The 144,179-nt window shown below is 43.3% G+C and overlaps 3 protein-coding genes across 3 annotated transcripts; 1 reads left to right on the top strand and 2 right to left on the bottom strand.

Moving 5' to 3' along the window:
• Positions 1-43,999: 43,999 nt before the first annotated feature.
• On the bottom strand, positions 44,000-84,849 carry LOC149450154 (transmembrane emp24 domain-containing protein 11-like). The gene is made up of 5 exons (XM_089692253.1): positions 84,690-84,849; positions 77,803-77,903; positions 60,609-60,734; positions 47,128-47,274; positions 44,000-44,579 (listed from the first exon to the last, which is right to left on the bottom strand). Exons 1-5 carry the CDS (start codon positions 84,820-84,822, stop codon positions 44,430-44,432), a joined length of 657 nt encoding a protein of 218 aa, XP_089548379.1. The 5' UTR covers positions 84,823-84,849; the 3' UTR covers positions 44,000-44,429.
• Positions 84,850-100,098: 15,249 nt separating this feature from the next.
• Positions 100,099-128,837, bottom strand: SPON2 (spondin 2). The gene is made up of 6 exons (XM_089692290.1): positions 128,692-128,837; positions 121,995-122,217; positions 117,821-118,044; positions 114,053-114,244; positions 109,942-110,116; positions 100,099-106,152 (listed from the first exon to the last, which is right to left on the bottom strand). The coding sequence occupies exons 2-6, from the start codon at positions 122,203-122,205 to the stop codon at positions 105,974-105,976; spliced, it is 981 nt and encodes a 326-aa protein (XP_089548416.1). The 5' UTR covers positions 122,206-122,217; positions 128,692-128,837; the 3' UTR covers positions 100,099-105,973.
• Positions 128,838-141,392: 12,555 nt separating this feature from the next.
• Positions 141,393-141,794, top strand: LOC149450152 (paraneoplastic antigen Ma2 homolog). The gene has a single exon (XM_089692255.1). The coding sequence runs from the start codon at positions 141,393-141,395 to the stop codon at positions 141,792-141,794; it is 402 nt and encodes a 133-aa protein (XP_089548381.1).
• Positions 141,795-144,179: the final 2,385 nt, after the last annotated feature.

Below are 144,179 nucleotides of genomic sequence, written 5' to 3'. Positions count from 1 at the left end.
TTCTTTGCTTGATTAGCTGCAATGGAGGGCAGGGGAGACATTGGGGGTCTAACAGACCCCCGACGTCTCCATAAAGAAAACCTGTCACTTGTTCATGCTATTACTTAAGGGGTTTGTTGCAGGAATAAATAATAAAGGGAGATTTCCATCTAATCTCTGAAGTACGACATTTATTTATACAATTAGCAAAAAGATACGCAAAACTTCTATATCAGAGTGGCAAATAGACATGTGCGGTTTATTTCGTTCTGAATCGAAATCCAGAAAATATTTTCGTTATTCAGAGATTCGTATGTATCTGAATTTCTGAATTACAATAGCAACAACTTTAAACAAATCTGAAATAACAAAACAAAATTCCGTCCGAAATTTGAATTGCATTCAAAAAACAAATATAAACATATTACTGACTATTGATGATTTCCTTCAAAGACTATGTGTATAAATGTTAGAGTATGGCAGTCTTCTGAAATTCGAATTTAGAAAAGAAGAGAATAGAATAAATCAAAATACAATAGAAAATAAAGGAATAGAATAGAAAAATATAGAAAGAATATAGTCTTCCAAATTTGAAATTCGAAAAGAATAGAATAAAACAGAATAGAATAATAGGTGAAAGTATATATTACTTAGGAAAAGATGTAATGAGAAATACAGAGTGGGGGGTTTTATTAGTGGGGGAAGTTTTTTTTTTTTATTGGGGTGGGTGGGGGTAATAGTTTAGGGGGGGCGGTAGGGGTAAAGGGTATAAAGATAGAAGGGGAATAAAGAGAGAAAGGGATATAATGAATGGGTTGGATATATCTGAAAATTTTGTATGTTATATGAGAGTAATGATGAAATGTGTATTTTATATGGAAAATGAATAAATATTTAAATTTAAAAAAAAAAAACAGAATAGAATAGAAAAAAAGAGTAAAACTGAACAGAAAAATGTAGAATAGAAAATAAAAGAATTATTATTATTATACAGTTTTTTTTTAAAGCTCCAACAGTTATAATAAATAAATAAATAGAATGAAATAGAATAGAAATTAAAGGAATAGAAAAGAATAGATTAGCAAATAAAAGAATAGAGTATAAAAGAATAGGAAATAAAAGAATAGAATAGAAAAGAATAGAATAGAAAAATAGAATAGATTAGAATAGAATAGAAAAGAATAGAATAGTATACAATAGAAAGAATATATCCGTTTTCCGATATTCAAATTTTGAATAGAATAGAACTAGCTATTCTTCACAATCAATTCAAATTAATTCAGTATTTTCAAATCCATTGAAAAAATTCTAATCCACTTGAAAAGAGAGAAACCAAACTAAACTAAATGCATTTAGTTACGAATGCAATGAAACTAGTAACTTAACGAATCAACCCGAACCAAAACGAAACACATTTTTTCATTCTGCACATGTCTAGTGGCAGATGCTGAGTTTCCTATTTGGCATCATACAAATGGACGCTTACCAGCTCTTGTGTCCTGAGACAAAATCCCTGGTGCTTTATGGTGCCCAAGGATCCACACGTGCCATATACAGCCTCCAATAAAAGAGAATGACTCTATGCATCCATTATTGGGTAAACGCGATGGCTGCTGCATTAGCATTTACCCATGCATGCAGGTGGGTAGGAATGGAGTCAACAATTACAGAAGGAAGATCTTGCATCTGAAATCCCCTCCAAAAAAGCATATAGATGAGTCAGCTCATCCAACTCTACTTATGACCGAACATCATTTTTAAGTAGAGTAGTCCTTTAAAATAACCGAGGCATGCTATTCATACTGAATGGGTCTCTGCAGGTTGCTTTTTAGAATTGCAACTCAGCAATTCCGTGTTCTACCCAGTGATCCCCTGCAATAATGAGAAGTTGTTACTGGAAGGAGTTATATAGACTTATAACAACATTCCCCACATTTCCAAACTCTGCAGCTTTTTCACTCTTAATTGACTGTGAAAAGCATGTCGGACGAAAGGATCAGAGACTATAAAAAAGTCAGCTCCTTGTTATGTGTCTAGGCTTGTGAGCGATGGCGGACATACATCACCGAGGCCGGCTCCACTATGCAAAGAGAAAGATGGAAACCCCCTGTAATGGTCTACATACTTCTACAATGTGCTATTTATATCGAGAGGGTTACAGCACAGAGAATGTCATTTTTTGCTCCTTTTAATTATTTATTATTATTTTTATTTTTTAATTATTTGCCAGTTCACATACACTTTTGCCAAAACTATTGGGATGCCTGATGCCTCATGGCATCCCAGTCTTAGTCTATAGGGTTCAATATTGAGTTGGCCCGCCCTTTGCAGCTATAACAGCTTCAACTCTTCTGGGAAGGCTGTCCACAAGGTTTAGGAGGATGTCTATGGGAAGGTTTCACCATTCTTCCATAAGAGCATTTGTGAGGTCAGGCACTGATGTCAGATGAGAAGGCTTGGCTCACAGTCTCCGCTCTAATTCATTCCAAAGGTGTTCTATCGGGTTGAGGTCAGGACTCTGTGCAGGCCAGTCAAGTTCCTCCACCCCAAACTCTTGCTCATCCATGTTTTTATGGACCTTGCTTTGTGGACTGGTGCGCAGTCATGTTGGAAGAGGAAGGGGTCATCCCCAAACTGTTCCCAAAAAATTGGGAGCATGAAATTGTCCAAAATGTCTTGGTATACAGATGTCTTAAGTTCTTAAGAGTTCACTTCACTGGAACTAGGGGGCCAAGCCCAACCCTTAAAAAACAACCCAACACCATAATTCCCCCTCCACAAAACTTTACACTTGGCACAATGCAGACAGGCAAGTACTGTTCTCCTGGCAATCACCAAATCCAGACACATCCATCAGATTGCCAGACAAAGAAGCGTGATTGGTCACGCCAGAGAACACGACTCCACTGCTCTAGAGTCCAGTGGCGGCATGCTTTACACCACTGCATCTGACGCTTTGCATTGGTGATGTAAAGCTTGGGTGCAGCTGCTCGGCCATGGAAACCCATTCCATGAAGCTCTCTACGCACTGTTGTACTAATCTGAAGGAAACATGAAGTTTGGAGGTCTTTAGCTATTGACTCTGCAGACAGTTGGCGACTTCTGTGCACTGTGAGCTTCAGAATGTGCTAACCCTGCTCTGTCATTTTATGTGGCCTACCAAAAGCCTTTGATAACGTGCTCGTAGCACGAAACGCATTAGGGTGGAGCCGAGCCGGTGACGTCACGCCGCTCGGACCACGTGGAGGCCGGTGGCCATTTTTACTTCTGTCATTTGCTGATGTGAGTGTATTACTTTATGTGTATTCACAAATAAATTTGAAATAATGCACTATCAAGATCTTTGCTTGGGCTCGTTTTATTACAAGCCCCCCCCGTTCAAGGTGGATCCCTGTTTTGGTGTCCCATACCTGTTATTGGGAGGTTTTCCATGCTGGATGGCTTAGTATCTATGATACCTGGATCATGACCCCCTGCTGGATGGATGAGTAATATCACCTGGAGAGAGAAGACACGCTGATTACTTGTCGTGCTGCTGGTTTGCCAGATGATCTCCCGACCCTTGCCTTTCCAGATCCAGATGACTAGGAGTGGTCTGACAACTCAAAAGCACATACATTATCTGGACACATTCACAGTCACGGGAGTCACTGATTTCACCTTTGTTCTAATATTGGACGTTATATTACTATTTTGCGTGATTTGATATTCAATTTATTATATGTCACTTATTGCACTTTAAATGTCACTATCATAGACGTTTTACACTTGCCATTACCTTAGCGCTCCACAGCGCATTTATATGGATTTATGTCACAGTACTGCTTATTTATATCTATTTATATCTTTTGAACATAGCGCTGCATTTTTTGACAGTTCTTACATCAAATGTTTAGAGGTTATACCTTTATGCTAGCTGCTCATCTCTTACTTATATCCTAGCCCCCCTTTTTTACATGGTGCAATCTCTGTTTACACACTGACAGGAGACCAATGCTTTGGCATGCAAATAAGGGGGGAGGGGGTTTATTTTGTTTTTATCATTATTATTATTATTTCTTTTGATTTGTTTTTTTTACTCTGTCCCAAGATTTCTCAGAAAAGAGTACCTGTTACTTTTATTGTTATAACAGGGAATGTAAATATCCCCTGTGATAGCAATAGGCAGTGACAGGAACTCTTTGCTGAGAAATCTGGAGTTTATTAGACTCTAGATCTCTCCACTTCCGTTAAAGCATCTGATCACATCAAGATCGGTGTGATCAGATGCTTTTTCCATTTAAAAATGGCACTCTTTTTATCTGGGGAAACTGAATTGATGAAATGCTAGTAGCTCCTGGTTTCTTAGACCATAGAGATGTTCGGAGCCATTCTGGTCTCTGATCAGCTCTATGGTAAGCCGGTGGAACTTTCGGCTGCATTCTCGGATTCTCCTGTGGAGAGACTGAAAGGCGGCAGGAGGGGGAGGGAAACGTCCTGTCCTGCTGCTTGTAAAAGCGATCCAGCAGTTAATTAGCTGCTAGGATTGCTTTTACATGAAATCTGACTGCCAGATGAAAAAACTATATCAGGATGATGCCTGTAGCTGCAGTGGACCAATATGACTTCAATTCAATCTATTTTGTAATGCCAATGTTGAGGGTTAGGCCCAAAAAAGTTTTAGTTTCAGAAACCATGATAGGTTTCCATGCAAATTGTCTGGCAAGAGCTGAATTTGGGTGGGCGGCGATGTATTGTTGTGCGCATATATTGCTTTGACCCACAATCAATTGATACAAATCTTCCATGAAAAACAGCAGAGGGGCGAAACACTAGTGCTGACAGCGAATGGGCTGATCCTGCTAACACTGCATTTGTGAGGACACTATACTAAGGAGGCACTAGTATAGTTTTGTTCATGATCAATATATTGATCCATACGAACACTATACTAGTAATGACGGCAGGGGCGTATTTGCCGCGAGGCAAACTAGGCATTTCCCTAGGGCGGCACTTTTCAGGGGGGCGGCACGGTACACTTCCGTGGGAAAGGGACAGGGGCAGGGCCGCCATGGCTGAGGGACTGGCTGCAGAAGAGAGCGGAGTGGTGGGCGGATCCCCGGTGTGCGCTCGGAGCGTGTGAGGGGCGGGGTCCGCTGTCAGTGTGCCGGGATCTGCAGGAAGGCCAGAAGGTACCAGCAATGAGGAAGCAGAAGAGGACGAGGTCAGGGGGGCGGAGCCGGCCCGCTCCTTAGCAGCCGCCGCCGGAGGTCGTGGAAGAGAAGGGACACAGGCACAGGAATGATCCTGACACCTTCTGGAGGAGCCGCTGCTTGACAGGTAAGTGCTTGGAGGACTGGTGCTTCTCCACTCCTGCCTCACTGTCCCCTGATACACTGCCCCCCCTGTTCTACTTCCCTCCCCTGTCCCATTGCCCCCCATCCATCACACTGCCCCCTGCCCCCACATGTCACCCTGCCCCACACCTGTTCCACTTCCACCCCTCCTGTCCCTCACATTGTCCCACTACCACCCATCTGTCCCCACTGCCCCCCCGTCACACTGTGCTCCTCCTGTCCAGCTGCCCCGATCCTGTCCCATGCCCCCTGTCCCACTACCCCTCACCTATCCTTCTGCGCTCCTCCTATCCATCTGCCCCTCACCTGTCCCTCTGCGCTCCTCCTGTCCAGCTGCCCCGATCCTGTCCCATGCCCCCCCGTCACACTGCCCCTCACCTATCCTTCTGCGCTCCTCCTGTCCCTCTGTGCTCCTTCTCCTGTCCCACTGCGCTCCTCCTGTCTCACTGCCCCTCACCTGTCCCACTGCGCTCCTCCTGTCCCACTGCCCCTTACCTGTCCCACTGCGCTCCTCCGGTCCGACTGCCCCTCACCTGTCCCACTGCGCTACTCCTGTCCCGCTGCCCTGATCCTGTCCCATGCCCCCCCGTCACACTGCCCCCCATCTGTCCCTCTGTGCTCTTCCTGTCCCACTGCCCCTCACCTGTCCCACTGCGCTCCTCCTGTCCCACTGCCCCTCACCTATCCTTCTGCACTTCTCCTGTCCCACTGCCCCTCACCTGTCCCACTGCGCTCCTCCTGTCCCGCTGCCCTGATCCTGTCCCATGCCCCCCCATCACGCTGCCCCCCATCTGTCCCTCTGCGCTCCTCCTGTCCCACTGCCCCTCACCTGTCCCACTGCGCTCCTCCTGTCCCACTGCCCCTCACCTGTCCCACTGCGCTCCTCCTGTCCCACTGCCCCTCACCTGTCCCACTGCGCTACTCCTGTCCCGCTGCCCTGATCCTGTCCCATGCCCCCCCGTCACACTGCCCCCCATCTGTCCCTCTGTGCTCTTCCTGTCCCACTGCCCCTCACCTGTCCCACTGCGCTCCTCCTGTCCCACTGCCCCTCACCTATCCTTCTGCACTTCTCCTGTTCCACTGCCCCTCACCTGTCCCACTGCGCTCCTCCTGTCCCGCTGCCCTGATCCTGTCCCATGCCCCCCCATCACGCTGCCCCCCATCTGTCCCTCTGCGCTCCTCCTGTCCCACTGCCCCTCACCTGTCCCACTGCGCTCCTCCTGTCCCACTGCCCCTCACCTGTCCCACTGCGCTCCTCCTGTCCCACTGCCCCTCACCTGTCCCACTGCACTCCTCCTGTCCCACTGCCCCTCACCTGTCCCACTGCCCCCCACCTATCCTTCTGTGCTCCTCCTGTCCCACTGCCTCTCACCTGTCCCACTGATCTCCTCCTGTCCTACTGCCCCTCACCTGCCCCACTGCGCTCCTCCTGTCCCACTGCCCCTCACCTGTCCCTTTGCACTCCTCCTGTCCTGCTGCCCTGATACTGTCCCATGCCCCCTGTCACGCTACCCCCCACCTGTCCCTCTGCGCTCATCCTGTCCCACTGCCCCTCACCTATCCTTCTGCACTTCTCCTGTCCCACTGCGCTTCTCCTGTCTCGCTGCCCCGATCCTGTCCCATGCCCCCCCGTCACGCTGCCCCCTACCTGTCCCTCTGCGCTCCTCCTGTCCCACTGCCCCTCACTTGTTCCAGGGGCGTATTTGCCACGAGGCAAGCAAGGCATTTGCCTAGGGCGGCACTTTTTAGGGGGGCGGCACGGCGATGTACGTATAATTGGTGTCAGTGGGAGTAATAGTGCCCCATCATTAGTGTCAGTGTGGGAGGAATAGTGCCCCCTCATTGGTGTCACTGACACCAATGAGGGGGCACTTTTCCTCCCACTGACACCAATGATGGGGCACTATTCCACTGACACCAATGATAGGGCAGTATGCCTCCGGGCCTCCCACTGACATCAATGATGGGGCACTATTCCTCCCACTGACACCAATATTAGGACAGTATTCCTACCACTGATACCAATGATGGGGCACTTCCTCCCACTGACACCAATGATGGGGCACTATTCCACTGACACCAATGATGGGGCACTATGCCTCTGGGCCTCCCACTGACAGCAAAGATTGGGCACTATTCCTCCCACTGACACCAATGACGGGGCACTATTCCTCCTGCTGACACCAATGATGGGGCACTTCCCCCCACTGATACCAACGATGGGGCACTATTCCCCCCACTGACACCAACGATGGGGCACTATGCCTCTGGGCCTCCCACTGACAGCAAAGAGTGGGCACTATTCCTCCCACTGACACCAATGACGGGGCACTATTCCTCCTACTGACACCAATGATGGGGCACTTCCCCCCACTGATACCAATGACGGGGCACTATTCCTCCCATTGACACCAATGATGGGGCACGATTCCTCCCACTGACACCAATGATGGGGCACTTCCTCTCACTGATAGCAATGATGGAGCACTATTCCTCCCCCTGACACCAATGATGGGGCACGATTCCTCCCACTGACAGCAATGACGGGGCATGATTCCTCCCACTGATACCAATGATGGGGCACTATTCCTCACACACTGACACTAATGATGGGGTGTCAGTGGGAGGAATCGTGCCCCATCATTGGTGTCAGGGGGAGGAATAGTGCCCCATCATTGGTGTCAGTGGGAGGAATAGTGCCCATCATTGGTATCAGTGGGAGGAATAGTGCCCATCATTGGTGTCAGTGGGAGGAATAGTGCCCCATTGCTAGTGCCAGTGGGAGGAATCGTACCCCATCATTGGTGTCAGTTGGAGAAATAGCGCCTCATCGGTGTCAGTGGGCGGAGCTCTAATAGGAAGAGGTGGAGCCTAAAGAGGAAAGGGTGGGGTTTGCCGATGAAAGGGTGGGACAAATTTAGATGGAGGGTGCCCGATTGTAGTCTTGCCTAGGGCAGCACAAAACCAAAATACACCACTGAATAGCGGTGGTCAGTAACCTACAGCGTGAGTGCGATAGTGTGCGGACAGTCTAGCGCTAACTGACCCTGATGATATATGATGTTGCAAATGGTAGTAATACAGTGAAAAATTCTATATACTGAAAATGTTCTTATGGCCCTGGCTGGGTGAAGGGTTAATAGGGGCGATCAAAGGGTTAAGTGTGCTAATCTAACGTGTGTGTGTGTAAAATGTAGTGCTTTTACCAGGGGCGGACTGACCATTCGAGCACTCGGGCACTGACCGAGGGCCCGGGGTCAGTAGGGGGCCCCATGAGATGCCCCTGGTACCTTTCATTGGCTTTTTCATAGGCTTTTTCGGGTGTGGGCAATGACACAGGGGTCCCATGATCCCCTATTGCCCGGGGGCCTCATGAGTTGTCAGTCCGCCCCTGGCTTTTACTCAGTGTGGTGTTCTCTCTGCTCTCCCTGGACCAACGGCGGAAGGCGCACGCATGCGGGCTCACACCAGGTAATAGACAGTGACATAAGGGTATGTCGCTTTGCCCAGAGCCGTCACTCACCCGCACATCGTGGGCGGTTGGCAAGCAGTCAAAAAAAACTTACATTTTTTTTTTTAAAGTTCTCAATATTTTATTATTTTTACTATTTTTTTTTAATACTTTCAACAGCATAGTACATTGTTGCCATAATAACATTGTACTACTCTGGGGGGGGGGGGTGATCAAGTATTTTTTTTTTTTTTACACTTTGCATTGCAGGAGCAATAAAGGTCATTACTCCTGCAATGCAATGCTTGCTTTGAACTGTCATGAATGGGTTAAGGTTATGACAGTTCAAAATACAGTGATCTGTGATTGGCTCCAGCTGATCACATGGTACAGGGTGCTGTGATTGGCCAATGTACAATGTGAGAGCTGTGTGCCAATCACAGCTCACCAGAAAGAGAAGCAAAGCTGTTATGAATCAGATTGATTCATAACAGCTGTGCTTACATTGTATTGCATGTATCGCATAGTGATCAGATGACCACCGGGTCCCAATTACTGGGATCCACATTCCACTGTGTCTGGTGGACACAGAGGGCACTTCGGGGAGAGGAGAGTGCTGGGCGCAGTGCCCCCTGTGTTAGGACATCCACAGCTACGTATGGCCCAGTACATTGCAGACGGGTGGTCTTTAAATGGGTATTATCTATTGACTTTATTTGTTTCACAGATCTCTTCATTTACACATTGGGTTTGATACTCATGAGGGTGTTTATTTATTATTAGTTTGGTTTTTTGATGTGGGAACACATTTAGGTGCTTGCAGCAGCTTATGATTCATTTGTGGCCGCACATGAGTATTGTATCCTTATTTAAGTATAACTTGTTTTTTTTTTTGTTTTTAATTTGTACAATTAGTATCACTTTAAGGGTAAGGAAATATAATGCCAGTACGGAGAAGACAGGCACAACTGGAGGTGATCTATGACCAAAATCCAGCAATACAAGTTCACTAGAAAGCACAAAGTTTTAGAGGGTGGGCAGCATCAACAGGTCAAGATAGTAATCTATGCCTGTATTTTCCTATTGAGATTAATAAAATATTCTTGATCTTATTAACCAATTGCGTCCCCAAGTTTGTCTCCCACCATTGCTCTTCTCTCCATACTTCCCAGCTCTGTTTTTGTGGCCAAAAAGAGCCCCTTTCACCTCTGGTCATCAAGAATGTAATTCCCAGGCATTTCAAATGTACAATGTTCTGGAACACCTATCACAGGGGCAGCACAGTGGATTAGTGGTTAGCACTTTCGCCCAGCAGCACACAGACCATCAGTTCAAGTCGCAGCACCACCTGCCTGGAGTTTCCATGTTTTCCCTGTGCCTGTTTGGATTTCCTCCAGGTGCTCCGGTTTCCTCCCACACTTCAGGGACGTGCTGGTCGGTTATTTGGCTTCTGTTTAAATTGGCTGTGAATATGAGTTAGGGAATAAAATAGACAATAATAGAATAGAAAAGAATAGAAAAGAAAATAAAATAATAGAATAGAAAAAATAGAATAGATTAGAATAGAATAAAGAATAAAATAAAAAGAAAGAGAAGGCGCTTCTCGCATGCATGCCCGCACTGCATGGGGTAATGCTTGTTTTCGTCTAGGAGCTCAGAAAGTAAAGATAAAATTACGTATTCCACCGTTCCTCCGAGTGCAGGACCGGTCCCTGCCGCTTCTGCCTCCTCCTCATGCTAGCAGTCTTGTGAATGGGCTGTTCCTGACGTCATCATGTTCATAGACCAGCTCCAGATGTAAGGACAGCAGGAACAGTCCACCGCTGAACGTGGGGGGGGGTACAGCTTTCTGGAAGATCAGAGAAATAGGTAAGTATAGCTTTACCTAGAGCTCCTTGAGAAAACGAGCACTTAACCCATGCAGTGCAGGCACAGCCCCACTGCATAGGAAAATACAATCTTTACCTGGAGTTCTGCTTTAACAAATCAATCTGAAACTAAATGGGTTTTTTTTGTTATGCACATGTCTAACAGGCGAGCTCACAAATGGAGGTTCATGTACAGTTGGAGCTCAAATTCAGTTCAATCAAATGGAAGATCATGTACAGTTGGAGCTCCAGTTCAATTGAATCAAATTCAAAAATGAAATCGAATTAGAAAACATATTCAAAAGTCTACAATTAACTTCAGTAGTGTGGCGTGGATGACCATTCCAAGGTCGTGTTCGACCTGGATTGCTTTGTGTTTCTTAGCATGCAGCGGGTTCTCATTGTAGATTGCTGCATTTTTCTTTCAAACACACACATTGATGTTCAAATGTTAAAGGCAATGTTCATCAACGAGGCCCACATGGGCTCCAAGTAGATCAGAAAGAGGTTTATTTAGTCCAATTTGGGATCAGGTCTCCAGGAACCTGCAACACATTTACAATTTCCATGGATAATAATGAATACAGTCACAGTTCTGTTAGTTTTCTGACCAGCTGTTGAATAATTCTGACCGTTGGACCAGTTCTTGAATATATAGCAGTTGCAATGAATGTAACGTTTTCACATTAACCTAATACCATTAGGCACACTCACCAAGCTATTTTTTCAGCGTGCCAAAACTCTCAGACCAACTTCGAGGTAGACTGCCAAAAAATTATCCATTCTCTTCAGTCTGAGTTTACATATGTATGTGCTTCATTATAAATCAGACCTTCCAGCTACGTGAGGAACAAACCTCACCGGCGTAAAGAATTCTGGCGCCATAAGAAAATAAATCTGAAATTAATTTTTGTAAATTTAATGTGCAATTATTATTATTAGCGATCTGAACTACGTAGCTGATGTTGTTAGTATTAAGTATTCATGTTAAATAAGAACCTATTTAGGATAAAAATCAACCTTTGTGTTGGTTCCTCATACGTGGTTCCTCATAGCTCTATGCCAGGGGTATCCGAACCTTCTAAACAAAGGGCCAGTTTACTGTATATCAAACTTTAGGTGGGCTGGATTAAGGCCAGTGGGGGTAGAAAATGTCCCAGCTTCAGTGGGAGTAAACATTGCCTCCGACTTGGTGGTTAGTGAGAGAAAAAAGTTACAAAGTGGCTGTGGTTGGTAGGAGAAGAATTAGTGTCCCATCATTGGTATCAGTGGGAGGAATTATGCCCAATTGTTGGTGTCAGTAAGACAAATACTGCCTCTTATCATTAGGAGGATTAGTTCCACAAGGAACAGATAAAGGCAAGCAAAGGGCCACATCTGGCCCATGGGCTACATTTTAGAGACCACTTCTTTATACCATTAGCCCTGCAATCATTATTGTTACAGAGCACATAGCTTCACTTGGTTATCTAGACGCATGTGCAGGAGAGTATGTGCCATGTGCAGGAGAGTATGTGCCATGTGCAGGACAGTATGTGCCATGTGCAGGAGAGTATGTCCCATGTGCAGGAGAGTACAGTATGTCCCATGTGCAGGAGAGTACAGTATGTCCCATGTGCAGGAGAGTATGTCCCATGTGCAGGAGAGTACAGTATGTGCCATGTGCAGGAGAGTATGTACCATGTGCAGGAGAGTACAGTATGTGCCATGTGCAGGAGAGTATGTACCATGTGCAGGAGAGTACAGTATGTGCCATGTGCAGGAGAGTATGTACCATGTGCAGGAGAGTACAGTATGTGCCATGTGCAGGAGAGTTTGTGCCATTTGCAGGAGAGTATGTGCCATGTGCAGGAGAGTATGTGCCATGTGCAGGAGAGGCTGACAGGAAATGATATCTGATCCACTTCCGGACCACCCACAATATACTGCGGCCGAGTGGCCAGTGCAGGCAAAGCAATGTACCAATATGTCGCTGCCTGTTTCCAGGTTTTGGGCACACACCCCCGCCCACCTACTCCTGCTGTGATTGTGCACAGTAGGAGTCTCTCAGCAGGTCCTGGTCAATGATTCATGGCCACGACCTGCTGATCGGCTGTGTCCAATCACAGCTCAGAGCTCTGGGCTTGACAATCCACACATGTCTCTGTACAGAGCGAATGATCTCTCTGTTTCTCATCCCTGCAAAGCCGCAATGAGAAACAAAGAGATCTATTAGTAAAAGCAGCACATAATACACATATTACACATTGTTAGCCACACATTTAACCCCTTGATCGCCCCTAGATGTTATCCCCTTTCCAGCCAGTGTCATTAGTACAGTGACAATGTATAGTATTCTCACTGATCACTGTATTACTGTCACTGGTGATGTCCAGGGCAGTGGATAAGGGGGTACCGCCAGTCCTCCTGTAGGAGGCCCAGGCCAGCAGGGGGGCCCAGGGTGAATTACATGTTGGCAGGGAAGGAACAGCGGGGGCCCTGGGTGAATCACATGTCGGCAGGGAAGGAACAGCGGGGAAAGGGGGGGGCAATTATTGGAACCAATCCCCTGTATGGCTCTCTCTGCAGCAGCTGAAAGCTGGCTTCTTCTCCTCCCCCTCCTGCTGGCTTTCAGCTGTTGCAGAGAGAGCCATACAGGGGATCGGTTCAAGTAATTGCCGCCCTGCCATACCCATCACCCTCCCGTGCACCATTCATTTCTCCCTGCTTCCCAAGCCCCCCTCCACCGCCGCAGTGCTTCCGGCTTCCCTCATCTCCTTCCCATTAACTGCAAGCACACAATAGGATCCTTCAGGATGGAGAGTGCCATATGTGGCAGTGTCACCTTTACCAGCCCATTCTTTTCCTGAATGAACACAATGAGTTATCGGTACCGCTCACTCACTGTATTCATTCCTACCTCAAGCATAGTCAACTGTTTTTTTTTTGGGAGGGGGCCCTGTCAGGTTGGTTGTATGGGACCCCATTGTTTCTAACAGCAGCCCTGGTGATGTCAGTGGCAGTTAGTCACTTACCCTCAGCGTCAGGAAGTGTCAGATTGCCCACCTAAACAGAATAAGTATAAATATAGATAACCGCACACCTGTGCACCCCAAGAAGGAAATTAATAAGCAGCGAACACAAAAAAGAGACTTCCCTTTCACCAAATAAATCAAAATAAAATGTGTCGCTCTTAAAATAAATAATAGTGTTCAAATTATACAAAAAAAAATCAGAAACATAACCATACATATACATATAGATTGCAAAGTGAACAAAACAAAGCCCATGTGACAAAAAGTCCCATCCAAGCGTTAACAAGTGTTGATTTATTTATTTATTTATTTCAGGTAATTATATAGCGCCGTCAATTTACGCAGCACTTTACATATATATATTATACATTCACATCAGTCCCTAACCCTCAAGGGGTGTACAATCTAAGGTCCCTAACTTGCATTCATACATACACATACTAGGGCCATATTAGACAGGATCCAATTACCCTACCAGCATGTCTTTGGAGTGTGGGAGGAAACCAGAGTACCCAGAGGAAACCCACGCAGGGACAACATGCAAACTCCGGGCAGGTGGTGCCGTGGCTGAGATTCGAACCAACGACCCTAGTGCTGCCAGGCGGAAGTGCTAACTGAGAAATTTGTTCCTTCAAGGTAACATAAAGTGCCAATACCCAACATCTCCATCCTAAGTGGCAATGGGATGCACGTTTACCAGGTCCCAATGACCATCATAATAAGAGTGGTCAAAAAGCGCTTGTATGATATCCCCCGGTATCAATCAAAGATCCCACAGCAGCCTCAGTGGTAGACAGGAACACTGCCAATAGAGTATAAACAATTCTCCCAGTATGATATTTCATGTAAGGCAAAAAAGGAGAAGAGCCTTTCTCTATAGTGTAAAACCTCCTTAAAGGATAATTTATTTGATAAAAATATACTCAGAAGTAATAAAATAAAATGTGCATGTAATCAAAATAAAAAAGCCAGCATCGACAATCCACTTTCTTGGACGTGATGACGTCAGTGCATAGTTCCGCCCAGTGCCATTAGTAGTATAAAAATAAATACATATTCAAATATATATCCCATAGTTTGTAGATGCTACAACCTTCATGCAAACCAATTAATAGACACTTACTGGGATTTTTTTTTTTTAACAAAGACATGTAGTAGAATACATTTTGGCCAAAATATATTAAGAAATTTCAATTTTTTTAATTTTTTTATTGGATATGTTATATATAAGGTAAAAAATATTGTATTTTTTTTCAAAATTTACAATCTTTTTTGTTTATATTGCAAAAAAAAAAACAGTGGTGATCAATGACCACACAATTAGCAGTTAAAGTAATGCAATGCTAAACAGGAAAAAATGCCCTGGTTATGAAGGGAGTAAAACCTTCTGGAGCTCAAGTGATTAATGACACATGTGGGCCAGGACTTACGTAGCAGGTTAGAGAGGTAGCACCAACTCTCAACACTTACAAATTGTGACAGCGTTCTCCTTATGTTCTTTACCTCTTCTCTATGTACATGTAAGTTCAGCAACAAAACTGTAGAGAGAAGGGTACAGGGGGTTTTGAGAGGCGTCAGAGGTAGACATGTGCACACTGGAATTTTTTTGTTGTTTCTTAAAATTTGAAAATTGAATTAATTTCCCCATGGGCCCGAACTACTATCGCATCTTGTGATTTCATCCGAATGAAACGAATGCATTTGTAATTTCGTTATAACTTCTTTTCGGATTTGTTGACATTTGTTACTTTGTCCATTCAGAGATTCGTATACATCTGAATCTCCGAAAATTAAGTTTTCATCTGAAAAACGAATTGTAACAAAAAAAATGCACTTTTCTAGCCAGAGGGCTCTTTGTAGTTCAGGAAACATGAAACCATCTCTATAGAATGGAAAACACAGGCGATCAAATAATACCAAAAGAAAGCTCTGTTTGTGGGGAAAAGGACGTAAATTTCATTTGGGTGCAGTGTTGCATGACTGTGCAATTGTCAGTTAAAGTAACTCAGCACCGTAAAGCAAAAAATGGCCTGGTCAGGAAGGGGGGTAAATCCTCTGGAGGGCTATGGATTAGCATAAATGGCAGATTAAATAGAATTGAACACACAACAGGCAAGTTAGGACATAGGCTGCTAAACAGGGTAAAAGAATTATACTCAAGTGGAAAAGAAATTACAATTCTAAATCATTAGCCAGAATCAATATATCAATTAGCAAGTCAGCAATGAACAATATATATGTACCCTAAGTGCATTTACTGTAGAATGATAGCAGCTCTATACTGGTTCAAAATGAATGGAGCGTTTTTTAACTGTTCCTTATCCAGATGCTGTCCAGAGCCTTTTTTCATCATCAGAAATGCATGCAAAGTGTTTTCCATGTATTCAAATGGACCCGGCACACCAGCGCAGTCAGTTCCAGGTTTTGCGTGAAGGAAAAAATGGTAGAACGTGCCGCGTTATGGTCATGATGGGATCCATAGTGAATAAAACCAGAAAAGACAGCTAATCTCAACACATACTGCTCTCTCTGCTTCTGCTCTCTCTATTTCTCTCAAAATGTATGAAATAGTTAATTTTGTACTGTTTTTCAGTGCATTCTGGGCATTTTGGAAGATCTCCTGAGGTTATCTTAAAAAAATGCTTCTAAACGCAAACGCACATAAATGCGGTATGCAGACTTGGCTAAACAGACATTTTTCTAACCTACGTTTTCCAGCAGTTAGTTTCTATATTCAGAAGAGTTTTCCAAATGTCCTGCATACATGAGCCCTACAAGAAGAGCTCCAAGACAGACAGTATACCTAGAAAGGACACTGGGAAGGAAATGTAAAGTGTTGTCCTTTTCCAGATGCAGCTCACTAAAATCTGTAGAATGCACAATGGTGCCCATATCTCAGTGCTTCCAGCATGGGTGCTCCCTGATTTCTGTCCTTGTTATAGGAATAGATTTATGTTCTGCAATAGGAATCAATTGGGGTGCTATCTGCAGTGACTCCATGCCAGGGGCGGACTGACCATTTGGAAACTCGGGCACTGCCCGAGGGCCCAGGGGCAGTAGGGGGCCCCATGAGATGCCCCTGGTACCTTTTTCATAGGCTTGTTTGAGTTTGGGCAAGGACACAGGGGCCCCATTATCCCCTATTGCCTGGGGGTCAGTAGGGGGCCCCATGAGATGCCTCTGGTACCTTTTTCATAGGCTTTTTTGAGTTTGGGCAAGGACACAGGGGCCCCATGATGCCCTATTGCCCGGGGCCCCATGAGTTGTCAGTCCGCCCCTGCTCCATGCACACTGTCTTACAAATCACTGCTTCTACAGGAGTTTTGTGTTTTGCCTGTAGAAGCAGCTCAGTGTTCTCCTATGAGTCCATGCACATTAGGACAATTAGAGACATATTTTAAACTCAACGTTTAGAGGCAGGAAAATACCCCTTCTGGTTTGCAGTTTTGATTGGAGCTTCCTGACAGAAAAACTTTAAACTCCTCTAAGCTCGCCTAATCTATGTACAAAAACGCTCTATATCACCATTTTCTTTTTTGCCAAGGGAGCTGGCGTTTGTTTAAGCCAAGTGTGCATGGAGTCTCATTGCAATCATTACATTTCATGTTTAATCTTCTTAAAGAAGGGAGGATGAAACCTAATTGGTTGACATGGAAAGTAGCCTAATTTTTACTCCAGTTTACACTCATCATACATTTCACTATGCTTTCAGAATGACAAACACTATATACTTAAATTTGAACTTTGGGAAACTTGAAAATTCTCATTGGCAATGGGGCTGCATCTGCACTTCAAGGATCAATTGCTTGTTTAGGTCTAGGAAGCATGGAAAAGTGCACTGCTCAAAAAAATGAAAAGAACACTTTGAAAACACATCAGATCTCAATGGGGAAAAATCTCATGCTGGATATCTATACTGATATGGACTGGGTAATGTGTTAGGAATGTAAGGATGCCCCACGTTTGATGGAAATGAAAATTATCACCCTACAGAGGACTGAATTAAAAGAAGCTACGAAAATCAAAGTGAGAAAATGATGCAGCAGGCTAGTCCATTTTGCTGAAATTTCATTACAGCAACTCAAAATGGTCCTCAGTAGTTTGTATGGACCCCACGTGCTTGTATGCATGCCTGACAACATCAAGATATCCTCCTAATGAGATGACGGATTGTGTCCTGGGGTATTTCCTCCCAGATATGGACTAGGGCATCACTGAGCTCCTGGACAGCCTGAGGTGCAACCTGGCGGTATTGGATGGACCGAAGCATATCTCAGAGATGTCTATTGGATTTAGGTCAGACGAGAGTGGGAGCCATTCAATGGTATAAATTCCTTCATCCTGCATACTCTCACCACATGAGGTCGGGCATTGTCATGCACCAGGAGGAACCCAGGACCCAACTTCACCAGCGTAGGTTCTGACAATGTGTCCAAGGTTTTCAGCCCGATAGCTAATGGCAGTCAGGGTGCCATTGTCTAGCCTGTAGAGGTCTGTGCGTCCCTCCATGGATATGCCTCCCCAGACCATGACTGACCCACCAACAAAATGGTCATGCTGAGCGTTGTTACAGGCAGCATAACATTTTCCACGGCTTCTCCAGACCCTTTCACATCTGTCACATGTGCTCAGGGTGAACCTACTCTCATCTGTGAAAAGCACAGGGCGCCAGTGGTGGACCTGCCAATTCTGATATTCAATGGCAAATGTCAATCAAGCTCTATGGTGCCGAGCAGTGAGCAAAGGGCCCACTAGTGGATGTCTGGCCCTCAGGCCACCCTCATGAACTCTGTTTCTGATTGTTTGGTCAGAGATATTCACACCAGTGGCCTGCTGGAGGTAATTTTTTAGGGCTCTGGCAGTGCGCCTCCTGTTCCTCCTTGCACAAAGGAGCAGATACCGGTCCTGCTGATGGGTTAAGGACCTTCTACGGCCCTGTCTAGCTCTCCTAGTGTAACTGCCTGTCTTCTGGAATCTCCATGCTCTTGAGACTGTGCTGAGAGAACCAGCAAACCTTCTGGCAATGGCACGTATTGATGTGCCATCCTGGAGGAGTTGGACTGCATGTGCAACCTCTGTAGGGTCCAGGTATCGCCTCATGCTACCAGTAGTGACACTGACCCTAGCCAAATGCAAAACTAGTCAGAAACAGTCAGAAAAGATGAGTAGGGAAAAAAATGTCAGTGGCCTGTAATACCATTCCTGTTTTGGGGTCGTCTCATTGTTGCCCATCTAGTGCACCTTTTGTTAATTTCATTAACACCAAAGCAGCTGAAACTGATTAACAACCCCCTCTGCTACTTAACTGACCAGATCAATATCCAGGCGTTTAATGTAACTTGATGCTATACTCTGATTAAAAAGTGTTCCTTTCATTTTTTTGAGCAGTGTAGATTTATTCCTCTGCACTGCTAGATTGGTCCCTGCATCCTCTCCCCCCCCCCCCCATACTCCAGTGGTCTAAGGTCCTCTGATGTCATTAAGTCCAATGCTGGTTGGATGTGATGATGCTGAGGGACAGTCCACTACTGGAGCATGGGGGAGCATCACCTGCCTAGATAGCGGAAGATAAGGTAAGTAAAATTGCTTTTACCACTTACCACCTAGACTTATCGAGAATTTTCAGGTTTCCCAGAGATGGGCTTTAGTTCATCCTTCTTTCACAAGAGTTACTGGACAATCTTCTGTCACGCAGTTTTAACACATGAAACACGCTGTCAATAAAATGCTATTTGTATGGTGAAAAGGCTTTGTAGTGTGTCCAAAACTTATTTCTAGAAGTGTCGGGACAACAGATGCACTGAGATCACACAGGCACAGAGCTCTCTGAACATGTTTCTCTATTAAGGAAGTTCGTGTGACTCTTAAACAAAGCCCTTTATAAATGGAACACAGACGCAGTTAAAAATAAAGTCTATGGAGTTTAAAAGCACCAGATGTTCCACCATGTAAACATGGACTACACCCTTGATATTTTCAATGAGACACAATGACAAGTCAATAATAATCTGAAAGATGAAGGAAAAAAAAAGTATGAATAGAAGTTTTGGAGAAATAATGGTAGGAGAGGCCAGGACAGCAGTTAATAATGATGCGTGACTTGATTGTATTGTTATTGTGGAGGATATTTACTGTTCAATAAATGGTAGTGTAGGAACATCTGACTACCTAATGATGGTTTTTAGTTTTATCTTCCAGGTATGGATATTTTATACAGAGTTACATTGATCCAAGCTATCTATATTTCATTCTTGGTCAATACCCCAGAAGATATAAATCACTGAAGTGGACCCCAATATTAAGTGATCTCCACTAGCTTCTGGATCCCACTCGAAACAACTCCCTGCTGCAATGTGAACACAGAAGATGAGCTACTCAGTATTGGTGCCGTTCAGAGAATGCTTTGCCGCTGAGAGTCTGAGATAGCCACTCCTGCCCCCTCCACAGTCCGAAGCTGGAGGGGCAGAGCAGTAAGCCAATGAATGACAGTCACCGGCTCTCGAGAACTGAGAACTGAGCGATCAGTGGCCATGTGATTGTTTGGTTCTCGGTCTAAAGCCTGGTTCACACCTATGTATGTTGTGATTGATGCATTTTTTCAGCACATTTTGCATTTACAAACATGCATTTTTCATGCGGTTTGCATTTTTTTAAAATAGGAAAGTATTGAGTGCGACTTTGAAGTGACTTTGACGCAACTTTGATGCAGGTTTACACTTTCTGGCACTCAAGTCACATCAAAGTTGCGTCAAAGTAGTGCAGGAACCTTTTCAAAGTTGCAGCAACTTCAAAAGTGTTCCTGCACTACTTTTATGAGACTTGAGTGCCAGAAAGTGTAAAGTCACATTAAAGTCGCACTCAGTACTTTCCTATTGGCCAAACTTGTGTTTTTGGTGTGGTTCCATTGAAGTCTGTTACACCAAAACCACAATCTGCTGTGGGGAAAAAAGTCCCTGGCCCTTTCCAAAAACACAGCTGCTGAAAATGTATAGATGTGAACATGTCCCATTGGAAACCATGTCAAATGGACTGTAATGCGTTTCTGCAAAACACACTAAAAAACACATAAACGTGAACCAAGCCTTAGAGCCTGAGACAGACAGCTGCAGCATCAGCAGAGGCGTATGTAGGTTTATTATTTTGAAATCCCACAATTCTCTTTGAACAGGCTTTGTAGGAGATTCCTACCTTTTGTTGCTCTGAAGAAATAGCTGTTTGTTTCGTTATGTCAATGTGCAGAGTAATTCTAAATGGAAGTAACCTTTTCATTATTAATCAGCTGATGCACTTGCAGTGTTCTAATAAGGAAAGTTGCAGGGTTTGCATCCCTTTGGAAGTGATTAACCCTTTGGGCGTATCTCACCAAAATTGAATTTTTTGTTGCAGAGGATACCCAAGAATCTGACTTTTGGGAAAATCAGTGAGCCAATCATGCAAGAAGAAAAATAGATTTCTGGGAAACAACAAAAAAGTAAAATTCCAAGCTCTAACTTGCCAGCCAGCCTGCAAACAAACCAAATTAATCTGTCAACAGTATGCATTAAAAACAGGGGTTTAGTTAGCACACATTTGCAAATACATACGTAAGCTACAGAGCCACCCCAGTATTCTGTAGTTCCTAACTCTCCAATTTTAAGAGCCCCCTTAGTAGAGGCACATGTATTTAATGGATAGGCCAAGGGCAGATGGACCTGAGGGAGCCCACCCCTCCTTAAAGGTACAGGAGCGTACTGGACACCCAGCATGTAGCACAATGGCAGCTAAAGTGTCCGGTGCGCCCCCTCGACCAACAATTCAACAGTACAAAAATTGGCCACTGCCCCAGTCTATAACTGACCTTCACAGCAAGGAGCACATGGAAGGGAGACGCATGTCAAACAACAAAAAAGAAAAATTCCCAGTTCAACTTGCCAGCCAGCTTGCAAACAAACTGAATTAACCTGCCTAACAGTATGCGTTAAATACAGGGGTTTAGTTAGCACACATTTGTACACCAACCTTTTTTTTTTTTTAACCTAGCAAGTAAAATAATCACATCTAAACCTGCTACAAAACTAGAGTTCTGTTAAAAAAAGATAAAAGAGATATCTCCAAAAAGAAAATATGAGCTGAGGCTCATCGGGTTATAGGTATTAACAGGGGCGGACTGACCATTTGGAAACTCGGGCACTGGGTCAGTAGGGGGCCCCATGAGATGCCCCTGGTACCTTTTTCATAGGCTTTTTTGAGTTTGGGCAAGGACACAGGGGCCCTATGATCCCCTATTGCCTGGGGGCCCCATGAGTTGTCAGTCCGCCCCTGGGCATTAATCACTTGCCCTTCAGAGGATTTATCCTCCCTTCCTGACCAAACAATTTTTTGTGATACGGCACTGTGTTACTTTGACTGACATTTGCTTGGTAATGCAATGCTGCACCCAAATGAAATTCATGTCCTTTTTCCCACAAATGGAGCTTTCTTTTGGTGGTATTTGATCGCCTGTGCGTTTTTTATTTTTTGCGCTATAAACAAAAAAACCCAATATTTTTGACTTTTTGCTATAAAACATATCCAGTAAAAAAATTATAAAAATCAAATTTCCTCAAAAATTCAGGCAAAAATGTATTCTGCTACAAGTCTTTGCTAAAAAAAAATCCCAATACATGTAAATTAATTGGTTAACGTGATAAGTTATAGCATCTACAAATGACGGTATGTATACCGGAATGTAAAAAAAAAATTATACTAGTAATGGTGGTGATCAGCGACTTATAGCGGGACTTCTGAGGCTGGGGGGGAGTTAACTGCCACTGACATCCCCAGTGACACTAATACAGTGACCAGTGCTAATAAAAAGCACTGACACTGTCCTAATGACACTGAGCAGGAAGGGGTTAACATCTGGGGCACTCAAAGGGTTAACTGTGTGCTGTTTTATGTGTTGCCTGTGTGTGCTTTACTATGTAAGCTCGCTGCTATGCAGAGCAATACAAAGCAGCATGCTTGTGCTGACAGGGGAGAGATCTATATTGTTTACATTCAGACCTCTCCCTTATCAGTGTTCCTCAGCGATCGCCAGGTGCCAGAGGGGAATCTCTGGGACCTGGTGATCGACAGCTGTCAATGGCGATGCAGGTAGGGCGGCGCACACGCCCCCCTACCCGGAAATACAAAATCACATATAGGTGATTTTGCGCAGCCCTGCCACCCTGTAGCAGTAGTTCCTGTAGAGGCGGTTAAAAGGCTGAAACTCCAAACGAAACCCCAAAAAAGTAAAAAAAAGTGTTTTAGATACTTTCTGCATGTGCAAAAAAAATCTAATTTGGATATAAACCATATTAACCTCCCTGGCGGTATGATTCTTTCCAATTTTTGGGGCTGAAAGCGGTACCATTTTTTTGCATGGAAATATGTAGTTATTGGATATTGGATATTAATGTATCAAAAACAGAAAGGCAGTCTTTACAAGAAAAGTTTCCATTTACCTGGATGGATAAAGAACTTAATTATTTAGGAGTAAAGCTGACTCCACCATTAAGCTCCCTAGCAGTATGATTATGTCAGTATTTCTGTGCTCAAATCGGTAAATTTTTTTTGCATGGAAATATGTATTTTTTTTTATTGCAGGCCTGTAATATTTAGGAATAACTCACTGAAATCTGTCCGAACAAGAGTCTAGTAAACATTCCGGATATGATAAAACTTGAAACACGAAATCATAAATTATAATTTAATTAATAATCATAAAAAATAATAATATAATAATAATAAATTTAATTCAATAATATAATCAAACCAAAAACACTGAAATTTGAAATACAGAGGCAAATTCGCACATCGCTGAAGTCGCAAAATCGTTTTCAGTGTCTGATGACGAATTTCCCCCACGAATCATTATCACTCAATTCTGCAAGTGGTTCTAATTTACTATCGCTGTTCTCTAGCTGGTCTAAAACCACTTTTGACCTAAAGGGACGCTTTTTGGACGCCATGGATGTTTCTCAGTTTCCAGGCAGAAAGAACAGTAAAAATGCAGGCAGGGCACAGGACAAAGCACTAGGGACAAAATATATGTGAAATGCATTGAAACAGCAATGTTTTACTATATAATAATCATTTTTTTAAAAATTACATTTTTAAAAAATTTCAAATTTGCCGCCGGTTACGTCGCCCGTACATCCCGACGTCACAGGGACCGGAACACGGAAGCCGGATGCCGGCATTGGCCGGAGGAGATGGCCGGGGATGCTGCAGGGGACACATCGTGGGAGCGAAGGACAAGGTAAGCGCCGCAGGCACTCCCTGAGCAACACCGCATGGTAAGCCCGAGTGGTTACCGCTCTTGGTACTGAAATTTTACCCCGAGATACACTCGGGAATACCGCCAGGGAGGTTAAAAAAGAGTATGTTAACAAAAACAAAAATTTTAAATGTGTATCAGTCTACTATTTCTTAGATATGGTGGATGATTTTGTTTTCACTTTTCAGGCAAAGTATATTTTCAACAAGAACAGAAAAGACCTTTTCGGATGTTGCCAGAAATGTAGTGTCCTTACCACTTCTTGTAAGCGGAACTGAAAGCACAATGTTCTCTTCTATCTGTAAACTACTGTAGTCAGGTGCTGTGCTACAGCAATATGGAGGAGACATTGCCTTTTATCCTTCTCTCCTTCTACTGGCATACTGATGTCATACTGCACCAGTAGGGGGAGATCGAAAGCCAGGCAAACCCATAGACTTTTATGCAGAGCTCTGAGAATCATGGGAGTTGTAGTTTGAAATGGCAGCCATACAATGGGATGAAAAAACTCCTTACTCTACAGGTCCCAATATGCATTGTGCAGTAGGAGGAGTGGAGAGATGATTTTTGTTAAACTGCCTGGGAAAGTTCTTCATCTTGGCACTAAGGAAATTAGACAGAAGGCACACCTCTATCTGAATATATGTCTGCCAGTGGTAGACCATGCCAGCGGAGACCTGAGCCTGAGACTGAGATTGAGGAAACGTGGGAGACAGCACAGCACTACCCACCGCATCTACGCCGCTGGCACAAGAAGATATGAGCGTCCAATCACCCTCTGCTTCCCATCGCTTATGGGGAGAGACTGAAGGGGCCACCCTTCTACAGCAAAAGGTCACTGCAGCATCCCGGGGACTAGTGAAAGGGCTATTCGCCCATTGCTAATGCTGCTAGCAGGAACTTAGCCACTGAAAGCAGGACAGGAAAAGCATTCTATACCGCACCTAGACTGCACCTACACCAACCCTATACCGCATTATACTGAGTCTTTACTGCATCTACCTTGCACCTGTGCAGAGACTATACCACACATCTACTGTACCTATACTGAATGCAGGTGAAGGAACTGTTGTTAAGTGCACCAACGCTCTTAAAAGGCCCCAACGATAGTCGACAAAAGAACATCTAAAACAGCGGTTCTCAACCTGGGGGTCGCGACCCCTTTGGGGGTCGAATGACCATTTCCCAGGGGTCGCCTAAGACCATCGGAAAACACATATTTCCGATGGTCTTAGGAACCGAGACACCGCTCCTCTGACTCAGTCGATGTGTGGGCGGGATGACACGCTGCCCTGTCACCTGGCCACACCTCCGGGATCCCTCAACAACTCCGCCTCCTCGCCGCTGATTGGCCACCGGAACTGTAGCTCAGGAGAGGCACACAGGCGGCCAATCACCGGCGAGGAGGTGGAGCTTGGAGAGGAGGAGCCGAGCGGCAGCGCGCGTAGATTTAAGAAGATCGAGGGAACTGCCGGAGTAAGTGAAGAGGAGAGCGGCCAGAGAAGGAAGACAGCTGACAGGTAAGTGAGAGAGCGAGCCCAGGCTGGAGCAGGGGTCAGCAAGGTAAGTATCATTGGTGTCAGTGGGAGGAATAGTGCCCCATCATTTGTGTGACTAATACCAACAATGGGGCACTATTTCTCCCACTGACACCAATGATGGGGCACTATTTCCTCCCCCCCCCGCACTGACACCAATGATGGGGCACTATTCCTCCCCCCCACTGACACCAACGATGGGGCACTATTCCTCCCCCCCACTGACACCAACGATGGGGCACTATTCCTCCCCCCCACTGACACCAACGATGGGGCACTATTCCTCCCCCCCACTGACACCAACGATGGGGCACTATTCCTCCCCCCACTGACACCAAGAATGGGGCACTATTCCTCCCCCCACCGACACCAACGATGGGGCACTATTCCCCCCCCTGACCCCAAAGATGGGGCACTATTTCCCCCTCCACCACACTGACATCAATGATGGGGCACTATTCCTCCCACTGACACCAATGATGGGGCACTATTCCTCCCACTGACACCAATGATGGGGCACTATTCCCCCCACTGACACCAATGATGGGGCACTATTCCCCCCACTGACACCAATGATGGGGCACTATTCCTCCCCCCACTGACACCAACGATGGGGCACTATTCCCCCCCCTGACCCCAAAGATGGGGCACTATTTCCCCCTCCACCACACTGACATCAATGATGGGGCACTATTCCTCCCACTGACACCAATGATGGGGTACTATTCCCCCCACTGACACCAATGATGGGGCACTATTCCCCCCACTGACACCAATGATGGGGCACTATTCCCCCCACTGACACCAATGATGGGGCACTATTCCCCCCACTGACACCAATGATGGGGCACTATTCCTCCCACTGACACCAATGATGGGGCACTATTCCTCCCACTGACACCAATGATGGGGCACTATTCCTCCCACTGACACCAATGATGGGGCACTATTCCTCCCACTGACACCAATGATGGGGCACTATTCCTCCCACTGACACCAATGATGGGGCACTATTCCTCCCACTGACACCAATGATGGGGCACTATTCCCCCCCCTGACCCCAAAGATGGGGCACTATTTCCCCCTCCACCACACTGACATCAATGATGGGGCACTATTCCTCCCACTGACACCAATGATGGGGCACTATTCCCCCCACTGACACCAATGATGGGGCACTATTCCCCCCCTGACACCAATGATGGGGCACTATTACCCCCACTGACACCAATGATGGGGCACTATTCCCTCCACTGACACCAATGATGGGGCACTATTCCCCCCACTGACACCAATGATGGGGCACTATTCCTCCCACTGACACCAATGATGGGGCACTATTCCTCCCACTGACACCAATGATGGGGCACTATTCCTCCCACTGACACCAATGATGGGGCACTATTCCTCCCACTGACACCAATGATGGGGCACTATTCCTCCCACTGACACCAATTGTGGGGCACTATTCCTCCCACTGACACCAACGATGGGGCACTATTCCTCCCACTGACACCAACGATGGGGCACTATTCCCCCCACTGACACCAACGATGGGGCACTATTCCCCCCACTGACACCAACGATGGGGCACTATTCCCCCCACTGACACCAACGATGGGGCACTATTCCCCCCACTGACACCAACGATGGGGCACTATTCCCCCCACTGACACCAACGATGGGGCACTATTCCCCCCACTGACACCAACGATGGGGCACTATTCCCCCCACTGACACCAACGATGGGGCACTATTCCCCCCACTGACACCAACGATGGGGCACTATTCCCCCCACTGACACCAACGATGGGGCACTATTCATCCCACTGACATCAGTGATGGGGCACTACTCCTTCCACTGACACCAATGATGTGGCACTATTCCTCCCACTGACACCAATGATGTGGCACTATTCCTCCCACTGCAAAATTACAGTTATGAAGTAGCAACGAAAATAATTTTATGGTTGGGGGTTACCACAACATGAGGAACTGTATTAAGGGGTCGCGGCATTAGAAAGGTTGAGAACCACTGATCTAAAAGGACTGATCCTCCCATAATAATTATTCTGCAAGTCCCCTATGTTCTCCTGCTCCCCTTTCCTCTGTCATTCTCCTTTTCTTTTGGACAGCACATACCCAGTCTGTCTATGACTAGCACTAGGCTAGAGCAAGAAATGTGCTCTGGCAGTATAGTTCCAGCACTCAGTAGATTAAGCTTTACTACTGCTCACTGCTACATTTGAGGTGGCTTTGCTTCTGTTTATGCTGATTTGGACGCCAAATGTCATTTTATGCCTAGTCCTTACAGTTAATCACTTTGAATGGTAAATTGTGTTATTATAATTGCTAATCTATTTTATGCTTGTCTAGTTACCAACCAGCAGAGTTCCACCCAAAAGGGGAAGCTCCACTTTAAGGACTGGTGCCCCGCTTCTCAAGAGGATTTGGCTCCTTTGGGGAGCAGGAGGGGGGAGCGAGTACCCGATTTTGACAGGTAGCTGCTCCCACTTCCGCTCCGACCGCCTAGACTGTCCTCCTCCCTTCCTCCTACAGGACCATTCACAATGTGCAGCACTACTCGCACATGTGCATTGGGCACCCGGCTGTGAAGCCATATGCTGTCACAGCCGAGTGCCCACACTTAAGATGCTGGCACCAGGGAAAGAGGATGGCCGGTGAACCCTGGGGTGACCACACTGCTGGATTGTAGGACAGGTAAGTGTCTGTTTTTAAAAGTCAGCAGCTACAGTTTTTGTATTACTGGGTACCCGAAATAAGAAAAAAAAAGGCTCCGCTCTCAACGCTGGCTCCCGCCGTCTGATTGCTTCGCTGGCTTGACGGTTCTTAAATAAGTAAGGGGCGGGGCCACCCAGTGACATTACGTATGTGACCCTGCCTCATGTTACATCATTGACCCAACATACCCCATTTGATGATGAAACAAGGGGCGAGTTCACATGCGTGATGTCATCGGTGCCCCTTACATTTTATGAAGTATCAAGCCGGCAGACGGCGGGAGCCAGCATCGAGAGCAGAGACTTTTTTTTCTCTTTTCGGGTAGCGGCAGTGGCAGCGGGCATTGTGATTGACGTTGGATCTACTTCGGGGACAATCTTTTATTTTCCTTCTTTCAAAAAAGGACTTGTCAAAAACTGTCTCCTGTCTTTTTTCACACTAAAGTTTTTTTTTGTGAATGGGTAGCGGTACCATGTACCCCATATTTATTCACATAGGGGGGAGGGCGGGATCTGGGGGCCCCCTTGCTAAAGGGGGCTTCCAGATTCCAATAAGCCCCCCATCTGCAGACCCCCACAACCACCGGCCAGGGTTGTGGGGAAGAGACCATTGTCCCCATCAACATGGAGACAAGGTGCTTTGGAGTGGGACTCCCACGCCATTTTTTTTCAAAGTATTGCATAGGGGTTCCCCTCAAAATCCATACCAGACCTGAAGGGCTTGGTATGCATGGGAGGGGGGACCCCATGCTGTTTTTTTAATTGCCGGCGATTCTTTAACGTTCAGCTGTCAGGGGGAACCCCGCTGACAGCTGAAACATTAACGCATGTTTTTCACTACTAAAATGTTATATTTTAGTAGCGTTTTTTAGTGAATTCAAATGTTTTTTTTTAAATGCTGTGTGGTATCCTACCGCATTCTCAGATGCAGTAAGACACCGCTTAGTGAATTGTGCCCAGTATGAAGGTATATTATATTTACTTAATTTTTTTTTTTTTACATTTCCTCAGTTGCTTCCTGGTTTCTAGCCCAGGCCAAAATGATGTCATTAGGGCGGAGATATAGCGATGATGTTTTCACTGTTCTTTTTGCTTTTGGTTCTTGTACATTTCTATTTGATGCAATAAATGTGAGTATTTTGATACTACACTGTGGAGTTCCCTCTCTGTTTCTCTCTAATACTTATCATTATGGGATTGGAGTTTGTGTAATCTGTCTTGGGAAATGCAAAATCAAAGACAGAGATCCTTCATTGGCCTCATATATCACATTCAGACCTCCTTGTCATTGAGGTCTGATTTTGTGGTTAAACAAGGAAATACATTTGATGGGAAGTTCACTGCTTGCACCTGTAGAATGGACTTTATTTCACTTGTTTGAGTACTTAGTTTACAGGTGCCAAGCTAGAACAACATGGAGAAATGAGAAATTGTCCTTTTTTATTATTATTTTTAATAAATTTTATTATATTTTATTCATTATTTTAGATTCTAAGCTCCGCGAGCAGGGCCCTCATATTCCTTCTGTACTGAAATGTATTGTAATTGTACTGTCTCCCTTATATTGTAAAGCGCTGTGTAAACTGTTGGCGATATATAAATCCTGTATAATAATAATAATAATAATTATTATTATTTCACTATCTACTGTGGGGCTAGATGTCATGCTGCACTATCCCCCTCCAGCCAGCAGGGGAGAGCTATAACCAGGAAGCCTATGGACTCCTATGCAGGACACTGAGAAACATGGGAGGTATATTTCCAGACATTAGTCATATAAAAGGGCCAACAGACCTTCTTACACTGCAGTTCCCAGAGGACACTAAGGAGAGGAGGCAGTGGCAAGATGTTTTTTTACCGGACTGCATGAGATACCTCTTCTTCTTGGCGTTGCGGGAACCAATGAGAAAACACCTGCCTGCATACTGAGAAGACTGCTGAGAGGTCAGACCAGCGGGGTCCGAGCCTGAGGCCTAAGAGCAGTGACACCCAGCTAGAGCCGCATGGACCGCACTGATCACATATGCAACTTTGCTGCAGGGAGACTAGATTGTTCTCTTGCCCTCGTCCACCTCTTCTTCTGTAGAAAGATAGATGGGGCCCCCTTCTACAGTGAGAGTTCACAACCACACCACAGGGACTGCTTGCAGGGACTGCACCTATACCGCAACTTTTTGCACCTAAACTGAATGATGGTTTATTAAGTGCACTATAAGTTTAATTCAATTCAGTTTTAGAGAAATTCGTTAAGTGCACCAACATTTCTTAAAGGCCCTGACATGAACCGGCAGAAGAGCAACCTAAAGGACTGCCCCTCTGTAAAATCACCTTATAAGCCCCTTTTGTTCCCTGTTTCCCCTTTCTTCCATTTCTACAGACAGTGCACATCCAGTCGATCTAGGCCTAGCATAGTCACCACCAATGCACTTTGGCAATATAGTTTCTGTGTTTGGTAAATAAGTTTTATTACTGCTCACTGCTGCAATTTACGTGGCCTTGCTACTGTTTATGCTGATCTGGATCCCAATTGTTATCTTATGCCTAGTCTTTACTATCAATCATTGTGTATGCTAAATTGTGTTATTGTCTGCGGTAAACCATGCTTGTCTCATTATCAGCCATATTGGGTGACAATATGTTACGTTGCCTTGCTAACTGGTTCAGTGCTTGTTTCTATGATATAGTGCTATTACTGCATACCAAGTATCAGTTTTGGTGAATTTTCTGCGATATTGCATGTTTATACATTCAACCTAGTGTATCAGAGGGGTTGAAGTTCTTGAGGAGGCCAAGGCAGGGAACAGAGGATCCCATCCTAACCAAGGGCTCCTATGGGGGTAGCGCTACACTATGAATAATGTTTTTTTTGTGACACAACACCCTGTATTTATTTGTCAAAATGATGTCATACATCCTAGGCGTCTTCATGGGTGAGTTTGCTCTGAAGATTAAAAATTAATTAAATAGCATTTTCAATTTGTGGTGTTCTGATATAGTTTAGTTCCGCTTCAAAATTTCTAGATGTTTCCTATAACTTTACAAAACTTCACTTATTGAGTTCTAGTTTAATAGATATCTGGGCCAAGTTTACCTTAACGTACTAATAACTTGTGAGTCTTTGTTGCCCTCTATTGTCCTATTTTCTAAACTACAGCTGAGAAAAAACTAGTAAGGATTCTAGTAAGGATCTGTAAGGAAAATTGAATTTATTTAAAAAGTTCTAATAACATTTACCGATATGCTCGCATTTAGTGAAACCATGCTTTATTTTAATTGTATTAAATACAGTGGTAAAGCTAATTGTGACAAATTGTTCTTTGTTACAAACTATTTTAAAACAAAGTAGATGAAGTAGCACACAATACACCATATTGTGTGCTAAAAGTATATGTAAACGCAATCACTAAACTCTCATATTAGCTTTAACATGTTACTTCAATGTCAAAAGACATTTTCAGTATTTTTAAAAGTGCAGTTTTATTATAATAACACCTGATCTTGCCATGAAAGTCATTGTTCAGGAACTTCCTGTTAGGCCCTTTTCATATATTGCATAGCGGGAACACGTGTTCACGATAGCAATTTTTTTTAGTGCAATTTCCACGCATTTCCACACATGGAGCAGCCCATTCAAGTTGATTGCAATATTAAATTGCAAGTCCAGCCAAGTCTTTTTTAGTTTTGGATAGCAAAAATTACAATCACTGTTGGTATTTACTCCTTACTGGGACTCCATTAGAGAGGTTGCATCAAAGAAGCTCCAGTACCAAATTTTGGCAATGAGTCAGGCGTGTTTTTTGCCACAATTTGTGCACATTTTTTTGTGTGACAGTCATGGCAAAATTGCACCATGTTTGGGGTGCCATTAAAAATGAATAACGCCCAAACACAGCTTGCACATTTTACCACGACTTTAGAGTGATTTGAAAATGCGGGAAGAATTGCACTGATTCTGCAGTCTATGGCCCTCAAGTTGCATGAAAGATGAACCAAAGTAGTGCTGAACTACTATGAATTTGTTGCAACTTTAAGTTGCACATATATGAATGCTTATCATTGGAAAACATACGGTACAACTTGACATGCAGCTTTGATGTCCAAAGATCATGACAAGTTGCACGAATGGGGTCTAAACCAACAGAACCTCTATGATGGAGTGCCAGTAAGCAGTAAATCCTAACAGGGATTGTAATTTTCCCCATGCTATCCAAAACTAAAAGGAAAAGACTTGGCTAGACTTGCAATTTAATATATGTTTTTGCTGATTGCAGCTGACCATCACTGAACAGTTGGTCTGTGAGTTCTATTTCCGCTACGCTCCTTTCCTGTTGTGGTGCAGTGTCACCTGTTAATAGGGAGGAGCCAGAGCGAGTGACGTCAGCACGCATCGGAACGTGGTGGCCATTTTATTGGTTTGAAACATACCATTCTGATATATGGTGACATGCTGTCTTACTTTTACTTTTGATACGTTTAATACAACGCTTTGAGGCAATAAATCTTTTTAGAATTACTAAACTATGAGGATCTTTTTGTTTTTTGAATGGTATTGTCCTGAGGATAATTCATTTGTACTGGTCCACCTTTTAGCCCTATGTTTGAAGCGCAAGTTTGGAGCCATAATAGTGTCCAGATCACGGCTTATCTTTCTAAACAGTCCAGCAGGCGCATTCTCCATCCACAACTTGGGGGGCCAGTTTGTCCTTTTGGAGCCAACAAGTGTTCGGGTTTACAGCCTACCTTTGGAATTTGTACTGCACATTTTTTACCCATACTTAACTGAAGGGTCATTATGGTCTGGTAAGAGGCAGAATTTTTTGGGTGTTGGTGATGGTGGATCCTTTTTATCTGAGCATTTTTGAAACATTTATTGTTCTCCAAAAGGGGCCCAGGGGCAGACTGACAACTCATGAGGCCCCCGGGCAATAGGGGATCATGGGGCGCCTGTGTCCTTGCCCAAACTCAAAAAAGCCTATGAAAAAGGTACCAGGGGCATCTCATGGGGCCCCCTACTGACCCCTGGCCCTTGGGCAGTGCCCGAGTTTCTAAATGGTCAGTCCGCCCCTGGAGGGGCCTATTTCCATCTTCATTAGATATAAATTGGACTTTAATTTAATTTATTTATTTTTCTTGATTATTTGAAGCGCCGCAACTTTGTGCTTTTATAAAAATTATTACTTATCATGTAGCACCACAACCTCCTGTCCTCAGACCTCAAATCTCTGCAATCTAGTCACATGCACATGCAAGCATTCCATCGCCTCCTTCCTGAGTGCCAAGAGAAGTAAGTTCATCACTCCATGAGGAGTCTCCGAAGTTCATGCTTATAATGCAGCAGGTGCTACATGAAAGTCTGTATTTCGGGTTTCCATCTGAAGTCTGCCAGTAAAGGATTATTACATACACTTGAATAACCACTGGGCCACCAATGCACAAAATTAATGTTTGCTCCTTTCCAGCACATTCCACTGTAGAGAGAGGATAAACAAAAGGGGTAATACAAGTTCAGACTTGTGGTTTCTTATTCAATACTGTAGTTTTTAATATGCTGCATGTCTATATTTGGAATTAGAATACATTTTGTGTTGGGAGAAAAAAAAGATGGACCCATCCATAAGCTAATTGCCCACCAACGTCTTTAAAGGGTCTTAAAGTCTTCCATACCAATAATCATAGCAAGTGGTTGTGTACACTTTTAAGAGGCACCAACCAGCTCTCAGGCTCAAGAACAGTGTCCAAGTGCTCACAACACACAGTCAAGGGATCCCAGGAGGGAAATCCAGGTAAAGCAGTACTAATAAGAGCTTGAGCCAAGGATTTCTCACCTTTGGACTGGCAATGTAAAGGTCCAGAGCAATAGCAGTGATCCAGAAGGATGAAGTGAGAGAGGATAAATTACTGTGCCAAGCAGCGGCTTTTGACAGATTGTCTTGGACTACTACTAGCAATGCTCATCCTCAGTGCTATCTCTCTCCCCTGCTGTAGCCTTTGCAAAATTGATTCAGCACTCGAGGTGCAGCTGGGAAAAACATCTCTGGGAGAAAATGAGAGAAAGTTTTCCTGAATGGAGGGAAATTGGTGAGAGATGATAGGCTGGCTGGATGGCAAGATAGGGAGAGGGGTTAGCAGAGACCCAATACTCTACAGACCCTTCGTCATTAAAAAACTGGCCAGCACACTAAGCAGAAGGGCTTCTGTTTTCACTTCTGAACCACTTGAAGACTGACTAACGTACATATACTGTACATTACGGATTTCAAGTGGTATACCGGGATGATGCCTGCAGCTGCGATCTTTTTTCTAAAAGGCAACCAAGCAGCTAATTAGCTGCTGAATTGCTTTTAGAGGTGGCGGGAGGGATCACCCTACCCTCCTGCTGCTGCCTCTCCATGATCTCTGTCCCACTTGAGAACCAGGAACTGAACCCCGGCTTGCCATAAAGCCCATGGAGGACCTGAGGGTCTCCGATGAGCTCTATGGTATAGGAAACCAGAAGTGGCTAGTACTAGTATCACTTCAGCGCCATTTTTAAATCTTGAACGCATTTGATCACACTGATCTTGGTGTGATCAGATGCTTTTAAGCAAAAGATACATCTGAGGTCTAATATAGCCCAGATCTCTTCATAAAGAGTACCTGTCACTGCCTATTGCTGATGTTTACATTTCTTGTTAGAGCAATACAAGTAATTTAAAACAATGTAAAAATAAAATAAATAATAAAAATGTTTTAAAAATTTAAAGCGCCCCCATCCCCCCCGTGCTCACGCACAAAGGTAAACTCACGTGTTGGCCCCAGACACATACATAAACGGCACACATGTGAGGTATTGCTGCAAACGTCAGAGCGAAAGCAATAATTCAAACACCAGGTCTCCTGGTAACCTGTAAAGGCTCATAAAGCGTTGCCTATGGAGATTTTTAAATACTCTAATTTGGTGCCATCCCATAAGCATGTGCAATTTTAAAGCATGACATGTTTGGTATCTCTCCTTACTCTCCTAACACCATATTTTATATTTTAACAAAAATTGGGTATTATATTGTGTTTGTGTACATTAAAGTCCATTAAAGTGTATTTTGTCCCCAAAAGTTGAGTTTGAAAAATCGCTGTGCAAATACCATGTGACATAAAAAGATTGGAAAGCCCAACATTTTATTTTCTAGGACCTCTGCTAAATATATACACTATATTGCCAAAAGTATTGGGCCAGCCCTCCAAATCTTTGGATTCAGGTGTTCCAATCACCTCCATGGTCACAGGTATATAAAATCTAGCCCCTAGGCATGCAGACTGCTTCTACAAGCATTTGTGAAAGAATGGGTCGCTCTAAGGAGCTCAGTGAATTCAAGCGTGGTACCGTGATAGGTTGACACCTGTGCAATAAGTCCATCCGGGACATTTCCTTCCTATTAAATATTCCACGCTCAACTGTTAGTGGTATTATAACAAAGTGGAAGCAACTGGGAGCAACAGCAACTCAGTCACGAAGTGGTAGGCCACATAAAATTATGAAGCAGGGTCAGCGCATGCTGAAGCGCAGAAGTCGCCAACTGTCTGCAGAGTCAATAGTTAAAGACCTCCAAACTTTGTGTGGCCTTTAGATTAGCAATACAACAGTGCATAGAGAGCTTCATGGAATGGGTTTCCATGGCCGAGCAGCTGCATCCAAGCCTTACATCACCAAGTGCAATGCAAAGAGTCAGATGCAGTGGTGTAAAGCACGCCACCACTGGACTCTACAGCAATGGAGATGTTCTTTGGAGTGATGAATCACGTTTCTCTGTCTTGCAATCAGATTGCATTGTGCCAAGTGTAAAGTTTGGTGGAGGGGGGATTATGGTGTGGGGTTGTTTCTTCGGAGGTTAGGCTTTGCCCCTTAGTTCCAGTGAAGGGAACTCTTAAGGCGTCAGCATACAAAGACATTTTGGACAACATCATGCTCCCAACTTTGTGAGAACAGTTTGGGGATGGCCCATTCCTGTTCCAACATGACTGCACAGCAGTGCACAAAGCAAGGTCCGTAAAGACATGGATGAGCGAGTTTGGGGTGGAAGAACTTGACTGGCCTGCACAGAGTCCTGACATCAACATGACAGAACACCTTTGGGATGAATTAGAGTGGAGACTGTGAGCCAGGCCTTCTCGTCTGACATCAGTACCTGACCTCACAAATGCGCTTCTGGAAGAATGGTCAAATATTCCCATAGACACTCCTAAACCTTGTGGACAGCCAGAAGAGCTGAAGTTGTTATAGCTGCAAAGGGCGGGCCATCTTAATATTTAACCCTACAGACTAAGACTGGGATGCCATTAAAGTTCATGTGTGTGTAAAGGCAGGCATCCCAATACTGTTAGCAACATAGTGTATATACAGTATGATCTAGACATGCACCAAATGAAATTGCAGGTATCCACAAAGAGCCCAGCAAAAACTGCTTGATAGTAGAAATCCTTCAATGGCTTCACAGGTGGCTTTCACAGCACCACACAATCACCAAATTCTCTTCACATGCCGTTGACACAGCTTATAAGCAGAGAGAGAGAGGACTCCATAGTGTGAACCTTATATTTATTCTTAAAAAATAAAAAAATCCAACTACACACATTAAAAGATGTCTAAAATTACACTTTTATAAACCACATATAATATCAAAACAAGACAGCTTCTGCCACTGACAACTGGTTGAGTCCATGCTCGAGTACTATGGTGACGTCACGTCCAAGGCCACACCCTACGTACGTTTCATCTGTCGACATCTTCCAGGGGTGAGTCGTCAACAGACAAAAGGCCTGTGTCTAGATCATATATATTGGTGGGGTGAGCACACATGGGTGGTGATTTGAAGATACAGAAATAACCTATTTGGGAAGAACAGATTGATGCAATTTGGATACAGACAATCTGTTTTGGAAAATATTGGACATTTTCATTTATTATTGCTTATTTATTTGTGGTTTTGGTTTTTTCTTGTTTGTTATTTATGGACTTTTTTAAAATAATGGACATAGACATGGGTTTTTTTAATCATAATTTTATTAGTTTTATACTTGTATCAAGAGAAAATTTTATTTTTTTCTCTAATGTAGTAGTGCCTAGAGTGCTTAGTGTTAACAGTACAGCAATTTAGCTATGGGCTGCTAGCGGGTTAAGTGTGTTAGTTGCAGCTTGCTTCTAAGCCTGGCATTGTGCCTTAATGTTGATTTCACATGGCCGCAAACTCCTTCCTAATGTTTAGTGAGTGTAGATTCTTAGTGACCCATTAGGGCATGGGTGTCAAACTGGAGGCCCTCCAGCTGTTGTCAAACTACAAGTCCCATGAGGTATTGCAAGACTGACAGTTACAAGCATGACTCCCAAAGGCAGAGGTATGATGGGACTTGTAGTTTCACAACAGCTGGAGGGCCGCCAGTTTGGCACCCCTGCATTAGGGTGTATAAGCCTACCCACATGTTTTGGCACCAATTCTGGCACAGGGTGTGCGTGGTTGTGAGCCAGTGTACCCATGACGCGTGCATTGGAGCAATCCCAATGCACCTACATGTATTCTTGCACAAATGAGCACAGCCATGAAGAGTACCATCAACTGTGCCGGGACTTCTTTTCAGCACCTGCGTATCTTTGTCCTGAATGGGTGCCCTGACAGACTGGCACTGGCTTGCACAGACTTAAACTTCTTTAGGCTGACAAATACATATCTCTCATTGGCTGTGTTCAGTTTTTCACCTGAAGAAGAAAAGCTCAAAATGTGTTGGGCATCTATAGTGAACATGGATACTCTGTGTTTAGCTCCTAGTGGTGACCATTGAGGTTTTTGCATCATGTTTTGGTCTATGAGAGTATAAAGATACTGGTATATGTTCAGCCTATGTTTTTTTTAATCGGATTTTAAGGTTGTCACAATAAAATATGTTTTTTTTGTTTGTTTTCAGAAACAATTGAGTACTGTCCGTGATACTTTTTTTATTTGCACTAACATACAATTTTGAGGACAAGCTTTTGGAGTATGTCCCCTTCTTCAAAGTCCAAGCAGTACTATTACAAATCACAAAGTTTACCTCAATCATTTGTTTGTATACAAATCTAACAATAAAATCTGTAAAATTTAAATTAAAACTTTTTTTTTTTTATCCCATGGTTGTAGTTTAGGTTGGTGCCTCTAAAGTCCCATACACTCATAACATGTTTGTTATTTAATCTCTTCTTTACTGTACAATAGCTGAAAGACAGCTACAGCGCTGTGCTCTTGTTCTGGGAGGGTGTCCAGGGGAGGACTGACCATTTGGAAACTCGGGCACTGCCCGAGGGCCCGGGCTCAATAGGGGTACCATGAGATGCCCCTTGTACCTTTTTCATAGGCTTTTTTGAGTTTGGGCAAGGACATAGGGGCCCCATGATCCCCTATTGCCCGGGGGCCCCATGATCCCCTATTGCTCGGGGGCTTCATGAGTTTTCAGTCCCCCCTGAGGGTGTCTATAGACATCCTCCCAGAACACCTCTCATGCACACTCCCCACTGGGTGCGCTCGGTGATCGCTGTATCCTTTGGACACAGCTGATCACAGATCACTGTAAAGGGCCAATCAAAGTGGCCATTTACCATGTGATCAGCTGTGTCCAATCACATATATCCAAGATTGCCAGATATCGGCTTTTCCTTTCCTCAGCACTGTCACTGTGCGATGAAAGGATCGATGATAATCGGCAATCCTTACAGTGCTTTGTTTACACTGATGATCAGTGCCCTGATTATCAGGGCAGCCTCAGCAGTGCCAATCAGTACAACTTATCAGTGCCCATCAGTGCAACCTATCAGTGCTGCCTGTCACTGCCCATCAGTGCAGCCTCATTAGTGCCACCTCATTAGTGCATCCTCATCAGTGCACATCAGTGCAGCCTCATTAGTGCCCATCAGTGCAGCCTCATCAGCGCACATCAATAAAGAAGAAAAATTACTTTGCAAAATGTTATAACTGAAATAAAGAAAAAGTTGTTTTCTTTTCAAAATTTTTGGTCTTTTTCATTTGTTTAGCAAAACATAAAAAAAACCCAGTGTTGATTAAAAACCAACAAAATAAATCTCTATCTGTCTAAAAAGATACGATAAGAAAATTCATATGGGTACAGTGTTATGTGATTGTCATTCAAAGTGCGACAGCGCTGAAAGTTGAAAATTGGCTTTAAGTGCCTGGTATTGAAGTGGGTAATACTGATTATCACTGGGATGTCGGCACTATTTTCAGTTTCAAGTCACACTTAACTCATTGAATATATTGCTAAAGGTTATATATGCTGGCGTCAGCACATACTGTATATATATATGGTCCACAAGCTTTGGGGACACCATTCAACATTCTCGGTTTGCTTTGGTAGTATCTTTCTTGGAGAGGGATGGGGCATATCATTTTATTTTTCTCCCAAAAACCCAGAGGATTTCTTAGGAACATATTTGAAAATATGCAAAAAAAAACCTCAGAGAACAGCAAAACTTGAACTTCACACATAAATATTGTATTTTTATTTAAGTGTTAACAGATCTTTTGTCTTGCAGTTTCCTAACATTTCACTAGAGGGTAATGTAGGATCAGATAAGGTATGCTGTGTTGCTTTTCCCTTCTCATATTTGTCAGTGCACACTACACTAGGCATTGACTATGTGCATGCTTATTGGAACCTGAAAACCAATATAAATGTATATATTTTGTATGTTTTTTTTAGTTATTGACTCTTTTAGCCCTTTCGCTGCCAGAGCTGTTTTTGCATTTTTTGCACACGTTTAAAAAATTATTTCAGGCCTGAAGATTACAAACTCCGACCTGAACATTATATATTTTCTGAAAGCAGACACTCTAGAGCAGGGGTGTCAAACTCCATTTCAGCGTGAGCCATATCAGCATTATGGTTGCCCTCAAAGGGCCGGTTGTATCGGTAAGACTAGATGTCCACAGCACCCCACTCCCCATTACATCAGATATCAAGAATCCCACACCCTCCCTAACATCACCATGCACCCCCTTTGGGAGAAGAGCTGGAAAGCCAAAAGTGCAGGGTCTGGAGGAGGACCAGAGGAGGAATGGAGTCAGTTACCAGAGTTTACTGAATGATGAGACCAGGAGAGGAAAAGATGAGGGGGTGCTGCAGCAGCACCAAGAGGTGCAGGATTTGGCAGAGGAGTTCTATTCTCCTCTCTGCTGCCGACGGCTGAGACAAGGTGTGGGCGGAGACAAGAGGGTACCTGCATGGGAAGTGCAAGGGCAAACAAGCAAAATGAATTACCCAAATTTTTGGTAAAATATAAAAGATGATGCTGTGCTGAGTAAATAGATATTCAACATGCCAAACCTTAAACTTGTGTGCATTTATGAAATGCTAATAAACTTCAGTACCGTATATTTTCTGTAAGCGAAGATCCAAAAGCCCCTATAGGTCATCAGTATAGTGTTACGGAGGAGGTCTTGTGCTAGAATTATTGTTCTCAATCCAGCGTGCAAGACGATATGCAACGTGTATCACAATCAACGTTTTTACGCGTAGGCACCCTGAGGTGTGCGTCTATGTTCGCATGTGTGCATATGTGGGGGTGGGGGTCTCAAAAAAAATTTGGGGGGGGGATGTTATGTGCTTGGGCCTAATTTTATTTTTTTTGCAATTAAAATTTTTTTCTTTACTTAACTTTTTTTTCATCACGTAGGAGACACAAAGTGATGATTTTTATGTGACAGGTTCTCTTTATTGAGACATGCAGGGTCTAAAAGACCCTGCCTATTTCCTCTGGTCTCCATTACGTATATTGCAATGTAGACCGCGCTGCAATATATGCTTGGCAAGCTATTCTAGCCAGGGAAAGCCAGGTCACAGAAAGAAGGGGAGGAGAGTGGACCTCCACCTGCCGGCATCCGCCATGGTGCATCCTCGGGCCCGCAGATGGGCAAGCAGAACCTGGATACATGGCAGGAGCATGCGGGGTGGGGGGCACTGGTACGCATTTAACGGTTGAGCTATAATTAATGTCAATGGCTAGAATAAATTATTATTCACTAATTGCGATCAGGACCTTTCCAATCATGTGACCTCTGTGACAGCCAATCACAGTGGACACATGACCCTAAACCCCGCTCCCCGGCATCACAAACCCCTTAAAGGGCCAGGAGGCACCGGTGCCAAGATGTTAAGGCCTCATGTACACTGGTCGTTTGCCCAGCAATTCTGATGGCCTTTCTCCTGGCAGGAGAAAAGCAGCGTTAAAAATGTGCCTAAAGCCGCATTTAGACACGTACAGGTCAAGCGTTTGGACGTTCATTCATTTAATTGGCCAGAATGTTCATTTATTCTGGCCATTGAAAAAAATGAACAGTCAAGCGCTAAACCCACCTAGAATTTAGGCGTGTTTACATGTGTTTAGGTGCACTGGGTATTTTTTGTGCCCAAACATTCCTCCCCTGAACACAGTTGTGGTATGTTCAGATTTCTGCCCCTAAATGCTCCTGCCTCTAAGCACCTATAAATGCCTGTGTGTGCATGGACACAAAGAGGGGCATTTAGATACAGAAAAACAAAGTCAAACACCTGTAAAAAGGGAGGTTTTTTAGCTGCAGTGTGCAATAGGCCTAATACCTTCTGGGGTATCTTGACTGCAAAGGCATTTACCTGGAAATGGTGAATGTAGCCTTTAAACGCATATAACATTTTAATGAGGAGGTTTCTTGCCATTGTTTGGATATAGTTATGGCTGCTCAGGTTTGTTTAAATGCCACAGCTTCCTTCAGAAAATCTGATTCCTTGTTTGCTATTCCATAAGGATCCTGGAAGGTTGTCCTGGCGTCAAGTTCCACCATTTCTTGATGGATTTCCAAATTGTTGTTTGGACTTGTGATTTTAAAGATAAGGTTCTTCCTTTCCCTGTCAGAGTTCACTCCACTAGGGCTGTGAGTAGCTCTTGGACCTTTCGTCATCTGACCTCTGTGTTCTCTTCATACTTGGATGTTTCATGCTTGTTTTGCAAGTAGCTTTGTGAATTGCCTTTACGCTTTGTTTTGTCTTTTTGTTTGTTGCCTGTTATTGTCTTGTCCCTCTTTTGTGGACAACCCATGGATCCTGAATGGAATCCTGTGCCCCTCAATGGATAAAAGAGATAACAGGATTTTTGTGCTCACTGTAAAATCTCTTCCCCAGGCCCATTGAGAGACACAGGTCCCCTTTTTCTTGGTTGTCATTTTTGATACTGCTTGCTATAACTGAGACATGCATACAGCTCCTATGGGCCAGACTCATTCATTTTGTACCCAGTGTCCAATCCTCCTGTAGATGGCAGTATAACCCATGGTTCCTAAATAGCATGTCCTTTACAGAGGCTTTATAGGGAGTACACAAATTCAATTGTTTCCTTTAGAACAGTGGTCTCCAAACTGTGGTCCCTTTTATCTGGCTCTTGGATCACTGTTCCTTCTACTGACACTATTAATGAGGCACTATTCTTTCCACTGACACACACACACTGACTTATCCTTCCAGTGTCACCAACAATGGGGCATTATTCTTTCTACTGACACCAACGATAGGCCACTATTCCTCCCACTGATACAAATGATGGGGCACCACTCCTCCCTCTAATACCAACAGTGGGGTCCTATTCCTTCCACTGATCAAAATGATGGGGTGCTATTCCTCCCTCTAATAACAATGATGGAGCATTATTCATTCCACTAATAAAACAGTGGGGCACTATTCCTCCTACTAATATTAATGATGGGACACTATTCCTCCTACTAATATTAATGATGGGACACTATTCCTTCCACTAATAAAATAATGGGGCACTATTCCTCCCACTACTGCCAATGATGGGGTACTAGTCCTCCAACTAATACCAATGATGGGACACTATTCCTCCCACTAATACCAATGATGGGACATTATTCCCCCTACTAATAAAATGACGGGGCACTATTCTTCCTAGTAATACCAATGATGGGGCATTATTCCTCCTACTAATACCAATGATGGGGCACTATTCCTCCTACTAATACCAATGATGGGGCAGTATTCCTCCCACTTATACCAATGATGGTGCACTATTCCTCCCACTGATACCACTGATGGGGCACTATTCCTCCCACTAATACCAATGATGGGACATTATTCCCCCTACTAATAAAATGACGGGGCACTATTCCTCCTACTAATACCAATGATTGGGCACTATTCCTCCTACTAATACCCATGATTGGGTGCTATTCCTCCCACTTATACCAATGATGGTGCACTATTCCTTCTACTAATACCAATGATGGTGCACTATTCCTTCTACTAATACCAATGATGGGGCACTATTCCTCCTACTAATACCAATGATGGGGCACTATTCCTCCTACTAATACCAATGATGGGGCACTATTCCTCCTACTAATACCAATGATGGAGCACTATTCCTCCTACTAATACCAATGATGGGGCACTATTCCTCATACTAATACCAATGATGGGACACTATTCCTCCTACTAATACCCATGATTGGGTGCTATTCCTCCCACTTATACCAATGATGGGGCACTATTCCTCCCACTAGTACCAGTGCTGAAACACTGTTCTTCCTTCTACTGGTTACAAAGGCTATGCAGTTATTTTACTTACACTGACTACCACACTGGCCACAATACAGCCCCTTTAAAGACTGAAGGACAGTAAACTGGTCCTGTGTTATTAAGTTTGGAAACCCCTGCTTTAGAGTATTTTAACTTTTTGTTATCTAGTAGCCATAAACCTGGTATGTGTACTATAAAAAATTACCCAATGTTATTGACATAAAAATCTATATATACTTTATTTTTTTTCGCAATGTATTTTACCTTATGAAAGTATCTTATATTATTCCAGGGTAACACAAGAAAGAACGCTTACATACAAGGATTGAGGGAACACTTTTAAACATTTTGCACTGACCAAAATGGTTCTTAGTGGATTCAATTAAGTCGAATCAGTCATCCATTTCAAAAGTTACAGTCTTGCTTAAGCTCCTCCTATAGAGATTTGTCTCATTTATCATTGCTTTGTCTAGTGATACCACCCAAGTGACCAGTAAGGTCACTTACTAGACAAGTGAATGTGGCAAAAGACGTAATAACAAAGTAAAACCAAGATTTGGGAAGGGGGAGAGAGGTGGATCAAATAGGAGGCTCCTCTGTGTGACAAATTTAAAAATTGGCATTCGTCCCTGGCTGATATATTATACAACTTTCTTGGCGATGAGGAAATCTTTTAGGCGTTTTATCTGCCAGATGCCAACAGAGGTGAGGATGACGGTTTGCACAATAGCCCACCATAAAACATTGCTGTTCATGTCTTCACTCTTCTGTCGGTAATATTCTTCTCTCTCCTGAAAAGTGAACAAGTAATAATGTAAGCAGAAAACAGCACTGTAGACCAGCCCTTCTCAACCTGTTCAACACTGGGGAACCCTTGAAATACCTTTCTGGTTTCAGGGAACCCCTTCTAAAAATGACTATATCTACAATTCATGATACATTAGTGTGATGGTCAGTGGGAAGAATGCTCCTTACACTTGTGGCCATTGGGAAGAATTACCCCCTTACAGATCAATGATAGTAGTGAGAGGTTATCTGAGAGGCAGACGTTGCTCAAGGAACCCATAGCAACCTCTGGAGGAATCCTGGTGTCCCAGGGCCACTTAAATCAATGGGCATATTTAACCACTTCCTGTCCGGCCCATGTATATAAACGGCTGGACGGGAGCAGTGCAGGGGCGGGTGGCCGTTTATACCGCAATCCGCTGCCCGCTGTGTCCTCCTGACATAGTGGAACACCGATCGTTGTACGGGACCTCTGTGTGAGGTCCCGATCATGTGGTCACTGATTGGCCAATCAGTGATCACATGAAGAGTAGTAAGCAAGATGTCATTTCTGACATCATTGCTTACTATGTGTGAAATCTGTGAATGATCACAGAGGTCACATGGTACAAGGCTATTCACAACAGTCTTTTACCATGTGACAAGCTGTGACCAATCACAGCTCACACAGTATTTCTCAATGGCTGCAAGAATGCAGCCAGAGAGAAGGAGAAATGATTGCTTTTACAGCCTTTATGGGTGTAAAAGCAATCAGTGTAAAAAAAAAAAAAAAAGAAAAATCTTCACTTTGGTGATTCTGACTGCTGGGGTGACAGTATGTAAAAAAACAAAAAACAAATAATAATTGAAAAAAAATAAAATAAAAATGTAAAACTTTTTTTGAAAAAGTTAAATTTTTGGTTATGAACTAATTTGGTTTTTTTTTTCTTACTAAAAAGATAACTGAATACATTTTGGCCAAGATTTATGAAGAAAGATTATTTATTTGCTAAATTTTATAAGAAAAACACTTTTTCTCAAAATGTTTGGACTTTTTCATTTATATAGCAAAAAATAAAAAAAATTCCAGTGGTGAAATACCACCAAATTAAAGTTTTATCTGTCTCAAAAAAATGCTAACAAATTTATATGGGTACAGTGTTGCATGACCGCGCAATTGTCATTCAAAGTGTGATAGTGCTGAAAGCTAAAAATTGGCCTGGGCAGGAAGGGGGTAAAAGTGTCCAGACTTGAAGTGATTAAAATCAACTTGGGCACAGGTGGTATTATTCGCAAGCCATTACTATCCTAAATCTTGGATCTACTGGCATTCACCTTTAAAGTGGTTTTAAGTCTATACGTTTTTTTTAGCTTAATGCCTTCTGTACATTAAGGCAAAAAAAACTTTTTGGAGTAGTGCCCCCCCCCCCCAGTCCCCCCTTATACTTACCTGAGCCTGATCTCGATCCACCGCTCTCTCTGCTCTCTTTTTCCTCATAGGCTCAGAGACAGCAACGGGAGCCATTGGTTGCTGTCAATCACAGCCTGTGAGGAGGGAGCAGGACCAGGTCGTGCTCTGTGTGTCAATGGAGCGTGGCTTGGAGTGAGCTTGCATAAGTGCCCCTATGGCTTGCTGGGGGGGGGGGATGCACTGGCAGTGTTTTTTTTCTGCCTCTAAACTCTCCTGCCACTTAAAACCTCTAAAATTTTAACTGATCACGGACACCCAGGGTAACATGCAGGGGAGTTTACAGGCAGGGAAAAAAAATGCCTGAGCAGTTGTAAAAACGCCCAGTGTGCATGAGGCCTTAGATGTGATGGCTGCATTCATTTTTCCCCTTATTTTCAGCTGGTGATCCAGCCAGTAAGTCTGGTGTTTTTCAACAGAATAAGATGCTCTGCAGATGTAGCAATTAGAGGGTTGAGACAAACTATTTAACACTGGCAGGGGTGCTTACAATGATGAGCTCGTATTTCTTTATGTGAAATCCTTATCTTAAAAGGAAATAAAACTGTTGCTGTAACTGCTTATAAAGTGTTAGCTGGAATTCTACTTTAATTTTTTAGTGTATCTAAATCTGCTAGTGCATCTAACATTACCACCCCCCCCCCCCCAGACTAACAATGCTGCTGTCCTAACGTGTCTCTGTTGCCCCTTCATCCAGAATGGGGGCACTCTAATACAGTAAGTATGTTACTGGCCACCAGGATAAATCAGAGGGGAGAAAAGACAAAAAAAAAGAAAACTAATGCAGCCACCCAGGGGCAGACTGACCATTTGAAAACTCGGGCACTACCCGAGGGCCCGGGGTCAGTAGGGGGCCCCATGAGATGCCACTGGTACATTTTTCATAGGCTTTTTTTGAGTTTGGGCAAGGACACAGGGGCCCTATGATCCCCTATTGCACGGGGGCCCCATGAGTTGTCAGTCCACCCCTGCAGCCAACACATCTAATGATTGGTAAGCTGCAATATATTAATTGTTTGTTTTCTGGAGTAATGCTGCTTTAATTACATGTAAAACCCTCTATTTGAAGTAAAAAGTCATTCCATAATTTGCATGCATAAACATACCCGCTGATATTCCTGTTCTTTCATGATATGGTTCATTTCCCCTTGAAGGTTTTCTAATATGTTGGAAACTTCTTTCACTTTGTTATTTGGATCCACAGCTGAGTAATCAAGAGGGTGTTCACCAACCTGAATGTCCAAGTGTATGCGCTGAAAAGTATAATCAATATTATTATATTATTATTATTATTATACATTATTTATATAGTGCCAAAAGGTTTGCTCATCGCTGTACATTATAGTGGGGGACAGTACATGAGACAATACAGTAACAAAGCAATACACGAGGGGTTCGAGGGCCCTGCTCCTTGGAGCTTACAATCTAGGAGGGAGGGGATAGCGGAACAGGAGGAAGTGGCTGTGGGGGACGGAGTGGTGGGAGGAGTGGAGGAGATCGGCAGTTAGGTGATGGCGGGGTAGGCTTCCCTGAAGAGATGGGTTTTCAGAGTGCGCCTAAAGGTGAGGAGGGTAGGTGACAGGCTGATGGATTGGGGGTAGTGAGTTCCAGAGGATAGGGGAAGTCCTGAAGAAGTCCTGCAGTCGGGCATGGGAGGAGGAGACCAGGGAGCTAGAAAGTAGGAGGTCTTGTGAGGAGCGAAGAGTACGGGTTGGGTGGTATTTGGATATCAGGTCGGTGAGGTAGTTTGGGGCAGCGTTATAAATGGCTTTGTATGTCAATGATAGTAATTTGAATTTAATGCGTTGGGCAATCGGAAGCCAGTGGAGGGAATGACAGAGGGGGGTGGCAGAAGAGGAGCGGTTGGTAAGGTGGATGAGTCTGGCCGCTGAGTTCAGGATAGACTGAAGCGGGGATAGCCTGTGTTGGGGTAGGCTGGTGAGGAGGGAGTTGCAGTAGTCCAGACATGAGATAATGAGGGAGTGAACGAGTTGTTTAGTAGTGTCTGGGGTTAGGAACGAACGTATTTTGGAGATGTTGCGGAGGTGGAGCCTGCATGAGTTAGCCAGCGATTGGACATGGGGTTGGAAGGACAGATTGGAGTCTAGAGTGACACCTAGGACTTTGGCTTGCGGGGTGGGACTGATGGTGGCGTTGTTGGTCGTGATGGAGAGGATTGGGGGGGGGCACGGGCTGGGGGGAAAATTAGGAGCTTGGAGCTCTAAAATCATGAGGGTGTCATTATTGGCGCAGTGTTATAGTAAAAGTAGAAGGTTTCTTACATGAATGCATTCTCTGCCATAAGGTAAAAAATCTCCTGGGTACAGTCCCCCCTCCCCCAGCACCCCTCCATACTTACCTGACCTTGATCTTGATCCAGCCTGAGAGCAGTGTCTCTCTCTGTGCTCTCCCTCCTCACTGGCCATGAAGGCAGCAAGGGGAGTCATTGGCTTCTGCTGCTGTCAATCACAGCCTGAGAGGAGGGAGTGGGGGCAGGACTATGCCAAGCTATGTGTGTCTTTGGACACACAGAGCCCAGCTTGGGAACTAGCCCACCCAACTACCCCCATAGCAAGTGTCTTGCTATGGGGACACCCAAAGGGACCTCAGAAGAAGAGGATCAGGGCTGCTTTGTGCAAAACCATTGCACAGAGCAAGTAAGTAAAACATTGTATTCACCAATCACAGCAGGTCACATGACAGTTGTATACAATGGATGGCTTCATTCATCCCATCCATTGTATACTAGTGTGTGTAGCTGTGATTGGTCACAGCGATCACATGCACAAGCTGGGCCAATCACAGCCCAGCTGTGTCATGTGATTAGCTGTGGCCAAATCACAGCTAAGCACAACAAAAAAAAAACAAACCTCTGAATGAATCGATGTCATTCAGGTAAATGCTTGCTTATAGCAAAGTAATTCTTTGCTATAAGCAAATTGTGTAAAAAAATACTGATCACTTCCCCAAAGTAGTACAATGTTACTATGGTAACATTGTACTACTTTGGACATAGTGAAATATGAAAAAAAATCTTAAGAAAAAAAATGTAATAAAAAATTAAAAATAATAAAAACAAATTTAAAAAATTATATATTTTCTTTTTCATACTGTCACCAGTCAGTGTCCCTGATCACCACCATGCCAGTTATATGATGACGCTGTACTGCACTGGTGACAGTATGTAAGAAAAAAAAAAAATTTAATTTTCCGAAAAATGATGGCAAAAAAATACAACTTCAAAAAACTCGCCATGCCTCTTATGAAGTACGTCGGACTGTCTACTCTGCAAAAGGGGGTCATTTGGGGGATATCTGTACTGTTCTGACATTCTTGGATCTCAAGAAATTAGATTGGCTGTTAGTACTTCAGGATTGATCAACATTCAGATCTATACCATAGTTTGTGAACTCTATAACTTTCCTACAAACTAAATAATACATCCTAATTTGGGTTATTTTCACCAAAGACATGTAGTAGAATACATCTTGGCCTAAATTTATGAAGAACAATTATTTATTTGCAAACTTTTATAACAGAAACAAAGAAAAACGTGATTTTATAACAGAAACAAAGAAAAATACTTTTTTCAAAATTTTCGGCCTTTTTTTTTTAATTTAGCAAAAAATAAAAATCCCAGTGGTGATTAAATACAACCAAAATAAAGCTCTAGTTGTGTGAAGAAATGATAAAATTTTAGTTTGGGTACAATGTTGTATGACTGTGCAATTGTCATTCAAAGTGTGAGAGCGCTGAAACCTGAAAAATGGCCTGGGCAGGAAGGGGGTAAAAGTGCCCGGTATGGAAATGGTTAAGAACCAGTTAGGCTTGGAATACTACATACTTTAAGTTCTTGATGATACAATAGTGTTCCATTTACAATGTGTCTAAACTCAAGAACAAAAATAATATAATAATAATAATGTTAAAATATTCAGACTTGAAGTTGTTAAAACAAGCTCATAATTTTTTTTTACACAGCCACCTGCATCACAATCACACCCCGTTCATGTAAGCCGCTGCTTAATAGTTATTTAGTTAGTCTGGCTGAAAAAAGACAAAAGTCCATCAAGTTCAACCATAAAAAAAAACCTTATAATCCTATACCCACAGTTGATCCAGAGGAAGGCAAAAAAAACTAACAAAGCATGATCCAATTTGCTCCTTCTGGGAAACAAATTCCTCCCTCATCCCCCAAGAGGCGATCGGATATTCCCTGGATCAACTTTACCTATAAATGTTAGTATCCAGTTATATTCTGTGTATCTAAGAAACAATCCAGGTCTTTTTTGAAGTAATCCACTGAGCTGGCCAGAACCAACTCTTGAGGGAGTCTATTCCACACTTTCACAGCTCTTACTGTGAAGAAACCTTTCCGTGGTTGGAGATTAAATTTCTTTTCCTCCAGACGTAGAGAGTGCCCCCTTGTCCTCTCTGATGACCTCAGGGTGAATAGCTACACCAAGTTCACTATGTGAACCACTGATGTATTTATACATGGAGATCATATCCCCCCTCATGTATTATACATGGAGATCATATCCCCCCTTATGTATTATACATGGAGATCATATCCCCCTTATGTATTATACATGGTGATCATATCCCCCCTTATGTATTATACATGGTGATCATATCCCCCCTTATGTATTATACATGGTGATCATATCCCCCTTATGTATTATACATGGAGATCATATCCCCCCTTATGTATTATACATGTTGATCATATCCCCCCTTATGTATTATACATGGTGATCATATCCCCCCTCATGTATTATACATGGAGATCATATCCCCCCTTATGTATTATACATGTTGATCATATCCCCCCTCATGTATTATACATGGAGATCATATCCCCCCTTATGTATTATACATGGAGATCATATCCCCCTTATGTATTATACATGTTGATCATATCCCCCCTTATGTATTATACATGGTGATCATATCCCCCCTCATGTATTATACATGGAGATCATATCCCCCTTATGTATTATACATGGAGATCATATCCCCCCTTATGTATTATACATGTTGATCATATCCCCCCTCATGTATTATACATGGAGATCATATCCCCCCTTATGTATTATACATGGAGATCATATCCCCCCTTATGTATTATACATGGAGATCATATCCCCCCTTATGTATTATACATGGAGATCATATCCCCCTTATGTATTATACATGTTGATCATATCCCCCCCCTTATGTATTATACATGGTGATCATATCCCCCTTATGTATTATACATGTTGATCATATCCCCCCCCTTATGTATTATACATGTTGATCATATCCCCCCTCATGTATTATACATGGAGATCATATCCCCCCTTATGTATTATACATGGTGATCATATCCGCCGTTTATGTATTATACATGGAGATCATATCCCCCTTATGTATTATACATGGTGATCATATCCCCCCTTATGTATTATACATGGTGATCATATCCCCCCTTATGTATTATACATGGTGATCATATCCCCCTTATGTATTATACATGGAGATCATATCCCCCCTTATGTATTATACATGGAGATCATATCCCCCTTATGTATTATACATGTTGATCATATCCCCCCTTATGTATTATACATGGTGATCATATCCCCCCTCATGTATTATACATGGAGATCATATCCCCCTTATGTATTATACATGGAGATCATATCCCCCCTTATGTATTATACATGGTGATCATATCCCCCCTCATGTATTATACATGAAGATCATATCCCCCCTTATGTATTATACATGGAGATCATATCCCCCTTATGTATTATACATGGTGATCATATCCCCCCTTATGTATTATACATGGTGATCATATCCCCCCTCATGTATTATACATGGAGATCATATCCCCCTTATGTATTATACATGGAGATCATATCCCCCCTTATGTATTATACATGTTGATCATATCCCCCCTCATGTATTATACATGGAGATCATATCCCCCCTTATGTATTATACATGGAGATCATATCCCCCCTTATGTATTATACATGGAGATCATATCCCCCCTTATGTATTATACATGGAGATCATATCCCCCTTATGTATTATACATGTTGATCATATCCCCCCCCTTATGTATTATACATGGAGATCATATCCCCCTTATGTATTATACATGGTGATCATATCCCCCTTAATCTCCTCTTTTGAAGAGAGAATAAATTCAGTTCCTCTAATCTTTCCTCATAGCTGATCTCCTCCATGCCTCTTATCAGTTTGGTTGCCCTTCTCTGTACTTTCTCCATTTCCCCAATGTTCTTTTTGTGAATTGGTGCCCAAAACTGAACTGCATATTCCAGATGAGGTCTTACTAATGATTTGTACCGGGGTAATATGATATCTCTCTCTCTGGAGTCTATACTTCTTTTAATACAAGAGAGGATTTTGCTCGCTTTAGAAACCACAGCTTAGCATTGCATGCCATTATTAAGCTTGTGATCTACCAGAACCCCCAGATCCTTCTCTACCATTGATTCCCCCAGTTGTACCCCCCCCCCAGTATGTATGATGCATGTATATTCTTAGCCCCCAAGTGCATAGCTTTACATTTATCAACATTAATCCTCATTTGCCACATAGTTGCCCAATTACACAGAGCATTGAGGTCGGCTTGTAAATTGGAGACATCCTGTAAGGACGTTATTCCACTGCACAGCTTGGTGTCATCTGCAAAGACTGAAATGGGATTTATAATCCCAGACCCTATATTGTTTATAAATATATTACAAAGTAAGGGTCCCAACACTGAACCTTGGGGTACACCACTGATGACCCTAGACCATTCAGAGTATGAATCATTAACCACTACTCTCTGAATACGATCTTTTAACCAGTTTTCTATCCATTTGCTGCGGGTGTGTATGTTAAGTTAACAACACCCCGAAACCGGTTTGCAAAACGCGGTGCGATGTGCAGAATCTGATCGCATGGGTGTGAATACCCATGCGATCCAATTCTAGTGTGGACAAAAAAAAGGGTCCTGCACCTCTTTGGTGCGGATACGGTGAGATTTGAGCCATACACATCGCACATGATTTGCACAGGAATGCAGTGCAGTTCCTATGCGAATCCCATGTGATATACCGCACTGCACAAGTGTGAAGCCAGGCTCAATATCACTTTAATAAAGCTTTTACAGACCAAATGGGAGCAAATAAGAAAGGTTCCATGTTAGGGTTCATATACACTTTTTGCAACACAAGGCTCTTTGGTTCCTTCTGGTCTCTTTAGTCCTCATGCACACTGGATGTTTTTACAGCAGCCATTTTTGGCTTTTGACATTTTTTTCTACAGCCAGTAAACCCACCAGCATGTTATCCTATGTGCCCATGCACACATAGACTGGAATCAACGTTTTTTGGCAGGGATGTTTTTTGGCTGGAAAAAAACCCAGGACTAGTGGGCTTCTGAATGAGTTTTTCAGCTGAAAAAATGCTCTAACACTGAAAAACGTGGCAAAACACAGTAAAACGCCACAAACCAGATTTTTTGTACTTTTTTTGAGCAAAGAAAAAAAATATTTGTTTGTAAAAAAAAGCGTTAAAAACGCAAACGTGGAAAAATGCAGGAAAACATGGCAAACCGCAGCTAAACGCTAATGTAAAAACGCTAAGAAAAAGCTGAAAAACTCAAATTTTTAACATGACTTTACATAGCAAACGTTACCAGCGTTATCAAAACGCCCCGTGTGCATGGAGCCTTACCATAACCTGAACGATTATCCTGCCTGTAAGCACTGCGCTGCATCTGTGAAATCCTAACAAACTATAAAGACTTCCAGAGTGACGTACTCAGAAGAGTGCGGAGGTAGCAATGATCTGTATTGAATTTCCTCTAACTGTGATGTGTATGGCCGGGCTCTCTTCTACATCTCACTGGAGCAGAATAATGGAGCCGACACCGAACTGATTTCCAGCATGTCTCTGCAATATCAGCTGCATTTTACATTCAGGAAGCCTCAGCGCCTCCGCTCTCACGTATTTACACTAACTGGCTTTTGGGAAAATGGACTGTGAAATTGTCTAAGTAGATTTGTTTGCTCCACCGTCTCAGTTTCAGCGAAATCTCTGTCTAAATATTTTATGTTTTGTATGTTGAATGATGGCACAGATTTAGAAGCTGGGTTATATTTAGTGTTAATGTTGTGTTTGCTGACATGTGATGGTTGGTGAATTGCTGCTTTGTTTACTGGAGCCTTCCAACAACGTAGGACGGTATTTTACAAAAATCTGGTCAGCCATGAAGCTCTATCAGCATTAAAAAAAATGGCAAGTCATTAATGCCAAGAATGATACATCTTTTTCAGTTTTTTATTCTTAACAGCAAACTGTTTTGTAAAAAAAAAAAAAAATTATATATATATATATATATATATATATATATATACACATTTATTTATTTATTCTTAATTAATATTTATTCATTTTTAATTTTTTTACATATATATTTTATATATATATATATATATATATATATATATATATAAATATATATATATATATATATATATATATATATATATATTCTTTGTCATTTATTTTTGTTGAATTATTATTTATTTATTTTATTTATTTATTTTGCATTCAGAACTCCTTGTACAGTAGAATAGTATAGAAAACACCACACACCTCCTTCCTTCCTGAGCACCCTGTCCTTTGCATGGAGCGCTACCCTAACAGGGGCCGCTCAATGATACTTGTCCCCAGTGGTTGCCCTGACCTTGTAAGCCTCCCGACACCTCTGACCCTCTGGGTTCAGACATATTTCAGCAAAAGAGGATAATAATGCAAGAGTTCTTTAGTAGCACTCTATTTAAGTGTCACAAAGATTAAATATTTTGTTTTTCAGTGTAACTCATGGATGGCATTGTGTGTCAGGGCTCTTTTGATCACTGAAAACAATCTCGGACACCTGTGATAATTAGATTGGCCGGAGAGCCCAATTTAAGGAAAAACTACTAAAGGAGGGTGTTCCACATTATTAAGCAGAGCACCATTTTCAAGCAATATTGGGAAAAAAAAAGGATCTCTCTGCTGCCGAAAAGAGTGAAATAGTTCAATGCCTTGGACGAGGTATGAAAACATTAGATATTTCATGAAAACGTAAGCGTGATCATCGCACTATTAAGAGATTTGTGGCTGATTCAGAGCACAGACGGGTTTGTGCAGATAAAGGCACATTGAGGAAGATTTCTGCCAGATCCATGCATCGGATCAAGAGAGCAGCTGCTAAAATACCATTACATAGCAGCAAACAGATATTTGAAGCTGCTGGTGCCTCTAGAGTCCCACGGACATTAAGGTGTAGAGTCCTCCAGAGTCTTGCAACTGTGCATAAACCTTCTATTCAGCCACCACTAACCAATGCTCACAAGCAGAAACGGCTGCATTGGGCAGAAAAATACATGAAGACTAATTTTCAAACAGTCCTGTTCACTGATGAGTGCTGTGCAACCCTGGATGGTCCAGATGGATGGAGTAGTGGATGGTTGGTGGATGACCACCCTGTTCCAACGAGGCTGCGACGTCAGCAAGGCGGTGGTGGAGTCATGTTTTGGGCCAGAATCATGGGAACAGAGCTGTTCGGCCCCTTTACGGTCCCCGAAGGTGTAAAGATGACCTCTGCAAAGTATGTAGAGTTTATGACTGACCACTTTCTTCCCTGGTACAGAAGGAAGAACTATGCTTTCCGTAATAAAATCATCTTCATGCATGACAATGCACCATCTCATGCTGCAAAGAATACCTCTGCATCAATGGCTGTTATGGGGATAAAAGGAGAGAAAGTCATGGTGTGGCCTCCATCCTCCCCTGACCTCAATCCTATTGAGAACCTTTAGAGCATCCTCAAGCAAAAGATCTATGAGGGTGGGAGGCAGTTTACATCCAAACAGCAGCTCTGGGAGGCTATTCTGACATCTTGCAAACAAATTCAAGCAGAAACTGTCCAAAAACTCACAAGTTCAATGGATGCAAGACTTGTGAAGCTGCTATCAAATAAGGGGTCCTATGTTACAATGTAACGTGACCTGTTCAAATGTTTAAAAAGTTAAAATGTTGTTAAAAGTTTGATTGAAATAGCTTTTGATTTCAGTAAATATGCTGCAAACACAACAAATGACCATTTTCAGTTCTTTACAACCTATAAAGTGTTTTGAAACTTACTGTGCGGAATAATTTGGAACAGTCATTGTAAGTGTTTTATGTTTAACAAAAATCCTGTTATCATTAGGAGTTTGTTCAATAAAATGTGAATTGTACTCTTAATAGTTGATAACATGAGAATTATGCTGACTGTTTTTTACATCAATTATTTAGGTAAATGAGAAAAATATCATTTGCATAATAATTTGGAACACGGTGTATATTAGCTTTTTCTTAAAAGAGAAGACCAGAGGGATAATGGGATTAGTATGCACAACCCCAAATAAAACATAAAAGCACAAACACTAGTACACAAGGTGTCAAATTGGCGTTAACAGCTGTTACCAAACTACAAGTCCCATGAGGCATTGCAAGATTGACAGTTATAAGCATGACTCCCAAAGGCAGAGGGTTGATGGGACTTATAGTTGCGCAACACTTGCAGGGCCACCAGTTTGACACCCCTGCACTAGTACAACAGAAACAGTCAATTAGCAATTTCGAACTGATTATACAGTTATATGCAGTCAACTTCAACCACTGAAATGCAACCCCGGCAGTAAGAGGGGGAAGAGAAGGCTTGCTGGCTTGTCAGCTCCCTCTGGGTCTCCGGCGTTACAAGGGGCATGCAGAAAATCCTATCAGAAATTATACTCCTGTATAAATATATGTAGGTACCCCTGTTTGAGTAACAATGGCCTTAGAAAGTTCCTTTAACTAGAAACTGCAGCTTGAGTTCTGTGATACTGAAATTTCCTAATATGGTGGTATCTGCTTTCTTCTGCTAGCAATGATGGGGCCCATAAATATTACTGGGGGGGGCCCAGTCAGGTAGGCTGTACGAGAGCCCTCATGATTTTTCCAGAGGGGGGCCCAGTCAGGTAGGCTGTATGGGGGCCCTCATGATTTTTTCCAGAGAAGGTCCCAGTCAGGTAGGTTTTAAGGGGGCCCTCATGATTTTTTCCGGAGGGGGTCCCAGTCAGGTAGGCTTTATGGGGGCCCTCATGATTTTTCCGGAGGGGGGCCCAGTAAGGTAGGTTGTACAGGGGCCCTCATGATTTTTTCCGGAGTGGTGCCCAGTCAGGTAGGCTGTACGGGGGCCCTCATTATTTTTTCAGGAGGGGGTCCGAGTCAGGTAGGCTGTATGGGGCTCTCATGTTTTCTAACGGTGGCCCATCCACTACTTTTTTCCGGAAGAGGGCCCAGTCAGGTAAGGCTGTATGGGGGCCCTCATGATTTTTAATAGCAGCCCATCCACTACTTAACAACCCTGTAATCTATTGTATTTGCCTGTCTTTGGCATCTTCTTTTGTAGGCAGCTTAACCCCTTTATGCCTAAGGGTAAAACAAATCTAAATGCCTAAGCACAATTCTGCAATGTTGACATGTGTTAGTAAAACCGTACATATCATCACAACTACTTTGTACATCCAGGTGAATTATATTTTTTTCAGGACAAATTGGGCTTTCATTTGGTGGTAAATGGTAATGCATATCTCCTGATTTTTTTTCATTATGAAAGGAAAACTGGCCCAAAATAGTAAAAAGAAAATAATTTTTTATTATTTAGCTGTGTGTTTCTTGTTACTACCATAACCTACCACCAAAGAACAACCCAAAATAAATTCTCCAGCTCTTTATGATCGCAGCGATACCATATACAGTCAGGTCCATAAATATTGGGACATCGACACAATTTTAACATTTTTGGCTCTATACACCACCACAATGGATTTGAAATGAAATGAACAAGATGTGCTTTAACTGCAGACTGTCAGCTTTAATTTGAGGGTATTTACATCCAAATCAGGTGAAAGGTGTAGGAATTACAACAGTTTGCTTATGTGCCTCCCACTTGTTAAGGGACCAAAAGTAATGGGACAATTGGTTTCTCAGCTGTTCCATGGCCAGGTGTGTGTTATTCCCTCATTATCCCAATTACAATGAGCAGATAAAAGGTCCAGAGTTCATTTCAAGTGTGCTATTTGCATTTGGAATCTGTTGCTGTCAACTCTCAAGATGAGATCCAAAGAGCTGTCACTATCAGTGAAGCAACTGACTGTATGTGTATGTTATTTGTTGTTTGTACCCATAGTACAGCCGAGAAACAACAATGCGCATTTTGTTTTTGTATTTTTTTTTTGTACCTAAAACACACTAACACTACCTGACACTGATACCATTTTTTTTAAATCCTGACCTTTGACCCTGACCTTTTGACCTTGACCTTTGACCCCGACCTTGACCCAAACATTAACCCTGGCACTGAACTAGATCAAACCTTGATCAAGGTATTTTTAGTTTTTCTTTCCTTTTTTTATATTTATTTATTTATATTTTTTTTTTTTAAGTGTCCCAACACATCCATTGCCTGTGCGCGCTCCCTGGGAGTGTGCGGCACCACGATCAGTGTATGGGACCTCTGTGTGAGGTCCCGATTGGCCAATCAGTGATCACATGAATAGTAGTAAACAAGATGTTACTTCCTGACATCATTGCTTACTACGTGTGAAATCTGTGAATGATCACAGAGGTCACCTGGTACAAGGCTATTCACAACAGCCTTGTACCATGTGACAAGCTGTGACAAATCATATTTTAGCCCAGATTTATGAAGAAAGATTATTTATTTGCAAAATTGTATAAGAAAAACACTTTGCTTCAACATTTTTTATCTTTTTTTTTCATTTATATAGCAAAAAAATAAAAATCCCAGTGGTGAATAAATACCACCAAAATAAAGTTTTATCTGTCTCAAAAAAATGCAAAAAAATTCATATGGGTACAGTGTTGCATGACAATGCAATTGTCATTCAAAGTGCGATAGCACTGAAAGCTGAAAATTGGCCTGGACTGGAAGGGGGTGAAAGTGTCTGGACTTGAAGTGGTTAATCTCCAAATACGGAAACAGGGGCAGACTGACAACTCATGGGGCCCCCGGGCAATAGGGGATCATGGGGCCCCTGTGTCTTTGCCCAAACTCAAAAAAAGGTATGAAAAAGGTACCAGGGGCGTTTCATGGGGTCCCCTACTGACCCCGGGCCCTCGGGCAGTGCCTGAGTTTCCAAATGGTCAGTCCGCCCCTGTACGGAAAGGTATCTTCACACTGAGAACTGTGAGAATGTGGAATAGACTCCCTCAAGAGTTAGTTCTGGCCAGCTCAGTGGATTGCTTTAAAAAAGTCCTGGATTCTTTCTTGGATACACAGAATATAACTGGATACTAACATTTATAGGTAAAGTTGATCCAGGGAATATCCGATTTCCTCTCGGGGGATCAGGAAGGTCTTTATCACCTACTCTCCTCTCCTTTAGGCGCACCCTGAAAACCCATCTCTTCAGGGAAGCCTACCCCACCCCCTGCTAACTTGCAGACCTCCTCCACTCTTCCTACCACTCCATCCCCCACAGCTATCTCCTCCTGTGCCACCATCCCCTCCCTCCTAGATTGTAAGCTCGAAAGAACAGGGCCCTCAATCCCCTCATGTTTTGCATTGTATTGGTATTGTTCTGTCACATGTTCTGTCCCCCTTTGTAATGTACAGAGCTGAGCGAACTATTGGCGCTTTATAAATACTGTATAATATTAATAATAATTTCCCTGCAGGAGCAAATTGGATCATGCTTTGCTGGGTTTTTTGCTTTCCTCTGGATCAACTGTGGGTATAGGATTATAACTTTTTTTTTAATGGTTGAATTGGATGGACTTTTGTCGTTTTTCAGCCAGACTAACTATATAACTATGTAAATATAAACCTTCTCAGAAACGAAAAATACAGTAAAATAAATAAATAAATAAAATAAAAAAAATCTGAATTTCTAAAGAAAATTATGCTTAACAAAATCTGCTCATCCCTAACAACCGGACATCTCGGAACTGGAGTTATAATCACTGTGGCTGTATGTGTATTGAACTGTTTTACTGAAGTATTGATTCTCAGCTATTAGGCCTATTGCTATAGTCTTTTAAAGACAATTCTATGCAGCCACACATTGCCCTGATTGAGCCACAGAGACATTGCTATGAAGAGTATGCGTATTCTTTTTGCCAATCTGAACCTGCTTTGCATTATTGTTGATAACTTTGCACCTGTTTAGTAAACTGCAAACTAGAGATTATCCCTGTCTCATCTTCTGGATTACTACCTATTCCATCAAATCACCAGGACAGAAAAAAGAAGGGAAATCCTTCAACGGGCGATATTTGTTCTATTGACAACTATCTAAAAAGTCTCTACAACGTGTCTATACAGGACAGAAAGCAAATGGAAATCTCCTTAGTGTTCATCAAATCCTACATCCTTCTCCAAAATGAAAAAAAAATATAGGGTTTTAGACAATATTGCAGACTCAAAATGATTGCTGTCAATACTTTCTACATACGATTTTGTTTGTGATGATACGTACCAATCTGTTTGAAGCAAAGGCAATAAGGTTTGTAGAATTTGATTGCATGCAGATGGAATGTTCTCCAGGAGTATGTGATGTAAATGTAAACTTCCCATCCGGTCCATACAGTTTAGACAGCAATATCTATAGGTATAAATGGTGAATGCTTGTGAGCTATTATGAAATGAGGTGTTCAATATGTGACTTAAGATGTCCTTATTTCTCACGTGAGGTTCGCTGGCACTTGCACTGACTCATATGCTAGTGTATATATAATATTTTCAAAATAGATAGTGCCGCGCTCCCATGTACCAATATGTATATCTTATACTTTCAAAGTGCTAATGAATAGCTTTCAAGATACTGCATGTATCAAACAATTATTACTAGTGACTCAAAACATCATTGTGAATATTGATCTTCATGCAAGTGACATTAATAACTGATAATCCTAAGGTGATAGTGCCTATTAAAGTACAGTGATATACAAATCAGAAATACTCCTCTATTCTACTGTGATCCTTATATTTATATTGTGCAAACACATATATATTATGTGCACGTGCTTATGATATATTCAATAAAAAAAAAAAAAAAAAAAAAAAAAAAGTCTTTCAAAATAAATGTGCAGGTGGATTCTTGGTTCCCTCTCGCCGAGTGCTTAATGGTCTCCCTATGTGCTCACCTCTATATTTGCCTGAATAAATCCAGGCAAATACACTTTTTATCCTTCCAGGATAGATGGGATGGAATGATGCTCTTGAATTATCTCAGAAGGTGGATGTGGATTTATATTTGTTCTCCTGTGGCTGCTCATGAGCGGGTATACTGACCATCTCTCTGAGGATCTCCCAATTCCCCTCCTGGGGCTGTTTCCTTTTCCAGTCCTCCTTATATCAGCTCAAAGGGTGTTGTTCAATTGAGAAAGGAAGACAAACAGACCATAGTGTCTTATCCTTGTGCAAAAAGGGGGTTTATTGCTGCCAGTTGCACAGTAGTATACAATTGTAGTCCAGCATAAATGTGCTCTGCCTCTGTTCCTGCAGTGCTGTCTACCTGTGTCTGTATTCAGATCACCGAGCCTCTCCAGTGCAATGTCGTGACGTCAGAGCCCCTCCCCTACGCGTATCGTCACAGGGTCACGTGACTTCATCAGGGGGAATGATTAGATCTAATCATTCCCCCTGATGAAGTCACGTGACCCTGTGACGATACGCGTAGGGGAGGGGCTCTGACGTCACGACATTGCACTGGAGAGGCTCGGTGATCTGAATACAGACACAGGTAGACAGCACTGCAGGAACAGAGGCAGAGCACATTTATGCTGGACTACAATTGTATACTACTGTGCAACTGGCAGCAATAAACCCCCTTTTTGCACAAGGATAAGACACTATGGTCTGTTTGTCTTCCTTTCTCAATTGAACAACACCCTTTGAGCTGATATAAGGAGGACTGGAAAAGGAAACAGCCCCAGGAGGGGAATTGGGAGATCCTCAGAGAGATGGTCAGTATACCCACTCATGAGCAGCCACAGGAGAACAAATATAAATCCACATCCACCTTCTGAGATAATTCAAGAGCATCATTCCATCCCATCTATCCTGGAAGGATAAAAAGTGTATTTGCCTGGATTTATTCAGGCAAATATAGAGGTGAGCACATAGGGAGACCATTAAGCACTCGGCGAGAGGGAACCAAGAATCCACCTGCACATTTATTTTGAAAGACTTTTTTTTTTTTTTTTTTTATTGAATATATCATAAGCACGTGCACATAATATATATGTGTTTGCACAATATAAATATAAGGATCACAGTAGAATAGAGGAGTATTTCTGATTTGTATATCACTGTACTTTAATAGGCACTATCACCTTAGGATTATCAGTTATTAATGTCACTAGCATGAAGATCAATATTCACAATGATGTTTTGAGTCACTAGTAATAATTGTTTGATACATGCAGTATCTTGAAAGCTATTCATTAGCACTTTGAAAGTATAAGATATACATATTAATATCTATAGGTACACCAATATAAATTATATGAAAGTAAGTATTTGCAAGTATATTACAATGAAAAATACATTTTATTTTTTTACTAGTAAATTTGATATAAGCATCTTCTGGAGCAGTACAAATATATGTAACCATGTGACCATGTGAGTATACCCATATGGAAGAAAAATATATTTGAAATATATTTTAAAAATATTCTTCCCAAATATATTGCCATAGATTTCAAATGCTACAATTTTGGCCGTATTCAATATATATATATATGTGTGTGTGTATATACTGTATATACTGCATGTTGCAATGAGTTTTTATTACAAAATATATAAAAATACATTTCAAATATACTGTATGTCTTTAAAAATACAAATCTACATTTTTGGAGTGCATTTACACTTTTTTTGTATAAATATATGTTAAAAAAACTTTTTTATATGTTAAAAAAAAATCTGAAGAATATATTTAAAATATATATATTTTAAAATTATATTTATTTTAAATATATATGCTTCAGATTTTTTTTAACATATAAAACAGTCATTTTTCATATATTTTGTAATAAAAACGCATTTCAACATGCAGTGTATATATATATATATATATATATATATATATATATATATATATATATATTTATTATATTCTTTTTTTTAAATATATTGAATATGGTCAAAATTGTAGCATTTCAGATATATGTCAATATATTTTATCAGAGAATCCTTTGAAAATGTTTCTATTCACTTAGTGCTTTAGTATAGTTGATGTTTTTTTCTAAGTATCAAGAGGTGTTTCAATATTGAATTTGTAAAATGTCAGTATGTATCACTATATGTCACTTAGTGGATATACAGAGAATTCACACAAAACACCACAAGGCCAGGAAGTGAATTGAAATCTCCTCAACGAGTGCTCAGTTGTCAATAGAAACATCAGATGTAACACTGTTCAAAATTGTACATCTACGTAAATATTGCATAGAGAGTATGGAGTAAAACATATTGATGTAAATAGCACAATTTTCCCAAAAGTATGTGGAAACCTCTCCAAATATTTGAGTGCACAGAAGCAGCTTCATAAAGACATGATTTATTGTTTGGTGTGGAGGACCTTGAGTCCTGACTGCAGCTCTTTAATGATCACCTGGGGGAGGAATTGGAATGCTAAATGTGAGCCAGGTCATCTAAACCAGGGGTCTCCAAACTGCGGCCCAAGGGCCAGATGTGGCCCTTTGCTACCCTTTATCTGGCCCTTGGGGTACTATTCCTCCCACTGAGACCAACAATGGGGCAGTACTTCTTCCATTGAAACCAATGATGGGACACTATTCTTCCTACTAATGCCAATGATGAGGCACTACTCCTACTGACCGTCAATCCTGCGGCCATGTTTATTCTCACTGATGCTTGGGCCAGGACATTTTCTATCCTCGCTGGTCCTAATCTGGCCCTCCTAAAGTCTAAAGGACAGTATACTGGCCCTTTGTTTGAAAAGTTTAGAGACCTCTGATCTAAACCAATGCAAATGACATCACAAATTCTCTTTAGGCTGAATGGGAACAAAATCCCACAGACACTCTGCAAAATCTTGTGGAAAGTCTAACCAGAAGAGTGGAGACTTTATAGTCACTAAGAGGAGGCATGTTAGGTACCGCCCGGCAGTATCTCTAGTGAACCACAGAACGGGATTCCCCAGAACGCGGAGTCTAAGCCCCAGTCTGCTTATTCACCAGAGCCCCTGATGGTGGGGATGGACTTGGAGCAGAACTGAGACCAGGTCGCGGCCCCTGGGTACGCCCAACTGTGGTAGAGAGGACCGCCAGAGGTATGTACAGGAGGAGAGCCTGATGTGAAGAGACTGGCAGGCCCTGGACAGTAGCGACTGGATCCGAGCGGGATGGATGGGTGGATGACAGTATGGAGTATAGCGGGGTCAGACAAGCCAGGTCGGTAACAGCAGAGGCAGTACGGTACAGGGCAGCAGGCAGAGAGTAACCAGGTCACGAGCAAAGGTTCGGCAACAGGAGGTCAAATAATTCAGGAGTAGGCAGAAGAGTAGTCAGGGATGAGCCAGGGATCAGGGCAGGAGATGGTCAACGGATCAGGGTCAGGCAGGGTCAGCAACTAGCAATCTCTCAGGAACACAGGATAACAGGAAAAGCAGGAAAGACAATACAGCAATTTGAGTATTGCCAGAGTCTGTTTAAATAGTGCGCCCCGTGCACTCATTGGTGCCAGGCACGCCCGCGAGCGTGAGTGCGCATGCGCGGCCGCCGTTGCTGCCATGGGCACCCAGGTCCTAGCGCCCGCACGCTATTGCACCTAGACAGACCGCGCATGCGCAGACTCGCGCGCCGCGGTAACGTCTGGAGTCCCTGACAAGGCAACTCCTTGTAAATGTTCAACTGTTCATGGTTTTAGAATAGGATGTTCAACAAGCTCATATAGGTATAATGGTCAGGTGTCCACAAACCTTATCTGTCCAGCAAAGTGCCCAACAAACATTACTGGTGGATCTTGTTGTTCCTTCCAGTCAGTTTCTAAGCCTAGAGAAAACCCTATACCCAAATCGTGAAAATCGGGCCTCGTCTTCTAGTCAAGAAAGATCAAAGTTCAGCTCTAGGATATAAAGCATTTCTTGCCCCTGGTCTCTGCTCTAAATACTATATGTAGCACTACCCCCTTAGGAGTCGCTGAGTTTTGGGTCCCCCTACAGCTCTGCACAACCAGGTAACATGCATTTTCTTTCACACCTGCACACTGGAGACAGTAAACAGTCCTCAAGCTTGGTTTTGTGATTTTATTGAGGGGTTTAGAATTTGGGATGCCCAAGGAAACTGTGAACCATGAGGACAAACTCCTTAGCAACTATGTACAAGTCCATGGACAAAAAGTCTCTCCTTTAAAGAGCTTTCCAGCATTCTGGTGTACCTCCTCAGACCCCAGATGGACCCTCCTCTTCACTCAGCTGCCTGAGGATATCCCTTGGCAAGGAGACCCAGAAACATCTAACTTAAGAAACCGTCTCAGATGAGGAGCTAGCTGTGTTCTCCACCTGACTGCCCTCTCCCCATATCTGGCCCAGGGGCTGTAAGGTTACTCACACTGTCCTTCCTGATAGCTCAGTGGGTAGGTGGCTTCCTACAGGCCTTTCGCTTGGCTGGCTCCTTCCCTGCTGTTCAGGTTGTCCTTCCTGGAAAACAGTGGTAGAGTGGAGACTGCCTTATGCAGCATTAGGCCGTAGGTAGGTCTCATCCCTGGGCCCTGCCCAGGCTCCACAGTCCAGCCTTCACGCCATCTTTCACCCAAAACTACTCTGCCTGTCGATCAGGCTCCCTCATTCTTAAGGGCTATCCTGGCCCCATGCCAAGCCTCCTACTTGGGGATTGGCCAAGATCTCTTACATATGCAAATCAGCCCCTCTTCACCCCCACCCTCTGCCTTCTAGAAATTTCTCCAGCTTCTAGAGCAGAGGGAGGTATCAGGGAACTGACCTGCAGATCCCTCAGCCCTGACATAAAATAACCTGGCTGACTCACACCCAGGTTAACTGATCCCAGGCTGCTACTCAGCCTCTAAAAAGCTAACTAGCTCCTCCTAGCTAAACTTGAGGGGCTCTACATGTATCTAACACCCTGCTATAAATGTTTGATGCAGGATGTTGAAACCAACACAGGATGGTAGTCTCCTACAGAACAATGGCATTCTTATGCTGAAGAACAGTTCTATGGAACTTTTATGGTGAATCACAGGACTTTACTGAGGAGCAGTGTAATTAGAAACTACATTTCCCAGAGGAGATGGCGTGTGGGTGGGGACATATATATGTAAAAGCCCAGGAAACTGGACAGGAAGTGAGAGGGGAGAGATCTAGAGAGAAGAGTATGTTTATCGCTGGAGAGCCAGACAAGACCACAGAAGGAGAGAGAAGGGAGGCTAAGAGAATCTGCTGATCGCTGACCCTGCCACTTGACCCAGAGAGATGATCTACCAGCAGGTGACCAGACATAGTGCTACAGGTGAGACTGGAGAGTTTGATTGGGTCCTATCTAGAAAGAGAGGAGACTGCAAGGATCCACCAGATGCCATTCCTCGGGTGAGAGAGTGCCAAGCCTTGCCTTGGGAAAAGAACACTGACACTTTCTCTATAGTTGCTATTTCTCCTGCAGTTGCGGGCATCGTATACAGTCACTATAAGTTGCAGCCTAGTTCCTTCAGCCACTGTTGCTTAACTACACTTGACACAGGCTTGACACCACCACTGGTAGCAGGGCAGCCATCCCTCATGGACCAACCCTGGCCGTGTCACAATCATCATCAATTTACTCTTTTTAAACTGATCTCTTCCTATTGTGCCAACAGCCTTACAGCCCAGAGAAGAGCTACCCTGTATCAACAACCACTTCTGCCAGATCAACATTCTTTCTTCTTTACATCTACTTACTAGTAACCTGTGCACTTAAAGGGACATTACACCAGTGCAGTGCTGTTTCTCCTTTGCCTTTTTGCATTGTTCTTCAGAAAATCACTATTCAAGTCTCTTCATTGCACTTAGAGGGGACATTGGTTACTTTAGGGGTAAAGATCCCTTTTATTTCAGGCTATATCCCTACCATCAGGTCGTAAGGGTCAAGAGTGAGTTAGCCATGTTTGTTTTGATAGCTCTCATTGCTCACTGGGGACTATAAAGCCACCTCAGGTTGAAGGTATTGGGTTAGTATCTGAAAAGCAGGCCTACTAACACTAATTGGGGTTCTGTGATAAGTGTTGCCTTGACTTTGTTTAAAGTCAACACATGAGTAACAACTGACTCTGCCTATGCTAATTTTGTTTACGCGGTGTAACCAAGCTACATTTAAATCTGCTATAAACCTTTTACCAGTTTACCCCAATCAGTGTATGAGTTCATTTCCTGGTGGTAATCTAATCCGGTTTAGAGTGTACTGTGGTGTCATCAGGGGTTGGGCTTTCAGAGAGGGGTCCAGAGCAACAGGGAGCCCGAAAATAATCCAGCAACTCATAAGGAGGTAGTGCTACATGTAAATAAAAGCTCTTTGCAAAGTCATCATCAACCAGACTGTGGAAGGACACCAGCAAAATTCTCATACACTTTTGATGTGCACCAATATTATGGGACTATGTGTAACAAGGTCAAGGTGAGAACAGGAACAACTAGACCTCTCACGCTTCCAGCACTCTTAACAAGAGCCAGACATCTTACATCAGGAAAGATGTACCGGAAAGATGTACCACTTGTCCCCAAGCGCTTACCGTAGTTCTTAATGTCAGAACATTGTTGTATTTAGAAATATATGTGCATAGGTTGCTTTACCAACTTTTTTTCTTTAATGAAGTTAACCATTCAGTTATGTTGGTTTCTTAAATAAGATTTTGCACTTAGCAAGGCTAACTTTGGTGTTATAGGTACTTCATGTGTTTGTCAGAGTAATCCATCATTTTGCACAAAGGCATTGCAATGACCATGTCTAATGACACTCCCTCAGGTACCAACCTGAGCCCCAATGAGCCACTACAATAGAGGAACTTCACATCTTGATGTCTTAAGCAGCTTTCACAGGAATAAATCCAAGGACACTGTGATACTCAACTCACTTTACGGCCACAAGTGACAGGTGATAGCAGTTATCTCAGGTGTTCCTGCCTTCCAGCTGCTCTCCTGGGTTTAGAAGAGGGGCACCTCCACCTGACTGCTCTCTCCACAGGTACTATTTCCAGGACACAGGACACAGAATCTTTTCAGAATCAGTGGGCAGACCCTGTTTAATAAGAAAAAACTTAACCTTTTCTGTAGTGGCCCCTTACATTTGAACAAAGATTAACTGTTTCTTCTTAGCTTTTGGTGACAGGCACACAATACAGTAAGGAACATCATTTGCATTGGGCATGAATGGCTGGGTTGCTGAGACCTAAAAGGAGTAATACCTACACTGTAACATCACCATCTGTGGGTTGCATTCTTGACTAAATAACAATGAGACAGCACACACCCACCACACTCACCACATCCCAATATAATACCCAACCAAGTCCGGATGTGACGAAACGCGTCCGGGGCACGTGACGTAGTGACGCACTGACGTTTCCGGAAGTGCTTCAGTGGCCATTTTGGGTTCTGGTACACGTGGCTGTTCCTATCCCCGGGACTTCCATCTACCACCATCGGAGGTGGTTTAAGACTCTCCTTCAGATGTGAACGTCCATTGCATTGGCGCTACCGCCGAGTGTTGATGCTGTGTGCATTCCTCTCAGTATGGATGCTAATTTCACCTTTCTTTTATGTAAGTTGCTACAATAAAATTGTGTCTTATTTGATTCAAATACTGACCCCTGGTCTGTTTATGAGGTCTGTGGGAAGTATTCAGAGAAGGTGATGTCACTTGGATGAAGTTCCATTCCTACTATGGATTCTATGCTGGTTTTATTTACCTTAGGGTTTTATTCTGTTTGAGGTATATGAAGAATATCTGGAATCCATCATCGACTCTTTTGAGGATCCAAGCCTTTTGGATTTGTTTTAAGTATTTTGGACTCTATTTTTGGACTTTGAATTGACTTTTATTTATTTATTTATTTATTTATTCAAGTCTGCTTTATTAATTATTTGGTCTTCCTTCAGGGGAAGGATTGTAAAGTGACTTGGTTGGGTATTGTATTGGGGTGTGGTGGGTGTGTGCTGTCTCATTGTTATTTAGTCAAGAATGCAACCCACAGATGGTGATGTTACAGTGTAGGTATTACTCCTTTTAGGTCTCAGCAACCCACTTATTCATGCCCAATGCAAATGATGTTCCTTACTGTATTGTGTGACTGTCACCAAAAGCTTTTTGGACTTTGATTTGACTTTATTTATTTATTTATTCAAGTCTGCTTTATTAATTATTTGCATTATTGACTACCTTGGGTGAAAAGGGCTGGGTGATGCAGGGCATTACTCAACCTGTAAATTGGGAAGATGAGAGAGACTCAATGCACAGTTATTAGCCTCAGAGCAAAGAAGCTTTAAGTCCATAATTTAGCTGTCAAATGGCAGTCTATTTAAGTCACTGAGGTTCTGTTCTTTGACAGGTGAAAGACAAGAGATGAATTTTATTAGCTATTTGCAGAGAAGTTGAGCCCTGGCCTAGGATACAGGGTTATCTCCCTGAACATGGAGTACCTTTACATGCTCATTAATGCCTGGGACCAGGTGGAGGCCACGTTCAAGTGAAATCAACCTTAAGGTGGCCCCCACTTAGAGATGAGCCATTCACTGTGCATAGTAGTTAAATGCACAGAGTCTCTCTGTAAAGCATGCTGTTCCATGTTACTACACAGCTTCCTCGATGTATGTTGCATTCAGTAGGGACACTGCTGAGCCTATGTCCACTCCACCTGTCCAGCGTATCTCGGCCATCTCACTCCCAGTGATAGAATGTGGTCCCGCTGTGTACTGGATGGTGAGGCTTTTGTCTCCATATTGAGTGTTCAATTCCGGTTGCTGTGGGAAACCGACTTCTGGAGAGGGAGCCAGAACACTGACTCCCTCGCTACTGGAGGACACCTTACCTTGCTCAGGTACCACACTTCATGACAGGCTGCTATTCACTCTACACCAGTCCTTGGTTACCCATAGCAACTGCTCTTCCACTCCTTACTCTTGTAATGGACTTGCTTCATACCCCATGCTTTTACTGACCCGAGTTCTGGTAATTTCCATTATTCTTCATGCACCCCTTTTATGTAACTTCAGACCAAGGCTCAGAAAGCAGTTAACAGACTTTACTGAATGTTCTCTGCAGCATTACAGTCCAAAGTGCAAAATACAGTCCTTCTAGCTAACTACTCTGTGGCTTCCCAGGCATACCTTTTATGGTGAGAGCTGATGAAAGTCAATGATGTGATGGTTCCTTGGCGAACTGGTGTCCTTGGGTGGACCGCAGATCCCAGTGGTCCCCCTCCATATCATAGCGTGACATCATCTCACAAGCCCAAGAAACCCCCCCCCCCGTACCTGTCCTTCCCCCCCTTATATATGCCTCACAAGGCGAGTAGGCTGGGTACCAAATATTCAAGCAAAAAAGAGCAAAAACCTTTCCCCTACCTGGGCCAGCAAATGACTGACTAATGAAGGCAACCATCATACAAGCTGATAACTTCCTGTCTTCTCTTCCTGTGCACAAGAAGGTGTTGAGCTGGGGCGGAGAAGGGAGAGGTGTGTGTTCTTTGTAATCTATCAGAAATTAAATAGGCAGGACTGATACCACATGCCAGGGCCGTAGATAATTTTTTTCCTGGGGGGGGGGGGGGTTCAGCTCTCTCAAACTGCGAGAGTAACAAGATGGTGTCTCTTGCACCTGCTCAGTAAGGTTGGTTTTCTGAAAGCAATGGGCCTGTGTTCAAGACCATGTCTCTTGCCTTGAAAAAAGAAATTGGGTGCTGTTCTCATTGCACTGAATATTGGCAATGGCTTAAAGGGAAACAGAGTGCAGGAGTCAGTAGTGAGTTAGAGGACAGATTTTGCCAGTAGGAGGGATTTCAAGGGAGATGGTTAAACATAATCTGTGCCTAGTCCCTGTATACTTTATACGTATTTACCACAGACCTTGAACCCACAAAATACTTCTACTTAACATGTCACAAGTGACAATCTCGGGGATAAATGTAAACCTCAGTACGAGGGATCGTTTTGTTTTTTGTTTTTTTTTAAATTAAACATTTCCATCCCATATGCTTTTCTGCACACAGACGCACAAGTGATCACTTTGTCTGTCTGAGCCTACCGTAACCTCTTCCCGCCCAGCCTATGGCCGAATGGCGGCCGGCAAAAACCCTCACTTTTCCGGGTGGACGCCATATGGCGTCCTTTCGAGCATGCGCAGTTTGCATGCCAGCAAAGCCGTGCAGCGGCGCAATCTGTCACCGGCCGTGTACCTCGGACACGGCTGATTACAGATCTGAGTACCGGCCCTGTTGCCGGTACCATGTGACCTGCTGTGACCAATCACAACAAGTCACATGACAGTTGTATACAATGGATGGCTTCATTCATGCAATCCATTGTATACTAGTATGTCTAGCTGTGAATGGTCACAGCGATCACATGCACAAGCTGGGCCAATCACAGCCCAGCTGTGTCATGTGATTAGCTGTGGCCAAATCACAGCTAAGCACAAAAAAAAAAAAAAAAATCCTGAATGAATCGATGTCATTCAGGTAAATGCTTGCTTATAGCAAAGTAATTCTTTGCTATAAGCAAATTGTGTAAAAAAAATATATATATATACTGATCACTTCCCCAAAGTAGTACAATTTTACTATGGTAACATTGTACTACTTTGGTCATAGTGAAATATGAAAAGAAAATCTTAAAAAAAAGAATTAAAAATATAAAAAAAATTATAATTTTTTTTTTTTATATACTGTCACCAGTCAGTGTCCATGATCACCGCCATGCCAGTTATATGATGACGCTGTGCTGCACTGGTGACAGTATGCAAAAAAAAAATAGTGAAAATAATTTTTTTAATTTTTTCATTTTCCGAAAAATTATGACAAAAAAAATACAACTTCAAAAAACTCGCCATGCCTCTTATGAAGTACGTCGGACTGTCTACTCTGCAAAAAGGGGTCATTTGGGGGATATCTGTACTGTTCTGACATTCTTGGACCTCAAGAAATTAGATTGGCTGTCAGTACTTCAGGATTGATCAATATTCAGATATATACCATAGTTTGTGAACTCTATAACTTTCCTACAAACTAAAGAATACATCCTAATTTGGGTTATTTTCAACAAAGACATGTAGCAGAATACATCTTGGCCTAAATTTATGAAAAACAATTATTTATTTGTAAACTTTTATAGCAGAAACAAAGAAAAACTTGTTTTTTTTTTAACATTTTCAGTCTTTTTTTGTTAATTTAGCAAAAAATAAAAACCCCAGTGCCTCTAGTTGTGTGAAGAAAATGATAAAATTTTAGTTTGGGTACAATGTTGTATGACCGCGCAATTGTCATTCAAAGTGTGAGAGCGCTGAAACCTGAAAATTGGCCTGGGCAGGAAGGGGGTAAAAGTGCCCGGTATGGAAATGGTTAAAGAAGAATTTCATTAAAACCAGCAACTGCTGGGACAATGAACACTATGGTAAAGACTATGTAATGTACAAGATAATGGGGTTGATTTACTCAAACTGGAGAGTGCAAAATCTGGTGCAGCTGTGGTACCCAATCAGCTTCAAACTTCAGTTTGTTCAATTAAGTGTTGATGAAAAATCAGGAAGCTGATTGGTTTCTATGCAGAGCTGCAGGAGATTTTGCATCTTGCAGTTTTTTTATAAATAAAAATAAGATACTGTCACCAGTCAGTGCCCCTGATCACCGCCACACCAGTTATATGATGATGTTGTACAGCACTGGTGACTAAAAAATGTAAAAAAAAATTTCTTCATCTTCCAAGAAATTATGACAACAGATTACATCTTCTGCCTTCTTGCCTCTTACTAAATATCTTGGACTGTCTGCTTTCCAAAAAGGGGTAATTTGGGGGATATCTGTACTGTCCTGGCATTTTTGGGCCTCAAGAAATTAGATCACTGCCATCAGTACATCAGGATTGATTGATTTTCAGATATATACCATAGTTTGTGGACTTTAAAACTTTCCTACAGACTAAATAATAAACACAGAATTGAGTTAGTTTCACCAAAGTGTAAAAAAAAATCATAAAAAAAATGTAAAAAAATAAGATACATTTTTTTTTCATACTGTCACCAGTCAGTGTCCCTGATCACTGCCACACCAGTTATATGATGATGTTGTACTGCACTGGTGACTAAAAAATAACTAAGAAACACAGAATTGGGTTATTTTCACTAAAGAAATTAGCAGAATACATTTTGGCCTAAATATATGAAGAACAATTATTTATTTGCTAAATTTTATAAAAGAAACAAAGAAAAAATGTGTTTTTTTCCAAAAGTTTTGGTCTTTCATTTATTTAGCAAAAAACAAAAAAATATTGGTGATTAACTACCACCAAAAGAAAGCTCTAGTTGTTTGAACAAAAGTATAAATATTTAGCTTGGGTACAGTGTTGCATGACCAAGGAATTGTCATTTAAAATGTGACGGCACTGAAAGCTGAAAATCAGCCTGGGCAGGAAGGGGGTAAAAATGCCCAGTATTGAAATTGTTAAATTAGGGTCCCCAGAGCCCCCCGTTAATAAATCAGGATCCCCAGAGTCACCCCACCTAACATATGGGTCCCCAGAATCACCCCCTTACAAAAGGGTCCCCAGAACTCTGCCCCTTTACATTGGGGTCCCCAGAGACACCCCCATTACATCAGGGTCCCCAGAGCCTCCTTCCTTACATCAGGATCCCCAAAGTCACCCCCACTCTACATCAGGGTCCCCAGTGCTCCTTTCCTCCCTTCCTTACATCAGGAATTAGTATTGCTGAGTCTTGGCTTCATTTTTCACATGACTGGGCCATTAATAGTCCTGGCTATGTTCCCTTTCGGAGAGACGGGGTAAATAGGAAAGGTGGTGGTGTCTGTCTCTATGTGAGAAGTGATCTCAGAGAGAGTGTGAAAGAGGATCTAGTTGATGGAGAGTGTGATGAGGCTGAAGTATTATGGGTGGAACTGCACATGGGGGTGCGTACTACAAAGGTAATCATTGGAGTTTGTTATATGCCTCCCAGTGTTAATGAGGAGGAGGAGACTCAGCTCCTCCCACAGATTGAAAGGGCTGCAAGGGCTGGGACAGTGATAATAATGGGGGATTTTAACTACATGGAAATTGACTGGAGTAATGGTACTGCAGGAACAGTTAAAGGGCACAAATTTTAAAACCTACAGGTGAAGCTCAAAAAATTAGAATATCGTGCAAAAGTTCTTTTATTTCAGTAATGCAACTTAAAAGGTAAAACTAATATATGAAATAGACTCATTACATGCAAAGCAAGATAGTTCAAGCCGTGATTTGTCATAATTGTGATGATTATGGCTTACAGCTCATGAAAACCCCAAATCCACAATCTCAGAAAATTAGAATATTACATGCAATCAATAAAACAAGGATTGTATATGGAACAATATCAGACCTCTGAAAAGTATAAGCATGCATATGTACTCAGTTCTTGGTTTGGGCCCCTTTTGCAGCAATTACTGCCTCAATGTGGCATAGCATGGAAGCTATCAGCCTGTGGCACTGCTGAGGTGTTATGGAAGACCAGGATGCTTCAATAGCGGCCTTCAGCTCTTCTGCATTGTTCCCCAAGGTTCAGTGTTGGGACCCTTACTTTTTAATATATTTATAAACAATATAGGGTCAGGGATTAAAATCCCATTTCAGTCTTTGCAGGTGACACCAAGCTGTGCAGTGGAATAACGTCCTTACAGGATGTCTCCAACTTACAAGCCGACCTCAATGCTCTGTGTAATTGGGCAACTATGTGGCAAATGAGGTTTAATGTTGATAAATGTAAGGTTCTGCACTTGGGGGCTAAGAATATGCATGCATCATACATACTAGGGGGGTACAACTGGGGGGATCAATGGTGGAGAAGGATCTGGGGGTTCTGGTAGATCAGAAGCTTAATAATGGCATGCAATGCCAAGCTGCGGTTTCTAAAGCGAGCAAAATCCTCTCTTGTATTAAGAGAGGTATAGACTCCAGAGAGAGAGATATCATATTACCCCTGTACAAATCATTAGTAAGACCTCAAAGTATTGTTAGAAAAGCGCCACACCCTAAAAAACTAAAGCAGCAAATTCCCACTTCAAAAAACTCATATAAATTTTTTGACCAAATAAGAGAAATTAGAGGAATGCGTTAAATGAACATATCACTAAATAAATAACAGAAAAAAAAAAGTGAGGACGTCGTTGGTGACGAAACGCGTAGGGCGTGGCCTACTGGATGCCGACATCTGGGAATAAGCGCTGGGTCTACGAGTAGAGGATCCGTGGTGTACGGTGGTGTGCCTACATACTGTTGCTTGAATCAATGCCCATGAAACTGGTGTTAGCATAGACACCTTAAAATGTGAGTGTTATTTATACATTAAAGCTTTTAAATGATTTGAAGCTTGTTGCACTATGATCTCTTCCTTTTATCTTTGAACATGGTCCCAATGATACGGAGATATACGATTTAGAGATGATATATACCCCTGGAAATTATCCATAGCTTTGAATGGTGGTGACTCATCCTATAGGATATCAGTTGTTTGCAGAGTATTGCATCCAAGAACTTAATTGATATCTACTGCTCCCAGAGCAAAAGTGTTTTTTGCTGGTCCAATTGTTGATCAGCATCGAGTTCTGGTGAGTGATCAAACTTCTTTGGTGGTGGATTTGACACGGTGTGGACACTATTTGATTTGCAAAATATTTTTTGGAGATATATTTTTTGGACATTTATTTTTTGGACATTTATTTATTTATTTATCAACACTTTTTCACATTTTTTTTTCTGTTATTTATTTAGTGATATGTTCATTTAGCGCATTCCTCTAATTTCACTTATTAGTAAGACCTCATCTGGAATATGCAGTTCAGTTTTGGGCACCAATTCACAATAAGAACATTGGGTGCTGGAGAAAGTGCAGAGAAGGGCAACCAAACTGATACGAGGCATGGAGGAGATCACCTATGAGGAACTATTAGAGGAACTGCATTTATTCTCTCATGAGAAGAGGAGATTAAGGGGGGATATGATCAACATGTATAAAGTGGTTCATATGGTGAACTCGGTGTAGAGTTATTCACCTTGAAGTCATCACAGAGGACAAGGGGTACTCTTTACGTCTGGAGGAAAAGAAATTTAATCTCCAAACACGGAAAGGTTTCTTCACAGTAAGAGCTGTGAAAATGTGGAATAGACTCCCTCAAGAGTTGGTTCTGGCTAGCTCAGTGGATTGCTTTAAAAAAGGCCTGGATTCCATCTTGGATACACAGAATATAACTGGATACTAACATTAATAGGTAAAGTTTATCCAGGGAATATCCCATTGCCTCTCGGGGGATCAGGAAGAAATGTTTTCCCCTGCAGGAGCAAATTGGATCATGGTTTGCTGGGTTTTTTTGCCTTCCTCTGGATCAACTGTGGGTATAGGATTAGAACTTTTTTTTTTCTTTAATGGTTGAACTGGATAGACTTTTGTCTTTTTTCAGCCAGACTAACTATGTAACTATGTAAGGATCCCCAGAGTCACACCCATTTTACATCAGGGTCCCCAGAGATTCCCCTACTTTCATCAGGGTTCCCAAAGCTCCCCCTCCTTACATCAGGGTCCCCAGAGCCCTTTTACTTATTTCAGGATCCCCAGAACCCCCCTCCTTACATCAGGGTCCCCAAACCCCCCCTCCTTTCTTCAGGGTCCCCAGAACTCCCCTCCTTATATCAAGGTCCATACAGCTCCCCCTTCTTACATCAGGCTCCCCAGAGTCCCCTTCCTTACATCTGGGTCCCCAGTCACCTTCCCAACATTAAATCAAGCTCTTTACCCCCTTGCAGCAGAATCCACTCTGGTTCTCAGTGCACCTCACAGCCAAATGTGAAAGCTGGTAGGCGAGGTACTGTGAGCAGGTCTGTAGGAGGAAGTTCCATCCGTCTCCTCTGTAGCTGAGGGTAGAGCAAGCACTTGACAAGCGGTGCAGCACCACTTGGACAGGGCGCTATGGGGGGGGGTATTGAACCCACCTGACCCCCCCCTTATCTACACCCTGCCGCATGGTTAGCAATTCAAAGCTGTATTGTCAGGTCAGGGAGGAAAGTAGCACTATAATTCCTGCATATCAACAGTTATTTTTCTCTACTTGCAGTGTTTTTTATGCAATAAAACATGGAGAAATATGCATGTATTCCAGAGATATATTAAATGCACTTTGACTTTGGTAGTTTGGTGGCAAGGTCAGGCTTACTCGTAAAACTTTGCACACATTTTATAAATGGGTTGGTAAGTCTTTTTTGGCCTGAATGCCTTATTATTTTTCCCCGTTCCAATAGGAACTTACCATTAGGTCAATTGAAACAAATACTTGCCTCTTTGGTACTCAGTATTGTTAAAATTGGGTCTTTACCTTACATTAAATATTTCAGACCCGCAAAGTGGAAGTCCTTAGCAAGTTATGTAAAATAAAAGCACGTGTGAAAAAGCAAAGTGAAAATTACTGTATATTATAGCATTTACCTCTTTATTTGGAGCCTTAACAGTCACAATCATTCCAAGGCCAGGAGCAGATGGAAGGAAGTCATGTTGGGCCATGTCCCACTTTTGTATCTTATAACGACCTTATCAGAGAATAAAAAGCACAGTGGGGTTTAGATGTGGCCTAGTAGAGATAAAGCTTGAAGGAAAAAGTAGACAAAACCTTCAGCTTTGCAAAAGCAGAGTGCTTATACTTGGCACATGCAGACTGGACAGGTTAGGAGAGGGTCTCATGACATTAACGTGTTTTTCTCATAATGACCTCAATGACAGTTACCCATCCTCTAATGTAAGACTAGTATTTAAAATTTGTTTTTCTTTTTGAATAATTCAGTGTAAAATATATGTACCTCTAAGCGATATCTCAGTATAAACATAACCAAAGCATGCAATGGAACACTAAAACCTGACACTTTAGAACTCAGAATTCACAGAGAAACTAGACAGAAGATGTGCAAATGCAGTGACCACTGTGCAGCTGTGACTGGATGAATATGGTGATGCTGTCCTCCTCATATCTGGGAATCTTGAACTGTACAAACAACAAAAAACAAAAGAGCGCAAACGCCTAGTGCATTATCTACAGCACTTTAGTAAAAGATAAAAGATACAAAATGTACTCACAAACCAAAACTGAATGGTAGTGTATCATAAATGCAGAAACCAGAAGTCCACCCTCCAGCCTCATTGGACCAAATAGATGACAGAACCAGCTTTTGCATTGGGTCTTTGTTCTGAGGAGGAGGGCCTGTCCCCCAAAACAAGTCAGCTGGTTCCGTTTGGTCCTATGAGGCTGGAAGATAGACCTCTAGTTTTTGCTTTTATGATACGCTACCATTCAATTTTGGTTTGTGAGTGCAATTTGTATCTCTTACCTCCTAATAACATGCTATAGATGCACTAGGCCTTTGCACCTTTTTGCTATCTGTTGTTTTTTTTTTTTGTTTGTACATAACCAAGGCAAATATGCAACCATTGCAAATCAGTTTTTTTAAATGTTAAAAGCAGTGTTTCTTCTTTTATATATGAGTACAATGTATGTATGAAGATTCTAAGTAGGCAAAAAGTGAAGGTTAAGCTTCCAGGGGGTTGAGGCACAATGCTAGGGTTAAGTGGCCATATACGGAGTGAATTTTGGCCATGTTCTGATGAAAATTTGCTCTGTTGCTGGCACCCTCCTGCCCAAGATCCTTCAAGTGTGTTTACCCATCATTAGTGTCTGGGTTGAGCTTTTCTGAAGGTGCTAAGCTTACAGGGAGGGTTGTTGTGAGGATTCAGTTAGTGTTGAGGTTGCAAGGAGGGTCCATAAGCAGGATGGGAAAAATCCCTCACTATATTGAGGGCCATCTTCCTATACTTGCTGTTGTAAATATTTCTGATAGTGGGCATATTGCTGCCAATAATCTGCTCACTGCAGTGTCTGTTTATCCACAGCAGAGTAATTACCAAACCAAACAGTAACACCAAAAGTAAGGGTGCTCTCCACCGCACACTTATAAAAGGAGATGAGTTCTGAAGTACCAAGGCCATCACACATCAATCTTCTCAATAAGTTGATAGGCCTTTTTCACTATGCTGGCTGTATTGGTTGCCCAGGTGAGGTCATGTGCCCTACCAAATAAGTAAAAAAAATTGCCATCTCAACAGCTTCACAACTGATGTAGAGAGGAGGGGTGCCAGTCTTCCTAAAGTGCACAGTTATCCTTTGTCTTCTTTACGTTGATTGCTAGCTTTGCACAAGACTTCCAGATTCTCCACTTCCTTCCTGTATGTGGACTCACTGCAATGAGTGATGAGTCCCAATCAACATCTTCCAATTTCACAATGTGATTGATCAGATACTTAACTGAGCAATCGTAGGTCAACTGCCTGCACATTAAGTGACTCTAGATGTATCCCCTGGGGAACTGGGATTGAGGTTGATGGAGGAGGATGGAATATTGTGGATTCTAACAGACTGGGGCCTTTTTTAACCTCCTCGGCGGTATGATTCTTTCCGATTTTTTGTGCTGAAAGTGGTACCATTTTTTTACATGGAAATATGTAGTTTTTTATTGTAGGCTGTAATTTTTAGGAATAACTCACTGAAATCTGTCCGAACAAGAGTCTAGTAAACATCCCGGGTAGGATAAAACTTAAAACATGAAATCATAAATTATAATTTAATAAATAATCATAAAAAATAATAATATATTAATAATAAATTTAATTCAATAATATAATCAAATCAAAAACACTGAAATTTGAAATACAGAGGCAAATTCGCACATCGCTGAGCAAAGTCACAAAATCGTTTTCAGTGTCTGATGACGAATTTCCCCACGAATCATTATCACTCAATTCTGCAAGTGGTTCTGATTTACTATCGCTGGTCTAAAACCGCTTTTGACGTAAAGGGACGCTTCTTGGACGCCATGGACTTTTCTAAGTTTCCAGGCAGAAAGAACAGTCAAAATGCAGGCAGGGCACAGGACAAAGCAGTAGGGACAAAATATATGTGAAATGCATTGAAACAGCAATGACAGTAAAAATGTCATTTTTAAAAAATTTCAAATTCCCCGCCGTCCCGACGTCACAGGGACTGGAACACGGAAGCCGGATGCCGGAATCAGCCGGAGGAGATGGCCGGGGACGCTGCAGGGGACACATCGCGGGAGTGAAGGACAAGGTAAGTGCTGCAGGGACCCCCTGAGCAACGCCGCATGGTAAGCCCGAGTGTAGCTCGGGGTTACCGCTCTTGGTACTCAAATTTTACCCAGAGCTACACTCGGGAAAACCGCTAAGGAGGTTAAAACACTATATGAAATACATCTTTCATTTTTACAGTGACCATCAAGCAAATATATTAAAGCAAATGAGTTTTTAAATTCATGTAAGTATGTAAATAAAATTTATTTGCCTTCATTTTTAAATGTTTTTCAATTATTAGTACCCCATGGAACAAAATCTTACATTTGCCAAGGGTTAATTAACTGAAATACAGATTACATCATCATCATATTGTATAATGTTTTTTAGTCTGTTATATGAAATGTAGCCCAGCAATTGTTCTGTGTGTACAGTATTCATGGTGAAATGAAAATTATTCTGCAGCCTTGGGATCATGCAGATGATGGAGTCATATTGTTCCCTTAGCAAATATAAGAGTTTTGCTGAATACCGAAATATGTCCTCACACTGACCTCTGTGAGCGATGTACCGTATGCTGATTTTACATCAATACTACTTAAAATGCCTTGAAAAAGTATTCATACCCCTTGATATTTTCCAAATTTTGTTATGTTACAACCAAAAACATAAAGGGATTTTATTGGGATTTTATGTGATAGACCTACACAAAGTGGTACATAATTGTGAAGTGGAAGGAAAAAGATAAATGGGTTTCTACATTTTTTTTACAAATAAACATCTGAAAAGTGTGGTGTGCATTGGTATTCAGCCCCCTTTACACTGATACCCCTAACTAAAATCTAGTGGAACCAATTGCCTTCATAAGTCACCTAGTTAGTAAATAGAGTCCACCTGTGTGTAATTTAATCTCAGTATAAATACAGCTGTTCTGTGAAGCCCTCAGAGGTTTGTTAGAGAACATTAGTGAACAAACAGCATCATGAACAAATTACAGTAAGAAAAGCACCACACTCAACCCTTAAAAAAAATTCAGGAGCTTCTTTGTGGTGATTATTGCACGTACGGCAGCCCATGTATGGCAAGCAAAAATGCTCCAAAGCGCCCCCCCCACAAAAAAAAAACGTATGCTACACAGAGATGTGAACGGGGCTTGACAGCTCCCATCCACTCCCTCCTATGTACTTGTGTAAAGATGACCATACACTATGATTATGATTGTACAATTTCCTTTAGATTTTCCAGAACTGTGGAGCAGGAGGACCCACCTATCTACCCAATTACTCTGTATCCAATTAGACAGGCCCTTGCGCTACATAGTTGATGGTAAATCTAAAGCAGATTGTACAATCAGATTGTATAGTGTATGGTGAGATTTACAGAACCCAGAACACAATTCTCCTGTTTTCAGTACTACAGCTCTATCCACATAGGCTGTTATCTGTTTCACTCAGCACACTATGCCAAACAAATGATCTAAACAAGATGAATTTAAAGTGTTGCTAAACCCACAAGAGTAAAATCAGTCTGTATATGCAGTAAAGCATGCTTGTTATACTCACTGTGGAACCTAAGGGGTTAATTCTCTGCATTGTGTGAAAAAGCTGTTTGATCCTGTCTTCTCTGATCCTCCCCTTCTTCCAGTGTTCCCCTCTTATCTCCCGATAAGACATATCATGTGGAGCCACGCTGCACATGCTCAGTTTGGTGAGTATTGCTTGAGGTTTTTTTTTTTCTTGGGAGAGTGCATGTGTTCGGCACAGGGCCAATCGGCACTGTCCAGACAGAGATCAGGGGTTCTGCATCCTACTAGAGCAAAATGAAAACTCCTCCTACAAGCTTTAACATGTGCTCTGCTGGACACTGATAGAAGTCACAAGACTGCTCTAACTGCTGTTGAGAAAAGGTATTCAGCAGTTTATATTCACTAAAATAATTGCATTTCCATGTTCTGTGTACTGTGGGAGACCAGATATAGTGAATGAAGGGTCCTGGGAGACCAGATATAGTGAATGCAGGGTTCGGGGAGACCAGATATAGTGAATGCAGGGTCCTGGGAGACCAGATATAGTGAATGCAGGGTCCTGGGAGACCAGATATAGTGAATGCAGGGTCCTGGGAGACCAGATATAGTGAATGCAGGGTCCTGGGAGACCAGATATAGTGAATGCAGGGTCCTGGGTTTAGTAACACTTTAAGGTAGAAAAATAAAAATCGATGTCTGTGTGTTTAGTTAGAACAGTGATCACTGATTGATTGGTTTTCATTTAATAGTCATGCACCTGGAAGTTGGTGGGAGGTAGGAGGGTAGATGATGCAGGGTATGTGCTAATGAGGTCAGATGGTCAACTCCTTCCTGTGTTGTGACCTAAAGTCTCTCCCGGGAGTAAGGCAGAAGTAATAGGTACATAGGGGAGCTGAAATTCTGAAGAAAAAAAAAGGTGAACTTATCCTTTAAGTTATTCTGTAACTATGTGATACATGACAAGGCTGCCTTTTGGGTAGCACAGTGGCTAAGTGGGTAGTATGCCTGCCCAGCAGCACCAGGGTCACCATTTCAAATCCTAGCCATGACACTACCTGTTTAGAGTTTGCATGTTCTCCCTGTACCTACATGGGTTTCCTCTGGGTACTCTGGTTTCCTCCCACACTCCAAAGGCATGGGTAGGTTTATTTCCTCCTGTCTAAATTGGCTCTAATATATGTATGTCAGTTAGGGACTTTAGATTGTGAGCTTGTTGAGGGCAGGCACTGATGTGAATGTGCAATATACTGTATATGTAAATTGATGGTACTATATAAGTACCTATAATAAATAAATACATTTTTGTCATTCACAAAATAACTCTGGGAGGCATACTGTACACTGAGTTATTTTTTATACTTTTTTCCAATTTTGGAAAGAGTTAGGAATTGTTGAAACCAGGGGCGGACTGACAACTCATGGGACCCCGGGCAATAGGGGATCATGGGGCCCCTGTGTCCTCGCCCAAACTCAAAAAAGCCTATGAAAAAGGTACCAGGGGCATCTCATGGGGCCCCCTACTGGCCCCGGGCCCTCGGGCAGTGCCCGAGTTTCCAAATGGTCAGTCCGCCCCTGGTTGAAACCCATATAAATATAGGTACTTATACAGTATAGCGTTGACAATTTATGCAGCACTTTACAAATATATTGTACATTCACATTTGTCCCTGCCCTCGAGGAGCTTATCATCTAAAGCCCCTAACTCACATTTATACATACACATACTAGGGCCATTTAACCTACCAGCATGTTTTTGGAATGTAGCAGGTAACCGGAGCACCTAGAGGAAATCCATGCAGGCACAGGGGAAACATGCAAACTCTGTACAGGTTGTGCCATGATTGGGATTTGAACCATTAGGCCTAGTGCTTCCAGGCAGAAGTGCTTCCAGGCAGAAGTTCTAAGAGCTTAGCCACTGTACTATGCTATTTTTACTTCTGTCCAGGGGCAGACTGACAACTCATGGGGCCCCGGGCAACAGGGGATCATGGGGTCCCTGTGTCCTTGCCCAAGCTCAAAAAAGCCTATGAAAAAGGTACCAGGGGCATCTCATGGGGCCCCCTACTGACCCCGGGCAGTGCCTGAGTTTCCAAATGGTCAGTCTGCCCCTGCTTCTGTCTGTGTTCCCACAGGAGAGATTCACCTTCTTTATTTTGTGAATCATGTAGTGATCTAAAATCCAAAACTTTTACAACTGTCACCAGAGCAGGAGTTTAGGGAACATCTTCTAATGGGAAAGGGCAGCTGTCTAAATGGAGATTTCCCTAGACTTTGGAGAAATTTCTTCTCAACTCCTCAGTGGTGCACAAAGTCACCATAGGGCTCCTGTGTGAATTCAGTTTTTATACTCTCCAAGGAAAATACTGCACCCATTAACATCTGGTGAGCCATGCGACAGGTCCAGGTATACATGACAGTGGCAGGGGTCCTGGCAAACATCTACACAAACATCCTACATCTACTACATTGTATAAATGGGCCCCTAATTCTTGGAGAGCCCTTGCGTAGCTGCTCAAAAAGTGTCCACCACCTCTGCACTTCCCAATGTTGCTCTAGGACAGAATAAACAGGAAGAGAAGGAATATAGCCCAAACAGGACAGCAAAAAAAACCACAAAGTATTAATAATTCCCAACTCTATTTAAAACTAAAAATAATAGTTGTGCCTTTAGATATTCTTTAACGCTTTGTGAATGGAGGCAGTAGCAACTTCTTACCTGTGACCAGCATTTCAGCAGGGAGATCTTCTATGACGCATTTCTCCTCTTTTTCTGCAGAATGATAGTACATAGCATTTGTCAACATCCAGACACTGAAGATGATCACTAAACGTGTTACATGTGTTGACATGTCTGTAGTCTCAGCAAAGAAAATGCACACTAGACGCACAGATGGAGGTCAGCGTTCACAATGAGCTAGCAGCACGATACTGACTCTCATGGGAAAGGCCATCTGCTTGATATCTGCATGTTAATTATTAACATTTAGAATTACAAACTTTAAAGATATCTAAATTTGCTAGAAATATTCTGAAAAAGATAAAAAAAATACCAGTTAAAGCCCAACTGCAACAAAAATTTTAATTTTTTAGGTTTGTTCAGAAAGGAGAAGGAGTAGACCTGGGTATCCATATTAGGGGGTATAGGAACCAAATGACAAGGGTATGAGACTATATTTCTGAATATTAAAAAAGTATGTTAGAACAGAATACAATTAATAATCTAATTAACATCACATTATTGAACCTGAAATCAAAGTGGAAACATTAACTTGTGTCAGATTAACTGCAAGTAACAATGGCAGTATATGTATCTCAATTCCAGGTTTTGATGGCAAAAAAGCAACAGCATAAAGCTCACTAGATGTAGCTTGCCTGTGTATTAGTAATTTGCTGCTTTCATGTAGCACCCTCCTAGGTAGGTGCTAGGGATAGACAGACAGACAGACAGATATAATTAGTTATGTTTCTGATAGGTACATTTAGTTATCACTCTGGAGTCAGAGTGACTGTAATTATTGTTAGGTAAAAGCATAGTTAGCCCACAGTACTTAGTGAGCTGTGATCCTTTATTTAGGTCTGCCCTGTCTGCTCAGGTGCTGCTATTCTGCCTATAGCTTCCTCTGTATCCAAGAAACTGGAGAAGTTTCTGGGTGATAGGTGTGGAGTTATGCAGATAGCATCATAAATATTGATACGGTCCCAGCCTATCCCAGAGAGACTGGCTCTGAAGGCATGCTGGGTAAATCAATATATTTTTTCAGCACACGGGCTCTGGTTTCTTTTCTGTCCAAGACTGAACTAGCCTTGGAGAGGGCACATTGCCCTCCCAGGCATCTACTGCCATGTGGTCTCAGGTGGGCGACCTGAGAGCCAGAATGCTGAGGCCCAGGTTCTGCTATGCTGACTTAGGGGCTGTCTACTGAAGATCTGGTCTGGTATCATGGAGGAAGGCATCTGGCTGCTCTTGGGCCTTGTTAGTATAGACATCCCTAAAGGATCTTAGAGACTGTATGCATTTTAACCCTCTTTGGTGCTAGGGTGTGAGCTGTGGGTCGGCCAAAGGGAGAACCAGCTGGTGTTCTAAAAAGCTTTTTCAGAGTAGCTAGTTAAGGATGAATGCATTAAACTGTGTTTGCACTTAACCTGTTATGCTGCAGAACTTTCAGTAAAGTTTGTTAATTGTTTCCTGAGCCTGATCTGAAGTCGCTAAAGGGGTGCATGAGTGCCCTATGGCAGATACACTACACTACTTTGAGTAAACAAGTACAAGTTCAAGACACAAAGCAACAGTCATGTGTGGTACCTGGTAAGGTGACAAATCCTCCAGTAGCAAGGGAGTCATTGTCTGGCTCACTCCCTAGTGGTCAGTATCCAAAAGCAAGCGGATCTGAACCAGCATTGCGGGGATCCATGACCTGGCCACAAGGTACAAGGAGCTAAGGAATTACCAGTGAGCATGCTTGAGGTCCATGCTATGTGTTCGAACCCACTCCATTCTGTTACTGGGGGTGAGGTAACAGAGGTATGCTGGACTGGTGGAGTAGGCGCAGGCTTAGCACGTCCCTCCTAATGCAACTTACATCAGTTACGGTGTGCAGTGACATGGGACAGTAGTTTTCAGAGGAACACTTTAAGTTGCTGCACACAGTGAAACCTCAACTATGAGTCTGGGAATTGCCTTAATGTTAGACTTGTCACATAATTGCAGTCTCCACCTAATCTTGGGCATTGATGAGCAAAGGTTACCCCTGCGTGCAGGGCGAAGATGACCCCGCCCACACTGCCTGGCGTAGTCCAAGAACCCTGTGGACTTACAGCTTGCCTAAGAGTCAGCAAGGATGCGCGCGCCCCGCCCACATACTTTTTATCTGTGTTTTAGTTTAGGATACACTAAACACTGAATATGCAATATCTGCGTCAGACGTAAACTTGAGGGTATCTCTACTTTCCATGCCATTGTGATTGTGACTGGAGCAGTCCCATGGACATCCATAGATACAATGCACTAGCTGTACTGGATGTAACACACCTAGACTAAAAAAGGGAAAACAGACTCATCTCTCAGAACTTGCATCTTATAATGAAGATTTCAGCTGGATTCCCGCCCTCAGAAGTCTGCAACATTACATCCACAGATAATAAATCTGGAGTGTTTTTCCAAGGAAATTCTCTTTACACTCAGAAGAAATATTTTGTATAGTGTAACATAGACACCGAGTCCTGCAATAAATCTTACTAATAGCATTACCATGTGTATTTTTCACACTCAGGGTATACCTTCACCTAATTGCAAAGTCTGCCTTTGCAAAGACAAGCCTGTGCCTAATAAATGACAGCTCCATCCAGTCAGCAAATTTGAAGAGTAACTCTGCTAAGAATTTGTTAGATTAGTAACAATGGGATATTTTTACCTTATTAGGGACCGATATATGGATGTTATGCCATCCTCTTTGGGACTTATTATTGCCAATCATGTGAATTGTAATGAACAGCTGTGAGATGGGGAAACAGCTCTCATTGTTTGAACACTGTTTGTGAGGAAGTAAATGAATGTTTTGACTGACATTCTGCGGTTTAGCCACAAGATGTCACTGTTTTTCTAACACAGCCTCAGACTGCACAGATATTTGTATATTCATGAAGAGGTGGGGTTTTGCACACAGTTGGAGAGAACAGAAAAGCCATGTTTTGGAGCATGGTGAATGGGGGGCCGTGTGAGCTGAGAATCTGATGACATCCAGGTGTGGGGGCGTCCCACAGTGGCCAGAGCTGCAGCTGAGTGAAGCTGATGAGATTGCTCCAGGAATGCTGATGAGGTTGCTGCCAGGAATGCTGATGAGATTGCTGCCAGGGAGACTGATGAGAGCAGAGGAATTAAGCAACATATACGGCAAGACCGCATGCTTGTTGGAGAGACATTTGTTCTGTTCAGAGTCACCAGCGGATGCAACGCAGACCCGGGTCGGTAAGATCGTGCACGCAGCTCATTTCAGTGTTGGTGCCTTGAGACTGAGTCCAGGCCTATAGTTAGTTAGTTAGGGTCTCTGTTTGTGTCAGGCCACAAGTGTTGTTACTGATTATTGGAAAGACTCCACAACCTAAAGTGACATTTCACATTGGAGAGCTGATAAAATCCTACAAACTCAAGCCAGACTGGCGTTTTTCTCAGAAGGAATACTCAGGCACGTGCTACAGGACCAGTTATAGGAGAGGGAATACTGTAGATTTATGTAATATTGTAAGCTGTTGTGCTGCACCGCAGGCTAGCCCATACCTTACACCCATACACTGATTCTTGTTCTTTTAACAAGATAATAACAGGTAAGGTGAGGCAGCTTATTTGTGCCCCCCAGTAGGTAAATTACTACACTTTCTACCTTCATCCATCAGAAGGCGCCGTGCTGTGCAGCACAAGGGTCTCAGCCTTTGGACTGGGTGTATGTAAATTTATTGTATGTTTCCAGCATTTGTGGTTGTGTTTATTTGCCACATCTAAGTAAAATTCTGTTGTGGCAAAAGCTGGTGTTGGGGTTGCTTTCCTCATTCGTGACTTCAGTGTATCCTGGGGAGCCCACCCCGGTACACGGCTTACACAGCTATGGGGGAATTTAACAAAGAGTGGTAAGAGGCAACCCCTCTGTTATTTAGGAACAATCTTTTCTGTCTTGTATGCCTTGTGTAGGCAGGTGCAGTCTATCTTCTCTGCTCTGCAGTCGCAATGCAGGTGGAGGAAGAAGTCAAGAGGAACCTAACTCTTCTTCTCGGTCACAGGGAAACAGCATCTGATTGGATGCTGGCACCCCATGTGACTATGGCAGCCATCTTGGGTCAGGCCCAGTCTATTTAAGACCCTGTCCCCCGGGTTTGGTGTGCATTTTATATGTGGCAAGAAGAGGAACAGGTCACCCATCTGTCAGGGACAGTGATTAGCATCAGAGAAGGCTTCCAGACAATTAGGGAAAGTGCAGGAACATGCCATCCTTCCCGGAAGCCTCCCCATTTGGGTACAGACTAGCCAGGCCGCATTCCAATCCCTCAAGACGGACACTGTCAGCACACCTGAGACCTACTGCTACTACCCATAGCTGTTACATCCTGTGAGTGCTTCCAGTCGGGTTGCCTTCCTGCCAGGCTTGTGTATTGTTGAACTTCAATTTCAATATAGTTCTGTGTTCTGCATCTGGAATTTGAGTGTTCTCTGCCACTACACCACAGTGCACCTACCCACACGTGTCTGAACCAGACACAGCATCAGGCCTGGATCAAAGGAGAGCTGGGGGATCTAGGGGGGTGCTGGGGTGGGCTGTGCCCCTCCCCCCGAGATTTTAGTTGTGCCTCCCAGGTCTCTAAGAGTGCACCCACTGATCCAAGAGGTACTCTGATGGGGACAGTTGATGTAAGGGGGCATAAGTTCTGTTTGATCATCCTAACCTAATGACAGCCTAATACATACTAGTGTTCCCTGTTTGCTCCTGCACTGCCTCTGCGCTACATGTCAGATGTTATTTTTGGGTTGTGACAGGTGGTACAGAAGTAAGCTAAGTGAACAGGGAGTACTGGTTCCCTGCATCTCTGTCACACTATTGACATTTTGTCCCCTGACTTTTTATACTGCACCCCCAGATCAGATGGCATACATTTCAGGAGTGCTTAGCAGCAGTCTGTTGCTCATGCTCTCTCTGCCCAATCATTCCCCTGCTCAACTGAGAGCAAGAATGAAGAGGAAAGCTGTTAATTCTGCCTTTTCCAGGGATAACAGCCAAACATATTGTTGGCAGGCAATGTTTGTGCAGTGTAAACACTACACAGGCAGAGAGGAATCTGAACTGTCAGTATGCCAGGTTCAAACTGCTGAGGATCTGAAGCAGTTTTCTATAGTGATGTAATGCGCTCCTGGTTAGCTAGGTAGGATTTTTGTTAGAGGCTGGGTAGCAGCCTGGGATGAGTCAGCCTGGGAGTGAGATAGTGAGTTCACCTAAGGACAGGCTGGGAGGCTCTACAGGTCAGGGCTTCTGGAGCCCTCCCACCCTTTCTGGAAGATGGGCAGAGGAGGGGAGAAGGCCGAGATCTGCATATTTGAGGGACCTTGGCCAATCACCAGGCAGGAGGCCGGGCTTGGTGACCTAGGACAACTCTTAAATTTGGCAATGCCGGAGCAGCAGGGGAGACAGGTGAAAGGTTGATTGAGAGAAGGCTAGAGTATGGAGCCTGGGAGGAGGCCCTAGAAAGGGGAGCCTACCTATAGGCAGGATGCTGAAAGGAAAATCTCCACTGCCCATGGTCTTTAGGGAGGACATTCTGAGCATCAGGGAAGGAACCAGCCCAGCAAAAGGCCTGAAAGTAGCTACCAACCCACCACACTGACAGGACAGGACAGTGTGAGTACTCCTACACCCCCTGGGCTAGATAAAGGGAGAATGCGGTCAGGTGCAAGACCCAACAAGTTATCATCTGGGACTACTTCATTGTTAAATATTGGAATCCCTTGCCCAGGGATACCCTCAGTGCAGCTGGGTGAAGAGGAGGATTCAGAAAGTGCTATATTTTGTGGATCCACATTTTTTTGCACAGTGTACAGGTTGCTGTGAGATGGGGAAACAGCTCTCATTGTTTGAATACTGCTTGTGTGGAGTAAATTAAATGTTTTGACTGACATTCTGCAGTTTAGCCACAAGATGTCACTATTTTTCTAACAGCCTCAGACTGCAAAGAGATTTCTATATTCATGAAGAGGTGGAGTTTTCACACAGAGGAGAGAGAGCAGCCATGTTCTGGAGAATGGTGAATGAGGGGGGACGTGTGAGCTGAGAATCTGATGACATCCAGGTGTGAGAGCACCCCTCAGAAACCAGAGATTGCTACCAGGATTGCTGATGAAATTGCTGCCAGGAAGGCTGATGAGAGCAGAGGAACTAAGCAACAAATATGGCAAGACCGCATGCTTGTTGGAGAGACATTTGTTCTGTTCAGAGTCACCAGTGTATGCAAAGCAAACCCGGGTCGGTAAGATCGTGCACGCACCTCATTTCAGTGTTGGTGCCTTGAGACTGAGTCCAGGCCTATAGTTAGTTAGGGTCTCTGTTTGTGTCAGGCCACAAGTGTTGTTACTGATTATTGGAAGGACTCCACAACTTAAAGTGACATTTCACATTGGAGAGCTGATAAAATCCTACAAACTCAAGCCAGTCTGGCGTTTTGCTCAGAAGGAATACTCAGGCACGTGCTACAGGACCAGTTATGGGAGGGTGAATACTGTAGATTTGTGTAAGATTGTAAGCTGTTGTGCTGCACCGCAGGCTAGCCCATACCGTACACCCATACACTGATACCTGCTCTTTTAGGGTAATAACAGGTAAGGTGTGGCAGCTTAGTTGTGCCCGCCAGTAGGTAAATTACTTCACTTACTACCTTCATCCATCAGGAGGCGCTGTGCTATGCAGCACAAGGGTCTCAGCCTTTGGGCTGGGTGTATGTAAATTTATTGTATGTTCCCAGCATTTGTGGTTGTGCTTATTTGCCACATCTAAGTAAAATTCAGTTGTGGCAAAAGCTGGTGTTGGGGTTGCTTTTCTCGTTCATGACTTCACTGTATCCTGGGGAGCCCACCCCGGTACACAGCTTACATTGCTAAGAAGTATTCATCAGGTTTTCAGTTCCTAGGGCATCCCATATACCCATAGACCCCATCCAAGTTGTTAACCTCTTCATAAAAACAACTAAGAGTCAGCACAAGGACTGTTTACTCACTTTAAATGTGCAAGTGTGGAAAATGCATGTTGCAGAGCATAGGGGGCCCCAAAACAAATCCAGCGGCCCTCTAGAGGGTAGTGCTATACAAAAAACTGCTGCTATCTTTTTATTAATTATTTGTGGGACCCACACCAGTGATAATGGGCTGTATATATTGTGGGTGGTGACAGCATAGACTTACATAGTAAGTTCAGTGTATTAATAGAAGCGCCCAGAGAGGCGTTGGCAGTGTTGGAGGTGGAACATGGAATGTTCAAAAGGGAGGTAGGTGAAGTGACACTTTGTCCTCCATCTATTTCCTCCCTGTCAGATGGCTTGCTGTTATCATCAATGTTAGGGTGATCTTGAGCTAATGTACATGTATGAACATCTATAGATGAAACTCGAAAAATTTGAATATCGTGCAAAAGTTCATTTATTTCAGTAATGCAACTTAAAAGGTGAAACTAATATATGAGATAGACTCATTACATGCAAAGCAAGATAGTTCAAGCCGTGATTTTTCATAATTGTGATGATTATGGATTACAGCTCATGAAAACCCCAAAACCACAATCTCAGAAAATTATAATATTACATGCAATCAATAAAACAAGGATTGTACATAGAACAATATCGGACCTCTGAAAAGTATAAGCATGCATATGTACTCAGTACTTGGTTTGGGCCCCTTTTGCAGCAATTACTGCCTCAATGTGGTGTGGCATGGAAGCTGTCAGCCTGTGGCACTGCTGAGGTGTTATGGAAGACCAGGATGCTTCAATAGCGGCCTTCAGCTCTTCTGCATTGTTCGGTCTCATGTCTCTCATCTTTCTCTTGGCAATGCCCCATAGATTCTCTATGGGGTTCAGGTCAGGCGAGTTTGCTGGCCAATCAAGCACAGTAATCCCATGGTCATTGAAACAGGTTTTAGTGCTTTTGGCAGTGTGGGCGGGTGCCAAGTCCTGCTGGAAAATGAAGTCAGCATCCCCATAAAGCTCGTCCGCGGAAGGAAGCATGAAGTGCTCCAAAATCTTCTGGTAGACGGCTGCGTTGACCCTGGACTTAATGAAGCACAGTGGACCAACACCAGCAGATGACATGGCTCCCCAAATCAACACAGACTGTGGAAACGTCACACTGGACTTCAAGCATCTTGCAGTGTGTGCCTCTCCATTCTTCCTCCATACTCTGGGTCCTTGGTTTCCAAATGAGATGCAAAAGTTGCTCTCATCAGAAAAGAGGACTTTGGACCACTGAGCAACAGACCAGGTCTGTTTTTCTTTAGCCCAGGTAAGAAGCTTCTGACGTTGTTCAGGAGTGGCTTGACAAGAGGAATACGACATTTGAAGCCCATGTCCAGGATCCGTCTGTGTGTGATGGCTCTTGATGCACTGACTCCAGCCTCAGTCCACTCCTTGTGAAAGTCCCCAACACTTTTGAATGGCCTTTTCCTGACAATCCTTCAGGCTGAAGTCATCCCTGCTGCTAGTGCACCTTTTTCTTCCACACTTTTCCCTTCCACATAACTTTCTATTAACATGCTTTGATACAGCACTTTGGGAACATCCAACTTCTTTTGCAATTACCTTTTGAGGCTTTCCCTCCTTATGGAGGGTGTCAATGATGGTTTTCTGCACAACTGTCAGGTCAGCAGTCTTTCCCATGATTGTGATTCCTACTGAACCAGACTGAGAGACCATTTAAAGGCTCAGGAACCCTTTGCAGGTGTTATGGCTTAATTAGCTGATTAGAGTGGGACACTTTGAGCCGAGAATATTGCACCTTTTCACAATATACTAATTTTCTGAGATTGTGGATTTGGGGTTTTCATGAGCTGTAAGCCATAATCATCACAATTATTACAAATCGCAGCTTGAACTATCTTGCTTTGCATGTAATGAGTCTTTCTCATATATTAGTTTCACCTTTTAAGTTGCATTACTGAAATAAATTAACTTTTGCACAATATTCTAATTTTCCGAGTTTCACCTGTATGTGAGTGGTAGTGGAGCTTGCCTCAGTGGGATCTAGATGTTTGGGCGACATGGAAACTAACTTCTCATGCATTGATTTAAGGTTATTTCCCTCTGATTTATTTTCATAGGGTTTATTTTGAGCCTTCTTATACTTATGAGGTCATTTTGAGGTCTGTATTGTATTAGTTGGGATAAAGTTGGTTGTCCTTGAGGCACCTGGGCATTTCCAATTGAAAATACGCCCATTCTTATAATCCTCAATATCACATTCAAATTTACCAGTTTTTTTGCTAACCATTTTATATTCATGTTTACGTATATTCTTCTCCAATACTTCACACCAAGAATATAAGCAGGAGATGCAGTACTAATGTCTCCTTCTCTGAGACCCGTTTCTGAGCGACACCTAATCGTCTCTCCCTTTTTTGGACTAAGATATAAATCCATTTTGTAGTACAAAATTCTGAAATAAGTTCCCACTCTTTTTTGAGGTCATTATCTAAAAAAACACAATGCTTGTTAATCCTTAGACCCCATGGGGTGACCTTCAGTTCCAGATATTTACGAAGAAACAAGAGGTCCCACCACTGTGTATTTTCATAAGTTTTCCCGTGCTGTAACTGAAAGAAAGCTTTTCTCATCCTAATTTCAAATTCTTCCATATGAGAGGGATGGGAAGAATTCCCTCCTTTTATTTTTGGCATTTGAACAGTATCATTAGGTTGGTTCTTTAACTCATCACTAGGCAAATAAATTTGATAAAAAATCAGTTGTAGCCTATTTGACCTATCGGGTGCCATGAGAGGAAACAAAAAACAAAAAGGAAAAAATTAAGTTGATATTATTTTTTATTGTATTATATGTAAAATGTACGCTAATGAATGTGTACATATATCCCTTTTTTTTTTTATTCTGCTGCAATGAAACCATATACCAATAATAATTTTTTTTAAAAGCACAGGAAGATCATGTACCATAAAATGAATTACAAAAATATGCAATATACGGTTGGATGGTCATTTTATATGAGCCACATAGCTACATGTAGTCAAGGATATCTTTGGGGACCATATGTCCCAGGTCTTAGATAAAAGTCCTGTATCCTCGAATCAAAAGATGGAAACAGCTGCCATTAGATGTACTCCAGCAGCAAGCCATTTAATTATCTACCACCAGCATGGTTTATATGCCATATTGTATTGCTTGTCACTTTATCGATCCTCATTGGATATATAACGTTTTGCTGATGCTTTTATGAGTCTTATTAGTGGACAATAAAACTCCTTTTATTTTGGACATACTGTCTGTTGTTTGGACATATTATTATTATCTAGTAGTCACACCAGTACCAACTCTTGGCTCTACACCAATAGCGTTCTATATTTATTTCCTTCTTTTCTACATATTACTCCTAGATGGTATTAGAGCAGCTGTGGGATTAGCCTTATTTTCAATGTGCCACAGCATCACATTATGGTTATCAGCGCCCAGTGGTTTGTTATACCGGCATTACATTCAGGGAGACATGCAGGGTCTTCTAGACCCAGGATGTCTCATTAAAGAGAACCTGTCACAAAAAAAATCATGAAAAAAATATTTTTTTTTAATTGTAAAAAATTCAAGTTACACCCATGCACATAAAATCTCTGCGGCCCCCCCCCCCCAAAAAAAAAAGTTGAGTGCCCCACTCATCCCCACATATATGCACGTACAAACGTAAACACATGCATTGGGATGCCTACGCATGAAAATATCAATTGTGATACACACATATAGCCTTTCACACCGGAATGAAAGCAATAATTTTAGCACCAGACCACCTCCATAACTCTAAACTGATGACCAATAGCGAGATTTTAAAGAGTCGCCTATAGAAAAAATAAATATATGTTGCCATTTCATGGGCACACGTTAAATTTAAAGTTTGACATGTTGGGTATCAACCTCAACTTTTATATTTTACCAAAGAATTGAGTAATGTATTGTGTTTTTGTGCCCTAAAATTAACTTTAGTGTGTTGTTTTACTGAAAGTTAGCATTTCTTAAACCTTTGCAGTAATATTGTGTGATATCCCTTGAAATTACCAAGTGAGAAAGCTGTCACATTCAGTAACATTGTAACTGAATGATACAGCTTTTTAAATGAATTACTGGTAAATAAAATAAAAGCCATACATTACTTATAATTGCCTGCCTTATGGGACCGGCAGGGTAAGTATAAGTAATTTATAGCTTTTATTTTATGCTGCCATTTTATACTCTGAACAGAAAATAAAGTTTTGTTAGTTAAAAAAAACTGGCTCCTAACTTTTTTTTAGCTGGCTCCTAGATAAAAAAACAAATATGTCAAGCCCTGAGTTAGCCAATGTACCTCCAAGGCAGCATCAGCTAGTACCAGACTAGTGTGCCCGTCCAGGGGCGGACTGACAACTCATGGGGCCCCCGGGCAATAGGGGATCATGGGGCCCCTGTGTCCTTGCCCAAACTCAAAAAAGCCTATGAAAAAGGTACCAGGGGCATCTCATGGGGCCCCCTACTGACCACGGGCCCTCGGGCAGTGCCAGAGTTTACCAATGGTCACTCCGCCCCTGTGCCCATCACACCATCACAATCCCACTATAAGTCACTGATCACCGCCATTACTAGTATAGTGTCATAGCTGCGTAAATTCCAGTAAATACAGTAAACACTTTTGAATGGCCTTTTCCTGACAATCCTCTCCAGGCTGACGTCATCCCTGCTGCTAGTGCAACTTTTTCTTCCACACTTTTCCCTTCCACATAACTTTCTATTAATGTGCTTTGATACAGCACTTTGGGAACATCCAACTTCTTTTGCAATTCAGTGATGGTTTTCTGCACAACTGTCAGGTCAGCAGTCTTTCCCATGATTGTGATTCCTACTGAACCAGACTGAGAGACCATTTAAAGGCTCAGGAACCCTTTACAGGTGTTATGGCTCAATTAGCTGATTAGAGTGGGACACTTTGAGCCGAGAATATTGCACCTTTTCACAATATTCTAATTTTCTGAGATTGTGGATTTGGGGTTTTCATGAGCTGTAAGCCATAATCATCACAATTATGACAAATCACGGCTTGAACTATCTTGCTTTGCATGTAATGAGTCTATCTCATATATTAGTTTCACCTTTTAGGTTGCATTACTGAAATAAATGAACTTTTGCACGATATTCTATTTTTCCAAGTTTCACCTGTATGTGAGTGGTAGTGGAGCTTGCCTCAGTGGAATCTAGATGCTTGGGCAAAATGGAAACCAGCTAAATTCCAGTAAATACAGTAAACATACCATAGTTTGTAGACACTATACATTTTGCACAAACAAATGAATATACACTTATTGGGATTTTTTTACCAAAGACATGTAGCAGAATATATTTTGGCCTAAAATTATGAAGGAGTTTGCTTCTTTATTTTTTTTATTGAATATGTTTTATAACAGAAAGTAGAAAATATTGGGGGATTTTTCACAATTGTCAGTATTTTTTGTTTATATTGCAAAAAAAAAAAACCCAGTAGTGATCAAATGCCATCAAAAGAAATCTCTATTTGTGTGAAAAAATTATATAAATTTAATTTGGGTACAGTCTGCATGATCGAGCAATTGCCAGTTAATATAGTGCAGTGCTGAACAGCAAATAATTCTCTGGTCATAAAGGGGGTACAACGTGGTAAAAAAAAAATATTGTTCAGTAAAGTTTACAAAAGTCACTGCAAAGACTTGTTACTGGATGCAGTATATGCTTGCAGTGGATGCAAGCATATAAGGAACAATGACATTACTGCAGGGGATGTCATGGGCCTTTTGGATCAGAGGAGCATAGTCTACATCTGTAAGTGTATGTAGCAGCTGGCTCCAATAAGAGCAGGTGGTGGTCTTGAGACTGCACTTGTGGCAGCTGAGCGGTCAGACAGGTTCCATGGACACACTGTCCTGGTGGTTGAGGCTTCCGTATTGCACCCTTTGGTAAGTTTAGTTTTTGGCTCCTCTGTAGCCAGTGGAGCAGGAATTGTTTGGGGTTCTACTGGCTGCAGGTTCCTGCATTCCAATAAGTTCTTCAATATAGTGGGTTGGGAGAAGCAGACCCTGTGCTGAATATTCATGCAGCCTCAACCTCAGCCAATCTTTTGTTGAGAAGGTGAGCAGCAGGGGGCTGGAGTGTGCATAACTAGTCTGGGGCCTAGAACAGCAGGGGCTTTGCCCTGGGGGAGAGAGACCCAGCCTGGGGCTGTCTGCCTTCCTGGGCTACCTAGCTGAAGACTGAGGAGGATCATCAAGTACGGTACACTAGAGGTCTACCGTGAAGGAGTTAACTACTTATAGAACAGATATTACTAAATGGCAGATTGCGGTCTACAAACGGAATGAAAGACCGTCCTATACAGATGGCAGCTCCGCCACTTGGCAGCCTAGATGTCCTCTACCAGCTCCCCCCCCCCCTTCCCCCGCCGCCACCACAGCATTCATCCTTATAGCTGGGAGAAGGCAGAAGGCACGGCATGTTAATATGAAAAGCATGTCCCACATGTCCCGCCCTCTGTCCAGACATGCCATGCCTTCTGCCGTCCACCTGCTGTGTAAGGTAAGATTGAAAAGATTAGAGGAGGGATCAGTTGGCAGGTGGTAATGAAAGGGAGGGGTATTCATTCCATATAAAGGGGACTGGGCTGCAAGGAAAGAAGGGGGGCTATGTAGAGGACCAGTATACAAAAAAAGAGGGCTGTAAAGGGACTGAGATGCAAGTAAGGAGGGGCTGTAAAGGGGACTGGGGTACAAAAAAGGAGGGCTGTAAAGGGTACTCGGTTGCAAGGAAGGGGGGTTGTGAAGGGGACTGGGGTGCAAGGAAGGGGGCTGTGAAGGGGACTGGGGTGCAAGGAAGGGGGACTGTGAAGGTGACTGGGGTGCAAGGAAGGGGGCTGTGAAGTTGACTGGGGTGCAAGAAAGGGGGGTAGTGAAGTTGACAGGGGTACAAAGAAGAGGGGTTGTGAAGGGGACTGGGATGCAAGGAAGGGGGGTTGTAAAGGGGACTGGGGTGCAAGTAAGTGGGGGACTGTAAAGTGGACTGGGGTGGTAGGAAGGGGGTTGTAAAGCAGACTGGGATGCAAGTAAGGGGGGCTATGAAGGGGACTGAGATCCAAGTTAGGGGGAGGCTGTAAAGGGGACTGGGGTGCAAAAAAGGGGGCTGTATAGAGGACTGGGATACAAGGAAGGGGGGCTGTGAAGGGGACTGAGATGCAAGCAAGGGAGGGGGGTTGTAAATGGAACTGGGGTGAAAGGAAGGGGACCTGTGATGGTGACTGGGATTCAAGTATAGGGGGCTGTGAAGGGGACAGGAATGCAAGGAAGGGGGCTGTGATGTAAAGGGGTGACTGATGTGAAGGGGAAGGGGACTGTGATGTGAGGTGGGGACTGAGGACATTGATGTAAAGGGTGGGGAGCTGTGATATGAAGGGGGGGCACAAGGCATTTAAGTAAAGGAGGTGCTGTGATGTAAAATGTGGGGACTTGGATGCAAAGAGGGGTTGTGATGTAAAGCAGGCACTGTAATGTAAAGAAGGGGCTAAATTGAAAAGGGGGTGCTGTGATGTAAAGAGGGGGTTCTGCAATGTAAAAGGGGGTGCTGTGGTATAAAGGGGAACTGTGATGTGGAGAGGGCTGTGATGCAAAGGGGAAACTGTAATGATAGAGGGAGGGGCTGTGATATGAAGAAACCGAGCCATAGCACAAACATAAGACTCGGATCTCTGCTGGATGAAAATTTTAATGACCGGACCATGAATTTTAGCTCAATATCCCTGTTCTAGAGTGTCCTCTGTTAAAGCGCACCACACATGTGAGGTATTGCTGCAAACATTATAGCAAGAGCAATAATTCTAGTGCTAGACCTCCTTTGTAACTCTAAACTGGTAACCTGTAAACATTTTTTAAAGTGCCGCCTATTGAGATATCGTAATTTTTCACCATTCCACGAGTGTACGCAATTTTAAAGCATGAAATGGTAGGTAGGTATCTATTTACTCAGTGTGACATCATCTTTTATACTCTACCAAAACATTGGACTATATATTGTGTTTTCTACTGTTAAAATTCATCAAATCGTATTTTTTCCCCCAAAAAAGTGTTTGAAAGACCACTGCACAAATACTGTGTGACATAACAAAATTGCAACAACCACCATTTTATTCTCTAGGGCCTCTGCTAAATATATATATATATATATATATATATAAAGTTTAGGGGGTTCTAAGTAACTTTCTAGTGAAAAAATACTTTTTACTTGTAAACATAAAGTGCCAGAATAGGCCTGGTGTTCAAGGGGTTAAATACTCTGTAAGGCTCGCTATTTAACACTTTCCACTTGGAGAAAGCAAGAAACAGAACAGAGCAAAAGTGAAAATTAAATTAAACCATGTCTTTATTCTTCCACTTATTGTTTCATATTTGAGCTCACATATACATTATAGTAGTAGTGAAATAAAGACATCACCTTAAAGTAACGATACAAGATGGATGTATCCCGTATCCAGCCACAAGAGGGGGCCATGAGAATGAGCAAAAAGTAGCAAAAGCAAACTGCAAGAACAGTCAGCATGAAATGACAGTTGTTTCCCAAATTACAATACAGCTTTTAAAGTACGGATATAAATACATCAGGTGCCATTATAGGACTGGCATTCAGACAAAGTGGCAGTTTCTGATTAACATGGATGAAAATTTTTGTGATAAGCAGTTTATTAAGGCACAGTGTGGAATATTTTCATGATACAATACACAATGACATGTTTATAATAAAAATGGGAGCATACTATATGTTAAATTCTACATTTACATTACATATGACACAGCAGGAGGACTAAAGAGGAGGGGAGGCTGAGCCAAGAAGTCCACTGGGAAGCCTAAAGTAGATCTAAATCCAATCACTAAAACCTCATGTGTGCTTCAACATGTAAATCAAAATTTGTTTTCAATCTTTTTCAAATCTGCAGCTTTTATTGAGTAATACCTGGTGTTCCTGCCATGAACATTTGTGCTCAGCCACTTCCTGTTATGGGGTGACAACTGCCTCCCAATAGTGCTCCTGTGTGGTCACCCTGTCACCTGCACCACTGGTAGAGGCTACAAGGGGCTGTACTTACACTTATAGTGCGGGTGTATTCCACCGTTGTTACTATCAGGAAGCCCACCCTAAGCAGGGAGGTGCAGCCAGTGCTGGAATGTGTGCACAAAAAGCAGCTGAAATAGATCAGTGACACTGAGATATAAAAAAGAATACAAATGATGAAAGTATTAAAGTGGATGTAAAGTCTGAAGGTTTTTTTTACCATCTATGCCTAAAGGTAAAATCCTTCAGTGTGCAGCTGCCCCCCTTTAACCCCCCTGCAATACTTACCCAAGCCCGATCTTGATGTAGTGATGAGCACAAGAGCAGCGGCTCTTCCAGGTCTCTCCCTCCTCAATGGCTCAGACACAGCGGAGGGAGCCCTTGGCTCCTGCTGCTGTCACTCACAGCCAGTGAGGAGGGAGCAGGGGTGGGGGCCAAGCTGTGCTCTGTGTGCCTCACGGAAACACAGAGGCAGCTCAGGAGCAAGCACTCACGAGTGCCCCCAGAGCAAGCAGCTTGCTCTGGGACACTCAGCAGGGGGGAGGAGTCAGGGGGACCTGAGAACAGGAGGATTCGAGGCTGCTCTGTGCAAAGTCATTGCACAGAGCAGGTAAGTAGGACGTGTATTTTAAAAAAAAGAAAACGAACCTTTAGTATAACTTTAAATATATAGTGTATAGCACATGGCAATTGTTTATGATATTATGGGTTCTGTGTATATTAATTATGCAATGTGGATACCTCAAGTATTTATACAGCGAATAATCGCTGTATTGTTTGTAATATGATTCTCTCCTATGATCGTCAGTTGCATCTAGTAGCCTTAAAGCACCCAAAAGGGGAAGTTCCACTTTAAGGCTTCATCCCCCAGTCCCTGTTAAGGATTGGCACCTTTGGAGAGCAGGGGGGAGCAGGTACCCAATTTTGACAAGTACCTGCTCCCACTTCTACTCTGATTGCCTAGGCGATTGGAAGCAGAAGTTGTCCTCCCTCCCTCCCCGTAGTCTTCTGGGACATGTGACAGGTCCCAGAGGACTGCAGGACCATTCACAAGGTGCAGCGCTACTTGGTGATTTGGGGGCACATGTGCATACTCACTCCCGTGCTGGCTCTGTGTGTCCATAAGATTGACAGCAACAGGAGCCAATGAGGAGAGAGAGCTGCTTACAAAGAGGTTTTTACCTTAATGCATAGAATGGCTTGCTTTATTTTTTTTACTCTGTTTTACTTTGTTTCTGTGCTGTCCATTCCTTTTCCTTTTTGAGGGTTTTTTTTCTCTGATATTTTATAATGGATCCTGCTGAGAGACATATCAAATGTGGGGGTGGTAAGGGCCATACATATGGAAGCATTGATTTTTAAATGGGTTGTAATAGCAGTGATCTCTAGCAGTCTCATGTAATATCCTGCTAAAGTGCTTCTAAAGGCTGAAGGTTTTGCATTCTCTGTGTTAAGATAAAAAAAACATCAGTATCCCCCCCCTATACATACCTGAGCCCGATCTTGATCTAGCAATGTGCACAAGAGCAGCAACTCTCTCAGCTTTCTCCTTCCTCATTGGCTCAGACACAGCCAGTGAGGAGGGAGTGTGGGGCGGGACCGAGTCTATGGACATACAGAGCCAGCTTGTGGCAAGCCTGCACAAGTAACCCCATAGAAAGCACCTTGCTATGGTGGGCACTCAGTGGGGGGGGGGGAGCCAGGAGTGTTGGTGCGGGACCCAAGAAGAGGAGGAATCAGGGCTTCTCTGTGCAAAACCATTGCACAGAGCAGGCAAGTAAGACATATTTTTTATTTATTTTTGTATTCAAATGTTGACAGCAACTATAGCATTATAGCATGTTTGCAGTCTCTGACCATCTCCTGCACCATATTTGTACTCTGACCATCCCCTTCACCATATCTGCAGCCTCTAATCATCTCCTGCAACATATCTGTAATCCCTAACCTTCTCCTGTCACATACAGTATCTGCTGTCACTGACCATCTCCTGCTCCATATCAGTAGTTTCTAACCATCTCTTGCACCACATCTGCAGTATCTGACCATCTATTGCATCAAATTGGCAGTTTATGACCATCTCCTGCACCATACCTGTAGTTTTTGACCATCTCTTGCAACATAACTACTGTCACTGAGCATCTCCTGCACCATATTTGTAGTCCCTAACCATCTCTTGCCCCATATGTGCAGCCTCTTACCGTCTCTTGCATCAAATTTGCAGTATGTTACCATCTCCTGTACCATATCTGCTGTCACTGACCATTTCCTGCACCGTATGTGTAGTCTTTAACCTTCTCTTGCACCATATCTGCAGTCTCTGACCATCTCCTGCATCACATTTGCAGTTTCTGACCATATCCTGCACCTTACCTGTAGTCTCTGACCATCTCCTGTACCATAACTGTAGTCTCTGACCATCTCCTGCACCATATCAGTAGTCTCTTACCATCTCCTGCACCATATCTGCTGTCACTGACCATTTCCTGCACCATATGTGTAGTCTTTAACCATCTCTTGCACCATATCTGCAGTCTCTGACCATCTCCTGCATCACATTTGCAGTTTCTGACCATATCCTGCACCTTACCTGTACTCTCTGACCATCTCCTGTACCATAACTGTAGTTTCTGACCATCTCCTGCACCATATCAGTAGTCTCTTACCATCTCCTGCACCATATCTGCTGTCACTGACCATCTCCTGTACCATAACTGTAGTCCCTAACCATCTCTTGCACTATATCTGCAGTCTCTGACCGTCTCTTGCATCGAATTTGCAATCTGTGACCATCTCCTGCACCATAACTGTAGTCCTTAACCATCTCCTGCACCATAACTGTAGTCCTTAACCATCTCCTGTACCATATCTGCTGTCACTGACCATCTCCTGTACCATGTCTGTAGTCCCTAACCATCTCTTGCACCATATCTGCAGTCTCTGACCGTCTCTTGCGTCAAATTTGCAATCTGTGACCATTTTCTGCACCATAATTGTAGTCTTTAACCATCTCCTGTACCATAACTGTAGTCTCTGACCATCTCCTGCACCATATCTGTAGCCTCTAACCATCTCTTGCACCATATCTGCAGTCTGTGACCATCTCCTGCATCACATTTGCAGTCTCTGACCATATCCTACACCTTGATTGTAGTCTCTGACCATCTCCTGTACCATAACCGTAGTCTCTTACCATCTCCTGCACCGTATCTGCTGTCACTGACCATCTCCTGTACCATATCTGTAGTCCCTAACCATCTCTTGCACTATATCTGCAGTCTCTGTCCATCTCTTGCATCAAATTTGCAATCTGTGACCATCTCCTGCACCATAACTGTAGTCCTTAACCATCTCCTCTACCATATCTGCCATCACTGACCATCTCCTGTACCATATCTGTAGCCTCTAACCATCACTTGCACCATATCTGCAGTCTCTGACCATCTCCTGCATCACATTTGCAGTCTCTGACCATCTCCTGTACCATAAATGTAGTCCCTAACCATCTCTTGCACTATATCTGCAGTCTCTGACCATCTCTTGCATCAAATTTGCAATCTGTGACCATCTCCTGCACCATAACTGTAGTCCTTAACCATCTCCTGTATCATATCTGCTGTCACTGACCATCTTCTGTACCATATCTGTAGTCCCTAACCATCTCTTGCACTATATCTGCAGTCTCTGACCGTCTCTTGCATCAAATTTGCAATCTGTGACCATTTCCGGAACCATAACTGTAGTCCTTAACCATCTCCTGTACCATAACTGTAGTCTCTGACCATCTCCTGCACCATATCTGTAGTCTCTTACCATCTCCTGCACCATATCTGCTATCTCTGACCATCTCCTGCACCATATCTGTAGCCTCTAACCATCTCTTGCACCATATTTGCAGTCTCTGACCATCTCCTGCATCACATTTGCAGTCTCTGACCATATCCTGCACCTTGTCTGTAGTCTCTGACCATCTCCTGTACCATAACTGTAGTCTCTGACCATCTCCTGCACCATATCTGTAGTCTCTTACCATCTCCTGCACCATATCTGCTGTCACTGACCATCTCCTGTACCATATATGTAGTCCATAACCATCTCTTGCACTATATCTGCAGTCTCTGTCCGTCTCTTGCATCAAATTTGCAATCTGTGACCATCTCCTGCACCATAACTGTAGTCCTTAACCATCTCCTGTACCATATCTGTCATCACTGACCATTTCCTGCACCATATCTGTAGCCTCTAACCATCACTTGCACCATATCTGCAGTTTCTGACCATCTCCTGCATCACATTTGCAGTCTCTGACCATCTCCTGCACCTTATCTGTTGTCTCTTACCATCTCCTGCACAATATCTGCCATCACTGACCATCTCCTGCACCAAATCTGCAGTCCCTAACCATTTCTTGCACCATATCTGCAGTCTGTAACCATTTCTTGCATCAAATTTGCAGTCTGTGACCATCTCCTGCACCATACCTGTAGTCTGTGACCATCTCCTGCACCATACCTGTAGTCTGTGACCATCTCCTGCACCATACCTGTAGTCTGTGACCATCTCCTGCAGCAAATTTGCAGTCACTGACATCTCCTGTGGCATGCCTGTAGTCTCTGACCATCTCCTGTTGCATGTCTACAGTCTCTGACAGCTTTCTATAGCATTACATTTACTGAATGTTATGTGTGGCTCTTTGAAGATATCAGGGGCCACACTTGAGGCCTCTATATCAGGAAATCTGAACACTAGTAGTTTAGATCTACTTTAGTCATATCTGTTTTGAAGGGACTGACTTTTAACAATTAAGAGTGTGTCAGGTAAATTTTCAAGCTGCAATATGGGTCCAACACTGGATAAAATATTATGTGCCACATAGTCCCAAGCTATGAACTGAGCCAGAAGCATCCTGAAATTGGAGTCAATGTAATTTATATCAGGCGGATGTACTGATTGATCTCTATTAACATGCTCCGGTGTTCATAATTCCACATTTTTATCCTTTGCTCAGCTTATAATCACTGAGTCTTAGTTGAATGTATCTGTATTAATTATAAACTTCAAGACACATCTGGTTGATAATGGTCACACAATGAATTTCTATTGTCTTGGATAACATTTACAACTAATACTTTGATGCTACTCCTAAAATAAGTTATTATTATTCTATTTCCTATACACAGTTTTCTGGTTCACATTCTCTGTCTTCTGTGAGCATCGGACAGGCTGTTCCATTGTTGGCCGGTTTCAGGCGTATGTACCTGGTCCTGGTCTTCACCCCATTAGATCCGCAGCTGCCTTTACAGAGACCCCAGGAAGACCAGACAGAGACCTCACAATCCAGGGGTGTTCCTGAAATACACAAATGATGTAGAGAATGCCTGTCATACACAGCAAAGAAAGCATTCGCCAAGTGCATACTGCATCTTGTCACTAGATGGAGCTGGAAACCAAACTAAAGTACTACCTCACCACATTGTACGGAACTCCGAAATATCCACTAAGACATCATTATGGCATATTTTCACTTATACTTTCTTTTTTTTTTGTATGGGTACAACATTTGGGTGACTGAAGAGCTAGATTTACACCCTTGTGGGACCATGTCCATTTCTCCAACTTACCCAGTGCCACATACCGCTTCACCTGCTGTCCAAATCACTGACTGTCCATATCAGGGGTTCTCAACCTGTGGCCTGATGGCCATAAGTGGCCATCAGAGCTCTCTGATGTGGCCCTTGACCTCAAACCAGGGAAGCACATGCCCAGGGTCATGCCTGTTGATTGCGATCCAGGCTTGCTGACCCGCCATCCCAGAGCATCAGAGTGAATCGAGTTGGAGTTAGCAGTGGAGGAAGCAGATGGCCATGGAGATAGCATGAGCCGCATGAGCCAATGCTTCCTCAGTAGAGCTGGCTCCAGTCCCAGACAGAGTAATACCAAGTACTCTTCGTCTAGGACCATTCTAATAGCCTGGAGATGGGCAACAATGCCAGCAGAAGCTGGAAAACAACACACAATACACTGTGTTTTTGCAATGGGCATATTAGCACCCATAAAAGGCTTAACAACTATTAGTCTGCTTTTACACTGATATGCGGGTGCAGCGCAGTGCACCTGCAGCTTTCCTGTGGGTTAGCTGCACTGAACCATAGACTTCTATTCTATGAAATCCGGCTTCTTCTCCTCTGCCTCCCGCCGGAATTCAGCAGCTGTACCAGGAAAATATTCATTATGCTTTTCAAAATAACAAAAAAATCCAAATTCTGAACCATTTCATTTCATTGTGGCCCGTGGCTGGTTACCCATTCACTTACAGTAAGTGGCCCTCGTTCTTCAAACGGTTGAGCACTCCTGCCATGTATCAACAGTGCCCAATGCTTTTGCTGGGACAGGATCATGCAGGGTTTGTTGCTGCTGAGTAACTTCCAAAGCCACCGCTACCCAGCAGCCTCCTAAAATCCCTTTATCCAGGAGGAAGACATTTTGGTAATTAACTAATTATTCCTGGCCATTCTTAAAGAGGAAGTCTGGAAGAGGCTTTCCTGTTAGTCAGGGAGTTCAGCTGGTATCAGAAGCGGCTGACTGGCTTCCTAGTGCTGCTGCAGGTGTATATGGCTTGTCAGTCTTGATGATCTTCCAATTTTTTCACTAGTTCACAGTTCTATCCAACCAAACTCTTCATAATAATGAATAGTGCTCCTCAGGTCATGCGGGCTTCCTCAGGGGGATGTATTCACACATCGTCAGCTTGCCCCTTCCCTGCGCCTTATGCCACAGGTCATGTGGCTTCCTCAGGAAGATGTGTCCACACATCATCAGCTTGCCTATTCCCTACGTGTTATGCCACAGGTTATGTGGCTTCCTCAGGAAGATGTGTTCACACATCGTCAGCTTGCCTCTTCCCTAGCCTGTTATTGTTATCTTATTTTGTATATATCTGGAGCGATTGAGAACCATGAAAATGTGAGTGGCATTTTAATGTTTTTAGCAATAAGCAGTTTTAAGGATAAAACACTATTTTTGCCTATTTTCGCTTTTTTACGTAGATAACAAAAGAGGAGGAGCTGGCACGATTGAAGATCCATCGGAGAGTCATCATTCTATTAGTCCCACTAGGAGGACACATGTGCTTTATGACCAAACGTTATAAAATGTGAGGTCAAAAAGCTCCAGGTGAGCGCACATCTTGGGTGATAATGGAGGAGCACTATTAATTATTATGAAGAGTTTGGCTGCATAGAACTGTGAAATGGTAAAAAAACTGGAAGATCATCAAGAAATACACATTACTATATGGGACTTTCTACACGTGTTATGATGATTTTTTCAATATACATATTATGATTTATTGATTGAGGTATAGTTGCAAGGGGTATTGTAGTATTGGGAGGTGCACTAATATATGTTTATCGTAACAAAGTGGATATAGCTTTCTAGGTGGCCTAGATGCTGAGCTAGCGTGGTCAGCAGCGCTTCTTCTTCCCTCACCACTGTTCAACCACAAAGCTAACAAAAAGATGAATATGTAATGAATGCAGACTAGTGCTTGCCCAACATGAGTGCTGTCACTAGAAATGCTGGGGATCATGTCAGATAGCTTGCCAGTGCCAGGCTCAGCTGGATCCACCACTCAGAGATCCAGCTTGGGCTGCCTGCATCATAAGAACAAATGTCACCGTGTACCACTGTGTGCCATACCAGCAACACCATGGAAATGCCTGACACTGTGTAGCCTGGCTGCTGCATTCAAGCAACCATTGATGCTGGATCACCAGGAGGTGGAACCAGCTGGGCCTGTCATTGCTTGTAGGTACAAAGAGGGGTTGGAACATGGGAACTGGGTGCTGAAGTTACAATCATGCTATGTCAGGAGAGGAGACAACCGTGCTCCACAGGGGCACTCAATGAAAAGGGGTTAAATTTGCCGGTGTAACTGTTGAGCTCTGCCTGAGCTCGAAAATGATCATGGCCACAAACTGGGCTTCTAGCAGGGGAGGAGCTGAAAGTGTTTTACTGAAAAGGCAAAGAAAGGTATTTATACATGAATGTTTGGACAGGTATTTAATTAAAGTGGTAGCAAGCTCACTATATTTTAAGCCTACCTGTAGGTAAAATTAATATCTCCTAAACATGCACCATTTAGGAGATATTCTCTCTTTTTTAAAGCTGGTGCATGAGCTCTGAAGGGACGGTATACCCGTGCCTTCCTTCAGAATACTGTGCTGTGGCCCAGGACTCCTGCGCGCATGTGTGGAAGTGATGTCATGGCGGCCTGGCCTGTCAGACGGCCGGACCTTGCGAAGCCAGAAGGAAGACCTGGTGAAGATGGAAGCCTCTGTAGCGGTGACAGCGCGCCGCTGGAGGGTTTCGTTTTATGGTAAATTTTACATAATCTGCTAGTATGCAATGCACACTAGCACATTATCACATTACCTTGCAGGGGACTTTCTTTTTTCCCTTGTGGCTTACTACCACTTGAAGAGTTCTTCCTTAAAGTGTTACTAAACCCAGGACCCGGCACTCACTATATCCAGTCCTCCATAGTACACAGTACATGGAAATGCAATTGTTTTAGTAAATACAACCAACCAAATACCTTTTGTCATCAGCACTATATAGCAGTCTTGTGTCTTCTATCACTGTCCGGCCGAGCACTTGTAAATCTTGTAGGAGTTTTCATTCTCTTCTGACTGATTAGCCCTGTGCTGATCACATTCACCATCCACCCCCGAAAAAAATAAAACTCTCTAGCAATATGCACCAAACAGAGCATGTGCAGACTTGCCACTGCTCCTCTGTACTATGACAGATGGATTGGGGACAGTAAAAGAAGGGAAGGATCAGAGAAGACAGGATGAAACTGCCTTTTAAATAAAGCACAGGATTAACCCCTTACTGCATATACAGACTGATTTTTACTGTTGTGGGTTGAGTAACACTTTAAAGTTTAGTTTAAGCCAAAGTTTGTATTTTTTATTTTGAATGACAGAGGCTAGAGTTGGACTTTAAAGTATATAGGGGTGACTGAACCTACCCCAGCCTGTAAGTAGATCTGAAATAACTGGTGGACTGACACTGTATATATTCTAAATTGAATGTGCATTTCATCTTAACTCAACAGAATGGTAAGTGCTTTACCTGAGATATTTTCGTCTATTTCGTTTCCTGTAGTCGTCACATTTGAAGTAATATCAAGAAAGGACATTATCTTGCCTTTGAGTTTTGTAAATGTCACTTTTGCAATTGGCGGCAGGCTCTTTAGTCGGGGATAAAAGAATGAGTTTGCCGGATGATTTGGTGAGGAAGATGTAATCTGCCAATGAAAGAGAATGATTTTGACATTTGCATTTTTATTTCACAAAGTGATAAGACAGAACTTCAAACAACTATGAATACCCTAGACATTTTATAGCTCTTTCCGTGGGGAGTATGATAAAATTCTGCAGGAAAGTCGCACATATAATTATTCCACAGAATACCATGTAAAGGCTAAAACAATATATTTTGGAGTAGATTTATATGCTAAATGCATAAAAGAAGATTACTTGTTTTAGAGGGTTCAGATGATTTTAAAGAAAAACCTCTGTTAGCAAAAAAAAAAAACCTTGTTTTATGAAATGCATAATAACTAATTTCTTTTTATTTCTGTGGATCTCAAAGAGACGCAATGCTTTCCCAAGGGCAGGATCATGCGGGGCGCATTGCTGCCTTCAAAGCCACTTCCACCCAGCAGCCTCCAGAACCACCTCTACTCAGGGGCCACTATGATTACACATCCTTGGTAGACCCTAACTTTAAAAATTGCAGTTAAACGTACATGTGCATAGAAAAAAATGTAAATACTCATTTACAGCTTTTATCTCTTTCATAAATAATTTTAATGACTTACAATGTGCCTTTGAACTTGCTAAGGAATGGATTCTCTTGAGAGTCTCATTTCTCTAGCACAGCCCCCTCCAGGGGCGGACTGACAACTCATGGGGCCCCCGGGCAATAGGGGATAATGGGGCCCCTGTGTCCTTGCCCAAACTCAAAAAAGCCTATGAAAAAGGTTCCAGGGGCATCTCATGGGGCCCCCTACTGACCCCGGGCCCTCGGGCAGTGCCTGAGTTTCCAAATGGTCAGTCCGCCCCTGGCCCCCTCCCTCCTTGCACATTATAACCTTCTCTTTGGGAGTGTCTCATTACTGTCTGTGCTGGCCAAGGTCCTCTGCCCCTCCCCTTATAGCCTTTCATGTAGCTGCTGGGGGGAGGAGCAAAGGGTAATACTACATTGTATTAAGTGTGACTTGAATGATAGCTCTGAGTCTGCTGAGACTGATAGCATCACATACAAGATTGCAGCTCCCGGTAGCAGTCCCGGGGCTTTTTGATGTCTACACAAGGAAGGTAAAAACATACATAAAATATGGTAAATGCACAAATAATCAGATGGGAAGATTGTCACTGAAATCAAGGACAACTTTAATGTTTAACTCCAGTCATTTTTTTTTAATTTTGGATTTAACCGCTTCCTGTCTGCCCTATAACAGAAGTACTGCTATAGGGCTGTTCGGGTGTGCAAAATCATGTATATACACATGATTTTGCCGTTCCGGGTAGGGGGCACGCGCCGTTTGCAGCCTCAGCTGTCAATCACCGGGTACCCGCCAGTTATTGCTAAGCTCCTCCAGCAGGGGAGGGGACTGTTTGTAAACAATACAGTTCTCTCCCGTCAGCTCGTGCGTGCACACTGCTTTGCATGGCTGTGCATAGCCATACAAAGCAGTGTGCTTTCCGTGAAGCACAAATACAACACACTATGTAAAATGGCACACAGTTAACTCTTTGATTCCCCCAGATGTTAACCCCTTCCTGTCCAGTGCCATTAGTACAGTGTCAGTGCTTTTTATTAGCACTGATAATTGTATTGGTGTCACTGGGAATGTCAGTAACACCAAGTCAGTTCCCCCCAGTGTCAGAATGCCCACCAACATCCTGCAGTCCCGCTATAAGTCGCTGGTCAACACCATTACTAGTAAAAATTAAAAATAAATTAAAAAATCCCAGTATATATACCGCCATTTGTAAACGCTATAACTTTCATGTAAACCAATTAATTTGCATGTATTTGAATTTTTTTTAGCAAAGACATGGAGCAGAATACACTTTGTCCTAAATGTATGATGAAATTTGACTTTTTTTAATTTTTTACTGGATATGTTTAATAGCAACAAGTCAAAAATATTGTTTTTTTCTCAAAATTGTTGGGGGTTTTTTTATAGCGCAAATAAATAAAAAAGCACAGGCAATCAAATACCACCAAAAGAAAGCTCTTTTTGTGGAGGAAAAAGGACTTAAATTTCATTTAGGTGCAGCGTTGCATGACCATGCAATTGTCTGTTAAAGTAACGCAGCACCGTAACCAGGGGCGGACTGACCATTCGAGCACTCGTGCACTGCCCGAGGGCCCAGGGTCAGTAGGGGGCCCCATGAAATGCCCCTGTTACCTGTTTTGTAGTCTTTCTTGGGTGTGGGCAAGGACACAGGGGCTCCATGGTCCCCTGTTGCCCGGGGGCCCCATGAGTTGTCAGTCCGCCCCTGGCCGTAACTCAAAAAAATGGCCTGGTCAGGAAGGGGGGTAAATCTTCTGGAGGGCAAGTGAGCACTATGGGAGAGATTACCTAAAACTGGTGCACTCAGAATCTGGTGCACCTGTGCATGGTTGCCAACCTCAGCTTATTCAATTATTATTAAGCTTTGGCATAAAATCCTGGAAGCTGACTGGTTTCTATGCATAAGTGCACCTGATTTTTGTACTTTTCAGCTTTAGTCAATAAACCCCTATGTGTCATCAGACCTCTATTATAAAAGATGTGTCACTGCTCAGACTAATTCACTTGTGTATGTAAATTTGACCTTGAGCTACTGGGCCTGTAAATTACATAAGTTTTTCAACAGGTTGTAAAGAGACTAACACATGGAATAAGCTCAAGAGCAACACCTGGTAGCTAAAAGAATGTATGAAGGTACCAGTAGGCAACATTTCATATAAAGCAGACATAAACACCATAATTAATGAAGAAAATATGTTTATAGTCCATATACATTCCTTTTAAAGAAAGCAGGAAATAAGTGTATTTGATGCTTTGTATGATTTACTGTACTTCAGTTTTTAAGCTTCTTGACACTTTTTCGGCACAGTTAAAGTGACTCTGTGAGTGGATTAAAGTACAAGTCCTTCCTAAAAAGAAAATAATTAATACTCACTGTACCTGTATTGCCAACCATGCCATTCTTTGATTTCCTAAAGCTCTACGGTTTTTGAAGAACTTTCTGATTTCGACCCCATCTGGCAGTGTCAGGTCCTCCTCCATTCTCTGTGGTTTCTTCTGCCAGCCCCTACATCACTACAGAATGTAGGGGGACCAGACACCAGATACACTCAAAATAATGGGGTGCAGAAGATATTTCTGAAAACGTAGCACTTGAAGAGAGCATATATCAGTGGTGCGGGAAAATATTTTCTTTGCAGGAGGACATTTTTATACATGTAGGCAGGTGTAGTCTGCTTTCTCTACTATAGGTGGCGCTTGACCGGAGTGGTACTGTAGCTGGAGGGGAAGTCAAGAGAAACTTGGTTTCTCTATGCTTCCTTTGGTCCTCTGTAGCAGTGTTCTGGTTGGCTACACTGTATGCAGGTGAACCTAGCAGCCATCTTGGGTCACACAGAGTCTTTTTAAGTCTATGCTCCTGGGGTTTGGTGAGCATTTGCAAAGTGGCTAGTGTAGGGGGAGATTACATGTCTGTAAGGGACAACACCTGAGGTAGGGAAAGGTTCATGATGAGTAGAGAAAAAGCAGGGCCTACACCTGGACCTTCTCAAGCTCTCTCTTGGGTTGGACCGGCCATGCTGTTCTCCACCTCCCTCGGAAAGTGCTCTCTTCAACTCTGGCCTACTACCGCTGACTTTCTGCTGCATTGACTGTGAGTTCCTGGTTGGGTATTCCACTCTGCCAGGCTGTTGTATTCTACAATTTCTTCAATGAATCCTTTTCTGCACTTCAGCCTCAGTGTGATTACTGCTTCACAGCACCCTGCACCTAACCCCAAGGTTGGATTTCCACACTGTGACCTGTAGATACACATTTCTCTTTAGAGAGCAGCTATTTGATACATTTTCTTTTATTGCTGGCCATAAAAAGTCACCTCTTTGTCTCCACCACCTATAAGGCGGTGCCCACTGTGCCTGATGGTTTATTAAAACATACCTCTGTGACTGTGCCCTGAGGGATAGTAGCAAAGTTTGGAGAAGAGAATGTGAATCCACTGTCTGTTCCAGCATCGTAGGGATGGAGGTCTAGTGTAATTGACTTTTTCCACTGTTTACCATCACACAGGTTTAGGCTGTCCACTCCTACAAACCAGTCTGGACTCGGTACAATCCTCACCATAAGCGAAATCTAGTGGTGGGAGAACAGAAGGTCAATGAACTGAAATTTAAAATGCATTGTAGTGGTGCAGTTGCTATGTGCCAATGTTTATTATATTGCTGAACTGAGAATGAATACTGACTGGTCCTTAGCCATCTTCCTACAAATCTGCCATAGAATGTCATCTAATTTGGTGTTAGTAGCTGACAGACCGGGTAGAGCTTTGGCTGGTATGGATTTCCCGTGAGCTTCTCAGGACACTATGGCACTGCACACATTAGCACTTCAGTTAAACCAAAAGGAATAAAGACTTCACTGTGCCACATTGGCCCATTGTCAGTATATATGGTGCAGTTTTACTCATGAATGTGGCCCTGGCTAACACTGCAGTGGATGCTAGTATGGGCATGTATATGTCTGGGTATCTGCATTTGCATTTAAAAGTTTTAGTCAGTGGGAAGAATCCCCCTCTTACAGATAGCTAAATACATTTTAGATCGTTGGTAATAGTGGAAACCTAACTTAGAGGCAGAAAGTGCTCCTTGGTCGAAGAACCCCTAGCAAATTCTGGAGGAACCCTAGGGTTCCAGGGACCATGGTTTAAGAAGGTTGGATTAGTGTATTTCCCCATAGCCAAAAATTAGATTCAAACCTCCAGGGCAGTTCTGATGCCAGTTGATGGTTATTGATTAAGTATACATTATTGATTTAAGACACATTAATACACTTTGGTGTTACTACTAGGTGACAATAGCATTGAATTCCCAATTGCCATTTCCAGAGACCATTTGTTTGAATTGACTGAATAGGATAGGAAGGAGATGTTTGGAGACAGTTGGGGAGTCTGACCACCAGAGCAGCCAGAAAAGAGAATTTGGAAAACAAATAAAATAAAATCAATGGAATGGAGAAAGAGAAAAAGACTGTCCAAGACATAGATGAGGAGCAGCACACGGCAGCCTGATATAACAGAGTGAATATATGGTTAGGAACCAATGGAGAACCTCAAAAATGTGCCAGTGAGAAGAGAGGGAGCAAACACAACAGATGGACACAGTTCTTTAGGTTAGGGGTATCCAAATGTTCTAAACAAAGGGCCAGTTTACTATCCTTCAGACTTTAGGGGGGAAAGACTTTGGCCAATTGGGATAGAAAATGTCCTGGTGTTAGTGAGAGTAAACAGTGCCCCACTTTTGATATGGGGGGAGGGGGAAATTGTGTCAGTGGGAGGAATAGTGCCCCATCATTGGTGCCAGTGGGAGGAATAGTGCCCCATTGTTGGTGTCAGTGGGAGGAATAGTGCCCCATTGTTGGTGTCAGTGGGAGGAATAAATTTGTTTCCTATCGTTGGTGTCAGTGGAAGGAATAGTGCCCCATTGTTGGTGTCAGTTGACAAAATAGTGACCCAAGGGCTGGATAAAGGCAAGCAAGGGGCCAATGTAGTTAGTACCTCAGAGGCAAGGACGGACACCCTCAGTCACATGCAAAAGAGCAGGGCAGAAAGAGCCACTGCTATTTCCATCACCTGCGTGGCAGTAGCTGTAGGTGCTCACCTGTTTCAGTCCAACCATTGATATTTTCCACAGAGAAATAGGTGGGTGCTTCCTTTATTGTGAAAATTAGATACAAAGTTTTAAAGCATCTAAAGTCCAATGACTGTCTTGCTTTCTGAAATTAGAATTGGAAGCTGAGAATGGCTGGAATATTTATCTGTGGAAAAAACGATTTTTACCGGTTAGAAGATGCATGGGAGCCACAGCTGGTTACATTAAGAAGCACCAATAGGATGCTTATCGGAGTGTCACAGCTCATCTGGTAATAGGGAAAATGAGAAGACGGAGAAAAATGTGCTGAGAGGGGAGGCTGACAAGGGCGGTCCAGGAATTGTTTGTGATGAAAGAACTGATGGATACATCTTTTGCAATGTTTCTGTTACTGTTGTGTCTGTTGCTAGGCTGCCTCAGTGCTGGTGGTGCTGTTTTTATGGTGTCAGTGACACTCAGCATGTGAAAATAATAAGATCTGTATACTATATACACACCTATAACAGCTGAGGAATTTAAAGGGCCGATGAGGGTAAATTTCAGTTTGCTTAAAGCTGAACTACAGGCAGATATAAAAGGCACAGATTGATGAAGGTTTGTCATGTAATGCTAAATCTCCCGTGAGGTTGGATCTTATGTTGTAGCTGGATCTCGCATGTGGGGGTGAATCTCACATGTATGGCTGAATCTCGCATTGGATCTTTTGTAAGGATTGATTTGCCATGTAATGCTAAATCTCGCTTGTGAGGCTGGATCACGAATCAGTCATTTGAAGGCTGAACCTCATCTGTGAGCCTGGATCTAATGTGTGAAGCTGAATCTCATCCACGAGGCTTGATCTGTCATATGTTTTCCTGCGATTAAGCCTATTCACCAGATTTATCTGCGTATATATGCTCTAGTGATGGCACTCAGATGGAAGTAGAATCACAGATCTATTGTAGCTTCCATATATATTTTAACCACCCTAGCGGTTTGATTATGTCCATATTTCTGTGCTCAAAGCGGTACATTTTTTTGCATGGAAATATGTATTTTTTTTATTTTAGGCCTGTAATTTTTAGGAATAACCCACTGAAATTTGTCCGAACAAGAGTCTAGTAAACATCCCGGGTATGATAAAATTTGAAACACGAAATCATAAATTTTAATTTAATAAATAATCGTAAAAAATAATAATACATTTAATTCAATAATATCATCCAACAACCAAAAACACTGAAATTTGAAATAGAGCGCCAAGTTCGCACATCACTGAGCAAAGTCACAAAATCGTTTTCAGTGTCTGATGACGAATTTCCCCACGAATCATTATCACTCAATTCTGCAAGTGGTTCTGATTTACTATCGCTGTTCTCTAGCTGGTCTAAAACCGCTTTTGACCTAAAGGGACTCTTTTTGGACCCCATGGACGTTTCTCAGTTTCCAGGCAGAAAGAACAGACAAAATGCAGGCAGGGCACAGGACAAAGCACTCGGGACAAAATGTATGTGAAATGGTTTGATACAGTAATGTTTTACTATGTGATTTTAGTGTATTGAGTGAATGTCACTTTTTGTCATTTTCAAATTTCCCGCCGTTCGTCCCCCGTACGTGGCAACACTTGCAGGGGATGGAACCCAGATGACAGATGCCGGCATCCGCCGGATTACATTGCCGGGGACACTGCAGGAGGGACATTGCGGGAGCGCAGGACAAGGTAAGTGATCAAGGGATCCCGGAGCAGCGCCGCAGGGTATTCCCGAGTGTAGCTCGGGGTTACCGCTTTTGGTACTGAAACTTTACCCCGAGCCACACTCGTGAATACCGTCAGGGAGGCTACTGTGCAGAACATCTGCAAAGCCTACTCCCTCTATATAACTACAGTCCTGGGATTCTGTAACCACAAAGAGTGATACAAATTGTTAATCCCTATAGTGCCTCTATAGGGTACTCAGCAATAGGAGGCAGCTAAGGATCCAAGATGTCATTGTTCCACCTACATAGGATGCTGCTTAGAAAGACATTCTCACCCTTCTTTATGGCTTGAACAGCTCTGCAAACAGAAAATCCTGGTACTTACAAAAGGGTGCCTAGTATGGACCTCAAACTCTGTTGATGCGTGGCCAGTCCCGCTGGACATGGATGGGGCAGAGAAGATGCCATGGACACTTTGAATCTTCTCTCCGGCTGCCTCTATCTCCTTTATTAAGGCCCAGGCTTCCCCTTTTTCTGCAAATTCCCTCACTCCGTTGCTGGCATGATCGTTCCTCTTCCACATGTGGTAGTCAGAGCTGTGACTCACTCCTGAGGGATGAGAGGAGTAGATGGTCATGTTGTACGACTGGCCTTTTTCAAGATTAATTGTTTGTAAATCACGGCAGGGCTCAACCGCCAGCACATGAGATAGTATCAACGCAGCAAAATGGATTTAACTTGTTGGGAGCAGCGAGGTAAAATCAATAGAGGCTTAACAACCACTAGCGACAAATGGGCACATCCATCTCTGCTTCACCACTCAGTGTATTAACACTGTCTGCTTTATTCTGTGTAACAGAGGTCTCATGAATGGCCCAGAAGAGGCACAGGACAAGCTTGTTCTACATGCCTAGAGTATATTACATATGAGAATACAGTATAGCAGCCTTTATCAACCTTTTCAACCCTTGAAACAACTTTCCGTTCTCAGGGAACCCCTATTAAACATTACTTTATCTACAACTCATGATACATTAGTATGATGATAAGTGGAAGAAATGCCCCTTACACTTGTGGATATTAGGAAGAATTACCCCCTTACAGATAGCTAAAAGATCAATGATCTCAGTGGGAACTTATCTGAGAGCGTGGGAGGAGGTGATGAGGGAGCTTATCCTCTCTAGCTCCCTCATCACCTCCTCCCATGCTCGCCTCCAGGACTTCTCCAGAGCCTCTCCCATCCTCTGGAACTCCGTACCACAGCATGTCTGCCTTTAGGCAATCTTTGAAAACTCACTTCTTCAGGGAAGCCTACCCCACCTCCACCTAAGAACTGTAATTGAATCACCTCTGCCAGATCATCCCCCGCAGCTACCACCTTTTGTATCACCTCCCCCTTCCTTTAGATTGTAAGCTCCACAAGCAGGGCCCTCCTATTCCTTCTGTACTGAAATGTATTGTAATTGTACTGTCTCCCTTATATTGTAAAGTGCTGCGCAAACTGTTGGCGCTATATAAATCCTCTATAATAATAATAAATTGCTTATTGCTCAAGGAACCCCTGGCATCCTCTGAAGGAACCCTATATGAGAAGCCGTGCAGTATAGCATCATTCATAGTTCAATATCTCTGCTGAGCATGGCCTGATGAAGATCAGGTGAAAGCAGAATAGTGGATAGCTAATGGACATTACTGACATATTCCTAAAGGAGTACTAAAGCCACATTCAAAACAGTAAAGAATTCCAGGTATGGATATTTCTACATAGTTACATTGGTCCAGCTTGGGCCAACATAACTATGTATATATCATGCTTACAGTAACTGATCCCCTTGGAAGCTAGGAAAAGTCTATGTGGTTTTCGTTCTGACATTACATTAATTTTAAAATTGAGCTTTAAAAGCAAAAGACAATTTTAGAACGACATTTGTCCGTTCATCGAAGGTGCAAATAATTTTTGTACGAACGTTCCCACAAATATTCTCGTCCAAAAATCTATATGTGTATGACCAACATTTATATTCTACATACAATAAGTAAAAGCAGCTTGAAATCAGGGTAAATCTGATAAAGTCCTAAATTGCATGACCCCACAGATGAGACAGAAGTACATAGAAATATTCATTTCTTTTTATTTGTGTCCTGGTGACACAACAAATCTTTCCAGCGGAGAATCAACAAGCTGACAGAAGATGTAACCTTTTCACACTGCACTAGTAAATGTGCTTTTACTGCTCTCTATGTCCTTGTTGGAGATTTCCCCAACTGAGAGAGTTTCTTTGTTTCCTTTATACTATCCAAAAATTTTACAAAGTTGGTGCAAATATTTACTGACCTTAACATAATGTCAATAGACTTAAAGAGTTAGTTCACCTTTACCGAGAAAAAAAAACTGCCTATGCAGATAAAGGCCACCGATAAAAACAAGCTGTGCAACTTTGACTAAAGTTGGATAAGGCCCTTACTGTAGCTGTAGGCCATTTACGTACCTCCCAAAGCCTGCCTGAAAAACTCCCAAAGACTGCATCATTCTGCTATGTCTTGTTGCTAGGATGTTTCTAAGACACTTCAAGCCATTACTGTACACCTCCACCATCACACGAGCGCACTTTCAAACCCCCATGATGTGTGGTCCACTATCACCCCATACCCCATCCCCCCGTCAAAGTTTCAAAGAGCTGAGAGCAGCTGTGGCAGGGGAGAGAGAAAATCTTTTAGCAGGCTTGAATTGAATGGAAGTGTCCTAGCAACGTCCTAGCAACAAGGCAGGATGGAATGTTGCCATCTATAGGGGTTTCTCAGTCAGGCTTTGGGAGGTATGTAAATGGCCTACACCTATAGCAAGGGCATTATTCAACTTTAGTCCAAGCTGCACAGTTTGAATTTATCTACAGACACCCCCCCCCCCCCCCCAATTACCTGCATAGGTAGTTTTTTGGTAAAAGTGAACAAACCCTTTAAAGGATAAGTGCACTTTAAAACATAGTACACTTATCCTTTTTGGATAAATTATGAATTTCGATCTGTCTGTAGCCAGCTTAAGCTCCCAACCCCACACAATGGACTCATTCACAAGTGCAGCAGGATGCAATATGTCGCTTCCTCACCACCTGATTTCACCATGTGATTGCTGCACTACTGTGGCCCCACAGAACTGCATTGGTGTGTTTAGTGACCATATTGCCCACTGAAAGAGACGTGTTGTTTAAGTTCAGGTGGGTGGTCAGGGGGCAGCAAAATTGCAGCTCAACCACATGGTTTTACTGTTCCCCAGCTTGCTGGCCAGCGGTATGATCAAAAAAGACTGAACAAATCCCCCATCCACACAAACAAGGTGGATAGAGGTATCCTCCCCCCTGTGTTATTGTATTCTGACAGTGGGGACTGCTCTGTTGCCAAACTGCAGTGGTTGGAAAATATTCCTTTGATCAGCTCTACAGCCAACCAGCTGCAGTGCTAATCGAAGGAATATTTTCCAACCAGCCATTTCAAGAGAAGTTGATCATTAGATCAACTTCTCTGAAAGGGGAATGGCCTTGCCAAATTTTGACTCATCTATGGCCACCTTTACAGTGTCACAAGCCCTAAGTAAGGCCCTTTCACACAGGCGGACGCCTCCAGGGGATCCCCGCTGAACAGGAGGATAACAGGTCTGTGTCCACTCTGCTTATGCAGAGAGGACAAGCACACAGCCTGCTTTCCTCTATGGGTGATCAGATGTAAACGAACTGCATGTCCATTTACATCCAACTGTTATCCGATCTGTTAGACAGATGGGGAACGGATCCCCCATCCATCTGTTTTTAGCGGATTGGATGCAGGAGGGTGTAAATGGACACATGTCCATTTACATCCACCGTTCCATAGAGGACAATGAATGGTCTGATCAGGTCCACCTGAAAATGGACAGGCAGACCCGATCAGTACACCCATGTGAAAGGGGCCTCATGCTGTCCATAGACGGAGTGATTTTATTTCCGGCAACCAAGGGTTGCCGGAAAGAAAATTGCTTAATTACCTCATCAACACAATTAGCGTTGATGGGGGAATCCTTCCCATGGAGCCATTATGTTCTACTGGTGGGGGGGAGCAGTCCCCGCTGGGAGAACATAGTGATTACTGCTAGTGGCTATAATAGCCGTTAGCAATAATTGCATATAAAAACCGACAGGCTGGTTGTATCCAAGTTGATTGATCTAACAACTTGGGTACATTCAGTCTGCCCATACACGGTTCGAACCTTGGCAAGTCCATGCTGAACTATGGCCAGCTATACTGTCTCACTATCGTCAACATTTGTGCCACACAGGGAGTACATTGTTTTTAATGAGTCAGCCAAATGATAGACTTGCATTGTGGGAAGGAGCAGTAAAGTACACCCATTGTGTAGCACAGACAAAGCAGGGAACAGAGAGAGATATCATTATAAAGGCCACACGCTACAGCACAATGACCAAGAATTTTACCATTTCTGGTGTAATTGCTCCATTCCCACCTTATCTAGATGAGATCTTCAGCAGCCTAACACAGAGGTGTGTGGATAACATATAATCACTTACCTAACAATGATGACCACTGTGCCGGGGGCCTGTACAAGGGATATTGTTTGGGGAAGGATGCCTGGTTCCATTTGCCAGTAAAGATGATGCTATACTTAGTAATCTCTTCTGCGGTACAAATAGCATCTTCGCTCAAGGGAAGACAGCTGAAATAACCCGCAATCAATAGCACCATCAGGACGAAGTTGCAGAACTTGCTCATGAGATCCATGTTTTCCGTCCTCTGCAGAAACACACACAAAGACACAGCAAGACATGAATATAGACGCGTGCCTTTTCTGTGACTTCTCAAAACATCTGTAAAACATTTCTGCTTAGAAGCAGCCCAAAGTGTTCCAGCAGAGTTCTAGATTGCAGAGCATCAATTCCAAATGTAATCAATCATTAGCAAAGCCTGACTTTGGTTTCAGCATAGTAACATAGAATTTTCCACAACGAGAAATGTCCAGCAGCTGACTTTATTTTAAAGGGCCGGTCAGTCTCAGTAATAACAGTTATCATAACTGATTATACCCAGGGCCCAGCAGAGTGCTTGTGATGCATGGGCCACTGCATCTGGGCTCAAAAGACAGGAGCCCTTTAGGGTAGTAAAGATTGAGCCACCTTTGGAGAGCAGGTGGGTGTGCCCCCTTCCCTTCTAATGTTGATCATTTGGACTTCATTGTGATAGTGATATTAAAGCTTCAGCTTTAAAAAAAAACAAAAAAGTCATACTTACCTGCTCTGTGCAATGGTTTTGCACAGAGCAGCCCTGATCCTCCTATTCTTGTGTCGCCCCCCCCCCCCCCAATGCTCCTGGCTCCTCTCCCTTGACCAGTGCCCCCAATAGCAAGCCACTTGCTATGGAGGCACTGGTGTGTGATCACTCCCGAGCCCCACTCTGTGCATCCATAAGACACATAGAGCTGTGGCTCGGCCCTGCCCCCCACTCTATCCTCATTGGCTCCTGGCTGTGATTGACAATGGCTCCCACTGCTGTGTCTCACCCAATGAAGAGAGAGGGACCCGAGACAGCCGTGTCTCTCATACACATTGCTGGATCAAGAGGAGGTTCAGGTAAGTATTAGGGGGGGCTGTGGGCAGGATCCGCACACTGAAGGTTTTTTACCTTCATACATAGAATGCTTGAATGTAAAAAAAACCTTCAACCTTTACAAATAATTTAATATAGACGCCCACTCTGATGGGCTGTATCACTGACCAATAGGAATATGTGCAAGCTGGGAGGCATTTAGGTGTAGTGGCAGATCATTATATTTGTGACCCCATTTGCTGTCTTGACACCAGAACATAAAATGAGGGTGTGGTTGTCACGGCAAGAAAAACATTGTCAGGCATTCTAACCCTTCTCTCCACCAGAAATGTGTTCCTGTTTTTGACTGTGTCAGTCTTATTACTTTCTGTCCTACCACCAGTTGTACTAGTCAGATATAATTAATTACAGTATTAACAAATTGTATTTATATATATATATATATATATATGTGTGTGTATATTTTTTTTTATTATTATTATTTATTATTTTTTAACTCTGACTGTTACCATCGGTGTTAGGACAGGAAGTAACAAATCCTTCTGAATATATGAATATTCAATTTATTTTCTTTTTATATTGGGGTGCATTTGTCAGTCTATAATAAATATATATGTATTCCAAACAGGTGCAGTGACTATCACCTCAGTTAATTTCTTAGTGCAATGAAATCAAACCATCCCAAAGGCACTTAAAGTGGTTCTAAAGGAAATAACAAACATGTTATACTTACCTGCTCTGTGCAATGGTTTTGTACAGAGCAGCCCTGATCCTTTTAGTTTTGCAGTCCTGGCTCCTCCCCCATTCCGAGTGCCCTCAATAGCAAGCCTCTTGCTATGGGGTCACTCGAGTAGGCTCGCTCCCAAGCCACACTCTGTGTGTCCATTCACAGAGCTTGGCTTGGCCCCGCCCCTCACTCTCTCCTCATTGGCTCAACGGCTGTGATTAACAGCAGCAACAGCCAGTGACTTCCGCTGCTGTGTGAGCCAATGAGAGATTTGGGAGAGCAGCTGCTCTCGCACACATTGCTGGATCAAGAGGGTAAGAGGTAAGTATTAGGGGGGCTGTGGGTGAAGCTACATCCAGAAGGTTTTTACCTCAATGCTTAGAATGCATTAAAGTAAAATACCTTCAGCCTTTACAGCCACTTTAAAATTTATTTTAAATCCATCAACAGCTACAAAATATTCAACATAAAATGTTCCATATAGAACATTTCATGTTGAGGCCTCGTTTACACCATGGTGCAGAGACGTCACTTTTTCTGCATGCGTTCTCCAAGGGCTCAGTGAAATCAGTTGTTCTCTATGTACCCTGTTCATACCATGATACTGGTATCACGTGCGGATTTTCTGCACAGAAATCTGCAACGTGTATAAAACTCATTGAAGCGTGTATGAAAACTGATGTCTCTGCAAGTGAACTCTGCACGTCAGTTTCCATCAATTTGTTCTGCACGTATTGTATGAACGAGGCCTGAATATTTTGTAACTGTTGATTGATTTAAACTAAATGTGAAGTGCATCAATCCCGGATTTGTGTATATATATATATACATATAGTTATAATAAAATAAATATATATATATATATATATATATATAATTTATAATAAAATAAATATATATATATATATACACACACACACACATATATATATTTATTTTTATATATGAACATATATAATTTATATATTTATTTATTATTTTTATATATATATATATATATATATATATATATATATATATATATATATATATATATATGTGTGTGTGTGTGTGTGTATATATATATATATATATATATATATATAATATATGTATTTTTTGTTTTTTGTTTTAGTAATTATTATTTTTAATTTATATATATATATATATATATATATATATATATATATATATATATTAAAACAGTGCACCAAATAAATGTCTTATATTGTCTTTAATAATTTAGGCATGCAAATTAGATTTAAAGTTATAGCTAAGTTAACCAACACACAATGATGCGGCCAAATTTAGCCTGAGCATCTAGGTCATGACAGGGTTGACCCGGAGTACCTTTCTATTTCCTTCAGTTGTAGTCCTATGCGCCTATTCACTGATTTTTGAAGTGAGCCTGTGTTGACTATAACACAGCAGAGCTTGTTTACTTGAACTCTGATGAATTTAACAATTTAGTAAATCAGGCTTGTTGTCTTCAATTGATAAGCATGTTCAAAGTACAGACCTTGGAATTTTAAAAGTTTAATATTTAGTAACAGAGCTGTAAAGTGAGCGTTGCTTTTTTGTCTTTTAGCAATAAAGTTCGACAAAATACAGAAATGCTTTTAAAAATGTAATTAAAATAATCCAGGTAAAGTTGTAAAAATGATCCAGGTAATATCCCCTATAGTAATTTGTACCTACAGATAAGCTCACTTGTAGGTACAATGAATATCTCCTAAACATATGCCATTATATATGCCCATTTGAATGGGCTGCTGTGGCTGCGTTTCCCATAGAAAAAGGTGCATGCGGTTTCTGCACCCACAAATGCACTGCGTTTTTACATGCGTAGGGGTGCCGTTCAGAATGAATGGCAGCCCCATGCATTTTCTCACAGCAACATGTTTCACTGTGGGTGGTTGCAGCTGCGGGAATCGCTGCGATTCCTGCACCTGCAACCACCGTGTATAGATGTGAAAAAGGCCTTAAAACATTTCAAATATGAAAATGCAGATTATTAGAAGTGCACTTACGTGACGGGTTCTTACCATTTAAAATAATCTGCTTATAAATGCAACACTTCATGGTAAACTAATTGTTAGAATGTTAAGCTCAGTGGCGTCCAGAGGCAGGTGCAGGAGGTGTGCGCCACACCGGGTGCCACCTACCGCACGGGGTGACACCAAACACACTCCACGAAAAGGTAAGTTGTAAAGCAAGCTAACCATCCCTGCAAGATGGATCCGATCCATCCTGCGGGGATCATCGGCTTTCTTTACAACTTACCTTTTCGTGGAGCGGAGATCATCGGCATGCAACCTATACGGGGTGACACCGGACCCACTCCATGAAAAGGTAAGTTGTAATGAAAGCCAACGATCCCTGCAGGATTGATCGGATCTGTGGACTGGGGAGCATAATGGATCGGAGTGCAATCCATTATGCTCAATCCGCAGATCCGATCCATTCTGCGGGGATCGTCGGAGGGGGTGTCACCAAATGTTATCGAACCAGGTAACACCAACCCTAGGGATGCCCCTGGATAAGCTACATCCATTATGGACATATAAATCTTCCAAAAAGAGTTGGTAACCACAAAAGCCTATGTAGATTTATTTTAGAGACCTGGGATGCAACATATAAAGTCCCCCTGGTGCCATAGCTACCTGAACATGTTCCACTCCATCACTGGAGCGTAATCATTGAGGAGAGAAACTCTGAGCCTGCAGCGGAGTGCAATTTTGTTGATTATGTCCATTATGGGTACAGCCATCTTGAATAGTTAACTTTAGTCTCTAGAGATTTCAAATGGATTTGTTTTCTGTTACAATGTGCTAAAACCATTCATTTTCTCCTACAGGTTGCTCACTAAAGAGCACATGGGGCAGGTTTGGTTCAAAAAGAAGAAAACCACCCAATAATGAGAGAGTGAAAACCAAGAAGTTATATCCAGTGCAGCGTACAAAAACCTTGAATCGTATAGATTTTTTTTTCTTTGTCTTCTACCAATAATGTTCAACTTTCAAAACTTTGAGGTCACTTTCAAATTACTAATTTAAAGCATTGTATCATTTTCGCCTTCTACAAAAGGAGAAATTTGGGTTTAGGGTGATATCATTTATTGGCTAACTAAAAAGATTTTAGTGCAAGCTTTCGAGGCACGCTGGCCTCCTGCCTGAAGAAGTCAGTGTGCTGCGAAATCTGGCGTAGTCTTTTTAGTTAGCCAGTATAGGGTATCAGCCTAAATCCAAGTTGTGCATACAGTAAAAAAACAATACAAAACAATGCACATACAATAAAAAATGATAATTAGTTTGAACAAAAAATGACTAGAATAATATTTTTAATAATAAATCCAAAAGTAAGTAATGACAGTGCCTTTATTTTAGACTGAATGGGCCTGTATAAGAAACAATGTTCCATAGAGTGGAAAGTTTAATTGGTTTAAATTGTCAAAAATAGAATTTGATTTGCAAGTTTGTAGCCTACAGAATAAAAAAGCAACACAAGTACATTTCCATATAAGCTACATTTTGGGGGGGGGGGGGTGCTAAAGTTCATAAATCTTCAAATATGTGCTATGTATATTTTCCATATCTTGTAGTTAGTACCTTCAATAGGCTACATTCACTTAGCTTGAAACTGTTACAATCAATTGAGTGACTGTTATTTTTATCTAATATTGCTGATGATATGGGCAGCACAGTGGCTAAATGGTTAGAACGTCCGCCCAGTAGGACTAGGGTTGTTGGTTTGAATCCCAACCATGGCACCACCTGCCTGGAGTTTGCATGTTCTCCCTGTGCCTGTGTGAGTTTCCTCCAGGTACTCCAGTTTCCTCCCACAATCCAAATACATGCTTCTAGGTGAATTGGCTCCTGTCTAAATTGGCCCTAGTATATGTATGTATGAATGTGAGTTAGGGACCTTAGATTGTACGCCCCTTGAGGGTAAGGGACTGATGTGAATGTACAATATATATATGTAAAGCGCTGCATACATTGATTGTGTTATATAAGCACCTGTAATAAATGATAACAAATATTAGGCTCAATTCACAAAGTTAATGGTGGCCATACACACCTCAATTTTGTTATTAAATCAATGTGCTGTTTGATCAATACAATCAAATTGGCTAACACTGAAATAGGTATCACCTCCCTTCCAGTCGATTTAAGACTTGATTTAGATCAGATTTGACCAAATTGATTCGAGGGCAGAAAACTATCAATTTTATTGCATTGTTCAACAAGCCCTTTGCATCGGCCATGAATTTGATTGCATTTCAACTGATCAGATGATGAGATTGCACAATCCACACACAGTGCGATTGACACGTTATGATCATATCTTCCAACTATCAATGAAAATCCACTTCCCCACTTGTGGCATATCTATCTAACTGGTTCTCAGCTATTCCTATCAGGAGAAATTCTTCAGAAAAGAAAACAAAATATTATCAAAGTGTGTATGGCCACCATTAAAAGGCAGTATAACAATCATTACTTTTTTAAAAAAGTGACAGTTATTTTCATCTGTGTCCAATGAGATTTAAAAATTGTCCAAACCTAAAGTTACTTATCCCCGTGTCAAGCTTTGTTAATTAAATCTGAAGTCAATTTACAATTAAAGTTTAGTGGACTGAGTCTAAGTGCTCAAAATATATCAACAATAGTAGCTTGAAAGAACTTAAGTGAAGGTTTGACAGAAAAAGAGCCTCTTGAATAAAGTGTAAAATTAAGTTTGTAGCAATAATGTTCAGTGTGTTTCAAAAAACTAAATTTCATTTCAAAGTTTTAGTTCAAAAGTTAGAGTTAGCATTTACAAGGAAAGTTCCTAAAAGGCACACAGAGTTCAGGAAAGGGTAAGAAAGGTGGTAAGTGCATGCAGGATCTGCTGCCCATGGCTTGCAGCTTGTAGCAGTGCTATGTACAAAGAGGAGAAGACAGGCTCGTACTTACTAGTTTTGTCGTACAGCGTCCTTGCAGGCTGGGGGCACTTGTGTCTGCTGGCAACTGAGCTCTTCTGATGAGGGGGAAAAGGAGGGACTGTGCTATTTATGCCTGCAGAGGGTCCTCTTTGTCCAACAATGATTTTAAACCTCAAGACCCGGCCGTTTACAAGCAGCTTACATTTACTATGTACTGTGGATTTTTTTTTTTTTTTTTTACAAATTTATTGGAACAGTCTGTGTGCCAGTTGGTTGGAGTTTCTGCAATAAAAGAAACCTTACAATGCTGACTAAACAAATTTGGTTTTTTAAAGGCAGGACTCCCTCCCTGGTAAATTTTCATGTGATACATTAGGGAAATGCATTCACTTTTTTAAAGTGCTGTATTCTCTGAAGCCATGCCATGGGAAATTTAACCATCGAAGGACTTCTAAGGTAAAAAACAGTATATGAAAGAGTTTTGATAACATTTGCTGCTAAGTGTGTTTATTTTAATTATTTCAGGTACTTATATAACGCCGTCAATTTACTCAGCGCTTTACATATTTATTGTACATTCACATCAGTCCCTAACCCTCAAGGGGCGTACAATCTAAGGTTCCTAACTCACATTCATACACATACTAGGGACAATTTAGACAGGATCCAATTAACCCCCCCAGCATGTCTTTGGAGTGTGGGAGGAAACCGGAGCAGGGGTGGACTGACAACTCATGGGGCCCCCGGGCAATAGGGGATCATGGGGCCCCTGTGTCCTTGCCCAAATTCAAAAAAGCCTATGAAAAAGGTACCAGGGGCATCTCATGGGGCCCCCTACTGACCCCGGGCCCTCGGGCAGTGCCCGAGTTTCCAAATGGTCAGTCCGCCCCTGCACCGGAGTATCTGAAGGAAACCTACGCAGGCACAGGGAGGACATGAAAACTCCAGGCAGGTGGTGCCATGGTTGGGATTCGAGCCAACAACCCTCGTACTGACAGCCGGAAGTGCTAACCACTGTGCTGCCCTTAAAGCATATATTTCAAACATACAAAGGATTTACCAGCTCACTTACCAGCCAGCCTGCAAAACAACTAAATTGCCGTGTTTAACAGTTTTCGGTAAAAACAGACGGTTTCGTTTGCACACATTTGCAAAAACATGCGTAAGCCGCAGTGTCCACATCAAGGGACCTCTGTATATACTGTGATCTTAACTAATAATTTTCAGAGCCTCCATATTAGGAGAACATATATCAATGGATAGGTTAAGAACAGGTGTGACCCCTCCCTGAAAGCAACTGGACACACGCTACGCCCAGTAAGAGCACAACGGCAGGAAAGGCATCCAGTGTATCCCTGCACCCAATTCAACCAACTACAAAAAATGGCAACCACCCCAACCTATAGCCAGCCCTTACAGTACGGTGCCCATGAGAGGCAACGCACATTAGAAACAAACAAAAGACTTCCCAGCTCACTTACAAGCCAGCTTTCAAAACAACCGCATTGCTTGTCTAAGTGTTTACATTAAAAACAGAGGATTGTGTTTCCACACATTTACAGATACATGCAAAAGCTGCAGGGCCCACGTCAAGGAACCTCTGTACAGTATATACTGCCGCCCTAACTTTTTTGGTACAGTATTAAAGCAAATATGCACTTTTAACACACATTAGCTGAACTCCAGGCCAATATGAAAGACACATACAGTATAGCTGAATTTCAGGTATACTCTGATTGCAGTGCCCCTCCCCCCTCCATTCTGAAAGGGTTAAATGCTCATTTATGCCTGGGGACACTGGAGCAAGGGCTTTTTCTTAACTAATCCCCCACTCCTGCAGGTTCTGTCCATGCTTTAAAACAGGGCACCGTAGCCCCTTCTCTGTTACGCTATGGCGGTTGCCATCATGTGATGTCATCAAGTACAATGCAGGGCTAAGAGCCCTGCACTGTATATGAGGACACCAAGGGACCACCCACAGACGAGAGTATAAGGGAGAAGTTTTAAGTTCCACCTGCTGCTGGAGCCAAGGATAAGGTAAGCACCTAGGTATAAACAAGGATTTAATATTTGCAGTGTGTGGGGAGCCCCATTGCAGGGGAGTTTTTAGTTTCCCCAAAGATAGGCTTTAAAACCTCTACCAGTACATTTTTTTGCTGTCTACTGTGATATTTGGGGAATTCAGTCAATGGTGTAGAGCAGTGGTCTCCAAACTGCAGTCCGGAGGTTAGATGCCATCCCATGCTTGTCTTTATCTGGCCCTTGGGGCACTTTTCCTCCCCAGATACAAAACATTATTTCTCCCATTGACACCAAAAATGGGGCATAATTCCTTCTTTTGTCATAACCAATGGGCACTATTCCTCCCACTGACACCAACCATGAAGCATCATTTCTCGCACTGACGCCAATCATGGAGCACTTCCTCCCACTGACACCAACAACTGGGTACTATTCCTCCTACTGACACAAATGATGAGACATTATTTCACCCACTGACACCAACAATGGGGTGCTATTCCTCCCCCTAATACCTATGATGCATGGTTTACTTCCACTGATGCCAGGACAATTTCTAGTCTCAATGGCCACAGTCCACCCCCACTAAAGTCTGAAGGCCAGTAAACTGGCCCTTTGTTCAGGAAGTTTGGGGATCCCTGGTGTAGATCCTTTTTAGTAAGTTCACATTGGCCAGGAACTATGTATTCAGGGCTTGTTGGCCTGCTTTTATATGCAATGAAAGTAAAAATTTCACAAAATAAATGGCCATCCCTTCAGGAGTTTCCACTATCACTTCACATACAAACAGAAATTACATTCACTTTCTGGCTTGCTCACCGCTGCTCAGCCCTCAAACTAGAAACTTTTCCTGGTCCCTCAAACCATTACACAGTACCACTGTGCTTGTCTGCACTTCTGTACCTCTCACAGCTCTCTGCTGCACTCAATTGGTTCAATCTACACTCTTGCACTGGCCTGGGCAGAGGACCTCAGGTCTCCCAGGTGGATCCCTGGACTATGGCACGGCCCCAGATAATAAAGACTATGCACATCTGCGCACACCGTGTGCTGTCATCAATAAAACCTAGACACCAGGTTAGAAGTTTCTTCCCTCTCAAAGCTCTTTAAAGCCTCTGAGCTCCAAACCCAAGTCTGGGAGTTACAAAGCCAAGAGAAACCCTAAAAGGCAATTTTACTTATTTAACATTTCTTAAAACAGACACCCTAGAGCCTCTCAGTTAGCATCCTTGAGATCCCTGTGTCATTTGTGCCTATTTTAACCCAATGGCAGGGCACAGCACTGTCACACTATACAAGTGGGGAAATTTCCCTTCACTTACTGTCCCACAGACACAAGTGAGGGGGATTCCCATGTTATAGCTCTTCTGAAATGAAGCAAACTGTAAGGGACCGCCCGGCGGTACCACTAGCACTCCACTGAATAGGCGTCCCCAGCGCACGGAGTCTAAGTTCCAGGGTGCTTGTTCACCAGGGCCCCTGATGGTGGGGATGGACTTGGAGCTCCCTGAGACCAGGTCGTGACTACTGGGTGCGTCCGTCAGTGGTAGTAGTATGCGCAAGGGGCTCCCACGGGGAAGAGTCTGATGTGAGGAGGTCAGAAGACCCCACTGCACGGGATGGATGGATGGATGAGCAAGGTCAGACGGGCCGGGTCGGTAACAGAGAGGGCGGCAAGGTACAAGGCAGCGGGCATAGAATGGTCGGGTCACACGCCAGGTCAGCAACAGCAGGTCAAATCCAATAGGGGGCATTCAGGAGAGAGGTCAGGCAAAGCAAGGGTCAGAATAGGAGAAAACAGCAAGGTCAGGTACAATCCGGGTCAATAACTTACAGGGTACAGGTTCACAGGATACAGGATGCAGGAAAGACCAGAAGGCACTGAATGACAGCTCAGGGCCATTTAAATATCCCGCCCTGCGCTGCCATTGGTGCCCAGCGGGCGGCCGCGGCTTCTACTGCGCATGCGCGAACTCGAACGCCGCGGCCGGCCCGGACCTAGTGCCCGTGTCCCTGCACAGGGCGGTGCACTGCGCCTGCGCCGGGACCATCGCGGCAGGGATCGGGGAGATCCCTGACATTGCCCCCCCCCCCCTACGGGCAGCCTCCGGATGCCCACCCGATCTCTCCACCACGGGTGATCGCGAAAGAACCTCCGGACAAGTCTGGGTGCATGGACATTATGGGCTGGTTCCCAAGAATTGTCCTCAGGACCATAGCCCTTCCATTTGATAAGGAATTGGGTCTGGCCTCCCCTCCTTCGACACTTCAGGATTGTTTCAACCTCAAACTCTTCTTCTCCTTCGACCGTTACCGCTTCCGGGGGTCTAGATTCCCGGTCAGGGAAGGCATCTGGGACCACTGGCTTCAGCAGGGACACATGAAAGACCGGGTGGATCTTGAGCGTGTCAGGGAGGGCGAGTTCGTAGGCTACTTCGTTAACCATCCGTTTAATGCAGAAGGGGCCTATAAATTTGGGTCCCAATTTCTTTGACGGGCAAAGCATCTTTAGATTGGACGTCGCCAGCCAAACCTTCTCCCCAGGCCGCAATACCAGATCTCCTCTCCGTTTCCTGTTGAATGCTTTCCTGTAGTCTTCCTGGGCCCGACTGATGGCCACTTGAAGCTTCTTATTGTTCGCAGCGAAGAATGTTACCACATCTCGTGTTGCTGGTACTGGGCATTCCGACACCAAATCCGGGAGGAAGACTGGGTGAAAGCCATAGTTGGCAAAGAACGGGGACTGCCCTGTTGCTGAGTGGCGGGCGTTGTTATACGCAAATTCCGCTAAAGGAAGAAGTGGCAGCCAGTCATCTTGAGTAAACGAGGTATAGCATCTTAAGTATTGCTCCAAGGTCTGATTGGTCCTTTCGGTTTGACCGTTAGTTTGAGGGTGGAACGCAGAGGAGAGAGATAATTTGATGTCCAGGGCTTTGCACAGTGCCCTCCAGAATCTGGACGTGAACTGGACCCCTCGGTCCGAGACAATGTCTTCGGGGACCCCATGCAACCTGACTACCTCACGAATGAAGACTCGCGCGGTCTCGGCCGCCGAGGGGGTTTTCTTCAACGGGATGAAGTGGGCCATCTTGGACAAGCGGTCCACGACTACCAGGATTGCCGTGTGGTCTCGGGATGGCGGAAGCTCGACTATAAAGTCTAGTGAGATCTTTTGCCAAGGCCGTTCAGGAATAGGTAAGGGTCGCAGCAGACCCCAAACCTTGTTTCTTGATGGCTTGTTCTTCTGGCAGGTGACACAGGATCTGACATAACCCTTACAATCCTTAGCCATGTCTGGCCACCAGAATGAGCGTCGGAGAAGTTCCAGGGTCTTTTCTGGGCCAAAGTGCCCCGCCATTGGGTGGTCGTGGCAATGCCCCAAGACCAAGGTTCGGGCTTCTTCCGGCACCACAATTCGGTCTTCCCTCCATAGGAGTCCCCCCTTGTTCCGGAGCGGCCCTCCGCCTGGGGTAGAGAAGTTTGTGGATGCCTCCATTAGCCTGGAACGAAGGTCCGACTGAAGGACCAAGAAGTTACCCGAGGACAGGATGGTGTCAGGTACTGGGGTCTCCTTGGCGTCTTCGTACATCCGTGATAACGCATCCGGCTTAGTGTTCTTTGATCCCGGCCGGTACGTAATGTGGAAGTTGAATCTCGAAAAGAATAGTGCCCATCTCGCCTGTCGCGGGCGTAGACGCTTGGCGGTTCTCAGATACTCTAAGTTCTTGTGGTCAGTAAATATTAAGATGGGGTGCACCGCACCTTCCAGCAGGTACCTCCATTCCTCTAATGCCGTTTTGATCGCTAGTAGCTCTCGATCACCGATATCATAGTTCCTCTCCGCTGGGGTCAGCTTCCGTGAGAAGAACGCTACAGGGTGGAGCAGTTCCTTGGTGCCTTTTCGTTGGGAGAGGATGGAGCCTACCGCATTCTCCGATGCATCTACCTCCAAGATATAGGGCAGAGCGGCGTCTGGGTGACCCAAAATGGGTGCCGAAGTGAACAGCTTCTTTAAGACTTCGAAAGCTCCCTGCGCTTCTGGTGTCCATCTGAATCAGGTTCCCAGCTTGGTTAGCTGAGTAATGGGGGAGACCAGACCCGAGAAGTTCTTGATGAACTTCCGGTAAAAATTTGCAAAGCCGATGAATCGTTGGACGCCTTTCCTGTCTGTGGGTTCAGGCCAATCCAGTATTGCAGCGACCTTCTGGGGATCCATCGCGACCCCCGCGGTGGAGATAATCAGGCCCAAGAAGGCAATGCTGGATTGTTCAAAACAACATTTTTCTGCCTTGGCGTACAACCCATGCTGCCGCAACCGCCCCAATACTTTTGCTACATGTATTCTGTGTTCCCCCAAAGACGGGGAGAAAATCAGAATGTCGTCTAAATAAACGATCACAAAGACATCCAGAAAGTCCCTAAAAATATCATTTACAAAGTGTTGAAAAGTGGCCGGAGCATTGCACAACCCGAACGGCATGACCAGATATTCAAAATGACTGAAGCGGGTGCGGAAGGCCGTCTTCCACTCGTCCCCCTCCCTTATGCGAATCAAGTTGTACGCCCCCCTCAGATCCAGCTTGGTAAAAACCACTGCTGACTTTAAACTTTGGAACAGCTCAGGTACTAACGGTAGTGGGTAACGGTTTTTTATCGTGACCCTGTTCAATTCCCTGTAATCGATACATGGCCTTAAGGTTTTGTCCTTCTTTTCAACAAAGAAGATTCCCGCCCCCGCCGGTGAGGTGGAGTGGCGGATGAACCCCTTCTGGAGGCTGTCCTCGATATATTCCTTTAGGGCCCCCAATTCGGGCTCTGAAAGGGGGAAGATTCGCCCAAAAGGAATTTCTGAGCCGGGTAACAGGTCAATGGGGCAGTCATAAGGGCGGTGGGGGGGTAGAGTATCAGCTCCCCGTTTGCTGAACACATCTAGAAACCCATGGTAGACCGCAGGGATTACTTGTTTTAATTCAGCTTCCCCCTCAGAGCACAGGAGGATTTGGGGGGCCCCCGGGCCCGAAGTGCGGCAGTATATCCGACAGTATGGGGAAGGGAACGTGATTACTCCGGTCTCCCAGTCAATCTGGGGGTTATGGGCCCGTAACCATGGGAGCCCCAGAATGACTGGGAAGAGGGGTGAAGCTATAGCATCCAGGCGGAGGAATTCCTGGTGCTGGCCGGCAATGACAGTGGTGATGGAGGGGGTTTCCTGGTTCACTACCCCCGATTTTATTCGGGAACCGTCGGCCAAATAAATATTGAACCCCTTCTGTTTCAATTGAAGGGGAATACCCTGCTGGTGAGCAAAATTAATATCCACGAAGCAGCTGCATGCCCCAGAGTCAATTATGGCCGATACTTCCACGGTCCTTTCTGGAAGCTGAAAGGAAAGGGGTACCACTAAGTATTGGGATGGACCAACATTGCCAATGGATAAGAAAGAAGAGGTGCACTTACTCAGTTTCTGCGGGCAGGAACGCGCCATATGACCAGCTTCGCCACAATAGAGGCACAGGTTCTGGGATCGTCTGCGCAGATGTTCCTCTGGGGATAGTTTAGGCCGTGCCAGGCCGAGCTGCATGGGTTCGGGGTTGTCTCCAGGTGGCCGGTTTTGGATGATTGGCCTAGGTGTTTGACTGGGACCCTGAAATGATCCCCAGGGATTTCCATGACCCTGGCCGGACCTCTCAAACCTGCGTTCCCGCAGTCTACGGTCAATTTTAATGGTCAGTGCTATTAAGTCCTCTAAAGTCTCAGGTACCTCCACCCGGGCGAGCTCGTCTTTCAGGCCATCTGATAGGCCAATACGGAACTGATGCAGGAGTGCGAACTCGTTCCAGCGAGTATCCCCCATCCACCGCCTAAATTCAGCTGCGTACTCCTCCGCCGCTCGGCGGCCTTGCCGGAGCGTGTACAGAGTAGCTTCAGCAGAAGCTGCCCGCTGCGGGTCATCATAAAGGATGGTCATAGCATCAAAAAAACTGTCAACCGAACTGAGGTGAGGGTCGTTTTTTCCCCGTAATCGATGGGCCCAGTCTTGGGGTTCACCCTGCAGGAGGGAGATGACGAACCCCACCTTCACGGATTCAGTCACGAAGGTTCGGGGTTGTAGCTCAAAATAGAGGAGGCAGGACTCGCGGAATGATCTGAAACGTGTGCAGTCCCCGTGGAAACGTTCCGGTAAGGGTACTCGGGGGTCGGCCGCCGGGAGTGGTGCGGATGCCCCAGACACCAGCACAGGGGCTGCTACAGCTGGAGATGTGGGGACCGCGGCTTGTGGGGCGGCAGCGGATATAGTGCAGGTCTGGAATTGAGTTTCAATCCGCTGACATCTATCCTGCAGGGCCGATACAGTCTGTGTCAAATTGGACAGGTGCCTGCAGATCTCCTCCAGCGGCGAGGGACCTCCTCTAGACTCAGTCATGGCCTTCTGGTACTGTAAGGGACCGCCCGGCGGTACCACTAGCACTCCACTGAATAGGCGTCCCCAGCGCACGGAGTCTAAGTCCCAGGGTGCTTGTTCACCAGGGCCCCTGATGGTGGGGATGGACTTGGAGCTCCCTGAGACCAGGTCGTGACTACTGGGTGCGTCCGTCAGTGGTAGTAGTATGCGCAAGGGGCTCCCACGGGGAAGAGTCTGATGTGAGGAGGTCAGAAGACCCCACTGCACGGGATGGATGGATGAGCAAGGTCAGACGGGCCGGGTCGGTAACAGAGAGGGCGGCAAGGTACAAGGCAGCGGGCATAGAATGGTCGGGTCACACGCCAGGTCAGCAACAGCAGGTCAAATCCAATAGGGGGCATTCAGGAGAGAGGTCAGGCAAAGCAAGGGTCAGAATAGGAGAAAACAGCAAGGTCAGGTACAATCCGGGTCAATAACTTACAGGGTACAGGTTCACAGGATACAGGATGCAGGAAAGACCAGAAGGCACTGAATGACAGCTCAGGGCCATTTAAATATCCCGCCCTGCGCTGCCATTGGTGCCCAGCGGGCGGCCGCGGCTTCTACTGCGCATGCGCGAACTCGAACGCCGCGGCCGGCCCGGACCTAGTGCCCGTGTCCCTGCACAGGGCGGTGCACTGCGCCTGCGCCGGGACCATCGCGGCAGGGATCGGGGAGATCCCTGACACAAACTTACCAGCCTGTTTGCAATCTTCTATTGAATGTACACTGAGCTGCATATGCACAGCTCAGCCTACATTCACGTCACAGTACCACTGTCAAGTCCTCCCCACAGGCCAGTCAAGAGGCTGAAACCCAGCATGGGTGGCTGGTCAAGCTCTGGTTGCACTGTCCTCCAACTGCCCACTCAAAATAGAATATGCAGCTGTTCAGGGATGTATACATGCCAGGACTCCCATCTTTTTCATGACAGGCACAGCAAAAGTTATGCCTGCCTGACATAGTTGTCAATTAGTACTGCAGCCAAATGCCCTATACAAGACATTGGGACTAAATAGTTTGGATTGCAGTTGTAGCACAGTATTTACACACATTAAAAAAAATGTATTTTGGCTATACTTCTCCTGTGGGACACAGGAGTGCACTTTAAGGTCACAGTCCACCCAGATGCCTGGTAATCAGCTGACTCATATTCCCTGTGCACTGCTGAGAGCCTGAGCCAGCCGCTCCTACCCCCTTCAAAGCCCAGCACTTTAGTGAGCACTTGAGGGTCAGAACAGAGAGTCGGTGATTGAAAGTGTCTGGGAGGCCTGGGCAGAGTGTTCCTCCTCTATAAGAGGATTCTTCTTCACCTGGGGCTGCCACCCCGGGGAAGCAGCTAAAATGTATTGAAGAGTTGTAGTCTGGGCCTTAGCAGGTGTTGGGCTTGGAGGCTGGAGAAGATTGCTAAAGTGGAGGGCCTCATCCTGGAGTCTTGGTCTGGAGAAGGGTGGTAAACAACTCCTGGGACATTGTGAGTAAGACCTTGCTTACCACTCTTGTGTATGCAGGTGCTATAGGGTGCCACAGGATTACTAGATGTACTGGGACAGAGAACCCTTAAGTTTCTGCAAATAAATTCACAAAAGAATCCCCTAGACTGAACCTGTGTTGTCGGTATGCATGGAACAGTATCTACGGCTGACAGCATCTGTACTAGCAAGAGAGGCCTGGGACTATCTAAAGCAGCCCCTCCAGGGTAGCTGATTCTCTTTAGAAATCCAAAGTCTGAGTAGAGAAGTCTACCCCCTTCAAGCATGCTGTAGAGAACATTTGCCCTTTGTGTGAAAGCAGTAGTCTCTCTGCCATTTACTGAGCCTGACCCAAAACTCTGCAATCAGCAAAGCTCATTTTCCTTTCTGATTGGAACTTTGTCTGCAGAATTTTGGTAAGAGATACTACCAAGGTTGTGGCTGCTTTCTAAAAAAAATTAGAGAGTTTGAACACCTTTCTTATGCACCTGAAATGCATTTAGATGATTCAAAGTGAAAGTTTGATTAGCTTGCTCCCTACACAATTCTGACACTATACCCAGTCTTGCAGGTTAGTGGGAGGGGGCCAGAAAGAACCAGAAAACCCTCCAACAGAATACTGTGATACAGTATGTAGCAATGGCTTCTTAAAACAGAAGGAGTTTACATCATTTCTTTTAAATAGTTTGCATTTTGTTTAAATTCTACTAGGAGGTTTTTCCTTGGATTGTAACATTTGTGCAGGAATGGTCGACTGTGTCACCAGAACTTAGAAAAACAATCTTGTCTAAAATATATAACTATTGTAGTGTCAATGGAAGATTATATTTTATTGTGAGTGACTACATATTTAAATTTCATTTTTGTGCCCATTTTTGCAAAAAAAAAGTGACTTTTACATTTAACTTTCTTTCTTCTTGCATGGTCGTTTTATTCACATGTTTGTCTGTAGCGGGTATAATCTGCACATTGAAAGTGTAAAAACCCAACACAATTTCATTTTTGTAGCTTGTTATCCTAGCAATTCAGAATTAAAACAACTCGACCTGGGTATATGTAAGTGTTTACAACCACTTTAAGCACTGAAAGTTAACGGTTTTCTTACCTCTGGAACCTCTACAATACCAAACAGTTCTTCTGACCTTCACACAGAACTTCCCATTGGGTATCGGTCACCTAGGCCTGCCTAAGTACCATTCCTGGTGCTGATTTCAACAAATCTCATAGATACAATCTGTCAGTGCTTGAGTTATGAAAGTATCTTATCCTACTAATAAAATATTTCCATCCAAAAGGTTGCCAGGAGAATACCACAAAAAAATCTATGATCTTGCAGCTCTTTCCAGATTGAGAAATTCTTTCCCAACACCTGCATCATATAAGAGTTGAGCACTTGAGCTCTGAGGAAGAGGATTGGTGAATGAGGAAGAGGCTTCTCCCTCGAAACACGTAAGGCAGAAAGCACATTTGAGGCAGCAACTATTTGTAGTTAAACAGGTTCAACAGTTGGACACTTTTGGAATGTAGTGAATAGGGCGAATCTCTTCTTGGATGGATTTTATGTGCAATTGCCAAATGCTTTTGTAAGTGTAGTGATGTGATAATTTCTTTGCCCATTTTCCAGTGTATACTTCTGTTATGCAGTGTTTGTTTTGCCCTTTTCCAACATTGCTGCTATGCTCTCTGGGCACTGAGGAGGAGATCATCAGAGAGAGCACTTGTGGAAATGAGAGAAGTGTGGATTTCCTGGGAGAGAGAGCTCAGACTGTAAATGTTGCAGCCTCCCCTCATGCAAGACATGCGACATGCAAAAAAGACCGTTAATGCTTTAATTTTCCTGTTTGGAGGATACTTTATGTTGGATGGTTCACTGAATGTGATTTCTTCAATACATGGACTTTCATATACAATGCTGTGTGGATTACTGTCTATGTGGATGATACATTTCTCAGTTGGGATTTCACTTGTTATCCACAAGCCCCAATTGAGTGGCGGCACTAGCGCTTGTTAGAGATCTTGTCCTGATCACACAGATTATAACGACTCTGCTCCTGAATACTATAAAGGTGACGCCATCATACCCCAGTAGCCACAAAGAGTGTACAAATAGCGCTACATTTTGAGGCACTGCTGAGATAATTTATCTTGGATCAGGACATTAAGGAACGACCATGCCACTGTTATCAACAGAAGCTGTGAGGCAGTGGGCCCTGGAAGAGGCACTGCCACCTGAAAGGACATTTTCTATTTCATATGTGCCTATCACTGTGAGTTCCTACAAACTGCAAGAGGCACTAAAAGCAAATGAAACCTTGCTGTATGCCACTCTTGTGGATAAAAGAGAAGATGAGAGTTTGGAACTTTATACCCATTATCTCTGTCTCAGTGAGGTGGATTTAAATCCAGTTAAAGGGCCCTTTTGCATAAATTCAAAGGGGGCTGAAGCAATTGTTTGTGCTGTAGTGTTTTTACCTTCCAGTGATTTTACCTTCATTAAGGAGAAAGTTACCAGCCCTGCCTGTAAAGTGTGAACCATCGAATACAACGGCTTCATCAGGAGAGACTGGAATGTTGCCTGCTACAGCCACTAAGCAGGAAACAAATATTGAGCATCTGCTGCTAAAAGTCACTGAAGTCTTTGCTCAGAATTTACATGCTGATTCTTACCGCAAATTTAAGGCTTTTTCATTAGTGCTACCTGTCCCTGCTGGTGAAGAAAGCTTTGAAGTGTGGAAAGATTTTGCACAACAAGTGATAGAGGAATGGACCTGCTAAGAGGAAAAGAAAAAACAGTGCATCATGGAAAGCTTAAGACCACCAGCATCCATTATTGTTAGAGCTTACAAGGACACACATGTGAGTACCAGTGCCCAAGAATATATTGATATTTTGACAGATGCTTATGGACTGCACCGTGACCCGGATCAGATGCTTGCTGAATTTAAACAGACAAAGCATAAAGAGGGAGAGGATGTTTCTGTGTTTGTGAGGAGGCTAGAAGTTCTTCTAGGAAGATTGCTCACTGAAAAGGTCATCTCTCCTACAGATGTTGATAAATTAAGAACTGCTCAAATCATAAAGGGGTTACTGCCGCATCACCCAATGTCACCAGTCCTAAGAGTTGTTTTGAGAGAGAGAAACTTTACTTTTACTGAAACTATGACTGAAGTAAAGAAACAGGAGGCTGATATCCTTTTTTAGTACCCCTTCTAAAAGCAAAGTTCAGAGTTTTTCGGGTGATCACAAAAAGGAGACTGTTGCTAAAAACAAAGAAGTTGGTAGACTTCCAAAGCCTAGAGCTCTATCTGCTGATAAAACCTCCAGTGATAAGCCTCTCTTCCATATTAAATGTTTCCGCTGTGGACAAGCAGGCCACACAGTTCGTCAGTGTCCACAGCTTGCTGATAGTTCTGAAATTCACAGTAAAGCTGGACAAATGTATAAGAGAAAACAGGGAAAATCAAGAAAATAAATGTTCACTAAACTGCCTGGAGTAGGCCGCAGATGTACTTTCAATTTGTTTGGTAATGATATGCCCACTACTGCTTTGTTTGACACTGGCTCTCAGCTGACTCTTATCTACAGGCCCTTCTATCAGCAATGCTTAAGCCACCTCCCTTTGAAACCTATGAACACTATGCCTGTTTATGGTGTGGGAGAAACTCCTGTTTTTATGGATGGTTGTCTAGAAGTTTCGCATTTCTGGTGTGACAGCTGATGAGTCATTGCCTATGTGAGCCCTCCACCCAGGGTTGTGAGTATGCTCCTATGATTGTGGGTTCCAATGTTGAAGCCGTTGAGGCTGCTTTCATAAAGTTTCTTCAGCCACAACAGGGTACTCCTCTACCTTCACTGCCTGTTGCTCCAGAACTTCAAAATATCTGCCAAACCTTTGCTCCTGATCTTCCTAGAGAATATGTGGGGAATCCATGGCATCCCATAGAGCTTCCAGCCGGGGGAGTGAGAGTGTTGTGGGTTTATGTGGAAATTTCACCGGGTGCAAATGGTAGCTTTTTCCTGCTAGAGACTGATCCGAAAGAGACTGCAAAGAGTGGCTGGGAGATAGTACCAGAAAGGAAAGACTATCGTTTAAGATGTCCAAGAATGGATGTTGTTACTGTTCAGAATGTTACCACATACCCAGTTATAATACCGGTCTGGCAGGAGGTAGCCTATTGTTACCCAGTGGAAACCATTAGCTCTTACCCTGCCAAGGTCGAGGAGAAAGAAACCAAATTAGACTTTCACCTGAATGATACTGACAGCCCTGCAGAGCACTAGAAGAGCAGCTAATGGAATACAATGATGTTTTCTCTACTGATGACATGGATGTCGGGTGTGCTAAAAGTATTCAACACAGTATTTGCATAACAGATAGCACCCCCTTTAGAAAAAGATCCAGGCGCATACCTCCTAAAGATCTGGATGATGTTCAAGAGTGCTTGCACAAAATGAAAGATCAAAATATTATTGTTGAGTCTAAAAGCCCGTGTGCATCCCCAATAGTAGTGGTCAGAAAGAAAAATGGTGGCGTACGAATATGTATTGATTACAGGACTCTAAATCAGCTAATGGTCCCAGATCAATACACGCTACCTCGCATTGAGGAAGCTCTTGATACCCTGCAAGGCAGCAAATGGTTCACAGTAATGGACTTAAGATCCAGGTAATACCAAGTACCAATGAGTGAGGAAGATCAAGAAAAGACAGCTTTTATTTGCCCCCTGGAGTTTTTCCAGTTTGCTCGTTGCCTCAGGGAATTAGTGGTGCACCTGCAACCTTCCAGCGTCCAATGGATCGGACACTGGGATACCTTTGTCCCACTCAATGTATTGTCTACCTAGATGACATAATTGTTTTTGGCTCCACTCTGGAGGAGCATGATCAGAGACTGTTTAAAGTGCTTGATCTTTTGAGGAGAGAAGGTCGGAAACTCTCCCTGGACAAATGTAAGTTTGCCCGTTCTTCAGTAAACTTTGTGGGCCACATCGTACCTGCAAAAGGGGTAGCAACTGATCCTGCTAAAGTGGAGGCTGTGGTAACCTGGCCCCGTCCCACAAATCTGACAGAATTGAAGTCCTTCTTGGGCTTTTGTGGCTATTATCGCTGCTTCATAAGAGATTATTCCAAGACTGCTCGGCCTTTTAATGACTTGCTTAAAGAAACACCTGGCATTGACACAACCAGCAAAACTCCTTTCAGTGAGAGCTGGACTTCTGCTTGTGAGGAAGCTTTTTTACAGCTTAAGAAAAGCCTTACAGAAGCACCAGTGTTGGCTTATGTAGACCCACAAAAGCCTTATGTTCTGCATGTATTAGGAGGAGTCCTCCATCAGGAGTACCCAGGAGGACTTAGGCTACGTTCACACTAGCGTTGTGTGCAGGCGGCAGAGAGGCGTTTGGGAAGCTTTTTTACCGCTTCCCAAACGCCTCTGCAAATTCTGCACATTACAGCACATGGTGCTGTTCTAACGGGAGCGTTTGCGTCGCGGCAAAACGGACGCCTCTGGTCGAGTCAGGAGGCTTTGAAGCCTCCTATTCTCGTCTATGGTGCCGCTCCGCAAACGCCCGGCCGGCGTTTGCGGTG

This window comes from Staurois parvus, unplaced genomic scaffold (assembly GCF_062004578.1).
Source record: "Staurois parvus isolate SC_StPar_1 unplaced genomic scaffold, SC_StPar_1.0 ptg000581l, whole genome shotgun sequence".
NCBI lineage: Eukaryota > Metazoa > Chordata > Amphibia > Anura > Ranidae > Staurois > Staurois parvus.
This window is presented reverse-complemented; position numbering and strand designations above follow the sequence as displayed.

Excerpts from the sequence above, each read along its gene's own strand:
- LOC149450154 (XM_089692253.1), bottom strand. The coding sequence starts at position 84,822 with ATGTCAACACATGTAACACGTTTAGTGATCATCTTCAGTGTCTGGATG. Across the intron at positions 60,735-77,802 it reads TTAAGGCTCCAAATAAAGAG|ATATTGCTGTCTAAACTGTA; the intron begins GTAAATGCTATA and ends TTATACCTATAG. Across the intron at positions 44,580-47,127 it reads AAGAACAGGAATATCAGCGG|GAGAGAGAAGAATATTACCG; the intron begins GTATGTTTATGC and ends TTCACTTTTCAG.
- LOC149450152 (XM_089692255.1), top strand. The coding sequence starts at position 141,393 with ATGGAAAGCTTAAGACCACCAGCATCCATTATTGTTAGAGCTTACAAG.
- SPON2 (XM_089692290.1), bottom strand. The coding sequence starts at position 122,205 with ATGGATCTCATGAGCAAGTTCTGCAACTTCGTCCTGATGGTGCTATTG. Across the intron at positions 118,045-121,994 it reads ACAGTGGTCATCATTGTTAG|GAGTGAGTCACAGCTCTGAC; the intron begins GTAAGTGATTAT and ends CTCATCCCTCAG. Across the intron at positions 106,153-109,941 it reads AATAGACGAAAATATCTCAG|GAACACCCCTGGATTGTGAG; the intron begins GTAAAGCACTTA and ends TGTGTATTTCAG.